The 144179-nt window shown below is 34.1% G+C and overlaps 7 protein-coding genes, 1 long non-coding RNA gene and 3 pseudogenes across 9 annotated transcripts; 5 read left to right on the plus strand and 6 right to left on the minus strand.

Moving 5' to 3' along the window:
• Window positions 1-5558: 5558 nt before the first annotated feature.
• Window positions 5559-6598, minus strand: LOC120144821. The gene is made up of 2 exons (XM_039158786.1): window positions 6525-6598; window positions 5559-6419 (listed from the first exon to the last, which is right to left on the minus strand). Exons 1-2 carry the CDS (start codon window positions 6576-6578, stop codon window positions 5778-5780), a joined length of 696 nt encoding a protein of 231 aa, XP_039014717.1. The 5' UTR covers window positions 6579-6598; the 3' UTR covers window positions 5559-5777.
• Window positions 6599-8149: 1551 nt separating this feature from the next.
• On the minus strand, window positions 8150-10758 carry LOC120144493 (dehydrodolichyl diphosphate synthase complex subunit NUS1-like). The gene is made up of 7 exons (XM_039158535.1): window positions 10562-10758; window positions 10401-10454; window positions 9798-10068; window positions 9646-9707; window positions 8978-9176; window positions 8785-8881; window positions 8150-8240 (listed from the first exon to the last, which is right to left on the minus strand). Exons 2-7 carry the CDS (start codon window positions 10446-10448, stop codon window positions 8150-8152), a joined length of 768 nt encoding a protein of 255 aa, XP_039014466.1. The 5' UTR covers window positions 10449-10454; window positions 10562-10758.
• A 24607-nt stretch (window positions 10759-35365) lies between these two features.
• On the plus strand, window positions 35366-36517 carry LOC120144608 (deSI-like protein At4g17486). Its single transcript, XM_039158639.1, has 3 exons — window positions 35366-35565; window positions 35830-36117; window positions 36206-36517. The coding sequence occupies exons 1-3, from the start codon at window positions 35388-35390 to the stop codon at window positions 36484-36486; spliced, it is 747 nt and encodes a 248-aa protein (XP_039014570.1). The 5' UTR covers window positions 35366-35387; the 3' UTR covers window positions 36487-36517.
• Window positions 36518-37020: 503 nt separating this feature from the next.
• On the minus strand, window positions 37021-38012 carry LOC120144781 (NEDD8-conjugating enzyme Ubc12-like). Its single transcript, XM_039158755.1, has 4 exons — window positions 37876-38012; window positions 37504-37582; window positions 37281-37397; window positions 37021-37198 (listed from the first exon to the last, which is right to left on the minus strand). The coding sequence occupies exons 1-4, from the start codon at window positions 38010-38012 to the stop codon at window positions 37061-37063; spliced, it is 471 nt and encodes a 156-aa protein (XP_039014686.1). The 3' UTR covers window positions 37021-37060.
• Window positions 38013-38996: 984 nt separating this feature from the next.
• Window positions 38997-50577, plus strand: LOC120144494. Its single transcript, XR_005518037.1, has 3 exons — window positions 38997-39156; window positions 39777-39782; window positions 50563-50577. It is a non-coding gene; the product is annotated as an uncharacterized LOC120144494 (long non-coding RNA).
• Window positions 50578-72458: 21881 nt separating this feature from the next.
• Window positions 72459-76135, plus strand: LOC120144490 (dolichyl-diphosphooligosaccharide--protein glycosyltransferase 48 kDa subunit-like). Its single transcript, XM_039158531.1, has 13 exons — window positions 72459-72767; window positions 72888-73024; window positions 73113-73238; window positions 73583-73636; window positions 73738-73851; window positions 74031-74086; window positions 74198-74239; window positions 74545-74620; window positions 74750-74821; window positions 74905-75030; window positions 75130-75234; window positions 75531-75614; window positions 76029-76135. The coding sequence occupies exons 1-13, from the start codon at window positions 72494-72496 to the stop codon at window positions 76074-76076; spliced, it is 1314 nt and encodes a 437-aa protein (XP_039014462.1). The 5' UTR covers window positions 72459-72493; the 3' UTR covers window positions 76077-76135.
• A 1967-nt stretch (window positions 76136-78102) lies between these two features.
• Window positions 78103-78423, minus strand: LOC120144782 (putative lipid-transfer protein DIR1). The gene has a single exon (XM_039158757.1). The coding sequence runs from the start codon at window positions 78421-78423 to the stop codon at window positions 78103-78105; it is 321 nt and encodes a 106-aa protein (XP_039014688.1).
• Window positions 78424-79319: 896 nt separating this feature from the next.
• On the plus strand, window positions 79320-80369 carry LOC120144783 (annotated as a pseudogene).
• A 357-nt stretch (window positions 80370-80726) lies between these two features.
• LOC120144582 lies at window positions 80727-83785 on the minus strand (annotated as a pseudogene).
• A 7722-nt stretch (window positions 83786-91507) lies between these two features.
• LOC120144784 lies at window positions 91508-98304 on the minus strand (annotated as a pseudogene).
• A 34061-nt stretch (window positions 98305-132365) lies between these two features.
• LOC120144555 (F-box protein SKIP22-like) lies at window positions 132366-134063 on the plus strand. Of its 2 annotated transcripts, XM_039158597.1 has the most exons (2): window positions 132366-132802; window positions 132833-134063. In XM_039158597.1, the coding sequence occupies exons 1-2, from the start codon at window positions 132440-132442 to the stop codon at window positions 133895-133897; spliced, it is 1428 nt and encodes a 475-aa protein (XP_039014528.1). In that variant the 5' UTR covers window positions 132366-132439; the 3' UTR covers window positions 133898-134063. The 2 variants fall into 2 exon arrangements, with proteins under 2 accessions (XP_039014528.1, XP_039014527.1); XM_039158596.1 differs by having other exon boundaries at window positions 132367-134060.
• Window positions 134064-144179: the final 10116 nt, after the last annotated feature.

The raw sequence follows: 144179 nt of genomic DNA on the forward strand, positions 1-144179 counted from the left end.
TCATAATAAGTATAATATAATATGAAATGTACGCACGAAAAATGCACACTGTACGAAATCAATAATAAAATATTTAAGATGTGTACAATCCTTTAAATGCACACAACACAAAAAAAAAATAATGGCCCACTTTGTTATAGTGCAATCGGGAGAGGAGTAAGACATAAGGCTCCATGGATGCTTGGCAGTCAACTCTGAACTCTTTCATGGGTTCAGGCTCCCTCGGGTACTGGTCTCCAGCACATACTGGTAAAGATCATCGCTTTGCAAGAGGCTCTTGTGGTCGACCTCCTGGTGCCTACCCGCTAAGTCCGACAGCCTTCTTGACCACACCATGAAGATCTGGCTTGAATCACGTCTAATCGGGTTGATATGGTACCTGGTAAGTCTGCTATCATTCAACTTGTCTCTCATACCCATTGACGTCATTCCCACACCACTCTTAGTTGTCCTGTATGCAACTCTCATACAGAGGAAGACGAAAGCAGCAGCGGCGTCGAGGAAACCAAAAAAAAGCATCGCTTCATTGCCGCTGAAAGCAGAAACCATTGTGGATCTGGAACGATGACGTTTAGGTTGAGGACCAGGGGAAAACGAGGCAATGACTCCGAGAACTCCCTCTTCGGTTTGGTTCGAGCAGAGTATTTATTTCAGAGATTGGGCTTTTGGTCTTTGCTGGCTTCTATACTGCTCCCCTCTTGCTTTTTGATTTGTTTTTTTTCGATGGGTTCGAATCTCACCACTGTTTTTGCTCGGTATTCCTCCTTTGTATCCCCAGTAATCGTGTATTTGCTTTCCCTTTTCTTTTTTTTTGTGTCTTGATACATGGGTATTTATAGGATTATGTGAATCCTATTTTTTTTAGGAGTTTACATCCTAATGAAATACTAACATTTGGTTCGTTCGTGTTTGTTGGTGACTCTCCACGCTCGTCGGATGGTTCGGGGTTGGAGTCCTATTATCTCACGATGCTTGTTACCGAGAAGAATAGGGGAGGCGTGAAACTCGGTCTGTTGGAACTGCCGCGCGACGATGTGGGGGGATCTGCTAGGGTTCTGGAAACTAGCTTGGTTCGTGGGTCCAATGCTGCTTCGGGCCATTTATTCCTTCTTTGGCCACTGGTTTAAGTTGTGGGGCACCTTCACTTGGGCCTGTAATATGTAAACAATAAAAGTAAATAACATTAATACTAATATATATATATATATATGTAAATATTATAAAATTGCAGAGACGAAATTATGTGTCTACACCTACCAAGTATTATTTTTATGCAAGAACAAGAAGATTTCAATGGCTAGAGAAATATTTGTTATCTTTAAAGAATTTCAACATCAATGATTATAAGATATTTAAGTTTTTATTGTAAAATAATTGAAAGTCTTGAAAACAGATATTATCACTTGTAATTATTCTAGATTATAACAAAAATGTTATTTTCATTGGAGGTTTTGGATTCAAACAATTAAGTTGTGTCTCTGGATATGTGTTCTCAATAATTAAAAAATTCTGAACAATATTATCATATAATCACTTTTGATTATTCAAAAAAATATCACTTAATTTATTAAGTTTTTGTATGTAAATCAATTTGTAAAACAAAGGATAAATCAAGTGGATGACCTTTATGAGTTGCAAAATGTACTTGGTTAGTATAAATGAGTTATAGAGTTTAGGAAATGAGTGCAGGAGTGGTATACAAACTTGAAATTAACTGATTTTGATTTAATTTAATTTAATAGATGTATCTTTTAAAATTTGAGTCCAAGGTAGTTTGAAGTTTATATAGACAAAATTGTTATCTATAATTGTACAAACAAAATTATAAAACTAGAATTGATAGGTGAAGCCATGTAACTTATTGTTGTTGATAGCATTGTGAGAATAAGTCCTAGGGTCGTAGACTAACTTTGTAATTGATTATGTTCACGTGAGGTATACTAATGGATATTGATAAGCATGATAACTTGAGTGATGATGATACATGTTTAGATTCGTGTGTTTAAACTTATACTTGCATACAATATGTTTATATTTACGAATTGCATGAAGTAGAATAGAGTGGAAGTATGTCATTAAGCTTGTAAGACTTAGTGTTTAGATGTTTTCGTTCGTTACTCGTAAGTCGATTACATTCGTCTCTGAGGAGCGCCATTTCTGAGGGATTTTCAACCCCTCTTTCTAGAGTACAATTTTCGATTTACATTAGTGGACATATGTATTCAAGGATTTTGCTAGAATTTCGATTCATAATCTCTAATATTATTTTTTATTTTGATTGATATACTGTCAAATTAAAAAAAATGTCATATTCCAAGCTCATGTTTTGCATAGAACATTTCTAATCATTTTGTTTCAATGCTACCAGTGTGGATATTTTGAAGAGTGTTAAACATATTAGACAATTTAAGGCTTTTCAATTTGGAGGTCATTTAGGTGACCCAATTTGGCATTCTAAACCTTTAGATCGTATGAGTCGAGTTTAAGATGTTAAATTTAATCATATTAAAATTCAACTTTAGTTGATCTTAAGATCAGTGCGCCATCATTAATAAGGTATCAATGGATGCATGACCCTAAGTTAAGAATATACTCATCTAAAACTGGAAATTTGTTGGTGTTTCCTTTTTTGTGTCAAATTTATAAATTTGGTGTGTCATAGGACTTAAGTCAGAGTGTGATTGGGACAGTCAAGGATCAAACTGCTTACTCCAACATTGGTAAGAATGATCTTATCTATGAGATAAGGAAAATATTCACAAGTTAATGAAAGAAATAATCATGGAAGGTTGATAGAGACGAGTACATGCAAATATAAGATTAGAGTGCGAAGTTAGTAATGGGTTGCATGAGATGAGATATGTAACCCCTAGATCCGACCTATGCGTTATGACCAGATCTAGCGGACTACGATAAAGTTTTCCAAAACATTTTCAATAATTTAAAACCATATTCCGAATAAACATCTTTAAAAATATATTTGATAATATTAAAATTCAATTCCAATAAATAAAATTCATAAAATTGAATAAAATAAAATATTTCAACATTTTCAAAATATAGACACATGTCACCCAAAATAAAGGCAAATTGGAATATATAAACATTACAACAAAAGGTGCAGTACAAATATGTTGATCCTCCAAGTGCCAAGTTTGAGATGCCTATCCAAAATATCTGAAAGAGAGAAGTTTGAGGGAGTGAACTAGGGAGCTCAGTGTATTCCAATAGTGCAGAAATAAAACATATAGTTTAGATTTTAAAATCAGTTTATCAATAAAGTCATGAAACGTCGATAGAGATTCCAAAAGCAGTTCAGTTCCAAATTGTGAAAACGTCAGTAGTGTTTTTAGCTTAAAAATACATAATCGCCCTCCAATCGTACACCATGTGCAATTCCCCATAACTTCATCCATAAGGACTTACCCTAGGCCCAAAGGGCGTAAATGTCAACCTAAGGGAGCACCTTAGGTCCATAAGGTCTTACACTAGCCGAAGCGTAGGTGACCACCGGAAGGATGTGCCCTCAGGCCCATAAGACTTACCCAATGCACATAGCAGAGGTGTCACCCTAAGGGAGTACCTTAGGGGCCATAAGGTTTTACCACCAGGCCCATAGGACCCAAGAGCCCACTCAAGGGTCGCCTTAGGTCTATAAGGAATTACCAGATCAATCGGTCTAAACCTATATAAGGAATTACCAATTTGGCCGAAGTTGAACCTACAGAGACTTCATACTAGATCCCAGAGTACCTTGAAGGAAAAAAATTCAGACAGTAACCAGTGATATCAGGAAATCAAAGTTCAAACAGATATCAATTTAGTAAAATCAGTAACCAGAGAACAAGAATCAGACAATCAGGCTTAAATTTTAGTAAATAAAAAATCATACTTTAAATAAAAAAAATATTCAAAAACAAGTCAAACAGATAGTCACATTGCAAATCAGAAAACAATCATGTGTACATGGTATTTCAAACATATATTTAAAAAACATATATGGTACACAAGAAACACACCTCGCAAAAAGAATCAGTCTGTTAGATCTACTGAGAACTGGCTTCACTACGCTCTTTAACGATACGAGAACCTAGGTCATATTAGAACAAGATGATAATCGGAGTAAATATATTAAACTGAATATTTATCAGGGTTACAGAACTATATGAGTATTCACGGGCTCTCGCGTATGAGAAAAACAGGAGGAACCATGTCAAGCAGGCAAACAGTCAGGAGATCCAAGAATACCTTAAATATTCGATAACATTAATTAGTCCTTGATCCTTCAGTAAAATTTGATGCACTGAAATAAATACTAAATTTACATATGCACATTCAGGTTTAACGGTCAATTCGAAGGATTTTGGGTTTGAATTTGGCAAAACAGACTTCGGATTCGGACTCAGGACGTTGAAAAACATAAAATATGACTTTTCATAAAATTTGACTTTTTAGTCAAAGTCAAAGTTAACGGGTCGGGTCAAAGTTAATGGGTCGGGTCAAAGTCAACGGGTTGGGTCAAAGTCAATGGGTCATGTTGACTCAATTCGGGTCAAACAGACCCGATTCAGGTCGGGTTGGCCGGTTCGGGCTGGTCCAGACCGACGGAACTGGTTCTAGAAAAAACCTGAGCTGGGGAACGAGCCCCACGTGCACTACCGGCGCATGGCGACGCGTGCGGCGACGATGGGGTCAGGTATGGAAGTCGATTACTCCACGTGAGACCAAACACACCAAACGACACAACACTGGGCAACGGGCTTAGTCGGGTTTTGATCAGAATCGCCTAAGGAGTGTAATGGTAGCCGGTGTGAATCTCACTGGCAGCTGGAGCAGCCGAATCGAGTCAAAAATACGGCGGCGGTGAAATAGGTTTTCCTCCCTCGATTACGACGATAAACAATCGAATCAGGGTCGCCAACAGTTGGGTGGAGGCCTTCGAATGATGATGATTCTGATGATGACGGTGGGGCACTACAATGGCGGTCGGAACGAGACGAATCGACGGTCGAAGGCTTGAGAACGAGATTTATTTTAGGGGAAATTTTGGGATTTTGGTTTGATTGGGTGATTCAATTTTGGGTATAAGACCCAAGTTAAAATAAATAAATAATATATTTATTAAAAATAAACATAAACAATATCCTAGTCTAATGGCTAAGGCATGGCTCCTTTTGCCTGTTGGTGTCCAAACTATGCCAACTACTCCTTAAATTCTTTTTATTCTCTTTGCAGGTAGATAAGGGACAAATCTCAGGTTTGGTCTCTGAACTTTCAAGGAAATTTGAAAACTGTCCTAAAGCTTTGGAAACTCACAAACTAGTCCCTAAAATTAATTAAATAAATAAATTTTAAAAAAATCCAATTAAGATTATTAATGCTAACCAAATATTTTTGGGGTGTGACAAGATATGTGTCCAAACTTATATATGTATGATTTATATAACTTATATGTAGATTCTATTCATATATGTATGAAAATGATTAATATGTGAAAAGGTAAATGATAAAATTATAATGGACTGCAATACCATAGAAGGATAATACTACTTCCCATTTTTGTCAAACCCTCTTCTCAAACTCCACGACAAGTGAGTAGATTTGTGCCACCCTACACGTTCCTAATTATGGAATATTTAGTTTCGATTCCTTAACACGTTGATAATATTATTCATAACTTTTTTTTAAGATTTCGAGACAGAAACACTAGAATATTTATCTTCGAGTTCCTTAACAAGTTGAGAAGATATCTCGGGATTTTGGTCGGCAGAAGATCTCTAAGCAACAACACTAGAATATTTATCTTTGAGCTCTTTGGTAAGTTGAGAAGCTAATTCGGGATTTTTATCTGCAGAAGATCTCCAAGCAGCAACATTGGAATATTTATCTTCGAGCTCCTTAACAAATTGAGAAGATAAGTTGGGATTTATTTCGGCAGAAGATCTCCAGGCAGCAACATTAGAATATTTATCTTCGAGCTCCTTAACAATCTGAGAAGATAATTCGGGATTTTGGTCAACGGAAGATCTCCAAGCAGCAACATTAGAGTATTTATCTTCGAGCTCTTGGACAAGTTTAGAAGATAAGTCGGGATTTATTTTGGGTAAAGATCTCCAAGCAGCAACATTGGAATATTTATCTTCGAGCTCCTTAATAAGTTGAGAAGATAATTCGGGGTTTTGGTCTACAGAAGATCTCCAAGCAGCAACATTAGAGAATTTATCTTCGAGCTCCTTAATAAGTTGAGAAGGTAATTCGGGATTTTGGTCGACAGAAGATCTCCAAGCAGCAACATTAGAATATGAATCTTGGAGCTCTTTGACAAGTTGAGGAAACTCTTTCACATCATCTCCTGTGGCATCATAAACATCCCATTGTTTTTGCCTCAAATCCTTGACAGCATATATCCCAGGGTCACACTGTATAAAGATTTTAAATAGTTAAGATTTAGAGTTAATTAGACGTAAAAGAGAGTTATACATAAAGTAAAAATTGGTTGAAAGAAATGAAACTGCAGACTATACCATCAATAGTAGAAGTTGAGAAGAAAGAAGCAAATAGGAATATGAAAGATTCATCTTCTTGCTTGCTTGCTTTTTCTTTTCAAAAGTTTGTTTTAGCTTTGGAAGGGCTTCGACGCCTTTCTTTATAGGCAAAAGAAAAGCCTTTCTTGTGGCTGTGGTTTGTTTAGAGTCAATTTTTGTCACCCTTGTATTATGTTTGAATTTTAGATTTAATCTTTATATTCTAAATTAATCACTTTTAGTCCTTATATTTTCTAAGTTTTGAAATTTTGGTTCTGAGCTAAAGAACAGAAAGACGAGTACGACTAGATTACAATAATTAAAAGTAATTAAATTTTAGAAAGATAAAACAAAAACTAAATAAAAATATTATAAGTAGGTTTGAACCACCAAAATAAATATTTAAACAATCCAATTAAGAATCTTATGATTTTATGAATTTCATAAAAATTTTGAATTTTTTTATAATTCCTGTAATTTTATAAATTAAACTGATAGCAGCCACTGTAGTTGGCATGGTCAAACATTCATTTATGGAGCTTAGAATGGAGAGTAGTTGGGGAATGGGCCATCAATATTACAATTTTCACAATAATTGTCTATTTCATCCTACAGGCGGCAGCCTCGACTAAGTAGTGGATTCTTCTTTTTATTCTTTTAATAGTTTTTATTCTTTTAATAATATGTAATTATTACAAAACATAATACGTTCAAAATCACTAAAAATGCACACAATTTATAGACATAGTCACTCAAATTTAAGATAAAACACACACAATATATAGACATGGCTACTCAAATTTAAAATATTTAAAAATAATAATACTCTTCTTAACCACTGTAATCACTTGATAGATTCAACTAGTGAGATCACTTGATAGATTCAACTAGGTATTGGACTTCTAGTTCAAATAAAGAAGTAAAATTACATGTTAATACAAACAAAATTTTTACAACGTCAAATTGATCTACACTGGTAATCATTGATTGATGGAAGGGCTTTTACATATTGAATTTAGGAAGTGAAATGAAGGGTGAAAACACCCTAGATTTTACGAAAACTCTTTCCTTAGACATTTCTCAAGTACACAGTTTTTCACGACATGTCAACTGGTTGTTGCCATACCATCACCAGATTTGGCCATCTACACATAAGAAAAGAGTTAATATTGTTTGTAATTAACAAAACACACATGGCTACAGAGTTGTTCTGTCCAGGAAATTATCAGCCATTAATTTATAAACTTCAAACTGCAGAATTTATTATTTATATATAGTATGTAATTCAACTGATCCAGGAACATGATCTTCCATCGCACCATCTCATTTGCCTGCAGGAACATGAAAAATTCATATCAGATTCATCTTCATTCAATTGTCAACCTTTTTAGCACACACTCAATTTGCCAGAAACATCAACTACAACTCACTAGTCATGAAAACAAAATTCTATCACTAGATTGATTCAAATGGCTCAGTTATTAAATAAATAGCACAAAGAAATTTGAAGCGAGTTCTATTCTTTTACTATCAAAAACATTTTCGTTTCGTTTTTTTACTCTTTTCACATTTTCACTTGCATATTTGTACATGGAGAAAACAAAGAGTGCAAGTTAAATGGTAATCTACTTACCATAGTTTTGCTGCACCGTTGTGAATCTGTAAATTGCCTTAATTAGTGACCCATATTTCATAGACTTCAAAGGTCCCATGTGTCTGTAGAAAAGAGCAATATAAAAATTTAACTCAGTGCATGGAAGAAGGATTTGTTCACACAAAAAAGGGTCTAAAGTTATGCAAGTACAGTAGCTTTCAGCTCTTAACAAAGTAGAATCTACACAGACACTGCATCCACAGTAAGTACGCAGGACAAGAAGAAAATAAATACTTCTAAGACAACTTATCGTGCATAGGAAAAGAAAAATAAAGAAAATGTCAAAAATTTCATAGCAATTACAAATTTCCTTGGTGCTTATTGTAGTTTTCCCTTACAATAGCAAACAGAAAATGAAAACAGGAAGCTACGCATGAATTATCCCTTGGTGTGTGCAGCAAAAAACAATATCTTCCAGATTTACTTTTGTTCATTTTTTTTCCTTCTTTTTTTCCTTCTATAAAAAATGGTGTACTGAAGAATAGACCATCTAAGAAGTTGTAAATTCTTTCAGTCGAAGTCCTAAATAAGCATCCTTGGCAGATAAGAAAACAAGGAACTTTCCTTGATTCCAAAGAATTTAGGTCAAGACTCAATAATACTCACTGGATCTCAGTATATCGCATTCTCCATGCAGGGAAACCTAAGTGGCACCTGGCAGGTCCATATATTAATATTAAATCAGGTTCTGGCCCTCCACTGCCTAATAGAAAAGAAGATTACCAAACGTCAAATTAACAGAGAAAACAAAACTGGTTGTAATAACTACCAAGTAGATCATCAGAAAAGTAACACAAACCAACAGTTTTGAGTGCCTCGCTCATTTGAGATTCAGAGAAGATTTGCTCTCCCTGATTTGAGCCAGTGGCACCTGATTTTATGTACTCCTTAAGAAGTACATTGGCTGCTCTTGCGACCGCTTCTTTCCCATCAGAATATGATACAAACTCCAGAGTCATACATGGTTGGTCTAGTAGCATGTTATCTTCTTGAGTATCCTGCACAAAATAGATCAAAATTTTGCTAGTAGTTTAGAACTTTAGGAAACATTCCATTCGAATCAAATCGCAAATAATCCAATGACATAATACATAATGGGAGCCAGGCCAGGCATATGGTGCATTAAGTAAGCTCCTTAAACTAAGGTTATGAGAAAGAAATCAAATAAATAGTCCAAAGAGTACAACAAGCAGTCAAGGACGAAACAAGTATAAATCTTACCAATTTGTATCATACTGTTAATAGAATTTTAAGGTTTACAGACTGTAAAGCTAATCTTCAGCTACAATATTTTGGTAGCTTAGTACCATAAAGAACCTTATTATGAAAGATCAATTCGATGCTGCACCGCAGGACAGTTTGGTTTTCAAATGATCAGCCATCCATCCAATTTATATAGAATATATTATTGAGTCGTAGTGAGCTATGAAAAACTCCTAATCTGACCATGACCAGAGAGGATAGTACCTGAAACAATATTACACCATCAAATTTATCCAAGATTAAGTCTTTTGATTTCTTCAGTATTCCTACAACAGAAACATGGAATCATATACTACAAAATGCAGATACATCTTCACCTGATCAATCTAGCAACAGAGAGAATCCAGAAATCTCACCTTCGTTATCATAAAGGCAAATATGGTTGATACCAAGAGCTACTACCCATTGCAAAAGCTGAATAACATTTGAAGTTCGGCAAGCATCTTCACTTTCTATCACAATAGCCAGATAGTTGATCTTGGATATATAGAGAGACTTGTATTTCCTCAGTAATCCTCGAGAGATAAGATGGCTTTCAAGCGCATGCACCATGCCCATCGTAAAGTAGCATAAGTAGATAACAGCATGTACGAGATGCCATGATAATCGAAGTAGAATATTTCCAATCTGCACCAAACCTTAAACTCAAAATGAAAATCTAATATAACTCAAGGACATAAAATTCAGTCAGCACATAACCGTGAAAATTAGACACGGAAATCATCACTAGTAAGCTTCAAAGTCAATTGTTAAACCATTGCATAAGAGGAAAAAAAAGAATATGCAGTTAATATGTATCCAACAAAAAATGGTTTACAAATCAAAGCGTTGGAGTTTGAACTAGTAGGAAGTATGGGTACTCGACAATCCATGCGTAATCTTTTCTATATCAACTATTCGCTGAAAATAAAATAGTAATGCTAGTAAAAAGATTAAAAAAAACATAAGTAATTACGTACTTTATCAGTCCAGAATTGCAACTTCCGCTTTTGTCTTGAGAAATCCATTGATCTCTGTGAGCAAAGAAAGTAAAAACCCAATTAGTGATTAAAAAAACATAAATTGGTTGATATGAATTGGTTACAAAAATAGTTTGAGAAAGTGGGAATCGGCCTCTTACATTTAAACATAAGCAAGCTTCGATCTTCCAGCAAAAGGAATTCGAGAATTGGGGAACCCTAAAAGCAAAATCAACAGGTAAAAAAGCTAACTTTTTGGAGATTGAAAAGAGGATGGAAATTAGAGAGAAAGCAGCTTCAAAACGTGACTCGCTAGTGAAGAGAACGTGTGAATGACTGAACTGAAAGAAAAACACCGTTTTTGCGTTTTTTTTTTGGGGAAACAACGCTATTGATTAAGTTTTTCTTTTTCTCATCTAATTATAAAATAGAATAAATATAATTTTCAATACCTAATTTTGATATTTATGAGCAAGGTGATATCCAATTTTTTAGTGCATTTTAATTATTTTTATTCTTTTTAGTTATCGGATTTGAATATCATAAATGTTAAACATGTGAACGTTTAATGTTAAATGATTAAGAATTATCTTTAAATAGATACTACATGTACTTATCCAAATTAATTAAAAAATATTTGATTAGCATATATGTTAATTGTGTTTAATTTACCTACTTAAAAGCATATGTGTTACATATTCAAAACTTGGTAATTAACATTTTAATCATGGAGTTGAATATATTATGTGGGAGTTAGAGATTATGCAAGGTTAATTTAAGCATATCTTTAATTCATGTAAATCTTGAAGACGTAATTTTATTTAAGATGTAGAACTATAATGGTCTAAAATATTGAGTTAGGGTCATTTTGGCATTGCTGTGGAGAAATATTTTTTATTAAAAATTACGTTTTGAAAGAAGCTGTACCAAATGAGTAAGGGTGTGTTTGGCTCGTGGAATCTTACATTATCAAGGGGAATGTTTTTCTCCGGAATTGTATTCCCACGTTTGGTTCATGTAATCTTATATTACCGAGAATATTTTTTCCCAACAGTAGTATTTTTTGGTTAAAATGGTGGGACTGTCATTACCTCTAAATTCTTAGGTAATCTTACATTCCCACCACTTTGGACAAGAATACCTTTAGACTAATGAATTCTTTTTATAATGAACTTCCTAAATTCTTATTTTTTATACTTTACTCAAAATTGTAAAAATAATAATAATCTACAAAGAGTTTGATTTACTAAAATATTAATAATTTTGAGAATTTAAAATATTTTACTATTTATAATTTTATGGGATGAAAAAAATAGTATTATTGTAAAAATGTAATTATTTAAAATAATATTTTACTACCCATAATATAATTTTTTATATTATATTATATTTTATATAAATAAATATGATACTTATGAATATTATTTAAAAATATAAATTTAATATACTAATTACATTAATTATATATTAAATGTAATTTCTCCTCAAAAGTTAGATATTATAACGATTAAAATATTTTTATGAATTTTCATTCAAATATTTATAAATTAATATTAAAGTTTAACTTTAAAAAATATATATCACAAGGATAATTTGGTAAAATATGCATTCAAATAATCTTATATTCTTTCAACCAAACACTGTAATTTTACATTCCTGCTAAACATATCAAACAATGTAATACAATATTCTCATGGTAATGTTACATTTCAATAATATTATTCTCAAAAGTAATCTTATATTCCGTGACGTCTCCTAAAAGTTAAAAGAATAAATACGTTCGAAACAGTGATTTTAAATCAATAACAAAAATTAAAAAAATCAACTTTTTCATTTTAAAATTGTGTTTGAAAGCATATTTTTGTTTTTACTCTTACGTCATGTGAGCTTCATTCATTTGCAATGTCTACACTGATCATTTACCTACTTAAAAGCATTTTTTTAAGGTAATCTCAAATACGGGAATGTCTCAGGAAAGGCGGGTTAATATACGGCTAATATACAGCATTACCGGATACATTAAAATGTATTTAATAAATTCGGTTTAGCGGTACTTATTATGTTGACAACTAATAATGTTTTAGGTAGAAAATATGAAAAACTATTAAAAAATTTGGTAACCGGTAAACTTTGGTTATCGGTAAGTATCTATCCTTTTTATAAAAGTGTCCATACTTTTAACGTATCAAGTAAATTTTACCGGTTTTGTCATAATGAATCTGGTTTTGTCATATTTTTACCTGTTATATTGTAAATTATCTATCCTTTTTATAAAAGTGTCCATACTTATTTCACTGTGAAAATATATTTATTATTATCTTTAGTTAATATTGTTAAATTTAAAATCTAAATAATATTTTATAAAATATCAAAACAATCAAATAATTTTTTGTGTAAATGAAATTTTTAAATTAATATTGTAGGTGGAAAACATGAAACACTATTAAAAAAATTGAAACATAAATTACATAACTTTCAAAAAAGTATATATCATTTTTATAAAAGTGTCCATACTTATTTAACTGTTGAAAACATATTTATTATTATATTTGGTTAATATTGTTAAATTTAAATTCTAAATAATATTTTATAAAATATCAAAACAATCAAATAATATTTTGTGTAAATTAAATTATTAAATTAATATTGTAGGTGGAAAACATGAAACACTATTAAATAAATTGAAACATAAATTACATAACTTTCAAAGAAGTATATATCATTTTTATAAAAGTGTTCATACTTATAAAAGTAGGTCTAAGTCATGAAGAAATATTAAAAAATTGTGCTACCGGTTCGTGTCGATCCAAATTAAAAATGTGTCGATCCAAAAAGATATAACAGGTAAAACTATGACAAAACCGGTATAGAAATGATAAAACCGGTCAAGCGCTACCGGATACATTTAAAGTGTCGGTACTTTAATATAAGGATCGACACTTCGTGAATTTAAAAGAGAAGCAGTTTTAAATCCTATAAAGTGTCGATACTTTTAAAAAATGTATCGATCCAAAACGATATACCAGGTAAAAATATGATAAAACCGGTAACAAAATGATAAAACCGGTAAAACGTTACCGGATATATTAAAGTGTCGATACTTTATATAAGGATCGACACTTTGTGAATTTAAAAGAGAAGCAGTTATAGCGCCTATAATGTGTCGATACTTTAAAAAAATATATCGATCCACAACGATATAACAGGTAAAATATGATAAAATCGGTATCAAAATGATAAACCGGTAAAATGATACCGGATATATTGAAAGTGTCGATACTTTCGTAAGTACGTGTAATAAATTATCGACACTTTCAAAGAAATAGGTAATTATCCTTTCGAAAGTATCGACACCTGACATAAAAGTATCGACACTTTTGTATTTGTATCGATTAAATATAAATAACATATCCGATGAAAATATAAAGGCCATAGCTAAATATCCTCTGAAAAAAGATAGAACGGACGAGTTTTTGAAATCGAAGCGTAATTGTTGCTGCATTTCAGAAGGCGTTTCTAAAGCGAAGTTTGTTTGTTTGTTGCTGCAGTCGAATCGAAAAGTATGTTGTCGAAACCCTAATTTTTTATTATTACAGTAATTGCGATAGGGTTTTTTATGTGTTGTTTGGGGTTTTGGAGTAAGGAAGCATTTGGGACCGATTGCAGGTAGAAATAGATATTCAAGGAAAATATAAATGTCGATACTTTTATTAAATATTATAGGTAGAAAATGATATTATAGGTTGTATAAATGTGCCGACACATTTTGGTGTGGCCATTCAAATTCTTTTGAAGAAAACCGTTTTACCACAAGAGTAGTTATCTATATTTGTATATTGAATAAAGTGTATGTAACAAAATAATTTGATTTGCGTAAACTGATATATGAAGGAAAAATGGAGTCAATGGGTTGGAAAATTGTTGGTGGAGCAGATGACTTTGAAATTGAGGCCGAGACTCGAAAGCAACCAAAGGGTGGATATATGTACTTCTAGTAAGTATCAATGTCCTTTTGTTATTATTGTTGAAATGGTAATTGGATTAAAGTATCGATAAACTTTAAATTGATTACAAATTTTAAATGTTAACAGTATGGCCGAATGCAAAAGGATGAAGGGATATGACACACAGAGCGGTTCGGTATGTAAAATGAAATTGACATTGAGTAGTATTAGTATTTAGTGTTAATGTATTGATTAAGAAACGTTTATGTTTAATATTAGGTGAAAAAAGATTTGAGGTCCAAATGGAATTCAATGAGTGATGCTAAAAAGGAACCTTACATCACACAGTCAAGGAATGATAGTAAAGAATACAAAGAACGGAGGAAAGCACATGAAAATAAGGTATTCATTAAACTTGTAAATACGTTGATACAAAATATATAAGAACTATAACATTATATATTGTTAAAAAATGTAGGAAGTGTCGACAAGATGCAGCATTAAAAGGGTGAATTTATTAATTAAACACCTTAAGGAGAAGGGTCAGTTGAATTTGCTGGGAGAAATAGGTTTTGGATCGTTGATCGGAGTAAGGGATCGACCTATTCGGAGGGAATTGTGTCGATCCTTGATGGCACAATTTGACGTCAGTCAATGTATGGCTAAGTATGGTGATTATTCATTCCCTCTGGGGGTATCGACTGCTGCAGCCGTCTTGGGGGTACAAAACAAAGGCAAAAGTGTTATAGAAGTCTGTAGGAGTAAGAACTGGAAAGCACTTGCCTCCAAATATGGTTTGAATCATAAGGTGACATATGCTGAAGTTGAAGAGGATATCAAAAGTGGATCTTATTGGGGGGATGAGCTGAAGGCCCGAGTTCTATTGTACCTTGTCGGGATATTTCTTTGTCCAACGGGTGATACGTCAACGAACAAGGAATATATGAAGCTCATTTGCGATGAAGGCTTGAAGGGTGAATTCAATTGGGCTGAATATATCCATTCGAGATTGATTGAATCAATAATCACCTTTAAAAAGGGCAGCCAGAGATACCTCAAAGGGTGCATAGCAATCTTAGAGGTAAATGAGTTGAATCACTTTTTTGTATTTTTATATAAAAATATAAATTTTATTATAAATGCAGGTTGCACTGTTCGATTTTTGGTCGGGCTGTGAGGCAGTGCCGGCTTATGAAAGAACCGGAGTGGCATGCATCCGTGCATGGGGGAAGGAAGAGGTGGTTAGAGTGATGGTGAAGTTGAAGTTGGATAGAGGGAAGAAGCAAGAAATGGTAATAAATGTAATTAAATAATATTAAGAATATAATCAATGTCTTAATATTGTAATTTAATTTTGAAGGTTATTGGCAAGGATGTAGAGGAGGCAGTGGAGGCAGAGGAGAAGAAAGGAGGGATGGTTGTATTGGGGGATGACGGTGAGTGGGACGACGGTGAGGGAAAACATAGTAACTTCGACATTTTGATGTCTGAATTGGCTGATATCAAAAAAATACAATTTGAAATCATGCAAAGACAATCAAGAGTCGAAGAGAAACTTGATCGAGTCGTAGAGAAACTCGAGAGAGTCGAAGATACACTTGAGATGCATAAGGGGGTAGTGGAAGGAAAAATAGATGGAGTGGTGAAAGAAGTAGAGGTGTTGAGGGGTGAAGTGGTGAAAGAAGTTGGGGTGTTAAGGGGTGATATTAAGATGGTGACGGGAGAAAAATTTGAGGGAGTGGTGAAGGAGGTTGTGGATTTGAGGAGTGAACTTACGGGGGTGAAGGGGGTGGTTGATAAATACTCGGATGAAGGAGCTCAATTGAAGGGTGAAATAAAAGAGATGAAGAGCTATGTAGAAAAAAAGTACGATGAACTGAAAAAATATGAAGAAGAAAAGAGGGAGGAGGAAGAAGAAGAAATGGAAGAAATGAGGAGGAAGGAAGTCGATGTCATTTATACACCAGAGAGTGTTATAGCAGTAGTTTTGGATTCGGAATGTCCTGCACCCCAGAAGAAGAAGCAGAAGGTAAGTTTAATAAAAGAATACTTAATTTGATTTTTATTATGTTGGTGTGACAAAAATTTGTATGCAAAATTGTAGGTTGAAAAAGCGGATATTCCAAGCGGAATTGATGACATCGAAGCTGCAATTTGTGATTATTTATGGAATAGCGAGTTAGAATCGGGGTAAGTGAAATATATTGTTTTGTGAGTGATATTTAAATATTTCATGACAACATATTAATCCTAATGATTCATACAGATATTCTGTAATCTCAATGGGAAATCAATTCGCTACTGTATACGAAGTTGCAACGTTGAAGCCTACGGAATGGGTTGGCGGTGTGGTAAGTAGAAAGTAGAAAATGTTAAAACTTATTGAATATGTTCTGATTGTGTAATTAATTTTGTTAGGTTATCGATTTGCTCGCCTGGACCATATGCTACGATTCTCAAAAGTCACTCCGGAGGATTGGCTACCTTCCATACCTCTTAGACGGTAAATTAATAATGTTTGTTGCGTAATTACAGCAACAAGCGTTGGATGTCAACAACAAAGAAAGTGTTGAGGGTATTTCTACCTTCTGGGGTGTCATATTGGATAACTATGTGAAATTCACCGACTGTGAGAAGGTAAGACACCATACCAATTGCAAATGATGTTTTCGGATATAGAATGTTGAATTTTGTCAAATTGGGTGTGAAATTTGTTGCAGATCATGATCACAATAAACTACCATAATTCACATTGGTATCTGTTGGTGTTGGATATGGTAGATCGTCTTGTAACAATATATGATAGTATGTTTACAACTGAAGCAGCTAAACAGAGAGTGAAGGATGCTAAGAGATTGGTATGTATGTATGTATGAAAGGACATTATGTAAATTATAATGCATAATTTTTTTGGTGCATAACTTCTTCTATTTTAATGCAGATTAAAATATTAGATTCTTATAATAAGAAACGCATTTGGGTTGAGTCCTGTGGATCTCTAGGAAAGTATCCCTTGAAAAATTTCAAATTTGTGGAGCATAAGAAGAATAAGCAATTGAATGGGTATGAGATGTTATCACAAATAGAAAGCTTAATTTATGCAGTATCCATCATAATTGACATGTGTGGTTTTCAAATTTTGTAACAGATATGATTGCGGCATGTATGTGATGATGTGGATGGAATCGATCGGTTCTACAGGGGCAACTGGTGATTTTGTAAGTGGATAGAAAAAATCGTTTGTGGTATTATTGTTAAAAGTCGTAGATTGAATGCTGTAGTTGACAATACTTAACGTTCTGACAATTTGAATATAGGTTGTTGGAGACTGGGATCGATCGCGAATATTAAACGATCTCGTAAGCCACAATCAAAATGAACGAAGACAGGAGATAACAAAAGCTGCAATATTACATAAGAATAACAAAAGGATGCAATGATGTAAATGTAGGGTTAATTTTGTATAAGATTTATAATTTTGTATACGATTTATATTTTTGTATGTGAATATAATTATGAATGAGATGAGAAAAGTTAGCAGTATGTTGTTGTACATGTTTCTTATACACATTAAGGGTCATGTTGATACTTTGAAGTAAAAGGCAAATTTACCATAAAGTGTCGATCCATATATAAAAAGTGTCAATCCTAAAAACATCGAAAACCAAAAGTATAATGTAATATGTAATTTTTCAATCTAACCGGTACAAGTCTACCGGTTTTATGAGAGAATATGTCTAAATAATGTGTCGACACTAATATAGTTTGTGTCGATATTTTTTTTTCCAGAATGAATGGAAAACAGGGTGCACCCATAAAGTGTCGATCCATATATAAAAAGTGTCGATCCGAAAATCATCAAACCCAAAAGTATAATGTAATATGTAATTTTTCAATCTAACCGGTACAATTATACCGGTTTTATGAGATAATATGTCTAAATAATGTGTCGACACTAATATAGTTTGTGTCGATATTTTTTTTCCAGAATGAATGGAAAACAGGGTGCACCCATAAAGTTTCGATCCATATATAAAAAGTGTCGATCCCAAAATCATCGAACCCAAAAGTATAATGTAATATGTAATTTTTCAATCTAACCGATACAATTATACCGGTTTTATAAGATAATATGTATAAATAATGTGTCGACACTAATATAGTTTGTGTCGATATTTTTTTTCCAGAATGAATGGAAAACAGGGTGCACCCATAAAGTGTCGATCCATATATAAAAAGTGTCGATCCCAAAATCATCGAACCCAAAAGTATAATGTAATATGTAATTTTTCAATCTAACCAGTACAATTATACCGGTTTTATGAGAGAATATGTCTAAATAATGTGTCGACACTAATATAGTTTGTGTCGATATTTTTTTCCAGAATGAATGGAAAACAGGGTGCACCCATAAAGTGTCGATCCATATATAAAAAGTGTCGATCCGAAAATCATCGAACCCAAAAGTATAATGTAATATGTAATTTTTCAATCTAACCGGTACAAGTATACCGGTTTTATGAGATAATATGTCTAAATAATGTGTCGACACTAATATAGTTTGTGTCGATATTTTTTTTCCAGAATGAATGGAAAACAGGGTGCACCCATAAAGTGTCGATCCATATATAAAAAGTGTCGATCCCAAAATCATCGAACCCAAAAGTATAATGTAATATGTAATTTTTCAATCTAACCGGTACAAGTATACCGGTTTTATGAGAGAATATGTCTAAATAATGTGTCGTCACTAATATAGTTTGTGTCGATACTAATTTAAATATCAAGTGTTTTTCCACCGTTTACGATATATAGTACTCTTAATCGAGAAACCCTAAACATAAAGGCAAGCAAGCAGATCTTCCTCTTTCTTCTACCGTTATCATAAGTGACGATCAGATATTCAGGTAAATTTATCGATATTTTATGGGTTTGATTGATTTCTATATTGGAGTTTTTATCCTGAATGTGTTTGTGTTCCATTGTAATAGGGGTAGCATCCAACCAAAATGGCTCCAAAACGTCAGCGTCAGAAGCGAGGTCTTTCTCAAAGCTCTTCTCAACCCAATTCTTCTCAACCACCTCCTTCTGTAACAAACGATTCTTCTGAGGAAATCAGGTCCTTCGAAACTCTGAACTTTAGATCCGACATGGAGAAACAAAGATGGCAGACGAGTTTTAAAGTAAGGAAGATTCGTCCCGAACGTGTCATTGACCTGGGTTTCTTGTTTGATGATAAATATGCATTTAGTTTTAAATCCACATTTACATCTTAAGGTTGGCTTGAATTCCTTGGTGTAGAACCAAGATATTATCCCAACCTAGTTAGAGTCTTCTACAACAATGCTTCCTTACAGCACGAGCCTAATAAGACTAATATAATAGGAATTAATACACATGTCATGGGGAAGGATATATATATATCTCCAGAAACTATTGCGGAGGGTTTAGGTGTAGCGAATACAGGGGATTCAGATGAAAATGGTGTAGATTGGTCTACAATTAAACGGGTTACTAGAAATAGCCCAATTCACCTCGATGTAGAGTCGAGAGTGTTTCACAAAATGCTCACATGGTATATCCGGCCTAGTGGGGGAAAACATTCAACGCTTCGAGACAGCGATTATTGGTGGATAGCAAAGTATAAATCCAAAACGGCTCCAAACATTGCAAAACTCATATTTAATACAATTGTATATATGGTCACAAAGGGAGCAACAATTTCAACTACACTACCATATGGATGTGTCATCACCCATCTGTTGAAGAAGAAGGAAGTTGATTTTTCGCATGACGCCCCTATTCGATTAACCCGCAAGATTGACATGGTATTTATTAAAAAAAGCGGGATATGATTTTGTTGAAAAACTCGGTTAGAAGCGTGTCAAGGAGGTCGGATTAGATCAAGAGAGGGAGGAAATGGACCCCGTTGGCCATGAAGAATAGCAACCAAGTGGAGACGCAATGATGGAAGAAGCTCCAGTTGCACAGGATGTCACAATTAAGACCGTGATGGAATACATGGTCAATTTTCGGGAGCATATTGATTCCCTTGTAAGTGGAATGCGATCCGATATTTCATCATTGCAACGTGAAGTCTCCATGTTGCGTAACGAATTACGTCAACGACATCAAACGAGTTAGGTAATTCATTATCTATGTTTCTTAACATTTACACGTTCTGAACTTTATTTTATTTTCTTTTAACAGATGTGGACAACCAAGCGGTCGCAGAAGATGAAACTGACGATGAAGATGACGATGATGATGACGATGAAGATGGCGATGAAGATGATGACGATGATGATGATGATGATGAAGATGATGATACAAACAAGTATATCGTGTCTGCAACGCCGCCTTCAAGAAAACTTTTAATTTTTGATCTCAATGGTGTCCTTGCCTACATCCCAAGACTGCCGGCAGGTTTTAATTCTATTCTTTTGTATCCATTATTTTAACATATAAGCGTAGAACTTTATGCAATTTTTCTTCATGTTGTAGATGTTGTCCTCAGAAGAGGATTATTTGAATTTATGCAATTTTGTGTCGACAATTTTGTTGTTGCCCTTTGGTCTTCAAAGATGAGGTTAGAACATGTTTGAGGAAATTGAATTACTGTAGTCAAAATCGTTAATATACATTTGAATGTTAACATTCAAACTTGATTACAATCTCAGGCATAACGTCGACCGTGTACTTGAGAAACTACCTGTATTTTCCGAGCATTTTCTATTCGTGTGGGTAAGATGAATGTCATTACAGTTTGCTGACTTTTCGTTGTCTATGATTCCTACATATTTATGTTCGACTGTTTGTGAACAGGATCAAAAGAAATGCAAAACATACGATTCTGTTACCTACTGTAAAGATCTCAATGATGTTTGGAACGCGTGTCCAGATTTTAACGAGCTAAATACACTTTTGGTCGATGATTCAGCGGAAAAAATGATTTATAATCCGGTAAGTTGCATTTATGCAATATGTTTTCCAGTTGAACAGGTGTTCAGACATTGATTATTTTAACAACTTATGTGTTATATAGAAATACAATTACATATGTCCACATACCTTTGACGCTGCTTCCCATTCGAACGACAAAGCTCTAGGTATGACACAAATTATTCATGCTTATGCGAATTTAATTTATTGTTAGTAAAATTGCACCTCATTAGTTTGATAATTGAAATTATTTATGTATGTCCTCAGAAAAAGGCGGAAACATACGAGAGTATTTGGAAAATTTGTTGAAGGCCTCTAATGTTCCAGACTTCGTTAGAAACAACCCTTTTTCATCGGATTAATTTTGTTTGTCGGTACATTATTTGAACATTCTTGTGTATTTATTTTGGTCTAAATATTGTGTGTATATTTTCATTAATTATTCCATATTTGCTTCTATGTGTACATATACATTTGAGTGTCTATACTTTTTTAATATATTGTAAAGTATCTATCCTTTTTATAAAAGTGTCTATACTTTTTCCACTGTGAAAAACATTAATTTAAGGTTATCTTTTGAGTGAGTTTTAAGATATTAATTTAGTAATTATAGGCGTCTAATGATTTATTTTTTACGTTACGGTATATATTATTATTAAATTAAAAATTCTTAATATTATTTATAAAATATCAAAACAATCAACTAATTTTTGTGCAAATGAAATTATTAAATTAATATTGTAGGTGGAAAACATGAAACATACTTAAAAAAATTGAAACATAAATTACATATCTTTAAAAAAAGTATCAATCCTTTTTATAAAAAGTATGGACACTTTCAACATATTATAAATATACCGGTTTTTTGCGCGAATAGGTCTACAACCTATATCGACACTTTTTAATCTTGTGTCGGTACTTTATGTCCAGATTGGAAGAAAAATGTGTCGATACATTGTTAAAAAGTGTCGACATTTACACATCGGAACCCATAATTATAATGTAATAGATAATTTTATAATATAACCGGTATAAATATATCGGTTTTATGCGCGAATAGGTCTACAACCTATATCGACACTTTTTAATATTGTGTCGGTACTTTATGTCCATATTGGAAGAAAAATGTGTCGATACGATTTAAAAAAGTATCGACATTTACACATCGGAACCCAGATTTATAATGTAATAGATAATTTTGTAATATAACCGGTATAAATATACCGGTTTTATGAGCGAATAGGTCTACAACCTATATCGACACTTTATAATATTGTGTCGGTACTTTATATCCAAATTGGAAGAAAAATGTGTCGATACCATTTAAAAAAGTGTCGGTAATTTTAAGTAACGTGGTTTTTCTTCCTTCATTCAAAATATTTATATGTACATACAATAGGAGTCATGTTGATACTTACGATATATTATATGGAGATCGTTGTCATTCCATTCCGTCTTCAAAAAAATCAATTGATGTAGGCTGTGTGCTTGTACTCAAACTGAGCTTGACTTGAGGACATGTTAGTTTGTTATGCCCCTCACTGTTGCAGTACCCACATCGCCTAATTTTCTTCTCGACCTTGTTCTTCGGCACTTCTTTTCGCTTGCGTTGTTTTCGTTGAGGGTCACGAACATTGTTTACTACAATGCTCTGGTTGACTGAATGATTCAAACCAAACGAGTTTTCTAATTCTTCTATTATTTTTTCATCTCATCTCTTGTGGTTTTGAAAGACTCGTCTGTCTTTGATGCAATGTAGCATAACCTACTTGACGTTGAACGTAGAGCAGCGAACCTTGCCATTTGCATCACTTCTGGAGACACATTCAAATCAACATAGCTGGGTGCAGAAGCCTTCGCATCATTAGTCCACCTACTTTGAATCAAAGTCCCGGGCAAATATGTGTAGTCCAATTGCTTCAAAATGTGAAGTTGATGGCGACACAGAAGTCCAACGGTCTCGAATTTTTTGCAGGAGCAAATTAGATTTTTCGTACGAGAATCAAAACTAATTTCAAATTTCCTATTTTTTTCTGCGTACTTTGACAAAATATAATGTTGACATTCATCTGATAAGGACTTAATCTCTGCCTCAATCCGGTACAATGTCTCCCGTATAAGTTCATCTTGGAACACACGAAAAGATTCGCGGGTAAAAATCGCAGCGGCATGGCTTTCAAGGTCGACCAGTTTTGTGATCTGGAAGGGCTTCGTATGGGAACTTAAGTAATCCGCTTTCAACTCATTCATACGCATTCTACTAATTCCATCTTCAATTGCACGAACAACATCTAAATATGTCTTCTTGTGTTTCAGTGCAATAGCTAGTGAAGCATTCATAGACTCGCACCTTTGTGTTGAGCGAATATTGGCAAAGAAATGACCGGTTAGATATGCTTGTGCCCATAAGTGTCGTGTATTTCCCTTCTCAATCACCCATGGATGCTTTTGGACGTTGAATTCTGAAACAATCGAACGCCATTGAATATCAAATTCCTTGGTTGTCCACCAGGAAGCCATGCATTTTGAGAATGCTGCTGTAAACTTTGGGTCACCAATGTTAGCTTGTGCATTGCGAGAAAGATGCCAAGAACATAATATGTGCTTAGCATAAGGGATAACAGATTTGATAGCCCTCTGCATTGCCCTATCCCCATCGGTTACAACGGAAATAGGTGATTTATTCATCATGGCTTCTAAAAAATTCTGTAGCACCCACTCGAAAGATTGAGACGTCTCGTCAGCGATTATGGCAGTGGCAAACACAATTGTGTTATGGTGATGATTGACACCAACAATAGGCATAATTGGTCGACCATACAAATTATCTTTGTACGTTGTGTCGAACGCAATTACATCACCGAAACATGTGTAATCCGATCTCGATGTAGAATCCGACCAAATAAGATTATACAATGCCCCCGATTCGTCTATCGAGTATGTCATAAAAAACCCGGGATCATCATGTTTCTTATAATCAAAGTAGGCAATAAGCGCATTCACATCCCCATCGACGATTTCCTTTGCTTTACCTCTTTGAAGTGCATTGTAGAGGTCTTTATGTGTAAATCCAACATTATGATAGCCCCCTGCCTGCTGCGTTAAATAGTTCATTACTTGTGACGTGCCAACACCGACCTCTTTCAATGTTGTTGCCTCATCGATATCAGCCTTACTTACAGCTCTATTAGAACGCATAAATGGTGTCATAGCAGATGTGCACAATGCATGATTATGTTTCTGATCAGACTTACTTATAACCCACTGATCGTTTGTATTTGTTGCTGTAACTACGACTCTAGCCTTACATCCTGTTCTTGTGACTGGCGTATGAGCACGTTGACGATCAACAGTATTGACTTTTGATACTCGAAACCCTTCTTTGGAACAACAAAATTCTTGTGTCTTCAAATTCCCTTCCACGTCAAGCCGTGTTGTTCCCTTACGTGCACTAAACCCATGTTCTCGTGCGAATCCCTTGTAAAAGTGCCAAGCTTGATCACGTGAACAGAAGAGCTGACCAACCAATCTGTCAGATTCATCAACATTATGTACTTTATGGCATTCCTCGGTTGGCTTAACATTGTCTACATCAGTATTATCCATGGCAAAAATTTTGTTGTGCAAGTTCAGTGCTCCAGGAGTTGATGGAGATGTAAGCAAAGGTTCATTTTGAACATGTTTCAGTCGTGCTGCTTTCAATAGGATGTGGCATTGGTAGTGGTAGTTAAAGGGTGGGTACACCATTAAATTCGCAGTACATATTTAGGTATGTACAATAACTACAAGTATATATTATCATTAAATTTAGGTATGTACAATAACTACATATTTAGGTATGTTTGTTAACTACATATTTAGGTATATACATCTTTTGAGTGAGTTTTAAGATATTAATTTAGTAATTATAGGCATCTAATGATTTATTTTTTATGTTACGGTATATATTATTATTAAATTAAAAACAATAAACATATATTATATTTTATTATTATCTTTGGTTAATGTTGTTAAATTTAAATTATAATATTATTTTATAAAATATCAAAACAATCAAATAATTTTTTGTGTAAATGAAATTATTAAATTAATATTGTAGGTGGAAAACATGAAACATTGTTAAAAAAATTGAAACATAAATTACATAACTTTTAAAAAAAGTATCGATCCTTTTTATAAAAAGTATGGACACTTTCAATATAATAGGTAAACATATGATGTAATAGGTAGCGCTTATATAATGTAATAGGTATCGTTTATATAATGTAATAGGTAGTGGTTATATTGTAAAGTATCTATCCTTTTTATAAAAGTGTCCATACTTTTTCACTGTGGAAAACATTAATTTAAGGTTATCTTTTGAGTGAGTTTTAAGATATTAATTTAATAATTATAGGTGTCTAATGATTTATTTTTTACGTTACGATATATATTATTATTAAATTACAAATTCTAAATATTATTTTATAAATATCAAAACAATCAAATAATTTTTGTGCAAATAAATTATTAAATCAAATTACTTTATTCCAACCATGTGGCAAGTGTGACAACTCCATCAACTCACAACTCAGCTTTGAACTCAATCAATATTGTCTTTTAGCTTGATGGTTCATAAAGCATGTTACTTGAACAATATGAATCAATTATGAAATTTTCATGTTCAATTTAACACTGCATTTCAAATTCATTTCATATGTAATTGGAGTTTGAATTTAAATTTCAATTTGAGTTTGAATTTCAATATATATTTCGGCTCCACTATAAATATTAGCCCAAGCCAATATGCATGTTATTATTGATTATTCCTAATTTCCATTATTTTTTTTCCAACGTTTAAACGCGAGGGAAATCCCGACCATTGTATTTTTTGGTCAACTTTAAAGCGTCAGAAACGTTTCGAGCGTATGATCTGGGTGGTAAACAAATAGCAACTAAAATCATAAGTCCGAAATGCTTCTGAGTACCACCCAAATCATAAGTCTGAAATACTTCTGATGATCATCAAAATCCAAAGCTCATATGGTGCCAAGCAAAAGGAAATCAAAATTCAAATCTCATATGATGCCAAGCAAAAGGAAATCAAAATCTACAACTTGAGTTTGAACATTGATATAATATGTTCAGTTGTTATCATGTTGGGATTTTCTCGTTTTTGATTGCTTGGATAGTTGTTCTCTTGCTTCTTCAAGTGTCCTTAGCTTGTAATTTATAGCTTGGAATGTGTTTGATGTTGTATATATTATTATTAAATTAAAAACAATAAACATATATATTACATATTTATTATTATCTTTGGTTAATGTTGTTAAATTTAAATTATAAATATTATTTTATAAAATATCAAAACAATCAAATAATTTTTTGTGTAAATGAAATTATTAAATTAATATTGTAGGTGGAAAATATGAAACACTGTTAAAAAAATTGAAACATAAATTACATAACTTTTAAAAAAAATATCGATCCTTTTTATAAAAAGTATAGATACTTTCAATATAATAGGTAAACATATGATGTAATAGCTAGCGCTTATATAATGTAATAGGTATCGTTTATATAATGTAATAGGTAGTGGTTATATTGTAAAGTGTCTATCCTTTTTATAAAAGTGTCCATACTTTTTTCACTGTGGAAAACATTAATTTAAGGTTATCTTTTGAGTGAGTTTTAAGATATTAATTTAGTAATTATAGGCGTCTAATGATTTATTTTTTACGTTACGATATATATTATTATTAAATTAAAAATTCTAAATAATATTTTATAAAATATCAAATAATCAAATAATTTTTTGTGCAAATGAAATTATTAAATTAATATTGTAGGTGGAAAACATGAAGCACTATTAAAAAAATTGAAACATAAATTACATAACTTTAAAAGAAGTATCGATCTTTTTTATAAAAAGTATGAACACTTTCAATATAATATAATGTAATAGGTAAATTTGCAATACTATCGGTATAAATATACCGAATTACTTATAAAATAGGTAAATATAAGCGCTACCTATTACATTATATAAGCGCTACCTAGTATGTTATTGTACTTTATAATATTTCCGGTTAAATAATATAACATAACCGGTATAAATTTTAACCGGTCAATTGTTTAACCGATCACGCCGTATATTAGCCGTTTTTTAGGCACCGCACCGCAGAACTACCCCTCAAACACTCGAAATTTTAAACTAAACAAACAAAAGTATTTTTAGAAATCACTTTTAAAAGTACTTTTTCACCACATTTTTCAAAATTTATATCAAGCTAATCCTTAATAGTTTAACATTGACCCAAACCATGAATTAATTGATTAACGTGGAATTTACTCAATAAGTATGATTTGAACCTAGTTTGGTGAGAACTAGGTTCATTTGACATTATTAAGGGAAATTTTAAAGTTAGGAATAATTGAAGATTGAACAAAAGCAAAATTAACCCATTTTAATATTTTTGGTTGATTATGAGTGGTGTCGATTGATATTTATAATCATGGACGGTGATTAACAACGACGATAGTAAGCTATTTAGAGAGAAGAGAGAGGTTTTCTCTCTAAAAAAGACGAAGTTGGAAAAAATGAAGGAAAAAAATGGCAAAAGGGTCTTTTACATATTCTTTTAAACGACGTCGTTTTTGTGTCAGATGAAAAATCATAACCTTGATCCTATATTTTTCATATTATTTAATTTTGATCCTTTCTGCAGTTTTATATCTTTTAGTATGTTATTTCAATTTTATTTTAATACTTTTACTCTTTATTATTATTATTATATATTGTTTTGCGATCTCTAATTTATATTTTATTTTAATATAATTTTTTTATGTTTACTTTTTTTTTCAGGTTCTTTAAATCAAGACACTCAATTTAGTTATTTACCATTTTAGTATATTCTAATTAAGGTATGATTTTTTATTTATATTAATTTAAATCTTTTTATTATTTTAATATCAATCATTCATTAATTTTTTTCTTCAATTCTATAAACGTAAAATTAGCTCCTAATAATATTTTATTTTCCTGAATCTACTCTAATTCAACCGTTAGTTTTCCTTTTTGATTTGTATTGTTTTTTTTTAATTTTGTTTCATCTTAAAATAGGCTTGAGTCACGTTTTTGTTTCTTCCCCATTTTATTTAATTCTTTTATTCTTTGTTTACGTGATTTAAACTTTAATTCATTCTCTTTTTTTAGATTTATTTATTCATTTTTCTAAACTTGTTTCATTTATAAATTTAATTCATTTATGCCTCACTTTTCTTCCCCGTTTCATAAACATAAGCTCATTTCCTTTTCTTTTATTATAATTCATTTATAAATTTTGTCTTATTATTTTATTTTTTATTCTTGTCATGTATTGTTATTTATTCCATTATTACTTTTAGTTTCTATGTACGCATTGTTTTAAAATTTGATACCCTTTAATCTTTAGAAGGTACTAGGTTTAGATTAAACATTTAAGTTTTTTCTTCTTTTAAATAGGTCTTCACTCCGTAATTAGGAGTTTTAAAAAAAATAATATTTGCTTATGCATGCGGTTCTAATTTAATTATTCGAAAAAAATTTAAAATCTTTAGATTTAATATTAGAGCCTCAATTTTAGAATTAGTTTTATTAAGTCATTTAAAATCCATAATTTGGTATTTTAGTTAGATGAATCCTTAATTAACCCATTAACATAATTAGGTTCAAAAATTGATTGTTTGATTGCATAGTTCGTTTTTTTTTAATAAAGACAATGTTCATTTACTAGGGTTTTAATAGTATATCATTTGCTTGTGCTCGGGAGTAACCATGATTATCTCCCAAAATAAATGAACATCCTTTTCAGATTCTTACATTGTGATTTCAAAACTAAGGCAGTATTTATTTAAGGGGATTAATGGTAAACCTCTGCTCGTGCTCGGGGTAATTATTATTAATTCCTAATTAAATAAATACAATTTTCAAATCTGCATACATAACGAGTCAAAAATTAAATAAAATCTCAAACTTGTCATTTTCAATTTTAAAAACAATGGTTAATCAGCTAGGTACTAATTTTGAGCGTTGTGAAGTGCTAATCATTTCTCAAATGTAATCGACTCCCGAACTTATTTTCTGACTTCGCAGACCAAAACCAATATTTTAGTAAAATTAAATTTTATTTAAGTTACTCAATTTTACGTGATCTAATTCAACTTTAAAAATAATTGATGGCACTCTTTTATCTATAATATTTTTTAAAATCCGTCCTCCACTCGAAAAAAAAAATTCTCTATCATTACGAAACTATTTGTTGGACGGAGAAAATACTCAATTTTGTTGTTAGAATAATATGTTAAGTTATTTTCAATTTAAACATTATTCACATAAAATTCTTATTCCTTTTATTTTTTAAATTTAAATAATTAATAAATCTTTTAACTTTTTTTAATGATAGATACTAATTATGTCTATGTTATCACTCTAATAATAATCATGGTAAATACATTTTAAAAAAATCTTTTAATTAGCGTTCAATGCAAGTAAATTTGGATCAGAGCTGTGCTACGTGTAACATTTAATTTGTTTTATAAAATTGTAAAATATTTTGGAGTAAAACAGAGCATAGGTTGAGGGCAGTCAGAAAATTTTGGCCCAATAGGCCAATCAAGATGAAAATTTTGGGATATAAATCTATCAAAAATTATTTTAGTATCTACGGCATTTTTCACAATATACGGGGAATTCGTCACCTTGACGTTATAAGTTTTGATGGATATTATTATTATATTTCTTTATTATTATTTAATTAATTTTTACTGAACTCATCACATCAAAATGACGAGTTCTATTAAAATAATAATATTTTTTTTAACAATTATTTACTTTAAATGAAAAAATTAAAAAAATATACAAAACTCGTCATCTCGAGGTGATGAGTTCTTATAAGTTTAAATATATAGTTGTTTGGAATAATTAAAAAAGTAGGTTTGTAGCCGTTGGAACTCGTCATGTTGGCGACGATCATTTTGAAAAAATTTCATTATAAATAGAAGTTGGGTGAGTTGATAGAGTTATATGAGAACTAAATCATGCATTTGTGGGAAGAATATTTCATAAATTTTCCGAAAAATCATTTTTGGTCTGATTACATTGATGATTCGGATTCAAGCTCGTCTACAGATGAAGAATGAGTAAAAAAGTCAATAAATTCGATTCTTGATCAGCATAAGAATAAGAAGAATGAAGATTTTAATATATATATATATATATATATATATATATATATATATATGAATTTAGTTAAACATTATTTATGAATAGTTTGCAATTATATATGAAAAGTAAAAAATAAATATGATTATTGATATTGATAAATTATCCAAAACAGGTACAACAGACAACATGAAAATACAATTACAAAATTTTATCGGCCCAGTTGATATTTTAGAAGATGTAGGTAATGCTTCCTGTTGTGGCATTCATATTTGTAGTGGCCACAAAGCTTGGGCAGACCTTGCTCTCGTTGAGGATCATCCATATCAGTATGAATTCGACTAGATTCAGGACGACCCTTCAACTTTCTTCATAATTGTGGATTGGGCAACCATTCTTCAGAAACAGTTGGTGACCAATATGCATATTTTGGGAGATACTAAAAGTCACAATTGTATATGTTGTGCATAGTATGCATGCTATAATAATAATCAGTGTATGAGCATGAGTCTACATTCATATGCATACATGCAGCAACCGCGTGAGCATATAGGTATCTGAAGGCTTGAAATCAACCACAATCACATCATACTCTATTGAGATTACTGGTGTATGTGGAAAAATTCTCACCCTCATATTGTCGAACAAATGCTTGGACAACGTAATCAGAATCAAGTCTGGTGAAATTATGAACATACATTGATGTTGCATGTGTTTGATTGTTTGTTCATTGCTTTCTCCAGATATGAAGCCCAATTTATGTTTTCGTTGATCATTGTCTCTACTTGGGCACCTTTGGTTGCCCATATTTTACCCAATCTAAAATAAGTCTCCCGAATAATACTTTCACCAGAAGATGTCTAGTCCCTTTAAAAACTGAATTGATACATTCGGTAAGATTGGTTGTCATATGACCGTAAAATTGACCATGATCGTCTCATGCATGTGATTTCTCAAGGTATTTCAATTGCAAACTTATAAACCTTTTCTCCATATTTCCTCAGATTTTTCAGCCTTGCACGGAAGTTCGATTATAGTAAAGCATATTCTGAAAAAAGAGTTTGATTTAACTACAATAATAAATAAAGAACATAAATAAAGGAAAATAAAAGAATAAGTTACCCATGTTGATAACTCTTTCTTGATATTCTTATTCTTAAACCTTGTCATAGCATTGGATGCAATATGATGTATGCAATACGCCAGAAATACATGGGGAAACGACCACATACTTCTCACTCTATCAATCGTGGCCAACAACCTAGGTGATCGATATGAGATCATACAAACCTCATCTTATGTGATAATACGGGAACGCAAGTTTGACAAAAAAAATATATGTTTCCTCGGACTCATATTTAACAATGGAAAAGGCAATGGGGAAAATGTTTCTGTCACCATCTTGTGCAACATAATCATCAACTATTGGTGTGTCATCATCTAGCAATAATGAAATAAAATTTTCACCATCTTCGTTGAAATCAGCTTGGCTTTCACCGAATCGCCCAATAAGGTTATCTGGATCTTCTGATGGCCATGCTTCTTCGGTCACGTGTGCAACGATTGAGGAAGTGGGAATATTTGCAGTTTCATTGTATATCTCAATCAATTGATTATTTGAAGATTGATGCATACCAATCATAACAACTACATCGTCAACGTCATTAATCTATATTGCTCCATATTTGAGTGGATTCTCTGAAATTATGTGTCGATAACTCAAACATAAAACATGGGCTTCAAGTTTTGTTTCAGTCTTCTGCTTCATTTGGTGATGCGATATATCTAAAGGGAACATCATGTTTACAGGCTTCTATGACATAAGCATAACATCATCATCAATTTGGATAGCTTGGCCATTTGAGTGGACCACTGTATAAAATTATTAGTCATAGCTTGAGAAAGGTTTTTGCTTGTTCAATGCACTTATACAAAGAACTACTTCTTTGGTTGTTAGTCATAAATAGAAAAGTCAACTTTTTCAACAGAAACATTTCAATGGCCAGTTAATTATCTTAAATAACTTTTCAGTGATATATCAACTCATTTCAACAAACTTTTCAGTGATGATATATGACTTTATAATAGAAAAACGTGCATTTCTATTAGGCAAAATAATGCACCATGGCATAAACATTTTAGTGCCCAATTAATTATCTTAAGCAACTTTTCAGTGATATATCAACTCATTTCAGTAAACGTTTCAGTGGTGATATATTATTTCATATCAGAAAAACGTGCATTTCTGATAGGCAAAATAATGCACCATGGCAGAATCTTTTCAGTGCCCAATTAATTATCTTTAGTAATTTTTTAGTAATATATCAACTCATTTAAACAAAATTTTCAGTTTTGATACATCACTTCATATAAGAAAAACATGCACTTGTCATTGGCAAAATAATGCACCATGGCATAAACTTTTCATAAACCTATTAATATGTATGAGGTGAAAGTTAAATTACTTATTTGAAGCAAAAATTTACGATTATGACAACTATTTGTGCGATAGTTTTTTTTTTATTGCAAATCGTTAACCATGTGTTTCGAAAAAAATATTCAACTAGATGAGTTGAAGTTCAATATAGAAACAAGGGTTCAACTCGGAAGCAATAGAAGAATATCTTTGTTATATTATAGATTTCCACTGTCATGCATGAGGTTTCATCTAAGGGATGATGTCGACCTTGCTGGTATGATTGAGACATACTTCTATCATTCTTTGTCTGATTTTGATTTGTTTATAGAGCTCGCTAATCTCGACCTTGCTCGTACAATTGAGAATGATGCTTCCAGCTCGAACATCCCACCAACTCAGACAAATGACGATGAAACAAACATAGATGATGGAGACCTAAAAGCATGGTTCCAATTTGTACTTGAACGACAACAAGAAAAAACATGGAGAATTGAAGAACTTAATATTACTTTTGACGAGTCTATTGATTACGAAGATTAAAACATCATAACAAATATTGCTACGTTTATGATTTCATTTACTGTTTAAGGTGTGTGTAAGGTTAGTTCTATTTACGTCCTTAACGTAATGTATTAAGTTCGTTGTTTTTTCTTCTTAATGTCAAGTTCACGATTCGTTGTTTTTGTCTCCATAATGTAATGTTTCATGGTTTAATTTAATGTTTATAGTTCGTTGTTCTTTTAAACAAAAATGTATTACAATCTGCTTAACTTTTTAGTCATACATCAATATTACCGTTCGAACTTCTCACATTAAAAAGATAAAAATAACAATTGCATTTTAGGCTACAACAACTCGTCACCTCGAGGTGATGAGTTTTGTAGATTTTTTCCATTTTTCCATTTAAAGTAAATAACTGTAAAAAATATTATTATTTAATAGAACTCGTCACCTCGACTTGATAAATTTCATAGAAATTAATTAAATAATAATGAAGAAATGTAAAAATAATATATTTCGAAAATCATCACGTTGAGGTGATGTGTTTCTTGTGTACTACGAAAAATATCGTAGATCCCAAAATAATTTTCTGTCATCCTATATCCTAAAATTTTTATCTTGATTGACCTATTGGGCAAAAAAAAAAAAAAAACCTAGGTTGAGTGTGTAGGTGGAAAAACAAATGCCAATATCAGCAAATCTTGGTGGGAGCCCAATCTCATAATTTAAGATCCTTCGTGATTAATAAGCTCAACTTATTGGACCGAAATGAATAACCCAACAACAAATATATATCATCTACAATCGTAATTATTTTTACACCTAATTCTTTTCAGAGTAAATTTTGTATCTAGTCCCTCGTTTATTCATACGACTTTTTCTGATAATTCAATTATTTTTTATAATCATACAAAAAATTATTTTTTAATTATCCATAATTAAAAAATTAACGGTTGTATTAATGTGTCATCATAAGATAATGTCACATCATTATAGAAAAAATTATCATACTGACAGCTCTATTTATTTTTATCCGCGAATGGCCGAAAATGAACAAAAATATAACATTATTTATGATTCTGAAAAAAAAATTAGTTATATGACCAAAACAAAACTGTGAGAATAAATATGTGACTAAATATGTAATTTAGTTTAAAAAATTAGATATAATAATAATACGATACAACCTTAAAGATTGAAATATTATTGAAAAGATATTATTAATTAATTTATTAACTATACATAAAATTATAAGGCATATAAATCCTTATGTAAAGTGCAATTTAGTGTCTTTCTCTTTTTGGTAAAATAAAAAGGAAAAGAGGAAAAATATTCTAATGACCCAAAACAGGAGGAACAGTTGACTCACAGTTTAAGAAATAAATATTTCTGATTTGTAATTTATTTTCTAAGGTCTAAGCTCTAAAGTGAGTCAGTCAGCACACCAGTCCCACATTCTTCTCTTTCTTTCGTTTACTTTTTGAGACAAGTATTCAAAGTAGAAATGGATTAACATAATAATATTATAATATCAACTATGTATTGATATAAGTTTTGATTTAATATAATTATCTATCATATATTTGTATTTAGTTTAAATCAAAATTTATATACAAGTAAATAACATTAAAATATTTGTATAATATATAATATTTGATAAAAGTTTATAATTTTAATATATATTAAATAAATTTTTTGTCCTCAATCAGTCTTCCAAGAAAGGACAGCTTGTTTCTGTACTGCAGCTCCAGCTTTGATTTTTGTCAGGAAAAAGAAGCAACAAACACAAAACCAAACGAAAAAGCAGAAAAACAGAACCAACTGTGTGGGTTTTTAGACTTTTGGTCATAGGCAAAACCTCTGCATTTTGGTTCTTTCATCGTGCTCATTTGGAGGTTTTTTTTTTCTTACGTGTGTTTTTGCTCATTCTCTCATCTTCTTTTTGCAGTTTTTGATGTGTTGATTTGAGTACGCAACGAAAGCGTGGCAGTCGGTCGGCTATGCCTCTTCGTTTCCGAGGGAATCCGGCCACTCGCTTTTGCATGTTCCCGAAAGCAAAGTCGGCCGCGAGCTGCAATCCCGGCGATGCTCCGGTTTACCTGAATGTATATGATTTGACAAATGCTAATGGCTATGTTTATTGGGCTGGCCTTGGTATATTTCACTCCGGAGTGGAAGGTTAGATTCATTTCTTCCTTCGTTTTCACGAATATTAAGTATATAGTTCGATTTTGAGTTTAAATTATTTCAGATTCAAGTTGTTTCGAGTTTGAGTTTTTCGGTTCGTATCATTAGGCAAATTTTGTGTCATTTGTTTGGATCATTTCTATGTCTGCCCTATTGATTTTTGAGTTAGAATCCAATTGAATTCTCATGAATGATGGATGCAATGTTCCGAGTATACTGCAATTGATTTTTTATTATCCCCGTGTATGCTTACAGTTCATGGTGTGGAGTATGCCTTCGGAGCTCACGATTACCCAACGAGCGGTGTGTTCAAGGTTCAACCTCGACGGTGCCCCGGCTTCAAGTTTAGGAAGTCAATTTTCATGGGGACGACATGCTTGGATCCGGTCCGGCTACGAGAGTTCATGGAACGCCAATCTGCAAGCTACAATGGTGACACATACCACTTGATTTTTAAGAACTGTAACCATTTCTGTGAGGATATATGTTACAAGCTGACTGGGAACCAGATGCCAAAATGGGTGAATCGACTTGCAAGAATTGGTATTTCTTTTCGGTCGACATTTATTGGATATTTTGCACACCCCTAATCAGAAGTCAGCTTTTAAATGTCCTTTTATCTTCTTTGTAGGTTCATCATGCAACTGCATACTTCCGGAGGCACTTAAAGCTACTGCAGTGCGCCATGACCCCAACTTCCAAGCTGATAACGAAAAGAAGAGGTTGAGAAGTGCCTTCAGTTGCTTATCGTCGATCCCTCATAGGGAAATATCGATGTCTTCACTCTTTTTACACTCTCACTATAAAGGCTGTCTACCACCATGGGAACTAAAGCGATCGAAAAGCTGCTCGGATCATCCCCTCAAAGCATCAGATCATCATAGTCACTTGAAGGGCCAAAATCCACACTAATCTGTTCTGTTAAATGTATGAAGCTCGGGGTTTCGATATTTTCTTCGAGCTTTCCTTAACCCATGCTTGCAGACGCACTTGTTGATGTTAATGGGTACATTGTGTCTGGTAGATTCTGGTGTAACTGATGACATGCAAAATCAATTGTCATTGATCAGAGACATGGACAAGCCCTACACCGGCCACTGCTGTACGGTTTAGCAGAGTTTAGCAGACTCTAAACTTGAAACTGAATGAGAACTTACCAAATAGAACAGAATGCACGAGGAGTAGAAAGGTTAAGAGGATAAAGCACATATATTTGCTTGCAAAGATGAAATAAATCTATGCATTGATAAAAATGTCTCAAGTTCTACATCCCTGAACTTGTTTTCACTCGAATAAAATTAATAAAATAATAATAATGAAGTCCCAGCCAATTTCACCTATACGTTATACTGTTACACAAGCACACAAATATCTCCAAGTATGCTCACAAAGTCCAGACCATATGTATCATAAAAGTAGGTAGAGACAGTCTTACAAGTTATAACCAAATATACTGCACCTTTCTGCTCCCTATTGCAAGTTGCAGCTACATACACCGGGGAAAGGAGGTTTGACCGACAAGCCCACCTACCATTGCTCTTATCACATTGGATTTGGACAGTTTCAGGTTGTCCCTCAAAACGGTTGCAGCATCGTGATTGAGGGGATCCTCAAAGTTCGGTTGCTGCATGAATGACAAGATCATAAACTCGATTTAAACGGAACTAGCCAAGTAGAAAAACCACAAGTAAAGGAAAAATCAATACCAAGAAGAGATGAAACAATCCGTATATTACGGTTTTTATGTTCAGAACGGGTTTCCAATCTTCTCTTAGAATATTGAGGCAAACATTTCCTTCCAAATCATTGTTGGGATGGTACACCTGCAAGCGAGATATACTGTTTATAACCGACTTTCCGTTTTGCTAAGCATACAGCACTATCAGAATGCGACAGTGTTACGGTGGAAGACATGCTAGTGTAGTGTACCTTTGTCATGCATTTCACCTTGGGTGCCTCGTGAGGGTAGATGGGAGAAACTTGGAAAGTGAATGCAAATTTTCCACCTCTATGACCAGAAACCAAATAAGCACTTGTAAACGAGAAAGACTAGAATATCAAGGGCAAAAATAACCGACACGTAGCTCGGACCCTTAGTTCGGAACCTAGATGCAATTTAATCACAAAGTTTAATGCAAGGTACACATACGCTGAGAGGTATATGCATTGGATTGCCAACCCCATTGACAATAGTGTTAAATGACATAATGATAAAAAGAAGTTAGGAAGAAAGAAGCTCAGCTATAACAGTTGAAATTTGAACAAATTAAGGAGATCGTGTCAAAGCATAAGATAACATACGGATAAAGGCCTTCGTCAGGCTGAATGGTAACTTCGAAATTCATCAAGTCATCTTTTCTGTTGGGAAATGATGTGCTACATGGTTTTGGTAGATTCAATTCGCTGATATATATAAAATGAGGAACACAAAAAGTCATAATACGAACTCTAAAAGGCTCCGACTGACTAAATGCTTTCAAGCACAAAGAAGAAGAAGACAAATGTTCATGGATTGCTCTTGAATAACAAACCGATTACGAGCAACACAATTTTCTTTATATTGTATACCAACGATGTTAACAGGTAATCACAAAGACACGGATAGGCACAAGTTTTGATTTTGTTTCGGTCGAATCGAACAGCCTCGGGAATCAATATTATCAAAACCATTTATCATTATAACAAGTCGAAAATTCATGAAAGAAGAAATGATATAATCTCAAGAACTCACTAAACATTCAAATTATCAAAATATAACTAAAGAAACCTTTATGAGGGCGTAATTCTACTGCACTTTGCTTCTTTATCGGTGCCTTCCCGTTGGCATTTTCTACAGTTGCCTCTGTTTTTCCTTGACCTTAGATAGGTTGATCATTTCTTCTAAATTAGGACAAAATATGAACGATAATGTAAGGTTACAGACAAATCTAATGCACTCTTATATACGATAAAAAGTGTTAAAAACATTCTAATAAAAGTTCACAAAATATCTTTTGCAATCCAGAAATTATTACAGAAGTGGACATCCAAGTCTCCAAGTCTACAAGATAACTGCATAGAGAAGAGTAAACTGATATCTAACCAAGCAAAATGCCAAACAATTAAGAAATTTATATCCCTAAATAAGAAAAGCAATGCTATTGAAACAATTGGTCAACACTGGCAACCTCTAAGATACCTCTGGACATTGGTATGGTATAGAAAAAATTAAGCATTTCCACGCAGGACATATACATACATTGGATACTCCCCTGAAGTCTGAATAGGATGCACAGTAAACAGCTAAAAGACAACTTTGGAGACCGTATGAGAAAATTAGAAATCAAAGAAGGTTGAATTTGTTCCCCCAAAAATGTGGTAAGCTGATCACAGACAGATAAGAAAGCAATAAACAGTGGAAAAAACGCTTCAATCTTTTTAAAAACCCAATTAACATTGAGTCTCACTGTAACTTAAGGCCAGCCTTGTTCTAATGATCTCTTCCAAAAATACCATTCAAGAACTGTAGAGATTCAACAAACACAAAAAATGGAATATCAAAAGAAAGTTTTTCATTATATTTGAACACGATTCAACAGGAAGGTAACCCAAGTTCTACAGTGGTAATAATCAAGATCCAATAAACATTAGCAACACAAACAAGGTCAAAACTCTCATGTAAAAAGGGGGGGGGAACTCCTCGAAAACACATACAAAAGACTGAAACGAGGATCGAATTGGTCGTTTTACCTGGTTAAAAAAAACTCTTCGAATCCGTTACGTAAGAGTCTGTTTTTCCCTCCCCCCTTTTTTTTACCAATTTCTGGTTTTGGCCCCTCAATCATGTTTAAATGTGAAATCTAGCCTCTATTTTAATCCGATATAATCTATCCTCTATATTATTTTATAATATCATTAGTTATCCTAAGTAATATACTCGATTGCACGAACCAACTTATCTTGGTAGTTAAAGAAATTGTTGTTGTTCCTACTTACCTCGGTCAAATGGTTGATAGTATTTAAAACAGATACTACTTTGTAATCACTTTAGCATAATAAGTAATATACTCGATTAGTTAGTCTGATTAAAATATGAATAAATAATCACTTAACTTTTATTGAACTTTTGATTTGGTCATTATCAAATTTGTCACTAAACTTTTGAATTACTCCTATTTTAGTTATTTTATCGTTAAATAATTAACGATATTACGACATGACAGATGATAGTAAAATGAATTCCTTTTGTAAAAGCCAAATTTATACCATAACGATATCATTTTGGATCCATGTTATTTTTTTGTTTTTACTTTATTTCCCCTATTTCCTTTTTTTCTTTCTTTCATTTCTCTCAATTTGCTTAGACTTCGACCACTACTCAGCGCAATCAACCACTAATAACGTCATCGACGATGATCAATGAGTCCCAATTTTTTTTACCAAATTCGTGTCACCCTCTTCAACACGAATCCAATGTTTGTATAGTAGGAAATCATCTTAAATTTTACGAATCAAGTGTTGAACGCTTCGGTTTTTTATTCTTTAATCTCCACCATTCGCCATTGGATGGAACTCAAACAAAAATATGTTGCTCCACTTTCTAAGAAAGGTTTTTATACTTTGGAATCTTTAAATTTCATTGCTCAACTTTTTTCTCATTCTTGTTTTGATCATTAAAGTTTTAAAAAAGTAATTTACTTACTAAACTTTCGATTTGCTCCTATTTACCGGTGATTGAAACATCTTTTTCCAAATCCCAATGGTGGGGAGGTGGAGAAAGATGAAGTAAATTGTTTATATTGGTTCCAACTAATCAGATGGTAGACATTATAGATTAAAGTGGTTTGAAGTTTTAGAAATTTTGAGTTTAAGGTTGAATTTTATGAGTTTTAAAATGATTCAAGTGAAATCTAAATTGATTGAATGGTAGGAGACAATGAGACAAATTCGTCAATATCTTGAATAACCAAAGAAGATGTTGGAGAATGGTTATTGCAATGCTAACGTGACAAAACAATCAAATTGTAGAACTTTCATTATTGGAGGAAGATGATGAATAAAAAAAAATGAAAAATGACGTGGATGATACTTGGATTTCATATCAATAAAAAGCAGTTTACATGAATCACGTGATTGCCATATCATTATTCTATTTATGAATTAACACTCGAATGTCTAAAAAAGAGTAAATTAAAAGTTTAATAAATAAATTAAAATGTTTTAAACTTCAATGACAAAAGTAAGATAAAAATAAAGTTGAATGATAACATTTATAATTTACTCTAGAAATAAAATAAAAACTAACCTTCAAAACTACATTATCAATGAAAAATATAAGATTTACATCTTTGTATATTTTTAATAATTTCTTACATCTTTGTATTATTTTGGCAAAAGTTTCGGGATAATGTATCCCAAATTTTTAATTGCCCAAATAATGCACCATGGGAATTATTTCCCAGGATAGGCCATTTTTTTACAGTAAACCGTGAAGACACCATGTAATCGTCATGAGCTGATTAAGACGCTGGGATTTCTAGGCATCTTTGAGCCACAACACAGTGAAGACGCGGTGTAATCCCTATGTTTTCGAGATGAAGACCTAGGGATTACCATGCATCTTCAATGCAATTCCCGTGCCTTCTACAAGCCTACACCACCACTGTCGTCCGTGCATCACAGCTACCTTGATGCATGTGTGCGCCTATAAAGGCTGCTCCATGCACGTGAATGCATAGGGTTTAGGGTGCTCCATGAATTGTCATGCATGCAAAGTAGGTGTTGAAGAGTAAAATCAAATCAACTTTGTTTTCAAATCTTGCAAAGCCTGCTCTCGTGTGAAAACAAATGAGTTTGTATAAAAAAAATAATTTTAGGTATATATAGACGACGTGTAGTGTTAGATTGAACCAAAATTAGGGAGGAGTGAAAGAGTGAAATCTCTGCTAGAAGAAAAAATAGTAAGACTAAAATAGGAAGACTGCAAAGCCTGTTTAAAGAAAGAAATTTTCTTTCATTTTCTTAAGTAAGTATTCAAATAATTTATATAAATGTGTAGTATTTTACCTCGTATTGTTCTGTTAAATGATATTGTTGAGTTCATTTACAAATATTTTTGTTAAATGATATTGTTGAGTAATATTTTACCTCGTATTGTTCTGTTAAATGTGTATATCGGTTTTGTAATGTTTTTAGTTTTTATTTGAGTTTTGATAAAACAATTAGTATTGATTTAGTATTTAGATTAAAAAGATAAAACAATTAGATCATTTTACCTTATTAACTATTGTTAGATTGTTTTTGTTCTAAATATATATATATTTCATATGTTGGGAAATATGAGCAACAAATTCTTCATGATTGTCCATTATAATTGACAGATTATAGAGAATGAGGTCGGTGTTGTTTTCAATATAAAAGACCTATAAATATGATGTTTAAAAGAGTCATCACATTTATAGAAATGAAAGAGAATATAGAAAGAAAAATACGAGCTACAATTGATGGGTTGAGGTAAATGTTTATGATATGTCCCAATCTAGTCACGTATGCTATAATACCACTTGAAGAAGATGATATTAGAACTATGATTAAGGTACATGACTCAACAAATATTTCATTTATTGAGTTATTTGTTAAGGTGTATAAGATATTTGATGTTATTAGGTCGTCAAGAAATGTGGTTGGAAATTCATCTAAAATGACTTTCGAAAGTGAGTTTGAGGAGACGACATACATGCCAATAAACAATTTTATGGTGATGTTGGAAAGTGCAAATGAAGTCGGTGGGGCATCGGCAACAGCAAAGTATGGGTAAAGAAACATACATCTTCTAGAATCGACTATTGATATTGACGCTGAAAATTTTGGGGAGAAACACATGATGATTCCAGCAATGATGAAGAAACCGAAGAACCTGATTTGGTTAACGATGACACTATTTTTTATGGTGGTGAAGTTGATTTGGAACATACGGTATCGTATCAATCTACTCACACATTTACGAGATAGATTAAGATGCGATGAGAGAACCTGAATTCCCAAAGATACTCATTTGACTTTAGGCTACGTAGCTGAATCATCCAAACACTCAGGTGAATTATCTGTTGGGAGGCAATTTAGAGGGAAAAAATGAAGCTACATTGGCAATTAAAGAGTATCGCATAAAAGGCTATGTAGATTACAAGGTTGTAGAGTCCAACCATAAAACTTTGCATGCGAAGTGTGTTAAATATGGCTCCGAGTGTAAGTGACTAATCAAAGTGCCCAAAATGTTGAGGCAAGATGTTTGGGTTATCACAAGGTACAATAGTCCTCACACATGTTTACGGAGTTCCGTTGAACAAGGACACCAACTATTAGATTTCGATGTAGATGTAATATGCCAATATGTGAATGTGTTTGTTAAACAAAACCCTAGGATCCTTTGTTCAGTCTTAGTTGCGTCTATTTGAGACCAGTTCGAATACAATATAAAATCCAAACCAGTTTGGTATGCGAAGAAGGAGGCAAAGAGGTTGATATATGTCAATTGGGATACATCATACAATGAGTTACCAGATTTGTTACAAGCTATGAAACGATTCTGTTGAGATTGAAGAAGCTTAAATTGACAACCGAAAATATTGCCAAGAAGGGTTGAATTGGTTTTTTTATATTTTTTTGGGAGTAAGGAGTAAAACAAGGATAGAAAATATTGCATAATGATTTATAGTGATTCGACTTTCTTAACCAAAGTCTACATCAACTACCTAAGCTCCCCACTTAGGATTTTCCAACAAATCCACTAATTTGTTCTCTTTTTTTTTTCAAGGATAAAGAGATAACCTTTACAAACTCCCTAGCTTTTCAAAGGCTCACCTAGAACCAAAACCCCTTTACAAAGGAAAAAGATGTAAACAAAGAAAACATCTAAAAAGGAAAGTGCTTACAAGAATTAATCACAAACAAACACACTATTTACAAGAGAGAATAAAATAAGAGTGAAAAACTCTTCTCTTGATGATCAATGCTTAGATAGGTGTTCTCACCATTCTTCAAGTGTCATCAACTTGTATTTATATGTTAGAATGATTTTGTGGTTGTTTGTAGCTATTGGGGATGATTAGGAGCCGTTGGGGATGAAATTTCGGGTAAAATAAAACTACCCAGAACAGAGGGTATTATTACTCCTACAAGGAGTATCAGTACTACCTTTGTTTTTTTAAATAAAACTAGTCGTTACTAGCCGTTGGGCCTGACGGTATCGATACTAAGCCTATGGTATCAATACTACTATGTAAAGTAGTATCGCTACCACTTAGGGTATCAATACATATTTTGCATTCTGGAATTTGAGCAAGCTGATTGTTTACTTCCTAAAAAGGCTACTTTTAAGGCTTTTTTCACTTAAGTTATTGTTTGTTTAAAAGATCATTCTAGGCATTTTAGGATCATGTAGTTGCATATAGTTGCATTTGTGGTGGTAGTGCTATTTTATTTCTTAATGATGCCGCTTGAAGGAAAGGTGCAGTTTGTCTGTGGTGTGCAGGGAATAGCAAGAAAAAAGGACTAGATGGGAAGTAATGGTGTGACATCACACGTTGTTGAAGCAGATTGAAATGCCTTGGCATTAGCATTTCAAGTGCAGAAAATGACAAAAAAATACAGCTGTACGAGGATAGCTGGCTCTGCACGTGAAATGATTGTTGTAACCGCCTGCCAGAGCTGCTATGGGACCACTGCCACCTGGAGGATAAGGTTCACGCACTACATTTGACTCTAGGGGTATGAGGGGTATTTTGCACCCAATAACCTCATCATTACCCCTAGATATTTTTATTATATATTACACCTCATGGGAGAGAGGAATGAACACGTGAAGAGGCATACACATAGAGTAGAAGAAAATCATATTTTTATTTCCTTTTACTTTTCTTCTTCCTTAGGGTTTTCCTCCATTGATTAAGATCCAAGGAGTGGCGAGCTAGGTGCCGAGAGAAGCTAGCGAGCTAAGGTGATTTGTGGTGGCCGAGGAGACCTCCGGTGGCGCATCAAAGGCTACTTCTCACTTCCCTTTTTGCTACTATTTTTATATTTATTTGTGGGATGTTGGAACGAATATTTGCACGAATTTGTGTTTGGATATTTCGAACCCCACCATGAACTAACTTATTTGGTGGTGGTTGGTTTAATGGATGCTTATACTTTATTTTAATGGTATATTTAAGTTTATTTTGGTTCTTTATTTGCTTTGCTTATGAATGCTTCACCATCTAGGCTTGTAAGAGGCATGTAAATGTCCATTTTTTAGATAAAGTTTAGGTATTCGGGAGAAACCTAAGCTAAAAATACTTGTAAGTATTCGAGAGAACCGCAAGAGAAGATCCTCATAAGAAATGGGTTATAGTATTTTCAAGGGGCTTTGAACCGGCCTAGGAATATTATAACCTAATCCCTTAGATCTCGGGAGAGACTAGGATATGATTTCAATGACTAAAAAGGGTGTATTTATCAACAGGGTAGGCTAGCCAACATCGTTGAGTGAGAGCAGATGCCTTGATATCCTATTCTGTTAGGTTCCTTTGAGAACACTTTAGGAAAGCCTTGTCGAGCAAGTAAAGATCAAATAGCTTAAATATACCTAAGGAATAAGTTTAGCATCCTTAAATCAATCCCTATCATTCATTCCATTGGAAGCTTGTCACGTGAGGATGATCTTCTTTTCATTTTATTTGATGTTTATTTACTGTTTATTTACCATCTTCCATTGCCTCAACATTGCACAATTTTCAACACTAAACATCTTATATTGCCACTACATTTCCATCTGCTATACCATCAAACCATTCATCTACATCCACTTTCATACATATTTTCATTTGTCGTGGCACTTGTATATATAAAGACTATCTATACATAGATAGATTAATACTTAGCTTTGGTCAGACTTTTGTAATTTCACCCAATCCCTATGGAGACGATACTCACTCATTATTATATTACTTGAGCGATTGTGTATACTTGCACATTATCTGCGTATATTTTACAGTACTCACACACGCGGACAAGTTTTTGGCGTCGTTGCCGGGGATTGGCAGCCTGAAGTTATTTAGTTTTGCTAGAGCATTTTATTTTATTTTATTTTGTTTTGTATTTTTATTTTTGTATAGTTTACTTTATATTATTTTTTTTGCTTTATTTTTCAGGTTTATTTAGTGTATGCCTAGAAGAAATTTTGAAGAGCCTTTGGAACCAATAGAACCTGAGATTGAAAGACTCTTTAGACAAAGGTGACGTGCTCAACGCGCTAGAGGAAACATGTATCATATTGGAAACCAAGGCATTGGTCAGGATGACGGAAATCAGAATGCCGCGGTATTAGACAATGATAATCCTGCTGTTAGGCCGCGCGTTATTCGTGATCACTTAAATCCGATGCTGGATGATCTGAATCCTGGAATTGTGGCACCCAAAATTCAAGCTGCACATTTTGAGCTGAAACTAGTCATGTTCAACATGTTGAATTCTATTGGGAAGTTTGGGGGTATGCCAACTGAAGATGCCAGGCAGCACATTCGAAATTTTCTGGAAGTTTGTGATTATTTCCGCCAAGAAGGAGTGCATGGGGATTTTCTGAAGTTAAAGTTGTTCCCGTATTCATTGCGTGACCGAGCAAGGGCTTGGTTGAGTGGTGTACCAGCTGGTTCGATGGAATCATGGGCCGATCTTTGCAAGAGTTTCTTATTGAGGTACAACCCACCGAACATGAATACGCAGCTAAGGAATGAAATATCATCTTTTCACCAGGGCGACGACGAATCCATGTATGAGTGTTGGGATCGTTATAAGAGTTTTCTTTGAAACTGTTCAAATCATGGTTTTCACGATTGGACTCAAGTAGTCACGTTCTATAATGGAGTCAATGCACCCACGAGGATGTTACTGGATGCCTCGGCAAATGGGACATTGCTGGATAAATCACCTACTGAGGCATTTGCTATTTTGGACAGAATTGCTAACAATGATTATTAGTTTCCTTTCTCAAGATTTGGGAGTGGGAGGAGAGCACCTGGAGCATTTGAGTTAGATACTAAAGATTCGGTGTCCGCTCAACTCTCAACTATCACCAATATGCTGAAAAACTTACAACGCTCTACTGAGGTGAAAGAAGTGAAAGCAACTAGCTTGGCATGTCTGTTATGCCAAGGCAATCATCATGAAAGCGAATGCCCGAGCAATCACGAGTCCATCAACTTTGTAGGCAATTACAATCGAGGCAGCAACAATCCTTACTCTAACACTTATAATGCTGGATGTCGCCAGCACCCCAATTTCTCATGGGGAAATAAAGGAGCCCATAATGCTAATCACTCTACTCGGGAGCAGAATCACAATGAGCCTCAAGGTTACCAGAATTCTATGCCATGGCATAATTCCAACAAAGGAGCTTCAACTTCAGCAAGCATGAGTTCCTTGGAAGCTATAATTCAAGAGTTCATATCTACTACGAAGACAATGCTGCAAGATCATTCTACTTCAATTAAGAATCAAGGAGCTTTACTTCATAGTCAAGGCGCCTTATTTCAAAGCCATAGCTCGTCCTTGAGAGCTTTGGAAGGTCAAGTTGGTCAGATTGCTACGACATTGTAGGAGCGTCAGCAATGACGTTTGCCAAGTGATACTGAAGTCACTAAAGGACATGGAAAAGAGCATTGCAATGTGTTAACTCTTAGGAGTGGAACACAAATCAATCAACAAGTTAAAACTAGTGGGGCACAACATGATGAATCCACTCCCACTACTGAAAGTGGTGAAGCTGAATTACATGATGATAGCATTTTTAAGAAGGACAAGGAGGAGGATTCTACTAAGGCACCAGATTCTGATGCCAAGGAAAAATCAATTCCTACTACTGCAGTTAAGGAAGATAGACTTCCCCCACCCTTCCCACAAAGATTGAAGAAGCATAATGATGAAGTTCAGTTCAAGAAGTTCATGGATATTCTTGATCAACTCCATATCAATGTACCTCTCTTGGAAGCTATTGAACAGATGCCGATGTATGCCAAATTTTTGAAGGAAATCTGTACCAAGAAGAGGAAAGTAGAGATTGTTGCCACGAAAACAGAATTTTGTTCTTCATTGAGTAAGTTACCGCCAAAGCGAAATGATTCGGGCAACTTCATAATTCCTTGTTCGATTGGAGCTAATTTCGTTGGAAAAGCACTGTGTGATCTTGGTTCAAGTGTCAACTTAATGCTGAAATCGATATTCTTGAAGCTTGGTATAGGAGATGAAATACCCACCTCGGTTATTTTACAACTTGCCGACAGATCCCATGTTAAACCTGAAGGGAAAGTCGAGGATGTTATAGTACGGGTGGATAAGTTTGTGTTTCCAGTCGACTTCTTAATTTTGGATTGCGAAGTTGATGCCAAGGCACCAATTATTCTAGGAAGACCTTTCCTAGCCACTGGACGTATATTAATCGATTGTGAAAAAGGTGAACTCACCATGAGAGTGGTTGATAAGTGTGTGACTATCAATGTGTTTCGAACGCTCAAATATGTTGATGACACTGAAGAATGCCAAGGCATTTCTGAATTGAACTCAGTGATTGAAGAAGAGACTAAACATCTTTGCCAGAACAATTTCATTCAGCTAGCAGAAAATGATTATTGGGTGGATGATGAAAGCTTAGTGGAGTCTGACAACTTTTCAATTTTGGAGGAGCAATCTAGCTTACTACAAGTTAGATCAGGTATGAATTTTGAACCTCTAAATTTTAATAAATTTATTCCTCCTAAAACTTCATTATTGCATGCATCTACTTTAGAACTTAAAACTTTGATAGGGCATCTTAAATATGTTTACTTAGGTAGCGATGAGACTTTACCGGTGATTATTTCCGCTAACCTTACTGTTAATCAAGAGCAAAGTTTTTTAAGTGTTTTGATGTAGCATAAGAAAGTAATTGGTTGGACTATGGCCGACTTGAAGGGCATTAGTTCCACGATCTGCATGCACAAGATTCTGCTTGAAGATTGCCACGGAAATTCAATTGAACCACAATGAAGACTCAACCCTGTTATAAAGAAAGTGGTGATGAAATAAATTCTGAAATGGCTTGATGCTGGAGAGATTTACCCTATCTCCAATAGCTCATGGGTGATCCCTGTTCAGTGTGTTCCGCAGAAATGAGGCACGACTGTGGTTACTAATGAGGATAAGAAGCTATTACCCACTCGCACTATTACTGGATGGAGGATATGCATGGACTATAGAAAACTCAACAAAGCTACGAAGAAGGACCATTTTCCTCTACCTTTCATCGATCAAATGTTGGATCGATTGGCCGACAAAAGCATTCTATTACTTTTTGGATGGGTACTCGAGGTACAATCAAATTGTCATCACACCAGAGGACCAAGAAAAGACTACATTCACTTGTCCCTATGGCACTTTTACCTTTAGGAGGATGCCTTTTGGACTCTGTAATTCCCCGACAACATTTCAGCGCTGTATGCAAACTATATTTTCAGACTTGGTTGAGGATTTTCTGGAGATCTTCATGGATGACTTTTCTGTTTGAGGGGATGATTTTGAACGATGCCTCGACAATTTAGGAAAAGTTCTCAAAAGATGCGAAGAGGCTGAGTTAGTCTTAAATTGGGAGAAATGTCACTTCATGGTGACTTAAGGCATTGTATTAGGCCAAAAAATTTCTCATAAGAGTATTGAGGTGTACAAGACGAAGATTGAAGTGATTGAAAAGTTGCCACCACCAACTTCGGTCAAGGGGATAAGAAGTTTTCTTGGACATGCTGGATTCTATTGAAGGTTTATCAAAGACTTCTCCAAGATTTCTAAACCCTTGTGCACATTGCTTTGGCAAAGTCAACCCTTTGTGTTTGACGAGTTATGCCTCGGTGCATTCACTGATCTAAAACGACAACTGATCTCGACACCCATTGTAGTTCCTCCCGATTGGACATCACCATTTGAGCTGATGTGTGATGCAAGCGATTATGCCGTAGGAGCTATTTTGGGGCAACACCGAGGTAAAATTTTTCATATTATTTATTATTCTAGCCACACTTTAAATGAAGCACAATTGAACTACACCACCACCACTGAGAAAGAATTACTTGTCGTGGTATTTGCTTTTGATAAATTTAGACCTTACCTAATAGGCACAAATGTTATTGTTCACACTGATCATTCGGCCATAAAATACTTAGTGAACAAAAAAGATGCCAAGCCTAGACTTATTAGATGGATTTTACTTTTGCAAGAATTCGACTTAAAGGTGGTAGATAGAAAAGGAACTGAAAACCAAGTTGCTGATCACTTATCTAGGCTAGAGAACAATTCTGAATGCCATGACACTGTATATATCCAAGAGGAATTTCCTGATGAGAAACTTTTATATACCATGGAAATTCCGTGGTACGCTGACCTTGTTAATTTTCTTGTTAGTGGAATTCTGCCTTTTGATTTAGATAGTCAGGCTAAAAAGAAATTCAAGCACGATGCAAGGCACTATTTTTGGGATGAGCCATATTTGTTCAAGCATTGTGTCGATCAGCTCATTAGACGATGTGTACCCGAAGAAGAACAGCGTGACATTTTGTACCATTGTCATTCAGCCCCATATGGAGGCCATTTTTGTGGAGCAAGGACTGTTGCTAAGGTCCTACAATCAGGCTTTTACTGGCTAACTCTGTTTAAATATGCCCAAGCATTTTACAAGGCTTGTGATCGATGCCAACAGACTGGAAACATCTTCAGACATCATGAAATGCCACTGCAAAACATCTTGGAGATAGAGCTGTTTGATGTGTGGGCCATCGATTTCACGGGACCATTCCCATATTATGAAGGAAAATTATATATTTTGCTTGTTGTGGATTATGTGTCAAAGTGGGTGGAAGCAATAGAGACATCAAGGAATGACTCCAAGACCGTACTCAAGTTTTTGCACAAGTATATTTTCACTCGCTTTGGATTACCTCATGCTATTATTAGTGATGAATGAACCCACTTTGACAACAAGTTGATTGCCAAGGCATTGAAGAGATATGGAGTTTGACACAAGATTTCCACGGCATATCATCTGCAGACAAATGGCCAAGCAGTGATATCCAATCGAGAGATCAAGCAGATTTTAGAGAAAGTGGTGAACCCAAGGCGAAAGGATTGGTCGCCAAAGTTGGATGGAGCACTTTGGGCGTACAGAACAGCGTTCAAAACTCCTTTGGGAATGTCACCATTCAAGCTAGTGTATGGTTAAGCTTGAACATAAGGCGTATTGGGCCATCAAGCGACTGAATTTTGATGCTCAACTAGCTGGGGAACAAAGATTACTGGAGCTTAATGAAATGAAAGAGTTTAGAGCACAAGCGCATGAGAATGCTCGGATATATAAGGAGAAAACCAAGAAGTGACATGACCAGAAACTGATGCCACGACATTTTCATGTGGGGCAACGAGTATTGCTTTACAACTCCAGACTCAAACTCTTTCCTGGGAAGCTCAAATCTTGATGGTCAGGACTATTTGAGGTGCATTATGTCTACCCCCATGGAGCTGTTGACATCAAGAGAATGAACAATGGGATGATCTTCAAGGTTAATGGCTAGTGTTTGAAAGCCTATAATGGAGTTCCACCACTGCACAACAAGGAAGTGTTACGTCTGCACGATGCTGAAGCGTACTAAGAGGAGAACCAAAATTCGATGCCAATGTATTAAATTTGTGTCTGTGCGTAAATAGAATTTAAAATTTAGGCTTTTCTTTATTCTTATTTTATTTTATTTTGTAATTATTTTTTGATCTGATTTGTACGGATCACATTGATGTAAACTGTGCAGGGAGCAGTCACCCAAATGGAGGAAAGGATAGCTCATTAATGGGAGAGATATTATTTGATTTTGTTTCTTTTTAATTTATTTTATTTCTGACATTTCTTTTCTCTCTCCAACAGTTTTGTCCCATCATCATCATTTCTTTTGGCAGTTTTCCTTCCTCATACACGTATAACCCCCACCCACTAATTTCTCTCTTAACCGTCCTATCACCCTTTTCCCTCTTAAACTTAACTTTTTCTTTTCTCTTTCTTCCTTAACTTTTCTATTTCATTTTTAACTTTTACTTTTTATCTCTCATATTCTTCATTTTCTTCACTCTTATCTCCATAGCCGAAACTTCACAAAGCTTTTGAAAGATACTTCCTTTTTCATTTTTCTTGCTTCACAATTGTTGAAAATGGTGCGCACAAGACTGGTTGCACCTGAAGGTTCCAAGTTCCAACAATTTGAGAACGAGGAGGCTAAGGCTCGATTCAAAAACTTCAAGAACCGAAAACTCTTCTTTGAGTTAGGTTTTATTTTTACCGAGGAGATCGATGGTGGCTTGGAACCCGATGTAATGTACATTGTTACGCCGTTCAAGTGTAAGAAGTTTGCACGCCATCCGGGTTCAGTGAATGCCTCGTTGGTTTAGGAATTTTATGAAAATATTTCCAAGCCAAACCAACATACCATTTTCGTGCGAGGTAAACAAATTCTTTTTACACCCACTGCGATTAATCGATATTATCATTTGCAGGATGTGGTGGACCGACATTCCTAGTTCGAGGATGAAGTCGATACTCGGTGAATAGAGAGCGTCTTCAGCCGCACGCTAAGTTATGGAATCACTTCCTTAAGCACAAACTCATGCCTACTTCTCACATTACGATGATATCACTTTCACGCCTACTGCTCTTATATTCAATAATTGTATCCCGTCATATTGATGTTGGTCGTATTATTGTTCAGCAAATTCATGACTGCTTGAGTAAAAAGGCAAGTGATTTAGTGTTTCCTAACTTAATTATTGCTTTGTGTCGTAAGAAAAAGGTCGAGGAAAATGCTTTTGAAGAAATTTTACCTGGATTATCAGGCATTACTAGGGTTAGACTTCCACTGCTATTAGAAATTGAAAATCCCAAGTCTAAAGACCCTGTTCATGAGCAATCTACAGGAACTACACAATCCAATGCCGAGGCAAGATTGCTTGCTCTCGAGGAAGCTGTGATGCAGACTCAGACTCACCTGCATGCTTTACACTGTGACATCCACAATTTCTTTGGGTATGTGAAGCATAGAGATGCTGTGGTAGAATCGATGTTTCAATAAATTATTCCCCATGGTCAACGGAATTTCCCTGGCTTCCCAGACGAAATTCTGTCAGCATTCAATGCCGAGGCATCTCCAGAGCCCGAACAAAATGAAGAAGATCCTCCATTTTATGACCCGACTCTTGATCAGCACCGTTCTGACACCCATGAATATCCGTCCACTGTCCTTGTCGAAGAAACACCCAGTCCCGTTCCTACACCACGTAGTGGTCGACGTACCAAGACCACGGCTGGACGTAAGAATATTGCACATTATTACTCTACTTCTTCAGAGTCCAGCCCAACACCCCTTCGCAAGCGCACTAGGCGAGGAGCTGCTAGCACCTCCAAGGCAACACCACTACGTAAACATTGAGGTACCTCACTTGCATTCATTTTCATTTAGTTTGCATTTCATTGCATGGCATTTAGTTTATATTTAGTTTAGTTCTCTTTAAGCATTGATGACAATGCTTCTCTTAAGTTTGGGGGAGGTGGTGTTCTTGCTAGGACATATGCATGATATCATTAGCGTAGTATTATGCCATGGCATCAGTAAATGGTAGGATAGTTAGATAAAATGTTTTGAGGATACCTGATGATGATCTTGTTAGGATAGAATCTGAATATAAATGACTGTTAAGAATGATAGAACTCACTCTAGGGCTTGGTGTTTTGTGAAATTGTTTTTACACGATTTGTATGTTCTCTATACTTAGAAAATTTGGAAAATTCTTATGAAGGAACTCTAGTTAGTTTTGGCATTGAAATATGGTATTGTGCTTAAAAGAAAAATAAAAAATAACTCCCGTATATATGAAACTGTGAATAAATGCTTAGGCATAGCTGTAGAGGGACACTCCTGTTTGCCGTTGCATTGCCTGAAACTCTCTTTAATAAATGGCAGCCATGTGCATATGAGTGAATGAAAGAAGTCACGGGATGACTCTACTTAACTAGCTCGGGGGTGGAAGGTATGATCCATTTCACCTAGAGTGTGGGAGAGTAGGTGTGATGAGCTGACTCCCTTCGTAACAGCAGTAAAAAAAATAAGAAAAGAAAGGGAGTAAAGAAAATGTGCTTAATGAATAAGTAAATGCCTTGACAAAAACTAGGGGACTTGAGTAGAAATTGTCTAAGTTTGCTAAGTATAGATTGGATACAATCACGCACACACATTACAACAAAGGATCTTGACCTAGGGAAAAGTACTTGAATTCTTAATAAGTCTAGCATGTTGAAGCGTATTTTACTGAGGGTTGAAATCCAATTTTGTCCTACTGTATTAATGTCAAACATTGCCATGACATTTTTCTTATGTAATTGCTATCCATTGCTTGAGGACAAGCAATAGCTTAAGTTTGGGGATGTGTTAACTTCCTAAAAAGGTTACTTTTAAGGCCTTTTTCACTTAAGTTATTGTTTGTTTAAAAGCTCATTCTAGGCATTTTAGGATCATGTAGTTGCATATAGTTGCATCTGTGGTGGTAGTGCTATTTTATTTCTTAATGATACTGCTTGAAGGAAATGTGCAGTTTGTCTGTGGCGTGCAGGGAATAGTAAGCAAAAAGGACTAGATGGGACGTAATGTCGCGGCATCACACGTTGCTGAAGAAGATTGAAAAGATACAGTTGTATGAGGACAGCTAGCTCTGCACGTGAAATGATTGATATAACCGCCTACCAGAGCTGCTATAGGACCACTGCCACCTGGAGGATAAGGTTCACGCACTACATGTGATTCTAGGGGTATGAGGGGTATTTTTCACCCAACAGCCTCATCATTACCCCTAGATATTTTTATTATATATTACACCTCATGGGAGAGAGGAAGGAACACGTGAAGAGGCAAACGTATAGAGCAGAAAAAAATCAAATTTTTATTTCCTTTTCATTTTCTTCTTCTCTGGGGTTTTCCTTCATTGATTAAGCTCCAGGGAGTGGCGAGCTAGGTGCCGAGAGGAGCTAGTGAGCTAAGGTGATTCGTGGTGGCTAAGGAGACCTCCGGTGGCGCGTCGAAGGCTACTTCTCACTTCCCTTTTTACTAATATTTTTATTTTTATTTTTGGGTTATTGGAACGAATATTTACACGACTTTGTGTTTAGATATTTCGAACCCCACCATGAACTAACTTATTTGGTGGTGGTTGGTTTAATGGATGTTTAGACTTTATTTTAATGGTATATTTAAGTTTATTTTGGTTCTTTATTTGCTTTGCTTAGGAATGCTTCACCATCTAGGCTTGTAAGAGGCATGGAAATGTCTATTTCTTAGATGAAGTTTAGGTATTCGGGAGAAACCTAAGCTAAAAATACTTGTAAGTATTCGAGAGAACCGCAAGACAATATCCTCATAAGCAATGGGTTATAGTGTTTTCAAGGGGCTTTGAACATGCCTAGGAATATTATAACCTAATCCCTTAGATCTCAAGATAGACTAGGATAGGATTTCAACGACTAAAAAGGGTGTCTTTATCAATAGGGTAGGCTGGCCAACATCGTTGAGTGAGAGCAGATGCCTTGTCATCCTATTCTGTTAGGTTCCTTTGAGAACACTTTAGGAAAGCCTTGTCGAGCAAGTAAAGATTAGATAGCTTAAATATACATGAGGAATAAGTTTAGCATCCTTAAATCAATCCCTATCATTCATTCCATTGGAAGCTTATCACGTGAGAATTATCTTCTTTTCATTTTATTTGTTGTTTATTTACTGTTTATTTACCATCTTCCATTGCCTCGACATTGCACTATTTAACACTAAAAATCTTATCTTGCCACTACATTTCCATCTGCTACACCATCAAACCATTCATTTGCATCCACCTTCATACACATTTTCATTTGCCGTGACACTTGTATATATAAAGACTAACTATACATAGATAGATTAATACTTAGCTTTGGTCAGACTTTTGTAATTTCACCCAATCCCTGTGGAGACGATACTCACTCATCATTATATTACTTGAGCGATTGTGTATACTTGCACATTATCTGCGTATATTTTATAGTACTCACACACGCGGACAAGTTTTTGCATTCTGGAATTTGAGCAAGCCGATAGTATCGATACTACCTTAAGAGTATCGATACCTCTCTTACCTTTGGTATCAATACTATATAAACAACAGTACCACATGAACAATATTTGTATTGTTCATATATTATCGATACTGTAAGAACAATATCGGTACTACTTGTATAGAAATACATTTTGTACTCAAATTCTTGTTTAATGGACTTTGAATTATTTTTGAAAACTTTGAATAAATTCAATCAAGTACAAAAACATTTTGCCTTAATTTGTTATATAAAAATATTATAAAATATGGTTAAAAAATCTCCCCTTTTTGATATAACAAAACATTTGAAAAATCGTTTTTGGCAAAACTCCTCCTTAATAAAACATTTAATGAAAAAGAGACATATTTTGGAGAAAACATTAAAACTCCCCCTTTTTCATTCTTGAAATTGAATTTTTCAAACCATACTTATCCACCTTTTTGTTATATCAAAAATAATTCAACTTTAAGGTTAAAAAATAACAATGAAGAGTAAGTGGTAAATTTTATCATAAATTCATTTGAAAAATCAAAAGCTCTCCCTTAATAAAAGCATTAAAAAAAAATAGCTCAAAAACTTAGACACTTAAAGGACATTGAATTTCAACAAAGATGAGCAAACAAGTTAGTAACACATGAAATTCAATAAATTCAAGTCTAATAAACTTTATGTAATACCAATTGTTGAAATTAAGTGCATGTGCATAAATCTATCAAAAAATGTTATGCATTTGAAAAATTGATAAAAATTGTTAGAGAGATATCATTTGCAATGAATTACATGCATAATCATTTAAATTAATGTCAAAAATTAAGAATTTGTAAAAGAAAAGCCTTTGAAAAATTGATATCAATTGTTAGAGAGATATCATTTTCATTTAAAACCAATTTTGACCAAAATTCATTATGATGAACTAAAAATTATGAAAAATCATTAAAACTTTAAAATGTTCATCATAAAACACTTTTCAACATACATGAGATGAAAAATAATAAAATCATTTAAAATCAAACTCATGCATGCTTAAAACAAATTGGCAACCAATTAATCAAAGCAAAAACATTAAGGTTAGAGGTTACACATTCTTTTTCAAGTGTGGCTAAAGCATTTGAACATCTTCACTTTCATCACCATTGCTCCCACACACCTACAAGAGACATTTATTTGGATTTTGGTATCCAAATTGCTTTGGATCTTGGTATCCAAATTGCTTTGGATCCTTGAGCATTAGTTTCAATGCCCATTGTTCCCTTAGGAACTCATACTTGTCTAATTTTAAAAGATTTTATTTTCTTTATGGGACAAGTATAAGCATTTTGTCATTTTTATAAAAAATGAACTGTTTTTAGAAATGTTTTTTTTTCTTTTGTTAAGCATTCAAGCTTAACTTTCAAATCAAGATTTTCTTTTTCCAAATCATTCATTTTGATTTTTGATAGCTCAAAATCATTTTTCAAAATTTTATTTTGTTTTTCAAAATCTAGTTTTACTTTCAAAAGAGAATCATTTTCAATTTTGAATTTTGAAATCAATTTCTTATATTTGGAATTCATGGTCTCAAATTCCAAATACAATTTATCATAGCAACTTGTAACTCATCAAATGAATAAGAATTTAATTCACTAGAGTTCGAAGTTACCATTGAATCTTTATTGATGGCCATAAGACATAGGTCGGCTACTTCATCTTCATCATTGGAGTCATCTTCATCACTCTAAGTCGCCACAAATGTATTCTTCATACTTGATCCCTTATTCTTTATTAAGGGTCAATCATACTTGACATGCCCCACTCTTTGACATTCGAAGCACACCAGTGGACTATTCTTTTTTGCTTGATTCATATTTCACTTCTTTGGAAGTCATGAATCTCTTGAATCTTTTGAAGAGCTTGATCATCTATTTTTCTTAATCATTATCTTCAACCACCTATTCATTTGTATTTTGATTGCTCTTATTTGTGGATTTGAAGGCAATGCATATCTCATTCTTATTGTTCTTTTCTTCATCATCTTCTTCTTCCTTTACTATCAACTCATGAGTGAGAAGAGAACCGAAGAGTTTATCAAGAGTGAGTGACTTGAGGTTCTTAGCTTCGATAATCGCCATCTTCTTTGATTGCCAAGACTTTGGAAGAGAGTAGATCATCTTCTTCACAAGCTTCTCATTAAGGACCATTTCTCCAAATCCCTTGAGATCATTGACAATCACAAAAAATCTATTTGTCACAGCTTAGATGTCTTCATCTGGTTTCATCTTGAAATTCTCATAGCTATTATTGAGAAGATTGATTTTGGTTTCCCTCACTTCAATGGTTCATTCATGAGTGATTTGAAGCTTGTCCCAAATCTCCTTGGCATTTGAATTAGAGGAGACTCTTCCATATTCATCTGGGCCTAATGCACAAAATAGAATGTGCATAGCCTTTGTATTGAGTTGGAACTTCTTCTTCTCTCCATCACTCCAATCATCCATCTCGCCGGTTGGAATGGAGTACCTTTCATGATTGAGTTCCAAGCTCCTAGATCGTTAGCTTGAATGAAGATAATCATCATATTCTTTCAATAGTGTTAAGTTAATCGATTGATGGAAATGGCCAAAAGGGGGGTGAATTGGCAATTAAAATTTTGGTGGAAGCTTTTGCAGAAAATTGAAAATATTTGCACAACGATTTAGAGTGGTTCGACTTTTTCAACCAAAGTCTACGTCCACTACCTTAGCTATCCACACTAAGGATTTTCCAACAAATTCATTAATTGTTTCTTTCTTTTGAGGACAAAGAGTAACCTTACAACTCCCTCAAGAATTATACCCCAAATTCTTGAGCACACTCTTTTTGAAAGAGAAATACACAAATTTGCAAACTTACAAGGAAAACCTCACAAGGTAAGATGTTTGCACAATTCTAGAACAAGAAAAGAACACTCACAAATAATTACAAATGAGCACAAATGGTGTTCTTGAAAGAAAAATGAATATTGAAGAAATTGGCTTGATTTGCACAAACTTGGTGTTTGATGCTTTCTCTCTTGTTCTCTATGATTTCTTGTTGATCAAAGGCTTCAGAACTTGTTTAAATACTCCCTCAATTGATTCTGAATGTTGGGGATGATTAGTGGAGTCATTGGAGCCGTTTAAGTGTGAAAACCATTAATACAACAACTTTGAGCGTGTGGGGGGGGGAATCAGTACCCCCTCATGGGGAATCGGTTCCCTAAGTGTAAAATTCAAATATTTTGACCGTTAAACAGGGGGAATAGGTACCCCTTGGGGGGGAATCGGTTCCCTTCGAGCATTCTATTTTTCTCGTAGCCAAACTATTCAGGGGGAATCGGTACCCCTTGGGGGGGGGGAATCGGTTCCCTCTGGACATTCTGGAATTTTTGGCTTTGAAACGGTTCGAAATACTTTGTAAAATTATTTTGAAATAATTTTAAGATTAAAACTTAATTTTACACTTGAGTAAGGATTAAAAATGACTTTTGAAAGATTTGGAGTAATATTTTGATATTCGAATAATTATATCGAATATACTTAGAAAATCTTTTTGGAAAATCTTAAAATTCATTTATCTTAATTTGTTATATCGAAATATCAAAATGTTTTCAACAATCTCCCCCTTTTTGATATAACAAAACATTTTAGTAATTTTAAGATTTTGAAATCAAGCTTTGAAATTACTCCCCCTTACTCTAACACTTCTCCCCATTAAACACTTTAACACTTCTCCCCATTAAACACTTTAACATTTCTCCTACTTTTTGTTAAATCAAAAAGATCTTTTAAAGATTTTAAACAAGTTTTTGAAAAACAATTAGCCAATTGATAACTAAATATAGTGTAAGCTGCTAAGATCATAATCAAGAGAAGATTAGCCATTAGTTCCATAATTTAATATTCATAAACAATGTGAAATGACAAAAATTGGTCATAATGCAACTAATATGTAAATGATGCAAAATAAACATTAAACTCAAAATGAAAGTGAAAATCAAACCAAATATATAAGCATGTAAGTTCAAATATCCAATTATCCAACAAATTCAAACACTCAAAATAAAACAATCCATGAACATCAAAATGTTTCACAATTAAAAGTTTTGAGTTCGGGACGATAAACCCATTGACCCAAAGACTGAGTTTGATAAACAAATTACTAAGGAGACAACCATAAACCAAGGTTTCTATTCTTGGAAGGAACAATGTTATGGAAACTCACTAAAGATGATCTGTGGCAGATAATCTCTTTTATGTTGAATACATATATCCACTATATATCTATGTTCCCAAGGGAGGAGTACCTACCTCCGGATGGTCTAAACCACCAAGAGATCAAATAATGAAGGAATCTATCACGATGAGTTCTTAGGGTACTCTCACTATCCTTAGACTTATAGGGTAAATCCATAGTCTCATTTTCATTAAACCTGAGTTATCTAGTCCAAAATGGGTAGCGATTGTGCCAGAGTCAATAAAAATGAATTATCCTAAAAGATAAGATTGAATTCCTATAGTTTCAGATCGACGCTCGTTTTGGACACATACCACATTGGAATAGAAAAATGCGGACTAATTGATGATAAACCAAAGGTTTGAGTTTAAAGAGTTTATCAAACTTCTAGGATTTAAGAGTAGGAATATATTGGAAGTCCATATCTTCTATAACTTGGATCGAAGGGATACGCTCTTCCCAGATTTTGTATGACTCAAAACAAGTATGGTACATATAGTATAGATCTTGTCCACAACCAGGTACGTTGAAACAAGAGTTCATAATGGTCATATTTAGGTTATTTGGATTAGGTGGAGGAATAAGAGGTCGATTTTGACTTGAGCTACTAGACAATGTCCTAGGCCGTTTAGGATTTGACATGGTTTAAGAATCAGAATAGAATATGTAACCTGCAAATTTAAACACATTTATGCAATATAATCAAACCCAAAACTCAAATGAGTCCTCAATATTTCAAGGTTCTCTAAACCGAATCCTAAAGGGCAATGTTTTGAAAATTTATTTGGAAAATAATGTTTGAAAATCATAATACGTATAGTTTTTATGAAAACATGATTGAATCAAAAAAATCAATTAAAACAACAATTTTTGATTTTTTTATTTCGAAATTTAAAGATAGTTTTGAAAAATTGAGTGTTTTTGACGAAATTGGTTGTAAAATCATCATATAACCAATGCCCGATGCAATGTTCATCTTAAAACTAATCAAAACTAGTCCTAAGTTCAAAAATCAATTAAATAGAGGATTTTGAAATATTACCTTGAAAATTTGAATTTTATGAGAATGTCATGTTGTTTGCAAGGATTAGAAGTTGAAGAACGATCTAATTTCGACTTGTATTTGATGATTTTGGCAAAAATTGAGATTTAGAGAGAAAGAGATAATGAACGACGTTTAAGAAAGAAGAGAGGTTTTGAGAGAATGGGTTTTATGGTCGTGATATATCCAGAACCCGTGGGGGGTATCGATTCCCTCAAGGAGGGAATCAGTTCCCATTCAAAGGGGGAATCGGTTCCCCTTCAAGGGGGTATCGGTTCCCTCTGCACTAAAACTGCTAAAATTTGATTTTAAACACTCAAAATGCTAAATTAATTTTCTCTAGTGGTATTGGCAACTCATATTACGAAAAATTAACTATGTTCAATCAATCAAATTTGTCATTAAAATTTATTTGAACATATAATCAATTTTTCACAAAGAATCATAAACTCCCCCTAACTAATAGCAAAGAATGCAATCAAAATTTATTATAAGCATTTTCATTTATTCTTAAAAGTGCTAAAATTATTTTAAACACTAAGTGAAGATAGGTCAGTTAAACCTAATTCTCTCCTAAGTGTTCAACGTCTTTCCTTGTCTAAAGGCTTTGTAAAGATATCCGCTAATTGATGCAAAGTATCAACAAATTCTAGAACTACATCTTCCTTAGTGACATGGTCTCTAATGAAGTGATGTCTTATTTCAATGTGCTTAGTTCTAGAGTGTTGGATGAGAGTTTTTAGTGAGACAAATAGCACTAGTATTTCACACTTGATAGGAATGGTACCTACTTCAATTCCATAATCAAAAAGTTGTTGTTTCATCCATAAAACTTGTGCACAACAACTACCAGCTGAAATGTATTCGGCTTTAGTGGTAGATAATGCAACACAATTTTGTTTCTTTGAAAACCAAGAAATCAACATATTTCCAAGGAATTGGCAAGTACCAGAGGTGCTTTTCCTATCTAATTTACATCCTCCATAATCCGCATCAGAAAAGGCATGCAAGCTAAAGCTAGAGTCTCTAGGATACCAACGTCCTAAACTAGGAGTGTCCTTAAGGTATCTAAAGATTCTCTTAACATCTAGTAAATGTGATTCCTTAAGGCATGATTGAAATCTAGTACATAAGCAAACACTAAGCATAATGTTCGGTCTACTTGCGATTAGATAAAGCAAAGAATCAATCATTGACCTATATAATTTAACATCCACACATTTACCTCCTTCATCTATGTCAAGCTTTGGTGATGAGCTCATTGAAGTGTCATGAGGTTTCCCATTTTCCAGTCCAAACTTCTTGAGCATATCTTTGACGTACTTAGCTTGATTGATGAAGATGACATCTTTTCTTTGCTTGATTTGGAGTCCCAAGAAAAATGAGAGATCCCCCATCATGCTCATCTCAAATTCACTTTGCATTAGCTTGGAAAATTATTGGCAAAGAACATCATTAGTAGAACCAAATATTATATCATCAACATAAATTTGAACTACTAATAAATCTTTACCTTTATGCTTTAAAAACAATGTAGTGTCAACCTTCCCTTTTGAAAAACCTTTTTCAATTAAAAAGTTTGACAATATTTCATACCAAGCTCTAGGAGCTTGTTTTAAACCATAAAGTGCTTTTGTCAATTTAAGAACAAAACCTGGAGGTTGTTCCACATACACTTCTTCTTTTATAAAACCATTTAAAAATGCACTTTTAACTTCCATTTGATATAATTTAAATTCATGAAAACATGCAAATGCTAATAACATTCTAATTGCTTCCATCCTAGCTACGGGAGTGTATGTTTCATCATAGTCTATGCCTTCTTCTTGAGTATAGCCTTGAGCAACAAGTCTAGCCTTGTTTCTCATTATATTACCACTTTCATCAAGCTTATTCCTAAATACCCATATAGTACCTACAATAGATTTATTACTAGGCCTTTCAACTAATGTCCATACTTTACTTCTCTCAATTGATTAACTTTTCTTGCATAGCCATATCCAATGTTCATCATTTAATGCTTCTTTATATTCTTAGGCTCTATGCATGAGATAAATGCAATATAATTACAAATATTTCTAAGAGAAGATCGAGTTGTTACCCCTTTGGATGGATCACCTATGATTTCACCATTCTTGACATAGTTGTACTCTCTTGGGTAAGATACTTCCCTTTCTTCAATAGTTGGATTCTCAAGAGGATCATGAGTTTCCTCATCTTTCATTTCTTCATTTGATGATGGTTCTCCAACGTCATGTCTAACGTCATTTGTATTTATAATACCTACATCATCATTCAAACAAGAATCCTTCCTCAGAAGGAGATTATTATCGAAAACAACATGTATAGACTCTTCTACAACTAAAGTTCTTTTATTAAATACTCGATAAGCTTTAGAATTTAAGGAATAACCCAGAAAAATTCCTTCATCACTTTAGCATCAAATTTGCCAAGATTGTCTTTACGTTGTTTAAACAAAACTTTACATCCAAAAGGATGAAAATAACTAATGTTAGGCTTTTTATTTTTAAAAAGTTCATATGGAGTTTTCTTCAAAATAAGCCTAATCATTACTCGATTAATAACATAACAAGCGGTATTTGTGGCTTCCGCCCAAAAATATTTTGGCAAATTGTTTTCACAAAGCATGGTTCTAGCCATTTCTTCTAAAGTTCTATTTTTCCTCTCAACAACTCCATTTTGTTGAGGGGTTCTAGGAGCTGAAAAATTATAGCTAATACCATTAGAATTACAAAACTCAGTAAATCCAAGATTTTCAAATTCAGTTTCATGATCACTCCTAACACTAGTTATAGAGTAACATTTTTCGTTTTGGATTACTTTTGAAAACATGATTAATTTTTTCTTATGCTTCATCTTTAGTACTTAAGAATAGAACCCAAGTCTATCTTGAAAAGTCATCTACCAAAACAAATGCATATTGTTTTCCACCCAAGCTAGTAGTTTTAGATGGCCCAAAAAGATCTAAATGGATCAATTGTAATACTATACTAGATGATACGTCATTAATGGATTTAAAAGAAATTCACCTTTGTTTTCCTTTAGCACAAGCATCACAAATTTTATCATTATCAAATTTTAGCTTAGGTAGCCCTCGAACCAATTCTCCTTGAACTAACCATTGCAAAACACTCATACTAGCATATCATAGTCTCCTATGCCATAACCAACTATCATGCTCATCCTTAGCAACTAGGCATAAATTAGCCATATCTATAGAGTCTAAATGCACAATGTAAATGTTTCATATTCTATGACCAACAAGCATAATCAAAATAGATGCAATGTCAATCAATTTTGCAAACACTTAATTTAAAAATAAGACATTGTATCTTTTGTCAAATTTATCTAATCGGATTATGCTTTAATCCATTCACATACAAAACATTATGCAATGTTGATCATCGAGATTAAAAACACATGCATAAAGTTTTTGAAAATGTTATGCATTAAACCTTTAAAAAATCTATGTATAAACATTAAGAAAAATTTAAGGTCAAAATTTTTGTAAAACCAAAGTTCTTGAAAAATCGATATCAATTGTTAAAGAGATTTCAATTACATTTTAAAAACCAATTTTGACCCAAAAAAAATTAATATGATGAACTAGAGTTTATAAAACATTAACAAAAATTACTATGTTCATCATACAATATTTTTCAACATACATGAGATAAAACATAATCATTTAGAATTATTCAACATTTAAAACCTCATGCATGCATAAACTAAATGAGCAACAAATAAAATAAAAACATTAAGGTTAGAGGTTTCCCATTCATTTTTCATGTGTGGCTAGAGCATCTTTAATATCATCATCTTCATCACCATTGCTCCCACACACCTACAAGAGACATTTAAGTATATTTTGGTATCCAAATTGCTTTGGATCCTTTAACATTAGTTTCAATACCTCTTGTTCCTTTTGGAACCCATACTTGTCTAATTTTAAATCATTTTCCTTTCTTTAAAGGACAAGTATGTTTCTTATGACCATGATAATGACAATGTGAACATATTGTCATTATTGAACTAGATGAATTATTTAAAATGATCTCTTTTTCTTTTGTTAAGCATTCAAGCTTAACTTTCAAATCGAAGTTTTCTTTTTCAATACTTTCAAATTTTATTTTTGAAAGCTCTAAATCCTTCTTCAAGATTTCATTTTGATTTTCAAAATCCATTTTCGTTTCTAGAAGAAGTTTGTTTAATTTGAAAATTTCTTTTTCAAAGTTTTCAGTTTTTATTTTGAAAGCTCTAACTCCTTTCTCAACATTTAATTTTGATTTTCCAAGTCTGTTTTAGCTTTCAAAAGAATATCATTTTTAGCAATAAATTTAGAAATCAGATTTTTATATTTGGTGTTCATGGTCTCAAACTTCAAAAATAATTCATCATCATAAGCATCTTGTAACTCATTAAAAGATTTTGAATTTAATATATTTGAGTTAGAAGATACCTTTGGCTCTGTGAGAGCTAATAGAGACATCATCTTTATTGGTTCTTCTTCTTCCTTGTCTCTATAGATCTCCTCAAGCTTATCCCACATCTCCTTGGCATTTGAACAAGAAGAAACTCTTTTATATACATTAGGATCAATTGCACAACACAACATGTGCATAGCCTTTGTGTTTTGTTGAGCTTTCTTCCGTTCTTGATCACTCCACTTCTTTGCCTTCTTTGTAGGAGAAGAATATCCTTTCTCGATCATCATCCAAGCTTTCATATCAAATGCTTGGATAAATATCATCATAAGCTTCTTCCAACGACGATAATTTGTTCCATTTAAGTGTGGAGGTACGTCAATTGGTCTGGATTCTTCCATGGAGAATGAACCGGAAGTGGACGCCATCTTTATCGATTTAACTCTTCCCGGATTTACTCAAGAGGTGGTTAAACCTTAAAATGAGTAAAGCTCTGATACCAATTATTAAGTTAATCGATTAATGGAAATGGCCAAAAGGGGGGGGTGAATTGGCAATTAAAATTTTGGTGGAAACTTTTGCAGAAAATTGAAAATATTTGCACAACGATTTAGAGGGGTTTGACTTTCTCAACCAAAGTCTACGTCCACTACCTTAGCTATCCACACTAAGGATTTTCCAACAAATTCACTAATTTTTTCTTTCTTTTGAGGACAAAGAGTAACCTTACAACTCCCTTAAGAATTATACCCCAAATTCTTGAGCACTCTATTTTTCAAAGAGAAATACACAAATTTGCAAACTTACAAGGAAAACCTCACAAGGTAAGATGTTTGCACAATTCGAGAACAAGAAAAGAACACTCACAAATAATTACAAATGAGCACAAATGGTGTTCTTGAAAGCAAAATGAATATTGAAAGGAAAATTGGCTTGATTTGCACAAACTTGGTGTTTGATGCTTTCTCTCTTGTTTCTCTATGATTTCTTGTTGATCAAAGGCTTCAAAACTTGGAGCGTTTTGACCATAACAGGGGGGGGGGGGAATCGGTACCCCCTCATGGGGAATCGGTTCCCTAAGTGTAAAATTCAAATATTTTGACCATTAAACAGGGGGGAATCGGTACCCCTTGGGGGGGAATCGGTTCTCTCTGAGCATTCTGTTTTTCTCGTAGCCAAACTATTCAGGGGGAATCGGTACCCCTTGGGGGGGAAATCGGTTCCCTCTGGACATTCTTAATTTTTTGGTTTTGAAACGGTTCGAAATACTTTGTAAAATTATTTTGAAATAATTTTAATATTAAAACTTAATTTTACACTTGAGTGAGGATTAAAAATGACTTTTGAAAGATTTGGAGTAATATTTTGATATTCGAATAATTATATCGAATATACTTAGAAAATCTTTTTGGAAAATCGTAAAATTCATTTATCTTAATTTGTTATATCAAAATATCAAAATGTTTTCAACAAATAGGCATAGTTTGCTCCATTGAAATAAGGTGGACTGTTAACCGGTTGAGAATTCTCAATATAGTAAGAGCCAGAGGTCGAAGCCATCTTCTCGGTTGCGTCGGGAATTGGTAGAACTTCTTCAAGGACCGTCTCAAGGTGATTAAACCTTCTAATGAGTCAAGCTCTAATACCAATTGTTGGGATTGAAGAAGCTCAAATTGACAACCGAAAATATTGCCAAGAGGGGGTGAATGGACTTTTTGATATTTTTAGGGAGTAAGGAGTAAAACAAGGATAGAAAAATATTGAACAATGATTTATAGTGGTTCGACTTTCTAAACCAAAGTCTACATCCACTACCTAAGCTCCTCACTTAGGATTTTCCAACAAATCCACTAATTTGTTCTTTCATTTTTCAAGGATAAAGAGATAACCTTTACAAACTCCCTAGCTTTTCAAAGGTTCAGCTAGAACCAAAACCCTTTTATAAAAGGAAAAGATGTAAACAAATAAAACCTATAAAAAGGAAAGTGTTTATAAGAATTAAGCACAAATAAACACACTGTTTACAAGAGAGAGGAAAATAAGAGTGAAAATCTCTTCTCTTGATAATCAATGCTTGGATAGGTGTTATCACCCTTCTTCAAGTTTCCTCAACTTGTATTTATATGTTGGAATGAGTTTGTGGCCGTTGAGGATGAAATTTCGTGCAAAATAAAATTGTCCAGAAAAGAGGGTATCGATACTCCTACAAATAGTATCGGTACTACTTTTGTTATTTTTAAATAAAACTAGTCGTTACTAGCATTTGAGCCTGACGGTATCGATATTAACCCTATGGTATCGATATTAAGCCTATGGTATCGACACTACTATGTAAAGTAGTATCGGTACCCCTTAGGGTATCAATACCTATTTTATTTTCTGGAATTTGAGCAAGCTGATAGTATCAATACTACCTTGAGAGTATTGATACTTCTATTACCTTTGGTATCGGTACGACATGAACAATATCGATACTATTCATATAATATCGATACTATAGTATCAATTCTTGTTTAATGGACTTTGAATTATTTTTGAAAACTTTGAATAAATTCAATCAAGTCTAAAAATATTTTGCCTTAATTTGTTATATCAAAATATTATAAAACATGGTTCAACAGATTCATCTTGGGAACCATATTGAAATCTCAAACCATGCCTGAATACAACCTAGAAGGCCAACTTCTTCAAGGGAAGAGAATATTTCATAGACTCTTTTGGGCATTCAAGCCATGCATTGAAGGATTTCCATTTACAAACGTCTGGTCCAAGTAGATGGTACGTGGTTGTACGTGTAATATAAGCATATACTATTGATAGCAGTTGCATAAGATGGTCAACGAAATATCTTTCCAATAACATTCACCATTGTTAAAGGAGAGATGGTAGAGGCTTGAGATTATTTTTGACTAATCTACGCAAGTATATTGTTGAAGAAGATGGAGTGTGCTTGATATCCGATCGAGGAATAGAGCTTTTGACGGTAATTGAATGATTAGGAAGTTGATCGACACCTCCATATGTATATGCTTCATATTGTATTCGCCATATTGGTAAGCACTGAATCGAGAAGTTTCATAATGACCGCATTTGTAGCGAGATAGTCAGTATAGGTAAGTTTTATTTTCAACATTTATATTCATTTATGTGTTTGCTTTTTAAATTGAAGTTAACACAATATATATTATTAAACAGGATGTGAACAACGCCAACCAAATTTTGATAAGAGGTTGGAGAATTTGAAGTGGGCGTATAATGAGTGTGTTTGGAAGTGGGTTTCAGAAATTCCTAGAGAAAAATAGTCGCAGGCATATGATAGCGGTTTACGATATGGACACATGACAACAAACCTTGATGAGGCCATTAATTCAGTACTAAAAGGTACACGATGTCTCCCAATAGCGAGTGGTGAAAGACACATACTTTAAGTTGGCTAAGGTTTGGTCTGATAAAGGGAAGGAGATTGAGTGTTTGATCAATATAGAACAAATATGGGCTCCTACAGTGGTGGAAGCAATGCAAGCGAATGAGCGATTGACAACATCAATGTTTGTTCATGAATTTGATCGAATTGGACATACTTTTACTGTCATTGCATGCATACGTCGTAATGAAGGAGGAGAACGAGAAACATTTAGAGTTGATTTACGACAAATATGGTGTGATTGTGGTCACTTTCATGCTTGGAGATATATGTGTGCTCATACAGTCGCAGCATGTATGCCTATTGGAACAAACACAAACACCTATATTGACGAGTGCTTCCATCTGCAAAGGACATTAAATGTCTGCAACTATGAGTTCAGACAAATTCCAAATGAATCATATTGGCAAAAACATGATCACGATGAATGATTGCCAAATCCAATGCTTCGTAGAAGTCCAAAAGGTCGACCTAAGTCCACTCGTATCCATACCAGTATGAATATCCATATTAGAAAGAAAGGTCAAGTAAGGAGATGTGGATTATGTCAGAGTGAAGGTCATTCGAAAAAAATTATCCGACGTATATGACTTAGTAATATTTATATTTTGTATTTGAATGAATGTTTGTAAATATTATTTCTATTTGAATGAATGTTTTAAAATGATTTAATGATTTAATAATAATGTTTAAATGATTTAATAATAATGATTTAAATGATTTATTAATAATAACTTAGTAATATTTATATTTTTTATTTGAATGAATGTTTGTAAATATTATTTCTATTTAAATGAATATTTTTAAATGATTTAATAATAATAATTTAATGCTATTAATTTAATAATAATTACTAATAATGATTTAATATTAATGATTTAATAATAATATTTAATGATTTAATACTAATGATTTAATAATAATAATTTAATGATTTGATACTAATGATTTAATAATGATTACTAATAATGAAATTATAATAACTACTAATAATGAAAATTACCCACGTAAATGTGCAGCGTGAATGTAGGAGAAATTGGAGAGATTAGGGCATGAGGCGTGCAGCGGGGGAAATGATCACGTGCGACAGTCTTAATATATGGTAAAAAAAAGGTGTTATCAGTTTTGTTATTATTTTTTAATAAAATCGGTAAAAAAATTACCGGAAACATTATTATTCTATCAGTTTTGTTATTATTGGGCATTTTACCGGTTTTATTAACATATCCGATAAAACACTACCGATTTTGTTATTTTTTCTATCGATTTTATTATTATTGGGCACTTTACCGGAATTGTTAAAAATATTAATGTTTTAGGTAGAAATAATAATTTTTAGGTAATTTTTTACCTGTTTTATTAAAAAAATAATAACAAAACCGATAGCGTCTTTCCTTAATTGTATATTAAGGATGTCGCATTGTAGAATATCCTGTGCAGCAGGCAGGGGAGCAGGAGGCGTGCAGGCGTGAATGCTTACCATTCACGTGAAAAAATATAATTTTCTATTTAATATTTTTTATTTTAATATTTAAATGAAATCTTTAATTTTATATTTTAATATTTAAATTAAATCTTTAATTTTTATTTTAATATTTAAATATAAAGTTCATTGTACCATCAACGTTAATAAATCTAAATAAATTTCACATCAATTATTCAAGGTTGCTAACAAATTTAGGATCAAAGAACATGAACGATATATAAATATATCTCATTTATTTAATAATAATTTTTCATACAAAGATCAAGAAAACATTTATAATTCTTGTCTATGTCAAGCCCACGACTGTAGCAACATCAGACATCCACTGATTTCTAGTGTAAATTTATTATTTGTGACTAATGACGCCATACACATCTCGCAACACAAGAACGCCAATATTGTTAATCACCAACTATATTTACATGTTTCCCAAAATAAGTCCAACAATGGGAGATATTGTACATGATCTAGATTACCAAATTTATTCGGCATCAAAGTTCTCCCAATTAGTTAGAGTACATATGCTCGAGTTGCATATATAACTTCTTCATCAGTACTATCACGATTGATCTTAAATTCGTTCTCTAACCATGATAGCTTTAAACGCGACCCTTTTAAAATTCTTGGTGGTTGTGTCTTCTTGAGGTACTTCTCACAAACTAAATTCCGGTTCCTTTTATTTTTCCTTACCATTGTCATCCCGTTTATCAGGAGCTTGAGTTGTAGGGCCACATCTTCGAGAGTGATTGTACATTCTCCACACGGTAGATGAAATGTACGAGTTTCAAGTCTCCATCGTTCAATCAACGCCCTAATCAAACCATGGACCAGCATGAAGCCTCTAACAAACATGACATCGTAAAATCTAACCACTTTCAAATTATGGATAATAAAATATTGTGGCTCATCACAAACATTGATTTGTAATCGAAGGTGATCCTGCTCGTCTTCCTGCAATTTTTTAATCCATTGAATTAATCATAAAAATAATTTTCGTTTTTAATAACTCATTCTCAAAAAAATATTATTAAATACTAATATCAACGCTCCCAAATGAGAAAAAATATTTCGATCATCTAGTCTCAAAAGATTATTTTGTGCCGCCATACTTCAACAAATCTATAGAAAAAAATTTAATCTAAATTAATTTGAATAAAAAATTTAAATTAAGACATAACAATAAAAGAAATTTTAAAAAAAAATTATACTTACAACCCTATATTTTGAACGAATATACCGATCACCAAACAACGATAATGGCCAACTAAATAAACGTGTTTGATATCTCACTGGTTTCTTCAACACCCACTTTTTCCTTCTCTTTCAACTACACAAATTTTTTTTTGTCTTCACCGGGTAAGTAAACAAACTATCCCCACCCAAATATATAATATTACAACCCTCACCAACCCAATCAAACCAAACCAATAATTCCCATTCATGTGCCAAATTTGCATGGATCACGGGCATGCTGCAGGTAGCTGTGCTGCACGGACACAAGCTTCACGGACTGCATGCATGAAGGATGCACGGGCGACAGTGGTGCAAGCATTGCATGCTTGAAGACTCATGGTAATCCCTGGGTCTTCATCTCGAAAATGCAGGGATTACACCGCGTCTTCACTGTGTTATGACCCAAAGACGCCTAAAAATCCTGACATCTTCATCAGCTCGCGACGAATATACATTGTCTTCACGGTTTACTGTAGAAAATGGCCTATCCTGGGAAATAATTCCCAGGGTGCATTATTTGGGTAACTAAAAAATTGGGATACATTATCCCGAAACTTTTGCCGTATTATTTTTGAATAATTTCAAATAATTATTAGATAATATATATTCATAAATTTTTAATTTATAATAAGATATTTATTTTATAAATATAAATACAAAAATAAAAATTTAATAAAAATAACATTTCTTTTTATGGATTAAGATTTTTCAATAAGATCAACTTCGTAAATACAAGGTAGCTAAATGTATTTTCTATATTTAATAATACACAATAAAATTTTAAAAAATGTATTTTACTACACTAACAAATACAGGTGATAGCCTGAATATCCCAAATGTCATTTCATTTCAAGCTAAATCCCTAATTCCAAAAATGGGAAAATCTTGGGTTATTTTTGTGACTTCCATCTTGATCCTTCTTCCATTTCTATGCAATTCTTTCTCTATCGAGACTCCTACCGATCACCGAGTCCTGGTCCTCCTCGATGACTTCGCCATCAAATCGTCTCACTCCTCCTACTTCAACTTCCTCAAATCGCGCGGCTTTGACCTCGACTTCAAACTCTCCGACGATCCCAAGGTCGCCTTGCAACGCTACGGCCAGTATCTCTACGATGCCTTGATCCTATTCTGCCCCTCCGTTGAACGTTAGTTATCTCACATTTGCCTTTTTTCTTATTTTAATTGTTTTTAAATGAATAATTTCCATTTCCTTTTTTAGTGTGTTTTGGTTTGAAATATTGATTAACTTGTTTTGTTTTAATTAGGATTCGGAGGATCTATTGATGTTGCTGCCATTATCAATTTTGTTGATTCCGGTCATGATTTGATTATTGCGGCGGATGTTAATGCTTCTGATTTGATTCGGGAAATCTCCACTGAATGTGGAGTTGATTTCGATGAGGTTCAGATGCGTTATATTCTCTGATTTGACGCTTCAGGCTATTTTATTGCATCACTTGATTGTGTGTTGAATCTTCCTTGTTTCGTAGGATCCTTCGGCTATGGTTATTGATCACACAGGCTATGCAGTTTCCGAAACAGAAGGAGATCATACTTTGATTGCCTCTGATGATTTTATTAAGTCTGATGTGATTTTAGGGAGCAAGAAAATTACCGTAAGTTTTAATGCCTGCAGTTTCAATCTTACTCCCCAGTAGGGTATCTATGGTTGTCCAAGCATTAATCTACTAATTTCAGGTTGTTTCAATCATGATAAAATGGTACATTCAAGTTCCTTTTAAGGTTGTTATTTGTTAAGACTTTTATACTGAATTGATGTTCGGGAGCTTGCTTGCCTACTTATGACCTTCAGTTGTTTGTTTGATATATATATATATATATATATATATTTATTAGCTTATATTTAATTATGATATATTGTTTGAAGCTCATTGTATATTATGCAGTGGTTGTGATTACAGACTTACAGTGACAATAGTTCTAGTAATTTTTGCCACAGGCTCCTGTACTTTTCCAGGGCATTGGTCATTCACTGAATCCTGTCAATAGCTTGGTAAGCTGCTTGCATCTGGTTTCAAAGATTTTTTAAATAATCAATTTATTATGGGCCACAACCTTCTTTTTATGTCACCTTAACTTTGGCACTATGTTTAGGTGTTAAAGGTTCTCTCAGCTTCTCCATCTGCCTATTCGGCTAATCCCAAGTCCAAGCTGTCAACTCCACCATCGTTGACGGGTTCTGCAATCTCCTTAGTCTCAGTTATTCAGGTAGTTAGTGATAATTGTTCATATATCTTCTGCACATCTGGATCATGAATCTCTAGTTCTCTATCCTTTCCTTCTTAATTTAAGATAGTTGTGCATGAAATACAAGAAGCTTATTTTGCCGACTCCTAGTATAGCAAGCTGTTCAAATGAGTTATGATTTTTTTATTTCCTTTTTGTAGGCAAGGAACAATGCACGAATCCTGATTTGTGGTTCACTGAGAATGTTCAGCAACCGGTATGTGATATATTAACTTTTTTAACTGAGTTTCCTTGATGAATTTGTTTGTTTTGGTTTTGAACTTTATAAGATGCTATGTTTCTTGACGAACTCTTAAAATATCTTCAGGTTTTTTAAATCTGGCGTGCAGAAGGCCGGGAGCTCCACCAAGTGAGTGAATCTGTAACTCTCTAAACTGCCCTTTCAACATAAGAACTGGAACTTGTTAAACAAGTCTGCAGCAATTGATTCTAAATAAATAGAAGGAAACATCTAAAACAGGATTTTAGGCTCTGAAACATCATAAGAAAGTCCATGTTTAACCTTTGTCTATTCTGTGTATCTTCTTATTCATTGAGGATGGAACCAGTTGCATTTACAAGTTTATGATTAATTTTATGCCTTTGTACTTTTATATAAGTGCATACTAGTTGTTTATCTAACGTTCTTATGAGAAATGTTCTTTCTAATGGCAGACATGAGAAATCAGGTAATGAACAATTTTTGACCGAAATTAGCAAATGGGTTTTCCATGAAAGAGGTCATCTTAAGGTAGGCATATTGATGAACTTTGTTATGATTCTTGTTTTACAACCTAATTTTTTGACGTCTGCTTCCTTTTTCTTCATGTGTATGTATAGTGCTGAACTGCTGATTGAACTCCTTTTTTTTCATTTTTAGGTTGTTAATGTAAAACACCACAAAGTTGGAGAAACAGATGAACCTCCTTTGTACAGGATAAATGATGAGTTGGTAATTCTTCCACTTTGTATATTTTTTAATGCAAATACCATTTTGCAGAAATTTACATGAAAAGAAATGCGTGTTTCATGAAGGTATACTCTGTTGAGATCTATGAGTGGTCCGGGAAAAGCTGGGAGCCATATGTTGCTGACGTTGTCCAAGTTCAGTTTTACATGATGAGCCCCTATGTTTTGAAATCTTTATCAAATGACAAAAAGGTTTGTTATTTGTCTCTTGAGCTTATATGGTTTGTGATATCAGCTTGCTTTTAATATGAAGTCATCTAATAAAACCAATGATCTATTCTTGTACTGCAGGGTCTCTATTCGGCATCATTTAGGGTCCCCGATGTTTATGGTGTTTTCCAGTTTAAGGTCGAATACCAAAAGCTTGGATATACAAGCTTATCCCTTGCAAAGCAGGTATTTTGTTTCTCATGATTCTGAATACAATTTCCCTCTTGAGACCTAATTTTCTTACTAGTTTATCTGATTTTTTTAGTTTATTTTTTTGGAAGCATCCTGTAATAGAAGTTGAAGTTCACAAAAGAGCTGTATAGGAGGGTGACTGATATTGATTAATGTGTAGTTATTTTTATCTAACTTATAATGTTTTTGTAATTGCTTTTGGGGTTTATTACATCTCATGGAGTTATTATTTTCTGAATGCGTTTTGGATTTTCATGTTGAAATTACAAAAACATTGAATTGCATTGCAGATTCCAGTCAGGCCATATAGACACAATGAATATGAAAGATTCATACCAACTGCTTATCCCTACTATGGTGCTGCATTTTCTACGGTATGACTCTCATGCTCTCCTGTCTATCTTCTATGTTAGCCAGACTCAAAACTGAGTATAGAATATGGATATTTGTTTGGTCATATATGGTTAAATTTTTGGACTTACATAAATTAGGAGGATCATAGTTCTATATCATATCTGAAAGTGTGTTGAACTTGAGTGTCAAACATGAGTATGTATCATGTGACTTGTAAGAGTTATAAGCTGCATCATTCATCTAGTTAAGAAGCAAATGGTTTAGACTTGAGGTTTTACAGGAGTAACCCTTTGAAAGAATTGGCAAAGGGTCTCGTCCGAGCTCTAATTAAGCAAAATAACATTGCCATCATTACCCGAACACCACCATAATGTAAATCCCTAGGGTGTTGGCATTAACTTTTGATATGATGGGTTTTTCTTTTTTTGATGCAGATGGCAGGATTCTTCGTCTTCTCTTTTGTCCATCTGTACAACAAGTAGATTGTAGCATCCCCTCCCATGCTTTACCCGGTACTGTTGAATTACAATTTTGTAGCCAAGACGGGTTACCATAAATGTTTTCGTAGATTGATAATGTAGAGCTTTAGTTTCAATGATTAAAATCAGATCCTAACAATCTCTTGATGCATTATGATGTTGGGTGGTCTTTCTTTAGATAAAGTGCCTTTGCAGATTGCTACCTGTTTCCTCTACTTTCTTTTTCACACGGTTATCATAATGAAAACGTAACAAAAATTCCAAACATAATGTGTGTGTCTCTCTCTCTCTCTATATATATATATATGGCTAAGTTTGTATTTGATTGGACACCAATTCAGTGGACAAATTATTGTAATATTTTTCTTTTTCATATTTTATATAATTTTTAAATAAAATAGTAGAAAATATTATTTGAGAATCGAATATAGATCTTTTAAGTTCATATAATCCTTTTATAAATATATTTTTATAAATAAAGAATGAAAACTTTGTATTTATATTAATAATTGAAGTTATAATTGAATTCATTGTTTGGTTAATTATTAAATTATAATTAATATTTTCATATTTTTATATAATCTTTAAATAAAAATAAAACTTGCATTTTGAAAATCAAAACGTTTTTTTAATATAATATATATAGTTATTATTTTACTTATGTTTCTTGTTGAATGGAATTTATAAATTATAATTTTTACTTAAAAATTTTATTTTACTCGTATTACAAAATTTAATATAATTTAGGGTCATCCAAATTTTTGAGCAAATTTATTTTTGTCATTAAACTTATAAAACTATTATTGAACTTATAATTTCATTAATTTTTTTTATTAATTTGGGATAAATAATAATTTCATTAATCTTTCTATCATCTTTTTCTTTGACATGAGAATATTTTTCACCATCTTTATCAGTTTAACCCACGACGAGTTTCTCGAGTTAATCTCTCACGGAACTTAATTACTAATAACCAGAACAAGAGGCTTTAGGAGTACAACATGATCTTTTGCAAGGGTATGCATGCATCTACTCTTGTCTATCTGCTCCCCACAACGACTCTATGTAGTGATTAAAGTATTGAATGCGTCCTTTCATGTACAAACCCTGCCCTTCTGAGTCCATTCCATTTTGCCTTTCAAAGTAATAATATCAAAATGGCTAATTTTATACCGGAGCAAATATGCTGACATCATTATAGTTAGTATTTAAACCTATCATAATATGAATTCGGGAAAGAGAACTATGAAATTAATTGAGTTGAGATCCAATTTTCTTCCTCATTATTTTTCATTTACGTATTGTTAGAATTGTTAAGAATATAAACCAAATCTCGTGTGGATAAGGAAAAGAGTTTTATTGTGATACATCTTCTGTTTCTATTAAGCATAGGTTGACATGCCCCTTGCACGCATGCATGCGACTTTGACACGTATTGCATTTGTATAATTTTTTTTAATAAAAAGTTTAAATGTTTTTTTTTTTTAAGTTTTAAACTTTGAATATGTGATCATAATTCTCTCTTTAAGATTCTCTTAAAAGAGTTTTTTTCTTATAATCTTTTTCCTCAAAATTCTCGAGAAGAATAGTATCTCGGTTATTCTCAAGGAAACGTCCATCGATAGAATCTGTTCAAAAACTTTTTGAGCTATTGATAATACACATACTCCGATGAACGCAACTACTTGAACCTAAATCCTCGAAGGAGTACGATATTTCTTTTAACAACTGAAACCTTCTAATACCATTATACTTCCAACACTAATAAGGTGTAAAATCAGAATTAAGCATAGTGAATGGAGAGAGACATCGATATCGTCTTGCTCTTATTTACGACATTCGCAAATTTCCATTATGCAAAGAGAAACAACCATCGATCCATTTTCATAACATATTTCTTATTAAAACATTTCAAACTTAGACACAAACGCACACCAAAACCATAAACACAAATGATAACCAAACCAAAACAAAAGAAATAATCAAATCACCATTCAACGCACGATTTTTTCTTTTCTTTTACACACATCTAGCAAGGGAAAGAGTTCCTCAAGTTGCACTTCCCGGGAAGGCCCTTAGCTCGAGTGAAATCGACTCCATTCTTCATCATCCACAAGGAGTTGTTGAATGAACAAAGGCATTCGAAGTCGGCATTGTCTAAAGCCTTGCAACACGCGGCTGAAGGCAGCGGAGGGCTCGGATCTGCGACGTTCACGCTTGGCCGGCATTCCTCGAAATCCCCTTCGCTCATATCACAAACTTTCTGACCATTAGAGACTATGGGACTGGACCCAAAGGCAAATGCCACTGGCACCATTGTCACAACCATAAGCTTAGCATGTCCCTCCATATCTTTTGATCTCTAACAAACACACTTCTAATTACTTGAAATGACTCTTGTGAGAGAAACATTGGGTTGAGCCCTTCCTGTAGAAAACTAGGACGTGTGAGAGTTGGCTTAGCCTGCCTTGGAATCTAATTAAAAATCATCACACCGTTTCTTGAATTGTTATTTAAAAAATATATGAATGTGATACATTATTGTTATATCTCTGGACAATTGTTATACACCTATCAAACCAATAATTTTTTAAAAAAGAGAAACCAAGAGTCAAAGGAGATGAGAATATAAACACATTACAGAAAATCTAAATAATACCTTAGACTAGGTCTTCACAGGTTAGATCAATTAGGTATATGTATTGTATACATGAAATATTTTATCGTCAATTATTTTGATTATATATATATATATATATATATATATATCATACCAAGCTTTTTCAGGGTAAATAAATAATCAATGTTCCGTTTGGAAATATATGTTTGAAACTTTAAAATTAAAATATTATGTAAATGATAAGAAAAAAATATATCTAATAAATTTTATTTTTTAAAATATAACAAATTGAGAAATCATAAGTGTTATGTTTTAAATATTTTATTATTTATCTACGTTATCTTTAAAATAAAAATTTAAATTTTATAATCAGATTCCCAATTATTACTTAAAAGTTTAAGTGAAAAAATAAAATCTCCAAATTACCATTTTATTATTATTAGAGAATGGTAATTTGGGACGCTTTATAACCAAAAGGCTGATATATGTATATTATATATATGAGAAAATATAAATAAATATATATGTATTGTATACGGTTAAAAACATCATTTAAATTAGAATTAAATAATATTATAATATTATTAATGTTTATAATTAAATTTAAACAGAAACTCGAAAATTGGATGGGAGCAACTGAATTGAGTTCCTATGAAGCAGCTTGCAAGCTAGACAAGGAGTTGCAGACATTCGACTCCAACGTCCAAGCTCGAACCAATCATTTCATCAACACACTAGCAATGGGAGTTGAAGTCCGAGCCCTTTCATTTGATTCGCTCAAAGAGGTAACCGGATGTCTTTTAGAGATGAACCAAGAGGTTGTTAGAGTTATCTTGGAATGCAAGAAAGATACATGGAAGAACCAAGAGTTGTTCGAGATCGTCAAGGAGTACTTCGAGAACAGCTTGCAAACACTTGATTTTTTCTCTGCGTTAGAGAAATGCCAGAAGGTTGCCCGTGACAGCCAATTGCTGATATTAATGGCTCTGCAACAGTTTGAGGAAGAAAGCGAGGTTGGAGGGAGAAAATACGTTAAGACATTGGAAGAACTGAGGAATTTTAAGGCGGTTGGCGACCCTTTCACTGAGGAGTTCTTTCACATCTTCCAATCTGTTTACAGGCAGCAAATGGCAACGCCGGAGAATTTGCAGTCGAGGAAGAACAAGCTCGACAAGAAGTTTAAGTACATTCATTCATGGCGCAAGGTGTCAAGTATGTTATTCATTGCTACATTTGCTGCCGTGTTGATTTGTTCAGTAGTTGCAGCCGCAATAGCAGCACCTCCGATTGCTGCCGCGCTTGCAGCTGCGACATCGATCCCATATCGATCCCATTGGGTTCGATGGGGAAATGGATTGATTCTCTGTGGAGAAACAATGAAAATGCATTGAAAGGACAAAAGGAAGTGATTGCCTCAATGCAAGCAGGCACATATGTGGCTATTAAAGACTTGGATCGATCGATTGGAAATCGAGATCGAAGCCCTGTTGCAGAATGCAGATTTCACAATAGAGCAAGAAGCAGTGAAGATTGGGATAGATGAGATCAAAAAGCAGCTTGGGGTGTTTATGAAGAACGTGGAGGATTTAGGGAAACAAGCTGATATTTGTAGCCAGGATATTAGGAGAGCAAGGCCTGTTGTTCTTCAAAGGATCATAAAACATCCCAACCACTGAAATCATATTCCTGGGAATTTGAACTGCTTCAAGCTAATGCTGACAAATCTTGACAAGAAGTGCCAAAAAATGATGATAATCAGTTGATTTACAACATCCTGTTTTGGAACACTAGTTTGTTTCTTCAGGTCGTTGTTCTATTGAAGAGTTTAGTATTTATTTCATTCCTTTTTCTACGTATGTTTTAGGTCAGGTATTGTTATTTATCATTTGGAAAATGTTCCATTGATTGTATGTAAATTATTTATTTAAGTTTTACCCCTACCAAATTTGCAAACAAAGAAAGAAAAGGACCTTAGCATTTGCGCATCTTTGTTTCATTTTCTCAAGAGATTTCATACAGTTATTGGAAGTTCGCCTAAGATTCTACTTACAGTACATAAAGCCCTACAACAACATTGATATCTGAATATAGAACATACCCGAAATTTTAACGGGATGGATTCTCCGACATGACTCTTTTCTCGTGTAGTATAACCATGTGGCATGGGCTATAAACTCCCAACACGAATCTCCACATTCAGGTGACGCTGGAATCCGGCAAGCACTTCTCAATTCTGCTTATGAATGCATAGCTATCAAGTTTGCATGATAAAAGAAATAGGAAAAAAAACTTGGTTTAAACACAAGTTTTCACAAAGTTGAAGATTGGTTCTGGACGGATGTTGAAATAAGTGGCAGAAACCATATAGGAACAAGATAAGGATACAAAAATCTTAAACCAAATGGATGAGAAAAAGGTTAAAAATGTGCATCCACCAGTCAAGATGAGCACCAGCATAACATTTACGAGGCACTTGAATGTAGAGAGGTTCGCTTCTGTTCCATGTGCAGGGAAATAACCATCTGACTTGAAATTAGAAAGCAATCGATCCTTAAGTTGGAATATATCCATTAACCAAGCAGTTACATCCCTTTCAGACATCGGAACATCATCCAGGGTAATGCGTCTGATGTGAATATGAACTTCGGAAGGGTCAACCCCAAAGACATTATCCAAGAAGGATGGACAGTGATGCTTATATCCAATGGTCACATCGTAAACTGCAAACAAATAAGTCATGGAAATCTGTGAGACCAAACAAGACAAGTGTTGTCGTAAATAGGAAAAGTTCAACTCTTTCCACATTGTGAAAGGTTATCACCCTTCTCTAAGCCGTGTGACATTTAGCTGATTACAGCTAGGAAGTACAGGGAGAAAGATAAACTAGTCATCATTATAAAATCATAACTCTGTGAGAAACAGGTCTCTTATGCTATATTGACGAGAAAGCTTATTGGTTACTCCAGGGGAAAATAGATAAAGTAACATATTTATTACCAGTGTCAAAGCTTGCTCTACAACTACCCACCACAATTTGTGCTAGAAGGGCCTTATCATAAATAATCTTCTGTCAAGGATATATAAATGTGTAAAAGGTTAAGAGACAAATCCAGGGCAACCAATAGATGGGCATAAAGAAGAAAACAACCTGCATCCAAAGTGCTCCTCAAATCTTCCAAGCAGGCATTAAAACCCTTTGATTTTGGAAGCAGCAAATTTTTTAGGATGGGCAAGCCATTTTCAGCTGCATATTTTTGACTTCTTAAGCATTTCTGATCACTGCAAGAAAAAGAATAATTGATGGATTAGTGCACTGCAAGCGCATCAACAAAGAATTCAAGGCAAACTAGTAACAAAAATCATGGAAAATCCCGCAAGCAGGAAACCAGTGATAAAATTTCTCCATGTACCCTCCTGTTCACATAAAACAGGACGATATCAAAATAAAAGAGACAATAAAGGGGATCTGACAGCTAAAAGAAAAGGAAAATACGTAAAATCTGTTCCTTCAGGAAAGAGAACAAGCCAAAGGGGATCTCTAGGATCTTTGAATTTTGAAAGCATCTGGCGCATGTTTGCCTCATCAACCTCCCACTTTCTTTCCACAGGGATAAACTCCAAAATATGGAATGCCCAACCAAATACAGGTAATTTCATCAAGCTGCTCTTAAGGATGTACTTTATGTATCCCAGGCCATCTTTCCGCAATGCAAGGGCCCACAGATACATCCAGTCAACCTCGGTCCTGTGGTTGCAAATAAGAAAAACACGTTCCCTTGCAGGAACATCATCTCCAGAAAAAAATGACTTTGGTTTTGTTTATTTTTTCAAATAGAAAAGGCCAAAAAGCTAGCCAAGAACTAAAGAAGAAAGCTGTTACTTTTCTACTGTAATGTACGCTGAAAAGCCTCAATACAACAGTACTAAAAAAGCCACAATACAAAATCATCATAAAAGCTGTTGAAAGTAACACTAGCAAGGATACCAGACCCCTAAACACCCTAAGCAGGGTCAGCTTACGATGCCTCAGTTCATGATTTACACTAGGAACTTCCATTCGTTACAACCCCTAATCAGTATCTTTTCACACAAAACAAACGGCACAGACTCTCTATGATTAAATCATCTACTCAAAAAAAAACCAATAGGACGCCTTTTCCCCAGGCAACGCATGCAAAAGATTACTCAAAGAAACAACGAAAAACAGGGCACCATCTATCCTGCAGAAAACAAGAAGCAAGCATAATGAAGTTAAAAAAAAAAAGTAGAGCTAAAAATACTAAAAAGTTCAACCAGCATTTAAAGGATGAAGACAAAAACACAACATAAAATCCATGCTATTCCTTGAAAAGCATGATTACTTACTACTGGCATACAACGTCTCATTTCTGAACCAAAATAGCAAGCCATTATTAGTTCACTTCTAAAGACAGAGCAAACCAACAGAAACATTTATCAAAGCATTTAATAATGTTTTCCCTTTCAAAAACTTAGTTTCGAATGGCATCTTTCACCATACATGGGGCCTCTATGAGATGATGCCACATTAATAAATAAAAGAATCTGCAAGCACATTTAGATTCTACACTCATACAATGCTGAATAAATTAGTTAAAAAAAAAACTCAAATCATGTTCGAGTAAATAAACAAACACATACAAAAAGACAAAAGGCCATCATCTACCTAACAATAGAATAAATAATAAGTGGAGTGAACAACAGTTACTAATCTTGCTAAGAAAGGAACGGATCCGAATGCCTGGATAAGGTGTTGCTTAAAATCTAATTGAATAAAACAAATATACTGAAGGATCCTGTTTGGTTGGTCGGAAAAATTAAAGATCTCAAATCTTAGAGGAAAATATAGCAAATTATCTGGCGGAATTTTATCAGCATACAAAGAATGCTACTTAAAAGTAAAAAAAAAAGATTAAAATTATCTGGAAAAAGAAATTGGGGAAAGTGAATTACCTTTATATAGTTAGGGTTCAAATGTAACGGTAATTGAAAAGAAAAAGAATCTGCCGGAAAAAATCGGAGAATTTGGGATTTTGGTCCATTTGTGAAGAGTGGAGCTTAAGAGGCCAAAGGGTTAACATGTAGGCAATGAATTCAGTTCAAATTACCGGTTCTGCCACCATCTACGGCTATTAATTGTTTTCTATTTCAATAAGGAAAGATTAGGAATGGCAACGGCCGTCCTCGAATCCAAAATGAATCTCTATCTTCGATTTTGATTTGATCTCCGTCGAATTTTTTATCGGGGCGTTCAGTCGGAAATTTTTTTTACTTCGTCCCCGAATCCGAACTCAAAAATACTATATATATAATTAATATAAAAAATATAAAATATTATATATATATATATAATCAGGGCGGGGATACCTTGCCCCGTCCCCGAACCCGACCCGAAAAAATCTCCGAAAAAAATCCTCGATACCCGACCCGATATCATTCAAATCCAATCCGACCCGAATTTAACCGGATTTCGAATTTCTCCGTCGGATTCGGGTCATTTTGCCATCCCTAGGAAAGATTGAAAGCTCCTCAAAAAAACCCGACATTTAGGTCCTCTTTGGCCTGGATTTAAAAAAAATTAGTTAAAAAAAGTTTATTTTGATGGTAAAATTAATATTAAATGAGTAAAAGATAAAAAATGAATTGAGATGAAAACGATGATTTCAAAACAATCGTAAAAATTAGAAATTTTAATTTTTTCATTTTTAATTTTACGTTTGAAAGCAAATTATAATTTTATCCTCGTTAATGCATGAGTTTCACTCAATTATATATTCACATTTTATTTTAATAATTTAATACTAACATATTTAAAAAATATTTTATTACTTAATAACTTATTTTAATTATTTAAAAGTAAACAAAATTCATGGTTTATGTATTAAAATATTAATAATAAACGTTCATTGTCAAATAGTTGAAAGTATTTAGAACAAATACTACTTTATAATAATCTTAGCTTAATAAAAAATATTAATAATGAGTTATTATAAAATATATTTTTATTTTTATTATAATTATAATTATAATTTTTATATTTTTATTATAATTTAAATTGATATATTATATATATAATATTTTTAAATTTATTTATAATATATATATGTATATATATTATTTTTTGAATGGTTAAAAGGATAAATATATCATTTAAGTTGTTTTAAATTTTAAACTAGAGATCGTGGTTAAATAGGAATAATTAATCACTCCATCTCATTATGAAATGTAATTAATGAGATATATCATAACTTCTAGTTTAATAAATTCACTTTAATTTGCAAGCGTTAATGTAATTTTTTTAAATATTCTTTTTGTCAAAATAAATATTTTAATTATTGTTTCGTAATAATTTTATATCCACATGTTGAAAATTATTGATAATAAATTTTTTTCTTAATAAGTATTTTATTTATAAAAATATTATTAATGAGTTATCTTAAAATATTTTTATACTTTTATTATAGTTTAAGTTGATATATTTTATATATCATAATATTAATAAGTGTGAATATAATTTAAATTTTATATTTTAAATTTACAACATAATGTATATAATCGACATTGTCAGCGAGTGTTGGTAAAAGTATTTAGGATTTAAGAATTGGAGCTGATAATGCTAAGTTTGAATCCTTCCACCGTCACTCTTGGTAGACAATTTGTAAATTCTTATGTAAATTCCAATTGAGCCTTAGGTATGTCATGGCCATAGACTGAGTGAGTCACCCCTTACCTAAACTTTTTTGTACCAAAAAAATTGTATATAATTGACATTTTATCTTTTCAAATTCACTTTTTAACATCAATCTCAAACAATTAAATTTTAAATTGAACTTTTTAACAACATTTTTTTAAAAGTTATTTTCTACATCACTTTTAAAAGTTACTTTTCAAAAATATTGTCAAACTGACCCTTAATTAGAACTCAACGAAGTTGTCACTTTTATTTCAATTTTATTCATTAAGTTATATTTCAATTACTTACATTATTAATTATTATATTTTAAAATGACCATCTAGCTCAGTTGGTAGAGTACAAGGTTCTTAACCTTGAGGTCATGAGATCGAGTCTCACGGAGGGCATTTTATAATTTGGAGGTTTCCCACGGAAGCTGCTCTCAACCTGGCGGTTGGGACAGCCTACTATCTTACTTCACACTTACCCCATTATATATGAGAATAAGAGTCAGCTAATTAATTATTACATTTTAATCATTGAATTTTTTTTTGAATAATCTAAAATAATTATGAAATAATATTTGTTTAAAATCATTTTTAATTATTGATAAGACTCTTTGTAAACTCCTGTTAGTTCAATGATATGATATGTTAATAAAAATGTTTAATTTGACCTCTAAAAATTAAATCAAACATCATTTTTTACTTTAAACTCCGGATAAAATATTCATTTGATATTTGAATTCGACTAAAATCTCTATCACTATTTAGTACCATTGCCATTGGTCGTTATCGACTGTGGTTGAACTCCGAAACTTCTAATTCACTCTATAACCTTTTGACTTCTTTTAAAACTAAACAATAATAATAATAATTTATAATCAATATTCCTTTAAAATTAAAAACACCAAAAGTTAAAATGTAAAAGCCTTAAAAAAATTTAAAAAAATAATCAAATCTCGAATAAAAACAATATCCGATCAAATCATTTAAATTATATAAAATCATCAATTGAATTCTTTTTAATCAAAACATTTAAAATTCAACCATGGCATAACAATCAACATGACGAAATGATTTTTACAATACATCACGAGAATCTTTTTCCATTAGGAATCGTAAACAATAAAACACGGCTTTAACGAAATTAAATTAAAAAACTGAACCTTCTTCGACGGGCAAAGCGAATGGTTGAATCCGAAGTGTAACTTAATTTTAAGAAACTTATCAAATTCAGTGTTCAAATATCTTACGAATATTTTACCATTTGATTTGAAGGGACACGCAAATTACAGCCATATCTTAAATGTTAAAATCAATTAATCTTGTACGCAGAAACAATTAATACATAAAGATCTTGATAGGGTAACTAAATCAACCAAATCATACTCATGTCATAATTATTAAGAATTACAGTAAAAGAAATAAAAACTTACTTGATGTTTCATTATGATATTTGAATATCCCAAAAGAAAGAAATATTATACAATCCCAATACTATATAATATTCAATTCGCCTTGTGATGATATCAAGATTTGTTTGATTCTAGATGAAAGAATCAAAACCCAAAACAGAGTGTTCTTGTTTTCTTTTTAAGAGAGCATTGAAAAAACAAACTGCCACTTACTTGAGATTTTAAAAAATTGATTCTACTATGTTTTTTAAATCACAAAATAACCAAAAGACCAAATTAACCGAAAGACCCCTCTACTTTTCAGTTACACATAACACCACTCAAACTTATATTTTCACAATATGAGACAGAGGGATTTACACCCGAAAATTGCCTCCTCAATACTACACTAATCATCACCGTGTGTACAACAACAACAATTATCAATTAAATTATATGAATCCATATTAGAAATCAAAATTTGTAACATTCTCCCACTTGATTCATATATGACAAGTATATAACATATTAACATAATTTGAGTTAACTTAAATAATGTAATATATAAGTCACAACTTCATAAGAACTAAACCGATCGAATCATGGCAGTCACGGGCCTGACAAACGTCCCGATTCCTTCCATGTATTACATATCAATCCAATTCAAACAGACACAATTTAATAAGATAGACACCCGAAAATACCTTATCCGAAAATGTCTTAAAATAAGATTCAACATCTATAATCATAACAAAATATGTGTAACTGAAATATGATTCATAGATAAGCAAAATCCAAACAAACATCGATATCTTGAGTATCAAACAAACATAAACATGCAAGACATATATTTATACATATATGACTAATCATCCGCTATACAAGAACTTCACGATTACTCCCATTTCACCAATATGGCCAATAAATGTCTTATGAGCTAGTCCTTTAGTCAACAGATCCGTAATCATATTATTGGTGCCAATATGCACTATTTGAACTCTTTGATTTTGCACCTCTTATTTGACAAATAGATACTTTAAATCCATATGTTTGGCACCCTTGGAGTATCTATCGTTCTTAGAGAAGAATACAACTACCGCATTATCACAATAAATCCTCATCGGTTTAGAAATTGTACCAACGATCCCTAAACCATAAACAAAATTGTGAAGCCATAACGATTGAACTGTAGGTTCAAAGCATGCTACAAATTCAACCTCCATAGTGGAATTAGCAATGACAGACTACTTACCACTCTTCCATGAGACAACTCTATTAGCTAGAAGGAATACATAGCCAAATGTGAATTTCCGGGTATCTGAACATCCATCATAGTCCGAGTCCATGTAATCGACAACCTCAAGGTTACTAGTTCTTCTATATGTGAGCATATGATCCTTAGTGCCTTGCAAGTACGTCAAGGTTACTAGGTACCCTATTCAATATGTATGCGACAGTCCTCAATGCATATATTCAATATGAAACATGTATAGAACTATCATTCATCATACTTTTCACCATTTCCATCAATATACGATTATGCCTTTCCGCTACATCATTTTGAAGTGGCGATCCGAGCATTATATACTGCGTACATTCCCTTAGACTGGAATTTATCCAACTTCTAATGTCTTTCCATAATATTCACCACCTCTATCGGAATGTATTACCTTAACCTTTCTATTTAACTGCATGGCAACCTCCATAATGAATGTCTCAAGGACATCAATTAGTTGAGTTCTTTCATACAATAAATATAGGTAACAATACCTATAGTAATCATCAATAAAGGTGATAAAATACTTCTCATTGCCCCAACATATATCTGTGTATTAAATCAAGTAATCCACAACTCCTTGTGGCAGCATGTTTTGATACATGTTTGGTTTGCTTACCCTTAATGCAATCCACACAAGTATTATTCAAATCGGTAAAATCCAATTGAGACAAAAATCCACTTTTAATTAGCCTCAAAATCCTTTCTTTGGATATATGATCGAGTCTTTTATGTCACAAGTCAGTAGAAGATTCATTGAGTGCATTCCTTTTCATACCAACATCACATTCAACATTAACATTAAGCAGGGAATTAACAAAAATATAATTTAGATTGAAACAATACAAAGTATCTGACAATAAACCAGTACCACAAAGGTTTGTTCCGCGATACAATGAAAAACAACCATGTCCAATCCTAAAATCAAATCCTAAAACATCCAACCTAAAAACAGAAACAAGATTTCTAGTGCAATCTGGAACATATAGACACATATCTAGATCAAGGCAATAGCTTGTATCTAACACAATTCTATATGTCCCTACACATTCAATTCTAGCCTTCATCTTGTTTTCCATAAATAGAAAGCTTTCACTTTCTGACATTCGGTGGATATTTAGGTAACCCTGCATAACATTAGAAATATGAGTGGTTGCACTAGTATCAAGCCACCAAGTATTAGAAGACACCTCAATCAGATTTGATTCAAAGCATACGAAAACAAAATGTATACCTCTATTTTCAAATCATGCTTTCCTCTTTGGGCAATCAGCCTTCTTGTGCACAGGTTTGTTGCAAAAGAAATATTTCAGTATTTTTTCAATCCCTCATTGCCCTTTAACGAGATGTACCTTAAATGTCTTCTTCCATTTCTTACTTGGAGTTTTGCCGCCACTAGAACCAACGTTTGAATTAACACAAAAGGAAAAGTTGGCTTGGAGAAGTTTGACCTTAAGGTCTTCCCTTTGCATTGCCTCCTCTTGCAAGAGCATGGCCTTAGCATCCAAAAGAGATAATTTTTCCTTAACTTGGTTGCATGTTCTCCGAAATTGCTTGAAATCATCATTCTTACATGATTTCAGCATGAACTCAACCAATACCCTTTCACCAATATCCATATCCAAACTTTTAAGCCGATTGTAGGTATTTACCATGTGAGTAATGTGTTCTTCCATTGACTGGGCTATATTGTATTCTCTATTAGATAAATCATCAATAAAATCATCAACAACAGACTTATCCACAATGTTTTTCATACTATACTTCTTAATTTCAGCCACAAATTCCCTCACATTCTCAGTCTTGGGCTGAGAAGGCTTAATATTAGGCGTTATGCTAAGCTTAAGAAAGCTCATCATAATCCTATTCGATCTCTCCCAATTCTCCCATAGTTTCTTGTCTTCCTTCGAACTAGTATCGGTCAGTGTAGTTTGCTCATCCATAACTAGAGCTAAATCGAGTCCCAAAAGGCCAACATTTAACTTGACATATTCGATCCAATCATCATAGTTCTACTTATTAAACTTGATATCATTGGCAGTCATATTTGACATAGTAGAGACCACTGCAAACATTTACATCTTACATATTAATTGCTTTGAATTTAAACCATAATTCAAACTATAAATATATACCAAAACATTACATTTAAATTCACATTTGGGCTAAATCTAAACACAACCAACAATTATCAAACATGCATTATTCTTATAACATATATAAGGTTAATCATTAAGTTTACTTTAACATACAAGTCATATTTGGATGTAACTTATATATTATTAAACAAATTTCATAACCTACTTCAATTGCTGTTAAACATGAGTAAGATCTACCTTTTCATAATCGCATAACTACATGTTAATAACTATAAATGTTTTATATTCTTAAATATCATTTATGATGCTACATCAAATAAACATTTATACACATATTATAAATCATTTAATGAATTTCGATTTGGCCACTTTGGTGACTAACACACTCACTAAAATATTAAATATTTAAATCATGATCCAAAATTGTTTGATGTGATCTTATACTTGTCACGACAACTTCACTTGCCACGACAACATCATTAACTCTACTTGCATCGACAACTTCACTTACTACAACGTCATTCACCATCAAACTGGGATCATATCATTGTTCATTATCAATTGTCAATTTACAACTTCAGTTAATATTCAATAAGAAAATACCCAAATTTCTTATGAAACCTTTAATAAGAAAAATACTCAAATTTCTTATGAAACTTTTAATAAGAAAAAAATACTCAAATTTCTTACAAAACCTAAATTGGTGATTTAATTCCTATCAAACCTGGCTTTGATGCCAAATGTTAAAATCAATTAATTTTGCATGCAAAAGCAATTAACACATAAAGATCTTGATAGGATAATTAAATCAACAAAATCAAGCTCATGGCATAATTATTAACAATTACACTAAAATAAATGAAAATTTACTTGCTAATCTCATTATGATAGTTGAATATCCCAAAAGCAAGAAATAATAAATGTTATCAAATCCCAATTCTATAATACTTAATTCGACTTGTGATGATATCAAGACTTGTTTGATTCTTGATTAAAAAATTAGAACCCTAAAACCGAGAGTGTTCTTGTTTATTTTTAAGATAGAAAAAGAGATAGCCCTAAAAAAATGTCTGTCACATGAGATTTTAAAAAACCGATTCAACTATATTTTTTAAATCACAAAATAATCGAAAGACCCCTCTACTTTTTAGTTACACATAACACCACTCAAACTTATATTTTCATGGTATAGGACGGAGGAATTTACACCCAATAATTGCCTCTTCAGTACTACACTAATCATCACCGTGTGTACAACAACAACAATTATCAATTATTTAAATTATATGAATCAATATTAGAAATCAAAATTTCTAACACTAAACACTAAAGTGTCCTACATTTTAACTATGCATTAACCATCGGTTCCAAAACCTCTGTGAACCTATATATTTATGCTACTGCTTGCAAGGCTTCCTCCCGTTTTTATGTCAAACACCTTGATGAGTGCATCTTCCACAACCTGTTTAATTCAATTACACAAATTATATAAACACATATCGCACGGTCAAGCCTGTATTAGTGGTTGCAAGCTATAAAGCCATTACTACAAATGATGAAAATGACGAAAAACTTGTTTTCGCGAGCATGCATGTATGTGCATACACATATATAAGAGAATTACCTTATTTGGTGTGGAGGCACCGTATGTAACATCAATAGTGAAATGACCTTCTGGTAACCAGTTTTCTGTTTCAACAAGCTCCCCATGCTGGTACAATTCAACATTTGCATGATTAGAATATGAAATTTGCAATTATAATACCCTTTTCTATAGGGTCATAAAATTACAAGTTCATACTTACTTTCAATTTGTGAGCTTATTCTGTTTCCTAGACCGATCCTCTGTTCACTGTCAATCCAATATGAGGGGATCCCACGATCCTCGAAAATTTCTTGAAGGTGTGAAGTGTTGCTTGAGTTCCACCCGCCAACCACCAACATAAGATGCACATATTGCTCCACTAACTTATACATAGCATCTTGTCTCTCCTGGAAATGACGATAAATCAGCTTTAATTCAGTGACCAATGTAACAATCAGTATGCAATCAGTGAAGGGGAAGAGTACAAGAAGGAACCGTGACTTCTTCAATAAGAAAACATATATTTACAAATTTATAATGAATACTTTCAACTTACTTGTGTTGCATCACAAATTGTGTTAAAGCTTATGAAGTGATTATTGATATTCCCGACTCCATATTTTTGCATCATTGTCCTCTCAACTAATTTCCCTATTAAACTAAAATGTAACGTGTTTCACGAGCAGTAATTTCCTTGCGAAAAAGAAAGGGTGACATATAACAAGTGCATAAGCGCCACTAACCAATTTCCTCTGTATTTCCCTTAAGCATTGCAGTTTGGTTTGCAATGCGAAGTTTTACTAGGTCGAGATCTGGATCGAACCCCTCTGAAGTAGCTTGTTTGAATTTATGTGAAAGAGCCAATCATCATCTAAACATTTTTCACAATGCTACATGTATTGTTGACATATGATGAAAATAAGAAATGAAGGCTATACCTCCATAAACACCTTTTTGGTGGAGCTAGATCCATCAAGTTTACCTCCAAGAATGTAATCATAAACATACATTTCCTTTCCCGATCAAACATCACGGGAACAAACAATTTTTTTAGTAAAAATTACAAGGTATCACCAAAAAGATAGAATACCAGCCAACCCCTTTAGGACATACCTCAGTCATATCCTTCACAATAATATATGTTCCAACAAAAGATGCATTCACAGTTGTCTCCTCATGAGCATATTTACCATGAATGATCGAAGTGTAGTCTCATTTCTTGTGCTTCTCTACAGTGTTCCGTACCTACATAGAAAAGAACATTTCTATATCAAATGAATAAAAGTCAATTGTGGCCACAGTTGAAAAGCTGCAAAAATTAAAATAATTACAAGGTATTATTAGCCACGACAATCAACCGGTTGCAGAATATGATACCTTAGATACCCAAGGACAAGTGGTATCAACAATATGCACATTTTTATCATTCAAAACTAACATCTCATCGACCGCAACTCCAAAAGCAGGCAAAACCACAACATCACCCTTATCCACTACATCAAATTGTTTCATCCCTTCGTCGATAAGAATATTTTTAACTTCCATATCCTCCAACCGCTACATTAGAAAGAAAAATTATTATATTTATGCAAAGAAACTACCAAGGAACTGAGACACCTTGCGCCGTCGGTGTTAGGTCGGTGCATTTACTATTATAATTTAAGAAAGCATAAGCTAGTAAAATAGAACACTGGTAGAGAAGAGTAAATATATAGAATACCTTATTAACAGTTGGATTGTGGATAATTTCTTTGGTAAGTCAAACTTTCTCATTATGAAATTATTTTCTCGCTTCATAAGCAATTTGGACAGCTCTCTCAACACCCTAGTAAAAACCGTATGCTTCTGACAATTTTACCGTAACATTTCCCCATGTATACTCGTTTCCGTTTTCCTTCAATTTCTTTATGATATCACCTGAACATAATTTCCAAAATAGAATGATAAATTTCTTTTGCCAAATTCCAAATAAAAATCTATTCTAGTTCCATTTTATTCCCTCCACTTCCTAAAATTTAGAATTCAATCAGTACACTGTAATTGGACATACTTTGATCAATTAATAATAGGATCAGAAACGATGTTTAAAACAACTTTAAGCATGTTCAATGATTACACATGGTTATCTGGATTATCAATTTGCGTCTAGTAGGAGATGATCAAATCATCTCCGATTAAAATAGAGGATTAAATCTAAACTTCAGCGCAACAAATGACCAAAACCCCGTCGGAATTTGGTTGTTAAGAACGAAAGCTTACTAGTATACTCTCGATTCATGAGCTTGAGAGTTTCCTCTTTGTGTCCTAATCCTTTCCGATTGTAATTCTTGCTCCTCGTCAAGTTATGCCGAAAGGACTTGGTGTCGAAGTTATCGATATCCACCGCAACGGAAGAGAAAGAAGTGTCGGAATCGGCAGAGCATCTGACAGAGAAAAGTTTCCTTGAAGTAAGAGCTCCGGATATCCCGCCAAAACGATCGGAACCGATGCGGGTGGAGAAACGAGATAGTTGCAGACAAGTCACCACTAGAGATAGCTAAGGAAAGGATATGGAGGGAAACCGACGCAGGTCAACAAAGAGAGTGGGTAAGTGCAATGCGCATTTTATTAGTTTTTCAGACGAGGTTTTGTATAAGCACCACGTGGATTTCGTGGTCTACTGTTCTTTTATTTAATTTTTTCTCGATTTTGTGTCGTTTATTTTGAAAGGATCTTTCGCCTTGGTTCCGCTTGGGTGACTAAAATAAACTGGATAAACTATATGTTTAGCCATCCATATATTCTTATTGTTTCGTTATAATTATTTAATTGTTTTTTTTAAATTATACTTAACATTATATTTTGATTTATTTTGATCATCTACTATTAAAACATTAATAATAATATTAAAGTAAAATCATAAAATAATATCACATCAATAAAAAATTATCATGTCATCATTTCTGAATAAATATTGATCGTTAGTCGACTAACGACTTCTACGTAATTAAGGAATGTTTTATTTAAAAATAAAATATTGAGATCAAAGTGCTTAAAAAATAAAAATAAAAATGATCATTTTATAAAATATTAGAGACTAATTTAATTATTATATTAAAAAATAAGAAAAACAACTTAAACAATATTATTGCCTTTTAAGGCAATCACTTTGTTATAAAAAAATTAATTATTAATAATACTTATATTTTCCTTTTTACTCTTTATCTCATCAAAACAAATGTCAAACTTAATCATTATTTTTTAACTAAACTTTATAGTGCTCAAGGCCAAATTGTGTTCAAATTTGAAGACACAAATCTTTTGTTAACTTATTTTAACTCATACATTATAAGAACCTCTCCCCTCTTAATGAAATCTAACACAAATTTAATGAATTTTATTCACTATTTCCTTTGAAAAATAAAAGTTGACTACATTAAAAATTTAAAATGCTAAACATAAAAATCTAAATAAGTTTAACTCTGTCATCATATCTAGGCTTTCATGAAGATCAATGATTAGTATAAAGCTCGTCAAATAATTGAACATATTTAGAATATATCAGCACTAACTTAATGACAATAACTCTAAATGCTAGAACAGTAGATACAAATATATCCATGATGTTTAACAAAATAAAATAATTTTCAAAAGAAAATAACTTTTTATTACTAATTGTTTACAATAATTTCACAAAAAATATTTTTTACTCTATCTAACTTCAACACTACAACCATCATATTTACTTGAATGGTATATAACTCATATTTACAAAAAAAATATCATGATTGAGCAAAATATCATAAAAAATTAATAACAAAATGTATACAGCTAGGACATTTACTGCATTTAGTGTTGAAGTTGAATATGCAAAAGAGCTTCTCGCACAATATCACAATGAAGTTGGATTGGAAGTTCATAGTCTTTTTCAACATTTACTTACCCATATGTGGCGACCTATAATTATTTCTTCTATGAATCTTCATAATTTCGATCATGGGTGATTGTAATGTTAAGAAAATATTGTTTAAAATTTTTTTTGGTGATAACTCATTAAATGATTTTTCTACCGTTTTCACCAGTTCATCAATTGTTGTAGGAGATTTTTGATGCCGCAAAGATTGTATTACTCTAAAATATCCAAGATCCAACACATTTAAATCAAGACTATTTGAAGGTTGAAAAAACAATTGAAAGTTAAAATCACCCACAATTGCAGCTTGAAGGAATTATTCATCATCAATGTCAATATGAGACTTTGCATTTTCTTGTTGAATGAAAATCTTCTTGTCACTAGATATAGGTCATTTAGCTCTAATAGCTGACAGAATCTTATCAATTAAGCATGAACTTGTTACATCTTTAGTTACTGATAATATAGGTTTAGTCTCTAAAATTTCAACTTGTTTATTTTTGCCTTGCTAGTTCTTTACTTACAAATGAAAAAATACAATTGGAATATTCATCAAAACAAGGTCGAAAATCACTGAAGTCATAAACATTACTTTGGGTGATAAATTATTTGTTTTTACTATCAAGAGTAGCAAAGCTACAACATAAGAGAAAGGAAAAATAAGAGAGAATAGGCTCTCTAAACCTTTAAAATCAATCTTGTATCTACTGTTACAACTGAGCTTTATTTATAGCTCAACGTACATGCATAACCAACTATAACAAAAGCTTAACTGTTTCATAACCGAAGCTTAACAACTTAACACTAACTAACTACTGCAAACTGACTCTCATAACTGAATGAGAACCAATTACAATCACTCGTCTTCTTCTTTACCATCAAGCCTCAACATTCCCAATGCTTTTAGACTTGTAAACAGTAGAACGATTGAATATCAGCAGAACGATTGAAGATCAACATTCTCCATGCTTTCCAATTCTCTAAGTAGCAGATTAAGAATCAACATAGATCAACATTCTCCATGCTTTCCAATTCTCTAAGAAGAAGATTAAGAAACAACATTCCCCATACTTTCTAACTTTCTAAACAATCGAGAGACCAAGAGTTTTTGACGATGCTTTACAAATATAGGTGCTGAGAGTGGCTTTGTCAACACATCAGTAACCTGTTCATAGGTTGGAACTTCATGCACTTGCAGTTTTCCAACAGCCACCATTTCACGAACAAAAAATAAATCAAGCTCGATATGCTTGAATTTCGAATGTAGAACAAGATTAGCACAAACAACCACAACACTCCTATTGTCACACCACAGGGTTGCTCTGCCATCCAAGGAAACATGCAGCTCCTTAAGCAAGGCCATAATCCATACCAAATGCGCAGCAGCAGAGGCAACGCTCCTATACTCAGCCTCAGCAGTAGAATGTGCAACGACTTACTGTTTACGAGAACTCCATGCAATAAGATTCCCACCAAAATAGATACAGAACCCCAAAGTGGATCGCCTATCATCAATATCAGAAGCCCATATGGCATCAGCAAAGCCAGTTAACGACAGTCTTGATAAAGGAGTGAATCGTAACCCATAGTCAGAAGTACCTTGAAGATAACGCAAGATTCTCTTGATAGCTTGAAAGTGTATATCACATGGTGCCTGCATAAATTGACAGACCCTATTCATCGAGTAAACAATGTCCAGACGAGTCACTACCACATATTGAAGAATGCCTACTATACTGCGATACTCAACAACATTTGTAATGAATTCACCCTCATTTCCTGAAAGCTTACTTGTAGACACCATGGGAGTAGGGAGTTCTTTCGCATCAGCGAAGCCAAACCTCTCTAACAATTCAAGAATATATTTCTTCTGACTCAAAACTAAACCATCAGTATCATGTCACACCTCAATTACCAAAAAAATTAAGGGAACCAAGATCTTTCAAAGTAAATTGTTTGTTCAAATCATCGATCACTCTTTGAACCTCATTTGTATTACTCCCTGTTAAGATTATGTCATCAACATAAACTAGCATATATACTACGCTATCAGCAGTCTTTCGAACAAACTACGACGAATCTGATCGTGCCAATACAAAACCTACTGAAATCAGATATCCTCGAAGACTATCAAACCAGGCTCGAGGCGCTTGTTTCAGGCCATATATGGCTTTATTAAGTTTGCACACCAGTCCTTCATCTCCTTGTTCATACCCAGGGGGTTGCTTCATGTAAACTTCTTCAGACAACACCCCATTCAAGAACGCATTGTTGATATCAACTTGGCGAAGCTGCCATCCCTTGGACAATGCGAGTGAGATAATTATACGAACAGTGGTTGGCTTAATCACTGGACTGAACACTTCATGAAAATCCACTCCAGCCTGTTGAAGGAACCCTTTGGCTACAAGACGTGCCTTGTAACGAGACACAGTCCCATCTGGATTTCTTTTCACCTTCAAGATCCACTTACAATGAACTGCTTGCCGTCCATTTGGAAGAGGGACTAATGACCATGTTCTATTATTCACCAAGGCTTCATATTCTTCTTGGATCGCTTTAGCCCAGTGAGGACTGCGCATAGCCTCCTTAATAGAATAAGGTTCCTTATCGAGACAGGCAACCTGAAGTGCCTTTGGCTTACGAATCCCATTTCTGCCTCTCGTAATCATGGGATGGAAATTTTGAAGAGTAGACTGAGGACCACCTAAGACATGTATACTGTTCTCTAGTCAGGCACTGGACTTGACATAAGCTCAACAGGTGAGGGAGCAGGTTCAACCACAGCAGATGACTCTTCAACACTGTCTGAAAATTCAAAAGTTATATGCAGGAGTGTACTATGTGGTTCTATAAATTCTAGAGCCTCTGGGTCAGGCACTGGACTTGACATAGGTTCAACAGCTGAGGGAGCAGGTTCATCCTCAGTAGATGACTGTTTAACATGGTCTGAAAATTCAGAAGTTGTAGGAAGGAGTGTACTATGTGGTTCCACAAATTCTGGAGCCTAAGAGACTATAGGAGAATTAACAACATTACCGAGAACTATTTCTTCATTGTTCAAAGTAACAATAACTTCATTGCTATGGCCAGCATCACAAGTAGAATCATTAGCAATAGGAGAAATAACAACAGGCATCATGCTAGTGGCTACAACAGACGTACCTCGTGTACCCAAGCAATCAACACACCTTACTTTATTATAAGGAAACTCTTCCTCGTCAAAGAAAATATGCCGAGAGAGAATGACCTTGCCTGAATCATCCAAGAACTTGTAACCTTTATAAGAGGAACTATAACCAAGAAACACATATTTATTAGAGCAAACTTGCAGTTTATGCTGATTAAATATGCGTAAACAAGGAAAACAAGCACTGCCAAATACACGAATAAGAAAGTAATCTGGCGATTCTTTATAGAGAACTTTAAACGGAGATCAACCACTCAGAATACTCGTAGGAAGCCTGCTTATCAGATATACTGCTGACACAAAACCATAGCTCCAGAAGTTTAATGGTAACGAGGCATGAGATAACATAGTAAGACCCATTTCAACCACATGCTTATGCTTCCTCTCAGCCTTACCATTCTGCTCAGATGTACCAGGGAAGGATATACGATGCAGAACCCCATTCATTTTGAACCAAGATCTCAAAGCCTGATATTCTCCACTCCCATCAGACTACAACATCTTGACTTTATATTCGAATTATACTTCAACCATTTTAACAAAATTAATGAAACATTGCATGACTTCAGGCTTACGCTTGAGTAAATACACCCACGTGTATCGACTAAAAACATCAATGAACGAAACGTAGTACGCAAAGCCATCTGAGAAGATAACCGGTACAAGTCCCCAAACATCAGACACAACTAATTGAAATGGCTCATTGTATTCAGTCAAAGAATAACAAAAGGGTAATTTGTGTGCTTTGCCTTGCATGCAAGCCGTACATACATGAATGAATTTAGACTTATCTGAAAAAACATTACAAGATTTCATAACAGAAAGAACCACTTCTAACGAATGATGACCTAGCCTTCTATGCCACAACTCCAACGTATCACGCGAACCAGAAATAGTGTTAACTTGAAATACTGCCTCCTGCTTGGCACACGAAAGCTGACCATCATATGGCAGTAGTTGATATAGTCCCTCATCCGTGAGCTTCCCTCGAAGAAGAAGCATTTTGATCTGAGCATCCTTCACAAAGAACTTAGAAGCATGAAACTCAAGAAAAACGTTATTATCACGTGTGAACTGTGATACAGATAACAACTTCTTCTTAATATTATGAGCATGCAACATGTTTTGTAAAACTAAAGATTTCTATCTCGTGGGTAAGAAACCTCGACCAACATGATCGATTTTGATTCCTTCCCTGTTTTGTAACACCCCCAACCCGTATCCGACCTGGATCCGAGTCCGATGTATCACATTGACTTTTCAAAACTTTTAATTGTACAAAATTAGTGAATAATTTAAAACTTTTATAACATATAACTTATTCAAAATGTTTACAAAACTATTCAGAGCTTATACAATACGTTATTTTGAATACATGCCAACTAAAACTTTAGTTGTTAACATACATATTATTCATCTTTCTTCTGATCTGACCTTCGGTAAGGAGAACTGACTTGTCTTGCTCCACATTGCTCTTTATTCTTCTCACTTCTGTAACCTACGTGTGAAACAATCACACGCTAAGTCTATGACTTAGTGAGGCAATAAACATATAATGTAAACATTTACTAGTAATCATTTCTTACAACTCATATACTGTTATATGTAACAAATACATACATACATATATGCCATTATCATTCATATCTCTTATTCTCCTGTTCCTATGATCTTTTATGTCCATATTATATATCTGATAGACTTGTTATTATATCATCATGTCAATCAATTATACTCATTCACATATACCTTAACATGTACTCACGTATACCATATAACATATATATACTATCGTAAATCAAACACACAAGCAACTATATCATCATCTTCATTCTTATCACTATCATTGATTCCTTTTATCATATAATCTTATAATTACCATTTGTACCATCATATATCACACATAACATTTTATAAGGAAACAAACATATCATCATATCCAGTTTATTAATATTATCTCTTTATTAGCCCATGGTACACATGTGAGAACTGTAGATACGTGAGTCTATTGAGGTTGTGCACCACTATGCTGTCACCACAGCTCGTATAAATGTCCCGAAGGACCTATCCAGAGGTCATAAAGATCCTCGGTAACTATCCAGAGGTCATAAAGATCCTCGGTAAACTGTCTATATGTTCCTTAGAACATAGGTAAAATGTCCATATGTCTCGAAATACATAGGTAAACCCTCAACTCTTGGCATGCCAACTATACCTCTAGCTCTCAATACACATAACATGGGCATTTTTCATTTACACACTTTCATTTCTCTTATGATCACATATTACTTTTCTTCTGTCACATATCACATGTGCATATAGTCACATGGTTTACTTTCATGTCACTTTTCATGTAAACATATGATTCACTTTCACGTATCACATATACTTTCTCTTTCATATAACTCATGTCTTGTGATCATTTAAATACATATCACATAAAATAACATGTCAAACCTATCATTCCACTGATACAATATTATCATATATTCCTATAGTTCAGTATCATATATCATATGGATCATATAAATCATATCACATATACTCATGCATACATAGAATTCACAAATCAAATAACATTTGACGAGTTACTTATTACCATAGTAACTCCGTCACTGGCTCATCGCAAGCCAATGCTTATTCGATAACATAAGTACAATAAAATTACACTCACCTTAGCCTTGCTTGCTTTGGTTTGATTCTAATTCTTCAATTATTCTGGAACAAGCTTTCATTCTATATCTACATAATAATAACACATTGATAAATATCAATATACTAATTGATATATTCTAAGCTATCACTTCATAGGCTAGAAGAAAGCCATTTTTAACTTTTAATGAAGGCATGCATCGATGCACTACACCATGTATCGGTGCATCCCTAGACAGGTGCATCGATGCACTATCCATGCATCGGTGCATAAATCCTATTCGATGTTTGCATTTTAAGCAGGTGCATCGATGTACTCCTTATGCATCGATGCACTAATTGCATTCGATGTTCATTTATTTGAGACTGCATCGATGCACATTGAAGATGCATCGATGCACACAACCCAGAAATAATACTTTGAGCACGAAAATCCCTTCTTTATTCTCTCAAATCTTCATATTTCATCCCTTTTTCTATTCTTAACTCTTATACACCTATTTAAACTAATCTATACTCATTTATTTCATCTTAAACCCCAAAATCATATCCTCTTTATGAGATTCAAGAATTATACCAACTTTGCAACATGATTTAATTCCACTTCTAAAACTTCATATGTCTTAACTAGATTGATGACAAGTCAAATCCAACTTCCAATTCTAATTATCAACTCTATATCAAAATTTCATTCAAGAACTCCAAATCTTTAATCTTCCCTAACTCTTTTATCTTTTGATTTTAAGATAACTTAAGCTTTCCTTAAGCTTAGTTATCATCTAACGATCAAAACCTAAACCTTAAATTAACAAATAATCAACAGATCAGAAAGCTTACCTTTGCTTGGCTCTCTTTCACGTATGAAGAAGAAGAAGAAAGAAGAAAGCTCTGGAGAAATCTCTCATTCCCACGTGTATATATCCTTACCATATCCCATTTTTAATTCATTTCTTAGTCAAATAACCCTTTTTCCCTTTAATACCTTTTATAATTACTAGCATCTTTAAGGTAATATTTCCAAATAAATCATTGAACTTTTCAATTATTCCATTTCAATCACCAAATCCTGAAATATTATAATTTGGTCACTAACCTGGTATTGAGGATGTTACACGTTTCCCATGAGTAAAGTATTCACACCAGTATAGACAGTACCTGAGTCAAAAACTGATAAATTATTTAAGACATGGTGTGTGGCACCTGTATCGGGATACCAATTAGTTTCTAGGGGTACTGAGGATCGAGTCGAACTAGTAGCAACAGAAGAGTTGCATACTGCAGGAGCCATAGAGGGAAAAGATGGATACCTACGCAATTGATAATATCCTGGAGTATGAGACATACCAGGTATTCCTGGTATACATGGGCCAGTCGGGTAAAACATTTGTGAGTGTGAATAAGGAACAAATGACTGTGGAATGGTCGAGAAGGGCTGAAACGTGTGAGTAAACACTTGTCCTCCAGATTGTTGTTTGACTGAATTAATTCGAGCAAATTGTTTCTGGCCATCACCAGTTTGCTCATCACCTCCAACTACACCAGTAAATTCACGATCAAAGCGATTGTAGCATTTTTTTCACCACATGACCAAACTTGCCACACAACTGACATTGAGTTCTATTTGAACTCCGTCCTCGGCCTCGACCACGATAACCACCACCTTTTTTATCCTGATTTTGGCTTGAATGTAACTCTGACACACTACTTTCTTTAGTATCCACTTCAACGTTGTTTACCACCTTAGGCAAACAAGTCAAATTAGCCATAGCACCTTCATTAAAGAAGGATTTCTGTCGAGCTTCACAATCCATTAACATATCATTCATAATATCTAAAAAGAGACTTTCACGAGACGCAATGGCAATGATCGACTCGAACTCCATCGAAAGGCCGGCAAGAACAACACTTACATGCTCTTGTTCAGTAACAACACTACCAGATGCATTGAACAAATCACAGATAGATTTAATCTTTGCAAGATACTCACTAACAGTCAATCCAGACTTTCTTTGAGTATGCAGACTATGCCTAAGTGTTGAGATCTTGGCAGTAGACCGCACACCGAACAACCGAGAAATGGTAGACCATATGGAGAAGGTTGTTGTGAGGCCATTGAGGTGAGGAAGAACCTCAGTCCCAATCGTGGTAAGCAACCAAGAGGCCAACAATTTGTCTGGCTGCCTATGAATCAGGAAAGCCAGATTCACCTTAGTTTGGCCAGACACACTAACAACATATTCATCTGGTATAACCGCATCACTGGAAAGAAAGTTTTGTAACCCATAGCCATCAATTATCAATGCAACTTGATGTTTCCAAAGAAGATAGGTGCTCTCGGTAAGTTTGACAGTGTCATGCTTAGGGATATGATGAATCCCATTAATTCCTAACAGAACTGGCATGGAGCTCACGGGAGAGGTATTCAGTGACACATTTCCAGAGCCTCGAACCAGACCTGTAGTTAGATCAACCATGACGATCAAGACAACATAAGAGAAAGGAAAAATGAGAGAGAGAATAGGCTCTCTAAACCTTTAAAATCAATCTTGTATCTGCTGTTACAACTGAGCTTTATTTATAGCTCAATGTACATGCATAACCAACTATAATAAAAGCTTAACTGTTTCATAACCGAAGCTTAACAACCTAACACTAACTAACTCCTGCAATGACTCTCATAACTGAATGAGAACCAATTACATTTACAAGTATAAAAAGTCTCAACCTCACATGGATGAAGATAATATTGTTCAAACGTTTTTTTTATAAATAAAATCACTTTTCATCAATATGCAGTGCTCTATATTAAACATGTTAATAAATAAAGGATTCGTGGTGAGAGTACCTGATTCAAGCATTGATAAACAAAATTACGATCTGGCTCTTTTGTTCGTATCAGAAAAAATAAGATTTTATAGAATTAGCATGTGGCTTGATGAAACCTACCTTAATTTGACGATGAAGAGTAGACTTTGACATATATAAAATTTTGGCCATTGAATGAATATTTGTCTGTCTACGAAGTGAAATTTTTAAAATACGATTCATATCCATAGAAATTCTCTTCTTTATGAAAATTATTTGATAATATATGCTGTCAACATCAGCCACTATGTCTTGATCTACACACCTTTTTACTCTATTCCATAATCTACTTACAGCTTTTGTTGAGACAAAACATAGTTGTAGTCCGACTTATACGACCTTTTGATAGCTTTCTATTGTTTCTATGTTTTAGGAGAGTTTTAAACAAAGTTTATCGTTGTTTTTTACTCAAGTGTTTATCTGACGGTCTACTATTTGTTGTTACTGGGAAAGACTTCATGATAATATGTATATCCTCATAATCCATTATGGAAAATAAAAAAGATTTTATTTTTTGAATGAGATAATTTTAATGGAATAAAGAGAGTAATAGATGATTTAATATTATGATGTGTGAAGTAGGGCAGGCATGTGTTAGATGCATGCTGGAATAAATCCATTACCACGTTAGGAAATTCAGCAACCTCACCCAATTGTGCGTGGAAAACATGTTTTAGCTTCCCACAAAATGCTAAAAGGGTTGTTGGGTAAATTACATGTTTAGTATTTAAATTATTAGTAATAATTTATTTTAGTATTTACAATTTTTAATTTTTTAAAATTATATTTAATATTTAGTTTTTATTTTATTTTAGTTCCCTGCTAAAAACTTAAAGTTAATTTTGAAAAAAACGTTTAGGCATGAAAACAGACCAAAACTGATAGTTTATGTACTAAATGCGTTAAACTTTTAATGACGAGATACTAAAATGAAAAAAACTAAACATTATGTATGATTTTAAAAAAATAAAAAATTTTAATACTAAAACTGATAATTTAGTTCTAAACGCATAATTTACCCAACTCTTTGTTACCTTCTAAACTATATTTTTCCATCTTCATATTTAAATGTTTTTAACAGAGCCGTCTTGTAAATTTTGGTGGCCCTATGCCATAATAGTAATAGTAAAATATGCCTTTTAAAACTAAAATATTAGATATATAAAGAAGTTCACTAATATTTTAAAATTTATTATAACTATAAGAAAACGTTAAATAGTGGTAAAAAATATCTTCATGTAATAATGTGGGCCTTGGACTTGAAAATTTTTGGGTTAAACATCTTAAATACACACACACATATATATATATATACAAAAGACTTAAAAAAATTTGGAGGCCCTTAAAAAAATTGGGCCATGTGCGGTTGGGCAGCCCGCACAGTCCCAAAACCGGCCCTGGTTTTTAATCACTAGTAATATTTACATGTTTTTAATCACTAGTAATATTTAAATTTTAATTTTCTTTCGTTAGTGAATAATAATAAACGATTATTAATTGAGAAACACATAACAATATTTACATGAAAAATTTTAGTTGGTTAAATACATTAATCTCTTAAAATAAATTCTTTTTATGAGTTACTTTCTAAAAGAAGTTTGAAATATTATAATCCTTTAATTTTCAAAAATTATTTTCGATGACCCACTCTATGGGTGGTCTTCCCATGGTAGTTTTCATTAGACTTTACACTCATTAATGTTTTATTATGTTTCCCCAATCTAACAGTTTTATAGAAGGATAATTATGGTTTCTATTTTTAAAAATACTTTAACCTTTGATAATTTTTTTTTGGATTAAAATGATTATCTTTTGAATAAAAATTATTAGTTAAGTAATAATTAATATTCCTTTTTTATGTAATAATTTTATATGCATTTAATTGATTATAATATATAAAATATTATTTTTATTAAAACATGGTCTTTTACGGAGTTATCAGTGTCGCATTGTGGTTAGTGTGACACTGAGCTAGTGAGTTCAACGTTTGGAATTATGTTTTTCGTTTGCATGTTTTTAGGTGGAGTAGACAGTCGAGCAATCATATTATGTCCCGAGTCTATTTGTTTAGAGGAGATGTATAATTCATATACCTTCTTATACTTGAGTTGTAACTATTTTCGAATACTCGATGTACTTTTGGTATTTATTTTGGGAACTCCTCAGTACTGTAAACATATAACTATTTTGTATGGTTTCATGGTTTTTAAATGATTGGTAATCATTATATTATGAGTGTTTTAAAAGAAAATTTTTTGGTTGCCGCTCAGGTGATCCCGTGTAACATTCTAATTGGTCGACTGTGTGTCGTACCAGTTTAGGGTGTTACAAGTACCCCATAGTTAAAATCTTAACGGCACAGCTGAGGTGATAATTTTTAATTACTAAATTATTATTTATATTATTATTTAATTAATTTCATTCAACTAATCAAACTAGACTAATCAAACCAAAATCATACCCAAACCATAACCGAAAGCATAATAGAGAAGATAGACTCACCTTCTCGATGCTTGGTATATGTGATGACTAGCAATGACAACGGATCGAGTTAGGTTGGGTTTTCGATCAATCTAACTCGATTTGATCACAAAAAATGTATTCTCCACTCGAATCTGACCCTATCAAAAAATTATATATCCTCTAACTAACCCAAAAAATATATATCCTCTACCTAAATCCGACCTGTCATGAATTTTTAGACTATAAATATGACCTGAGTTGACCCGATCTGATATAAAATAAGGACTTAACTAAAAATAATATATATTTTAAAGAAATTACATTATTATCTCAGGGTTAAGTTGGGTCGAAGTTTTTTCACCATCCACTCGAACCCGACTCGACCTAATCCCACTCCCTTAAAAAATATAGCCTAATCCGATTCGAACATGATTTTTTTAAGAAAAATCCAGCACCACATAATCGGGTTGGGTCAAAACCTATTGATTTCTGATTAAATTGTCATCCCTAGTGACGAATGACAATAGCTTGAAAAATATGACAATAAAGAGTCGAAGAATAAAAGAAAACAAAAATCATCAAAACAACATAGTCCAGATTTAGGTACTTCGAACGGTGAACGAAAAAGATAAAAAAAATGAAGAAAAAAATATCAAAACAACATAGTCCATCATCGATTTGGAGAGATTAAGGACTTTCCTAATGAAATAATGGTCGAAATTACGTTTAGAGGGTTAAAAAGGTGATGACTTAAAAGTTTGAGTTTCATTAGCCAATGGATGCAACGACCAACAATGGACAGCACGACACGACTACTAACAATAGCCGACGACTATAGACACGATGATCGACAATGCTTCTCATCATTTTTGGGCAAGATTAGGTAGAGATAAGAGATTTTTTAGTTAGAAAGGGAGGAGAGATTATATCACCACCTTATTAGTTGTGCCACACCCCAATTTAGGGGCTAAATTATATGTTTTAGAAACTTATAGTTAGTTTTAGAAAGTTGTAGGAAATTTGGGGACCTAGTTATAAATTTACCCATTTTTCTTTTGCATTGAAAAACTTCACCTCTCTCGTATTCGAAATTAAAAACCCCAACCTATTTTATTTTCTCTCCAACCAGAACCACCTTCATTGTCCTCCGACTAGCAACCTCCGATCGGCGGTGATGTACACCACCGGTACCACAGAGCTTAGCATCGACCAACGATCCAACCTCAGCGCTCCGATCTCTCAATCTAGTCGCCGTTAGGCACGAATTTATGAAAAAACTATCGGCTCACCCTCCTCAATTCGACGCCACTATCCGTCGGTAGGTGTCACCACAGAAACCAACTGACTCGTCGTCACCGTCCGATCAAATCCCAGTAGATCACCATCGATGAGCCGTCACCATCTGTTATGGAAAACGTTAGAAAACTCGACGGAAAAACCAAAGGTTTTCATTGTGTTTCACCGTGATTTTCAGCCGCCTCAGTCGTCGGTTTCTTTCACTGCCACTACAGCCAAACTCCCCTTTGTCGTGCGCACAAAACCCAGTCGATAGGCCACCGTGTAATCGTCGTTTTCATCGATCGTCGAATGGGGGTGATTTTTCAATTTATTTTCGATGAGCTTTGGAGTATATTTTCTATGTTTTTTGGGTTATTAATGATTAAATCTAGTATGTGGATTATCAGGGAAGAATCGGCCGCCCGAAATTGCCTCTGTCTGCGCCATACGCCCCCACACCCTGATAGTGCGAGTGGTGCTCTCCAGCCGATCCAGGAAGTTTCTGGAACCAGTTTAGCCGAATTGAATTGGTCCAGTCAAATCAGGTTTGGTTGACCCGACCGAGTCAACCTAGACTGGGTTAACTTATTTAAGTCAACTCGTCTGAGTCAACCCGTTGACTTTAACTGTTGATCGTTAACTGTTGATCGTTGGCTTTAACGCAAAAGTCAACTTTTTTGAAAGGGTCATATTTTATGTGTTTCGACGTCCTGAGTCTGAATCTGAATTCCGTTTTACCAAATTCGCACCCGGTAATCCATTTTAAGTGATTTATCTTCACATTCAAATTGGTTTCTCAATTAAGTTCAGTTTCTAAAGTAAATTTGGTTGCTATGTATCCAAGGAATTATTGGACATTGAATTAAAGTTCGAGGACGATCGAATGGAGTTTAAAAGGGTCGATCGATATGCCATAAAAACTGAGGTAATACATTACCTTTTTAATGCTTTATGGAACATGTTAGTATTGATTACTGCATGGATGAATATAATTGGTCCAATTTATGTATCTAACTATCATTGGACTTAGACGTAAATTGAATTAAAGAAAAAACACTCTATAAGACTCTAATGACTCGAAAAAGAAATTGGTAGACTGATCACAAAAAAAAACCAGTTCAATGATTTAATCAGTAAATCAATCAATTTCAGAACACATAAATTCTAATTAATCTCGTTAAATGTTAAATGTTGGAAATATTTGGATAATGAAACTACAAAAAATAGCAATATGAGTAAAATTACAAAAAAGCCTTTGTTCTAAAAAAGGACCAAGACTTCCCCTAGTGATAAAAATAACCCCAATGATCAATTGAGAAAAGTACCCAGAACTCTAAAGGAATTAGAATACTTTTAAGCCTAAGTTATCCGAAGTAATGCCATTAATAGAATTGAATGAAATGACGATAATATCCTTAAAGTGTATAAAGACTATGGATGAATATAATAATGAAGACGACTTGAGAACTTAAATTATGATCCACTTGAATCTGGGGATCACCGATTAAATTCTTGATATAGTTGGAATGCCCCTGAAGTGTAATATGATTCAAAGCACGTCCAAGCTCTGGAATAACTAAATACACTCAACTTTGAAATGATCAAATCAACCTCGTATACTAATATAACTATATTATATGAACAAGTTAAACGAAATTGAAGTATTGTATGTATTCAAATTTTGGAAACGACCGAATTACTCTGGAAACTCCAAAGTAACCGAGATAGACTTGACTATTAAATGACCTAAGTACCCTCAATGACTTTGAATTTAGCAAATAACCTGGATAAGTCTAGAAACACCAATGGTTATTGTCGTAACCGGTTTTCGTCCGGGCACGAAATTTTTACTCGGTGGGAAAAATAATGTGAATAAATGGTTTTTTAAAATAATTTGGGAGTCGCCATCGGCCTTTTGGGTCAGGTAGGTCGAATACCTAAAAATTATTTTTTAAAAGAGTTTTAAGAAAACATCAATTAAAAGATGAACTGATCTGCGTTTATAACCAAAAATTCGTTCTTAATAATAATAAAAAGGGATTCGTGGTCGGTTACGTTTAGGGAAGGATTAGCACCCCTACAACGCCCAAAATTGGTACTTTTTTAATTATAAATTGTCTCTATTATTGGAAATTTAAAAATTCAAAGATATATTTAATTCATAATTCTACTATTTCAAATAATTTTAAGAAAATATATTAATATACATAAATAAGATATTTACTTATTTAGAAATATCAGAAAAGGGCTTCTAGGTACCTTAAGACAGCCCTTTTCTTCGATATTAATAAATAAAATTAAATATTAAAAATGTAATAAAACTAAATTATAATTTTTATAATATTTAGTTATTTAAAATACCAGAATAGGACATCCAGTTGTATTAAGACTGCCATTTTCTTTGATATTGAAAATAAATAAACATTATTAAATAAATAAATAATATATATATTTATAATATAGTAAAACAATAATTAAAGTAATGATTTAAAATATATTAAAATAATAAAAATTAAATTAAGTTAAAATATAACTAAACAATGACTAAAATAAATAAAATAATAATAAATGTAAAATTATTTAAATTAATGAACATAATTCGAATCATCATAAAATAAAATTACTAATAATGTAATTAACCCTTAATTAATTAATCAGTGATTAAAATAAAATTTATAAAAGTTTAAAGGCTCTATCTAGAATAAATAAAAACTCTAAGTGCTAAAAATGTAATTTAGCCTTATTTAATTAATCGGGTTAACATAAATGTTAATAAAATTATAAGGTACTAAATTAGGTATTTACCCTAAATATATATATAAACTGATAATGACTAAAATGTAATAAAATAAAATTGAATGACATAATTAAAAGAATCAAAAATTGCTTTTAGTGACTAAATTGAAAGGTATACAAATTTGGAGCACTACGGACGGGGTTTAGCCTTTATGAAATTACCGAAATACCCTCCCCAAAATGAAGTCGTTTGGGGAAGGCTTTAAATACCCAATCAGCCGGCCCTTATGTGCCATCTTCCTCATTTCTTTTTTTTTCTTTCTTTCTATGAGAGAGAAAACTCTCTCTGCTCTCTCTAAACTCTTCCCCGGAGATAGAGCTGACCACCGACCGGCAACCATGATCCGCCGCAAGTTCCCCCGCCGGCCACCGCCTCCGGTGGCCGGAAATTCCCAAATTTACCTAAAATATAGATCTAAACGCTCTAAGACTGATTCCGGTCTTTGTTTTCCCTAAAAACCCTTAGATTCCTGTAGATCTAATTTTTTACCTTCGAAAAATGAGACTCCGGTGACGCTTGGGATTTCCGGCAATGAGCGAGGCTTCAAGGGTAAGTTCCTCTTCTTCTCTTCGTTTCTGTTTTGGTCTGGTTGTTGGTTGCTGTTCGTATCTCTCTCTTTTTTTTGTTCTCTCTTCGTCTGTTTCTCTGTTGTTCTCCGTTGCTCTCTGTCTCTCTTTCTTGCAGGTGTGGTGGCTTTTATAGCCACCACCGAGGCTCTTGTCGGACCGGACAATAGAGGGTCGAGTTTGGTGAGTCACCATAACTATGTGGTGACTCACCCCATAGCCGCGACGTGTGGGGGGCAGCTGGCTTCTGGAGACTTCTTCGGAGGCGGTGGCGCCATGGTTGAAACACCTGGCATTGGAGGTGTCGGCAGCGTCGATTGGAGCACTTGGCATCAAAGGCTGAGGCATCTAGAAGCTTATGGCAGCTGGAGAGGCGGCTGCGGCGCGGGGCTTCTGGAAACGGCGGCTGGGAGCTAGGGTTTAGAAACCCTAGCTGAAACTCCCAAATGATTTGGGTTTCTCGGGCCTGGTTCAAGTTGGGTCACTGTTGGACCTGATCTGGGCTCCGGGATCTTGTAATTGGGCTTTGTAATATTTAATAAATAATATATAATAATAATTATAATAATAATAATAATAATAATAATTTTAATAATAATAATAAATTTAAATGAAAAATTGATGTCTACAGCTGCCCCTCTTTGCTCATCCTTGTGTTAACAAGAATAGAGCAAAGACGAAAAAGACAATAATTTTTCATTTGGCTTCTTTTGAGCAGGATGGAAATGTTGAAAACATCATGCATTGAAGGACTTACAGATGACCCTGAGGGTTTGAAAACATCAAAAAGCTCCCGAAGGCTTTTTGAAAACATCATGCACTGAAGGACTTACAGATGACCCGAAGGCTTTGAAAACATCAAAAAGCTCCCGAAGGCTTTTTGGAAACATCATGCACTGAAGGGCTTACAGATGACCCGAAGGCTTTGAAAACACCAAAAAGCTCCCGAAGGCTTTTTGGAAACATCATGCACTGAAGGGCTTACAGATGACCCGAAGGCTTTGAAAACATCGAAAAGCTCCCGAAGGCTTTTTGGAAACATCATGCACTGAAGGGCTTACAGATGACCCGAAGGTTTTGAAAACATCAAAAAGCTCCCGAAGGCTTTTTGGAAACATCATGCACTGAAGGGCTTACAGATGACCCGAAGGCTTTGAAAACATCAAAAAGCTCCCGAAGGCTTTTTGGAAACATCATGCACTGAAGGACTTACAGATGACCCTAAGGCTTTGAAAACATCAAAAAGCTCCCAAAGGCTTTTTGGAAACATCATGCACTGAAGGGCTTACAGATGACCCGAAGGCTTTGAAAACATCAAAAAGCTCCCGAAGGATTTTTGGAAACATCATGCACTGAAGGGCTTACAGATGACCCGAAGGTTTTGAAAACATCAAAAAGCTCCCGAAGGCTTTTTGGAAGCATCATGCACTGAAGGGCTTACAGATGACCCGAAGGCTTTGAAAACATCAAAAAGCTCCCGAAGGCTTTTTGGAAACATCATGCACTGAAGGGCTTACAGATGACCCGAAGGCTTTGAAAACATCAAAAAGCTCCCGAAGGCTTTTTGGAAACATCAAGCACTGAAGGGCTTACAGATGACCCGAAGGCTTTGAAAACATCAAAAAGCTCCCGAAGGCTTTTTGGAAACATCATGCACTGAAGGACTTACAGATGTGAGAAATAGTTTACTAAGTAAAAAACTAAGAAAATCGTTTTCTTACTTTTCAACAATTTTATTTTAGAAAAGATAAAATGAGAAACTATGAAAATCGTTTTCTCATTATGTTTCAAAATAACATATTGATTAGGTAACATGCCCTAATCTCAAGATAATTTTCATTCTTGTGGATTGCATCTATCACTTCTTCAAATGTTTGTATGATTCTTGTATTTGCGGTTTTGAATACCTTCTTCTTGTAAGGTATTTCTTACCATGATTCTTCTTGTTCTTCCGAAGATCTGTAAAACTTCATGTTTGAATGCACTCAGATGTATCAATGTAATGCATTGTCTATTGTGTAAATGATATTCTTATGAATGCATAAATGTTGATGCAATCTTCATTTGACTTCAAAATGGTGAACTTTGTCTTCCTCCAGTTCATCATTTATTGCCAGGGTTACCTCTAGATATCAATGTAGTAACTTATGCTATCAAGCTTGCATTCATGCAGAATCATCTGATCAACTTATATCTTTGCTGTCTTCTTTGCTTCATGAAAGTCTCAGAAGAATTGTTTCATTTGTGGAACTCTTGTCGTAGTCAGAACTATGACCTTGATGCCCCATTTTGTCTTGGATAAAACCAACTTTATTTGTTTGGACTTGTGTAGAAATCCCATAAAGTTTTCATCTTTGAAAAGAGAATCTGTCATCTTTAAAAAGAGAATCTATCATCTTTGAAGAGTGTAGATGTAGATATGCCTGACTCAGCAGGGATTAATTAGGGGAGTAGAGTCTGTTCTGATTTGACTCTTGAAACATATCACAAGGAGGATTTATCTTAATTCCTTTCATGTCTCCATATCTAATTCAATCTCGAATACGCCAACTTGGACCATATCATGTCGAGATGTTTAACAACAACATGTCGTTCAACCTTAGTTGGTGCCACTAGTTTCTTATTGTTAATTTTTCTGCTTCCCTTCTATGGAAAGAAATCTTCATTATATCTCACTTCTAATCTTGGAGTGGAAGAAGATAGACTTGATCAATAAATGGAAACCATATGATCGTAACATTGGTTCAACATCAGAATAACAGGTTCGTAAAACATTTGACAACACATTCATCCTTTCCTGTAGTTTCTGCTCAGATGTTCGTAAAACATTTGGCAACACATTCATTCTTTCCTGTAGTTTCTGCTCAGATGTTCGTAAAACATTTGGCAACACATTCATTCTTTCCTGTGGTTTCTGCTCAGCTGTTCTCAATCATTGAAGCTCTTTGCCTAGTGTTCAAAGCTTTTGAATGACGTCACAAGACCACTTGAGAACAAAACTTAATAGGAATACAAATGAGATGCTGATATGACCAAAAAGTTGATCAAATTCTCAAGATATGCTAGTGATGAATTGAATAAGAGATACCAATTGATCTTGATATTATCTCAGGCAAGGGTAAGTGTGATATTGATCACGTTTTCTTCTGTAATGAGCGTTGTAGGAATTAGAAACACACCTACTATAAGAGCCATGTATGGAAAGATATCCATAGAATTCTTGATGCTGGGGATGAAACGCACATGATAAACCAAATAGATGAAAACTCGATTCAGTCTAGCTGGCAATAATAACCCCAGTAACATCAGGAAAGAGCAATATACATGAGCTTCTCTCTTCAATGTCATCAAGTAAACAAAATTGATGTGAAAAACAACTTCGTAACCTCAACAGTATGGTTGAAACTAACTGACAAAAATCTCAAAGAAATATTTTCAATTATCACCGACACACAAAATGCCAAATTCAGATTTCGAGGTCTCGAGGAACTGATCCTTGGATCGAATGGTTTACAAAGGGACCATCTTTATTCATGCAACCGTAATGTAGTTTATCAAAGAACACACTGTCATGTGACATACGGTTAAGAAGATTAGGTATTTGAAAACATACTTGCTGAGTAAACATTTATTCAACATCATGATCATAATGTAATTGACTGATGAACGAAGCAATTATGTATAGTCAGCTCGACTGTCACTGTTTCACCATTTTCATTCTTCATATCTTTCTGTCTCATTGGAAATATTTGTTCAAGTCAATGATCTTTACACAGGATATTGTGGGCCTTCAGCATGCCCCAACATTGGCTAATACAAGTGTTCAAAATGCATCAACAGTTCTGATTCTGATTGAAATGGGTTTTCAGCATGCCCCAGCATTTTGCTGATAAATATTCAGAATATTTCAACATTTCTGATTCTGTTTGAAAAGGGTTTTCAGCATGCCCTAATATTTGCTTCTTGTTAATCTGAGTCTTCAAAATACCCCACATTGATCTGTCTGAAGTGAGTTTTAAAATACCCCAATATTTGCTGATACAGATGTTAAAAGTGTGCTCAACATTACTTCTTGTTGAGATGAGCCTCCAAGAATGCCCAAATATTCATATTGCTGTGAGCCTTCAAAATGCCCCAATATTCTATTTCTGGTTGAAATGGGTCCTCAAGATGTCCCACATGAAACATTTCTGTCTGAAAATGGGCTTTCGAGATGCCCCAATATTCTGCTTCTGGTTGACTCACAATGTCTGTTTGACTTGAATATCATGATCCCCACGAGGTTTAATTTTGACAATACACTGTTGTACTTGTGGCTTTATTCATGCCCCAAATCTGTTTATCTTGAATACTCTTATTCTGATGTTACTGAACAGCAATGTTGTCAAGTAACTGGAGAAATTCTCTTTATATTGTCATAAACTTAAGAAGTACTCAATCATTCTAACAGAAACGTCTGAGATATGTGTCTTCTGAATGAGGTGACCATTTTCTGTATCTGGAGGGATTTAGTCGAACAGAGCAGTAAAAATAACTTGGTAATCCGTTCCAGGCTGACACAGTGGCTTATCATCTTTCAGTGAAGGTCATCTCTGAAATATACTTTTATGTGGGAGAGAAACCAATTTATGCAAACAGTAATCTGATGCAATGGCAAGACTACATATACAATGGTACAAGCTCATCAAAAATCCGCCCCCATGCAACATGTTGATTCTGATAACAACTCATCTGATTATGAAGCGATCTTTCAGGATGATTTCACATATATTGATAGTTCTTCTGATATCGAGGAAATCATGAATTCTGATTCTGATGAGGAGAGTAAACTGTTATACTTGACAAAAATGGGATTCTCAGAGGCTGAAGCTTCAATAATCACTTCTTATGGTAGAAGATAGGAAGCCATTATGCAATGATCCCAATTACAAGCAAAGGCGAAACTTGGGCTATGATTTGTGGAAAAGGAAGAAGCAGAGGAAGCTTGAAAAGAAGCTTCTTAATGAAGATGATCATGCAGTTCATCTTTTAATTCCAATGATCGGTTCTGGGGTTCCTACCAAATCAGATCAGATAACTCAAAGAACACTTCCAGAAGATGCTATTGGGTCTCCTTGTTTCTACCATGAGCAAATTCATCTTTCAAATCCAATGATTGATTTTGGAGTTCATACCAAATCAGATCAGATAAATCAAAGAACACTTCCAGAAGATGCTATTGAGCCTCCTTATTTCTACCATGAGCAAATTCATCTTTCAAATCCAATGATTGATTTTGGAGTTCATACCAAATCAGATCAGATAACTCAAAGAACACTTCTAGAAGATGCTATGAGCACATTCATCTTCCAAATTCAATGATTGATTCTGTGGTTTCATACCAAACCAGATCAGATAACTCAAAGAAAACTTCCAAAAGATGCTATGAGCACATTCATCTTCCAAATTCAATGATTGGTTCTGTGGTTTCATACCAAACCAGATCAGATAATTCAAAGAACACTTCCAGAAGATTCTATGAGCACATTCATCTTCCAAATTCAATGATTGATTCTGTGGTTTCATACCAAACCAGATCAGATAATTCAAAGAACACTTCCAGAAGATGCTATGAGCACATTCATCTTCCAAATTCAATGATTGATTCTGTGGTTTCATACCAAACCAGATCAGATAATTCAAAGAACACTTCCAGAAGATGCTATGAGCACATTCATCTTCCAAATTCAATGATTGATTCTGTGGTTTCATACCAAACCAGATCAGATAACTCAAAGAACACTTCCAGAAGATACTATTGGGTCTTCTTATTTCTACTATGAGCACATGGCACTTGTTCCAGTTAATGTTTGGACTGGAATATCACAGTAATTATTTGATGTAGAGCCATAATTTATAGATTCGAAGCATTTTCATGCTATTACACTGAAAAGTGCTATATTCATAATTCTGCTAATTGAGAATAGATTTTCTCTTATTCTACTTCCTCCATGTGCTGATGCTTTTCCATTGACAAAGAAATGATGGTCTTCCTGGGATCCAAGAACAAAGTTGAACTGTTTATAAACATGTACAGGAAGTGCCAAATTGACAGAAAGGATCTGTAAGGCTCTTGAAGCTTATGACAATGAAACACCTTCGAGTGTCCAGAAGTATGTTCTTGATGAGTGCTTGAAAATGGAATCTGGTATGGATTAGGAGGAATAAAATGGTTCCACTTGAACCTGATGAGGTGGAAATGCTTCTAGGTTTCCCTAAAAACCATACACGAGGAGGAGGATCTGCTAGAGACATGTTCATCGGTGGTATCCATGTCCTGTCTTTTTTCTTCTGGGATCAGTGATGCAGAGGCTGTCTTCTACTGTCTTGGCATATTTTTGAAAATAGATGTGCAAGAACTGAATGATGATCGGTTGGAGCAATTGATGAGTAGATTTGTCGAATTCGACCTTGTTTTCGGTGACATTCCATATAGCAACCTTTTCTTGCAATGGCTGCTAAAGTGACTGTCTTTCAGTATCTCCCTTTAGAACAAGGTAATCATTCTTAATAAGTTGCTGATAATGTCACAGGAGAGCATCACAAGTTCAATTCTCCAGACTTTCTGGCTTCCTGGACCACTTGCCTTCAAAAATGTGAAGTGCTTCATTATTCTGGCCGCGTTCATTCTTTTTCTTCAACAGAGGTAGACTAAGCAACAATTTGCCTCAAGGACCTTCTCTATTTGAGACTGTCCTGTTTGAAAATGTTTTTTTTTATTGAAGAATTTTATAAAGTATTGCCCCTTTCAGGTTCACAATATAATCAAATCATAAACAATGAGTTTAATAAATATCAAATAAATCAAGTACACTTTTAAATCATTCAAAAATCATAGTCCTATGGCAAGTGTCAAAATTATTGACTGATTTGAGGTGTGGGTGGATTTTGGTAAAGTAGGTTCTTTCAAGTTGGTTCAGTATGTCGTTTTGGCTTACACTAACTTGAAGAAATGGTTGTTATGCCCATCTTGTAGAGATGCTTCTTGTTTCTCTACTCTCAGGAACGTCTTTGGGATGTGCGGTGCTTTATTAAGAGCTTAAGATCGTCTCTTATGTCATTGTTGCACCATTCATTATTCGAGCCGCCTTTTTTAGGTTTTCAACTCGAATCCTCCTTTGGTTTCAAGATGTTATTTAAAAATTTACATCTTGAACCCCCCTTTTATCATTTTTCATAACATGCATTAAAGATTTTAAAAAACAATTTTTGCAAATAAAAATCAATCTTGGAAGGCGGAATGAATTTTAAAGATATCATCTTTTACTTAGAAATCTATGTATGATTAGAATGGACTTTTCAGGTACGTAACGTAGGCCATGGCTTATGGTTACGAAAGAAAGGGATAAAAAGGCCCAAATAAGTGTTTAAAGGTAATCAAACCAAGGATCAATTCATTCTGATGCCATCAATCTTGCCTTGCTTAACTTGGATCTGCTTTATTGGGGATTTTTCCATCATCTGGATCCCTCTAGACTGCCAAATTTTGGATTCATTTCCATTTTCTCGTATCTTCAGCATTTCTTGCTCTTCTTGTTTGTACTTGATCAACCTTGTAACTTGAGGCTCAATAAGTCACCCATCTTGATTCAATTTTTTTCTTTTTCTTTTTGTTTTGTTTTTCTTTTTATTTTTCTTTCCCTTTTTTTTTTCTTTTTTTTTCTTTTTTCCTTTCTTTGCTTTATTTTTCTTTTTTCTTTCTTTGCTGGATGAGTACAATACTTCAATTGCTTTAAGCACCTCATTTTCCTTTTGCATTTTGGAGGTTTTCCATTATTCTGGATTGAATTGATCTTCAAGCACTCTGTATTTGACATACCTTGTAGTTCAAAACTTTCTTGACTTTATGGAAACTTGTCTTCGTAATAAAAATGTATTGACAATCTTTATTCTTGTGAACAAATATCCTTCATCTTGCCCCCTAATGTGGAGGGTGATCCTTGGTTAGGGTTGAATCAGAAGAAAAATCATTCAGGCTCAAGTGGGGACAACAAAGGATATATATATATATATATATTAAAGGATAAATGAAACGATGCCGTTCGTCATCTCATACACAGAAACCTTTGTATAAAGAGGTATCCACAGGGGGATGAATATTCAAGATTAACTTTATTTACATGAAAAAATGTAATTAATGCATGATATATTTATTTCAATCAATCACTTTTCCCTTCTTCTTTGAGTATGCCCTAATCACTCGAAATTATCATCAATGAGTTGGTTCCTAATGCCTCATCTCGTCTCTTCTTGTAGTAAAATTCACGAATAATTGAAAGTTTGGTTCTTTTGAGGTCTTTTGGTTTATGATGGTTTTGTGTTTGGAAGGATAAATGTGTGACTTTTAAAGTCATGTATATGGTAGAAGGTAGTATCATCAATTAACTCTACCCAAAAAGGTAAACATCTGGAGTAGGTGTCTCAAAAACAGGTAGAGACATTTCTTCAGAATCTCAGATAAATGTACGGTCAAAATTTGGTATTAGTAAGGATCAAGTAATTGGCATTGGATGGAAGGTATAATTTTATCACTTGCCAATAGATCTATAACTCTTGAAAAATTAAAAGACTATTTAATCTACTTGATACTCAATAATCTCAAGATTAAAACTTGATTCCTTGCTCATAACCTTAATAAGCAGCACACATTTATTTATTGCACAAAAAGCGGAGAAAGGAACAAAAAACAAGTTCAAACAAGATGCTGAGAATAGAAAGGTACTACAGTGGTAGATAACACTTCCACTTGTTCATGCATCATCACTCCTTTAATGTCGGTTGTGTAATAAGATCAGAGTCATTGTCTTCATTTGCCCCCCATTTCTTGATCATTTTTTGTGTCAAGACTCTTTTGTCAACAAGCATCTCTATTTCTTTTAACAGTTGCCTACAATTGCCCGTGGAATGCCCAAATACTCCCAAGTGAAAATCACAAACATTACTTTGATCATAGCTATGAGCAGAAGGGTTTGGTGACATTTTCATTGGTCTTGGTGTGATGTACTGACCTTTAACCAAATGAGGGTATAAGTCTGAAATAGAAGTTTGGAACACTTCCAAAATTTTTCTTGATCGCATGACTTTCTTTGGTCGATCCGAACAGTTACTTACTCTTTTTCTTTTGCAGTTGCGGGGATTCTGGATGCGACATACATTCACATCATCAGCTTTCGCTTTTTGATCCGTTGGGCTCTTGGATGTGACTTTTGAGTTTTCTTCATTGATTACATTCTCAATTAAATCTCCACTTGTCACAAGATTCTCGAATTCGTTTATCGGATTTGCCTGCATTAACTCGAAGAAAGGCGCTGGAAGGGAATCACGAAACATACGTGATATTTCTTCTTCTAACATGGGAGGTTGAACTTGTGCTGCCACTCATCTCCATCTTAGGGCATATTCTTGAAATCTTTCATTGGTTTTCTTCTTTACTCTTCGAAGATCCATACGTGTTGGAACTAAGCCTTTAACATACCGATATTATCCCAAAAATGCATCAGCTAGATCTACCCATCTCTTGATCTGTTCTTGGGTCAACTGATTGTACCAGACTACTGTTGGGCCAACAAGACTATCATGGAAAGAGTGAATTAATAGATCATCAGAACTCAAATATCCTTCCATTTTCTGCAAAACATTGTCAAATGGATTAAGGGACAACTGGTGCCATCATATTTCTCAAAATCAGGCATTTTGAATTCATGGGGAATAATCAAATCTGGAACTAAGCTGAGCTTTCTTGCTTCTAATTCTTTGTGATGGGCACTAACATCTTTCATGTTTCTGATTGCTTTCTCTGTCCTCTTGACTCTCTCCTCATATTGTGAATAATTAATGAGGCTATTCTTTGGGTTTGAGTGGGATGTTCCAGGGTATGTTATTTTTCTCGATTCTTCAATCTGATAGCACGATTTCTTTTTAGCAGTTATCTTTTCTTTATCAGATTCCATTCCCTGAATAATTTGATCTGATTCATCTGGTACTGAATCTGACGCTTCTTTCCTTGTATCCCGAGGTAACCTTGTCAATTGTTCTGGCCACTGGTCTTGTAGTCCCTTATAAGATTGCTCCATTGTTTTCATGATGATAGTAAAGTAATATGAATGAATGGTCTTGGTTTTTACTGTTACAGAACCTTTCATGAATTATTTACATGTTTTTATAATTAAAGTACATAACAGTACTTAAATAAAAATGTGAAAAATGCATAAATGAATAAATAAGAATGCAAAATGTGCAATTCAAAGGCAAACATAAAAGTATGAATGCAAAATGAAAAATGCAAAGATGCAAAATGAAAATGCATATATGAAAAGGTGTTACTCAAGAGTGATCATCTTAGAACAGATTTTATTGAACACAAAAGTCTCTGTGCATTAAACAAAACTTTTACATATAGGGGACAACTTTCAGTCCTAACTTTACATATAAGGAATAACTTTCTTATTTTCTTCTCTAAAACCAAGTTAGTTTATCAGCTTATGAGCCATATTGCTTGTCTGGACTGCAGCTTCTTCCATGACATTCTGGTGTTCTTTCATCTCCTATGTCAATTCTCGGAGTTACTCATTTTCCCTTGTAAGAGAATATTTGTGTTCAAAAAGTTTTTGGACAAGATCTTTATGTATGTTGCAACTTTTTTTTCAGTTTGGTGACCCCTGCTATCCACTCTTCTGGGGTGTTTCCTATACCAGCATTTTGAAAGGCTTGACTGACCTTCTGGAAATCTTCATGTATGGTTTCCATTTTGGTGCTCAATTTATCGTTTTCAATCTTCAAATGACGTATTTGAGCTTCAAACCTCAGCAAATCTTCTTTTCTCTGGGCGCCCCTACTGATATTCTTACCTTTGAAGACTTTTGGTATTAATCTATCAGGACCCTTGGTTACCAAACTAGGTCGATCATTTACCATAAATTGTAAGGTTCCATGATCCAAAAGACTTTGGACTCGGCGTTTGAAAGCAAGACAATTCTCGATGGTATGTCCTTGAGCTCCGGCATGATATTCACATTGAACGTTGATGTCATACCAATTTGGATACGGAGGTTGGAATGGTTTTATATAATATGGATCCACTTCTCGTGCTTCAAGTAACTTTTCATACAACTCTTTATATGATATAGGTATAGCATCGCCTTTTGTCTTGAATTGAACCTGAGTTTTAGATATCGGGAGCATACTAAACTTTGATGATTTCAGGTTACATGATTTCTTCTCTTCTCTGGAAGCTTTTACAATTGTCATCATTTCTTTGGTATCTCCAGATGACTTGTGAATACGGATGATGATTGTCTGTAACTTCTCCAATTGATTAGGATCAGAAGTCCCTTGCATATTTGAGATTGCAGGATTATGTTCATTAAGCTTTCTCTCTTTCTGTGCATGAATCTCTTCTCTTTTGGCCAAAACAGATATTTTATCCATCATCTTGGACATCTGTTCTCTTATTTCTCGTATCTCCTCTTGCTCCTTAATGAACACATGATCTCTAGGTGCATAGCTCTCTTCTATCCTCGGAGTTCCCTCAGGATGTCTTTTCTTAGCCGCATTATATTTTGTTTGATCATAAAACTTTTTGTCCATTTACGATTTCTTTCCAATACGATGAACAGTCTTTCTAGTAAACACCTTTTTGGTTATGCTTTGATCATGCAATGCAAACAAAAGAAATGAGAAAAAAATAAAATAGTTAGTACCAACTAATAAAAAATCTATCTATCAAGGTATAAATCTTAACCTCATGCTTTCTAGTTCCATATTTTGTTAGGAAAAATTAACCTAACACATGATTTCTAGTTCGCATGCATTTATTCCGAAAAAAGAAAATAAAATAAATTAAAAGCTAGAGCTTATTTCTCCTTTGTGTATAACTACTGACAAAATTTCGGCATGGTCTCAGATTGGGAGAGTTTCTAGGGTTTATTATATGCAGGTTTTCAGTTCTAGGAGTAAAAGTACTCGAACTGTCTTTGTTGATGCCCCTTGGGCTGTCAACCCTCAATCCTAGTCCATTACAGACTTAAACGGATCGAGTTCAATTCGAGGGGATACATTTCTCTATGCCTGACACGGAGAATAAATTATCACGAAGACATAGAGCATATGAACCCCGAAAGTTACTGGCTAGGTCTGACACGGAGAATAAATTCTCACGAAGACGTCGCTTTCACTTCCACTTAAAAGGGACAAGCTCAATTATAGAGCTTTATGTTATGCAAGTGTTGTGTGTGAGGAGAAATGTTCAAACCTCTGACAGAAAAATAAATAATAAAATACTTGCAAATAATGAAATATTAATAAGAAAAATATATAAATACTATGAAAATAATAAGTATATAAAAAAATTTGAAAAGAAAAAATTATAAATCAAATATATGAATTTTTTAATTTATAATTAATAGAGACAATTTATAATTGATTTTAAAAGTTTAACCGTCCCCAGCGGAGTCGCCAAGCTGTCGTAACCGGTTTTCGTCCGGGCACGAAATTTTTACTCGGCGGGAAAAATAATGTGAATAAATGGTTTTTTAAAATAATTTGGGAGTCGCCATCGGCCTTTTGGGTCAGGTAGGTCGAATACCTAAAAATTATTTTTTAAAAGAGTTTTAAGAAAACATCAATTAAAAGATGAACTGATCTGCGTTTATAACCAAAAATTCGTTCTTAATAATAATAAAAAGGGATTCGTGGTCGGTTACGTTTAGGGAAGGATTAGCACCCCTACAACGCCCAAAATTGGTACTTTTTTAATTATAAATTGTCTCTATTATTGGAAATTTAAAAAATTCAAAGATATATTTAATTCATAATTCTACTATTTCAAATAATTTTAAGAAAATATATTAATATACATAAATAAGATATTTACTTATTTAGAAATATCAGAAAAGGGCTTCTAGGTACCTTAAGACAGCTCTTTTCTTCGATATTAATAAATAAAAATAAATATTAAAAATGTAATAAAACTAAATTATAATTTTTATAATATTTAGTTATTTAAAATACCAGAATAGGACATCCAGTTGTATTAAGACTGCCCTTTTCTTTGATATTGAAAATAAATAAACATTATTAAATAAATAAATAATATATATATTTATAATATAGTAAAACAATAATTAAAGTAATGATTTAAAATATATTAAAATAATAAAAATTAAATTAAGTTAAAATATAACTAAACAATGACTAAAATAAATAAAATAATAATAAATGTAAAATTATTTAAATTAATGAACATAATTCGAATCATCATAAAATAAAATTACTAATAATGTAATTAACCCTTAATTAATTAATCAGTGATTAAAATAAAATTTATAAAAGTTTAAAGGCTCTATCTAGAATAAATAAAAACTCTAAGTGCTAAAAATGTAATTTAGCCTTATTTAATTAATCGGGTTAAAATAAATGTTAATAAAATTATAAGGTACTAAATTAGGTATTTACCCTAAATATATATATATAAACTGATAATGACTAAAATGTAATAAAATAAAATTGAATGACATAATTAAAAGAATCAAAAATTGCTTTTAGTGACTAAATTGAAAGGTATACAAATTTGGAGCACTACGGACGGGGTTTACCCTTTATGAAATTACCGAAATACCCTCCCCAAAACGACGTCGTTTGGGGAAGGCTTTAAATACCCAATCAGCCTGTCCTTATGTGCCATCTTCCTCATTTCTTTTTTTTTCTTTCTTTCTCTGAGAGAGAAAACTCTCTCTGCTCTCTCTAAACTCTTCCCCGGAGATAGAGCTGACCACCGGCCGGCAACCATGATCCGCCGCAAGTTCCCCCGCCGGCCACCGCCTCCGGTGGCCGGAAATTCCCAAATTTACCTAAAATATAGATCTAAACGCTCTAAGACTGATTCCGGTCTTTGTTTTCCCTAAAAACCCTTAGATTCCTGTAGATCTAATTTTTTACCTTCGAAAAATGAGACTCCGGTGACGCTCGGGATTTCCGGCAATGAGCGAGGCTTCAAGGGTAAGTTCCTCTTCTTCTCTTCGTTTCTGTTTTGGTCTGGTTATTGGTTGCTGTTCGTATCTCTCTCTTTTTTTTGTTCTCTCTTCGTCTGTTTCTCTGTTGTTCTCCGTTGCTCTCTGTCTCTCTTTCTTGCAGGTGTGGTGGCTTTTATAGCCACCACCGAGGCTCTTATCAGATCGGACAATAGAGGGTCGAGTTTGGTGAGTCACCATAACTATGTGGTGACTCACCCCATAGCCGCGACGTGTGGGGGGCAGCTGGCTTCTGGAGACTTCGTCGGAGGCGGTGGCGCCATGGTTGAAACACCTGGCATTGGAGGTGTCGGCAACGTCGATTGGAGCACTTGGCATCAAAGGCTGAGGCATCTAGAAGCTTATGGCAGCTGGAGAGGCGGCTGCGGCGCGGGGCTTCTGGAAACGGCGGCTGGGAGCTAGGGTTTAGAAACCCTAGCTGAAACTCCCAAATGATTTGGGCTTCTCGGGCCTGGTTCAAGTTGGGTCACTGTTGGACCTGATCTGGGCTCCGGGATCTTGTAATTGGGCTTTGTAATATTTAATAAATAATATATAATAATAATTATAATAATAATAATAATTATAATAATAATAATAATAATTTTAATTTTAATAATAATAATAAATTTAAATGAAAAATTGATGTCTACAGTTATATATATATATATTGTAATGTCTATAAGATTTTTGAACCACGAATCAAGCACATCGACATTTCCTAATAATATTGCAATGTCGAATTGAAATACCTGTTAGTTTCCCTAAGATCCATTCAGCGATGATTCTGAAGATGATCAATTCAACAAGAATTATTTGTATTGAAAAGTGAATACTCTGGAAGTGCAACGATTTAACTGGTTAAAAGGTATCATTGATGGGACTTGTACAGTTTGAGTTAACTTGATATTCCAATAAATTGACACAAATCATAAATGCCCTGAATCTTTGTTTCTCCCTTATCAGTCCAAATCACTATGAATTCTTCAAGACACTAATGCCCAAAATACCTATGATTTCATGAATAATGGAATCACTCATGTCATATCTGAAAACATAAGTAACTCAGATATAAATGATTCTGAATATCTTTTTGATTCCATAGTGCCTCCGAAAAATGTCCGAATACTATATGATCCTGATAAATCACGTTCTAAATAACTAATGATCATGTTAGCTAATGAACTCTTTCGATAGTGACTCTAACTTCTGACATTCTATCGGCATACTAAAGATCTGTGTTTCCCTATCCGATAAGATTATTATGTACCTTTGAATAATATCTGGAACCTCTAGTATGTTCCTTGACCACACGGATGTTTTCTCTTATTTCAGTTCTGATATGTGCTCTGATTTCTGATATCTCTATTTACTGATTGAAATTATTTTTATATAGGGTACTCTAGGAATCTGGTATGACTGAAGACTCTGGTAGGTTCAGTCACTGCTGGTAATTTCTTGTATAGGTTCAACACCGACTGGTAATTCCTTATCTCTAACAGGTTCGGTCGTTGTTGGTAATTCCTTGTATAGGTTCAACATAGTCTGTTAATTCCTTATGGACCTAAGGCGACCCTTGGGTAGGCTCTACGGCCTCGAGAATATTTTTTGGGTAGGCTCTCAGACCCCAAGGTGCTCCCTTAGGTTATGCAGTTTTGGGGAACTGCATATGGCATTCGGTTGGAGAGATTAATATGGTTTTTTGAAAAATACGTTTTAAAATGCTACTGTTTTAAAAAAAAAGATCTATACATTTTCACTGGTTTTGGGGGAACACACTAGACACTCCATTCTGATCCTGAACCAGTCATCCAAAACATTTTCTCTGAACTAAAAGCTTATTGTCATTTACTATATGAGATGTCAGTGGGACCTCAGCTCAACATAAAAGTTTGTATATGTATGAAACAATAAGGAAACATATGATTATTTGCAATCTACATGTTATTCATCATCAACTGGTAGTTCTGTATTACTGAGCTTTCCAAAGCTCGCTCTATTACTCACCTTTTCATGTTAAAAGGATTGAACTAGTGCAACTATCGACATCCGTAAGGGAGTTCTTCCGGCATTGCTTGCGGAGTATGTTGCATGTGATTAGGGGGCATGTATGTTGTATTATGTTTTATATTCGAGTCTAAAATCTGTTTTATTTCTGAATGCTTATAAATTTTACTTTTTGTATTTATAAATTATTTTTATGATTTTACATGTTTTATCAAAAAAAATTATTTTTTCCTAGATTTGTTTATGGTGGGTCGCTCCGGTGGCTCTAATTTGACACCCCTGATAGGATCGGGATACCCATACCGGTCTGTGTGTGTTACTTTTAGTAGTATCAGAGCTTAGGTTGAGTCAAATTTTTCTTGATAGACCGGTTGGTCGGTAGTCAAAACATGTCTGGTCAGTACATGCCCCTAGACTACAACTGTACTTCTTTAAGCTGGAACACCAAAGTCGAGCTCTTCTCTATAATAAGCTAACATAAGTTTTATATCAGTTAGGGCTCAACCTATGCATAAAGGAATATCAATAACGATTGTTTAAATTTTGTAAAGTACCTCACGAGTAATGTGAGAGTTACTTATCCAAGAAATTCTGACCAGACTCTAGAAATGAAATTGTGAGATTTTATCGCTCTATGAACCTAACCTCTTAACCATTGATGAATTGATTCCACAAAGATGATTCCGTTCTGATTCTTTTATTGGAATGAGGGAGTGTTCTGATGAGAATGTATACTCAGCTAGTTAGGGATTAGAAGAGGACCATTACTTATGTAAAAGCTACTTGAAGATATGGAAGAACTGATGGAAACTTCATTTTTGCATTTATGTGACTTGAGTGAATTTCAAGGACGAAATTCTTTTAAGGAGTAGAGAATTGTCACACCCCAATTTAGGGGTCAAATTATAAGTTTTAGAAACTTATAGTCAGTTTTAGAAAGTTGCAGGAAATTCGGGGGACCCAGTCCTGAATTTGCCCATTTTTCTTTTATATTGAAACACTTAACCTCATCCGTATTCGAAATTAAGAACCCCAACCTATTTTCTTTTCTCTCCAACCAGAACCACCTCCGTTATCCTCCGGCTAACCGTTTCCAATCAGTAGTGGTGTACACCGCCGAAACCACTAAGCTCAGTAATGACCAGCGATCCAACCTCAACCCTTCGATCACTCAATCTGGTCGCCGTTAGGCACGAATTTGAGAAAAACCCATTGGTTCGCCCTCCTCATTTTGACGTCACCATCTGTCAGTGGGTGTCACCGCTGACACCAACTGACTTGTCATCACCGTCCGATCAAATCTCAGTAGACCACTATCGATGAACTATCACCATCTGTTGTGGAAAGCATTCAAAAACTCATCGGAAAAACCAAAGGTTTTCCTTGTGTTTCGAATCGATTTTCAGCCGCCTCTGTCGCCGGTTTCCTTCACCACCACCATAGCCAAACTCCCCTTTGTCGTGTGTATAAAACCCAGTCGACAGGTCACCATGTTATCTCTGTTTTCACCGATCGTCGAATGAGGTGAGATTTTAATTTATTTTCGGTGAGCTTTGGAATGTATTTGCTGTGTTATTGGGTTATTCATGATTAAATCGTGTATGTGGATGATAAGGGAAGAATCAGCCGCCCAGAACTGCCCTTGTCACCTTCGCACGTGCCGCTACGCGCTAATAGTGCACGTGGTACTCTCCAACAGGTCCAGGAAGATTTTGGAACCGGTCTAATCGGACCGGGTCTGGTTGACCCGACCAAATCAATCCGGACTGGGTCAACTTATCTGAGCCAACTCGTCCGAGTCAACCTTTTGGCTTTGATCGTTGACCTTGACCCAAAAAGTCAACTTTTTAGAAAATGTCTTATTCTATGTTTTTTGACGTCACGAGTCTGAATCCGAAGTTCATTTTTCCAAATTCGCACCTGGTAAGGCGTTTTCAGTGATTTATCTTCATATTCAAATTGGTTTCTCAATTATGTTCAGTTTCTCAATAAAGAATTATTGGACATTGAATTAAAGTTCGAGGGTGATCGAATGGAGTTTAAAAGCGTCGATCGATAAGGCACAAAAATCGGGTAATACATTACTACCTTTTTCATGCTTTATGGAACATGTTCGTATTGATTACTGCATGGATGAATATAATTGTTCCATTTTATGTATTTAACTATCATTGGACTCAGACGTAAATTGGATTAAAGATATAACATTATATAAGATTCTAACAACTCGAAAAAGAAATTGGTATACTGACTGGAAACAAATTTAAGTTCAATGATTTAATCAGTAAATCAATCAATCTCAGAACACAAAATCTAATTAATCTCGTTAAAGGTTAAATGTTGGAAATATTTGGATAATGAAACTACCAATAGCACTATAGGTAAAATTATGAAAATGCCCTTGTACTGAAAAATGACCAAGACTTCCCCTAGTGGTGAAAATAACCTAATGATCAATTGAACAAAGTACACAGAATTCTAAAGGAATTAGAATACTTTCAATACTAAGTTATCCAAAGTAATGCCGCTGACAAAATTGAATGAAATGACAGTAATACCCTTAAAGTGTATAAAGACTATGGATAAATATGATAATGGAGACGACTTAAGAACTTAAATTATGATCCACTTGAATTTGGGGATCATCGATTAAATTTTTTATTTAGTTGGAATGCCCCTGAAGTGTAATATGATTTGAAGCAAGTCCAAGCTCTGGAATAACTAAATGCCCTCAACTTTGAAATGAACAAATCAACCTCGTATACCAATATGACTATATTATATGACCAAGTTAAACGAAATAAAAGTACTGAATGTATTCGAATTTTGGAAACGACCGAATTACTCCGGAAACTTCGAAGTAATCGGGATAGACTTGACTATTAAATGGCCTAAGTACCCTCAATGACCTTGAATTAAGAGAATAACTTGGATAAGTCTGGAAACATCAATGGTTATATATATGTTGTACCGTCTATAAGGGTTTGAACCACGAATCAAGCACTTTGACATTTCTTAATAACGTTGCAATGCCGAATTGAAATACCTGTTAGTTTTCCTAAGATCCATTCAACAATGATTCTAAAGATGATCAATTCGACAAGAATTGTCTGCATTGAAAAGTGAATACTCTGGAAGTGTAACAATTTAACCAGTTGACATGTATCATTGATGGGACTTGTACAATTCGATTTAACTCAATATTTCGATAGATAGACACAAATCATAAATGCCTTGAATCTTCGTTTCTCCCTTATCAGTCCAAATCACTAAGAATTCTTCAAGAACCTAATGCCCAAAATGCCTCTGATTTCCTGAATAATGGAATTTCTCTTGTCATATATGAAAACACAAGTAACTCAGATGCAAAGGATTCAATAGTGCCTCCGAAAAATGTCCGAATACTATATAATCCTGATATATCACGTTCTGAATAATTGATGACCTCGTCAGCTAATGAACTCTTTCGATAGTGATTCTAACTTCCAGCGTTCTATCGGTATATTGAGGATCCGTGTTTTCATGCATGATAAGATTATCATGTACCTCCGAATAATTTCTAGAACCTCTAGTGTGTTCCCTGACCACACATATATTTTCTTTTATTTCTATTATGATCTCTGCTATGATTTATGATATCTTTGTTTATTGACTGAAATTATTTTTATACGGGGTACTTTGGGACTCTGGTATGAGTGAAGACTCTGTAAGGTTCATTCATTGATGGTAATTCATTGTATAGGTTCAACACTGAATGATAATTCCTTATCTCTAGCAGGTTCAGTCGTTGCTGGTAATTCCTTATATAGGTTCAGCCCCGACTGGTAATTCCTTATTGACCTAAGGTGACCCTTAGGTAGGCTCTGCGACCCCAAGAATCTTTCTTGGGTAGGCTCTCAGGCCCCAAGGATCTCCCTTAGGTTATGCAGTTATGTGGAGCTGTATATAACGTTCGGTTGGAGGGATTACTATGGTTTTTGAAAAATACGTTTTAAACTATTATTGTTTTAAAAAGATATGTACCTTTTTACTTGTTTTGGAGGAACACACTAGACACCTTATTCTGATCTCTTGAACCCAATCATCCGAAACATTTCCTCTGAACTGAAAACTTACTGTCATTTACTATATGAGATAACAGTGGGACCTCAGCTCAGCATAAAAAGTCTGTAGATTTCTGAAACAATAAGGAACATATTTTTATCTGTTATCTACATGTTCTTCAGTATCAACTGGTAGTTCTGTATTACTGAGCTTTCCAAAGCTCACTCTGTTACTCACATTTTCAGGTTAAAAGGATTGAACCAGTGCAACCATCGACATCAGTAAGGGAGTTCTTTCGACATTGCTTGCGGAGTATGATGCATGTGATTAGGGGGCATGTAGGTTGTATTATGTTTTATATTCGAGTCTGAAATTTGTTTTATTTATGAATACTTGTATTTATAAATTGTTTTTATGATTTTACATATTTTAGCAAAAATTTTAATTTTGCACGGATTTTTTTACGGTGGGTCGCTCCAGTGGCTCTAATGTGACACCTCGGATTAGATCAGGCCACCCGTATCGATCCGTGGCATTACAAGTTGAATAAAATTAATTAAATAATAATATCAATAATTATTTTAAAAATTTTAAAACAATGAAAAAATATTTTGTTGTGTTGTTAGGTTTTTAACAATGAATATTAAAATGAAACAAAAAGTAGTAAATGTTTGGAATAATTTTGAAACAAATAAAAGTTTAGACGCTAAAACAAAATAAAAATGATATTTTACATACTGAACGTGTAGTTTACCCAAAATCTAAACAACTTTGTATATAACAATGCGGTAGCTAGATGTCCCCTTTTCCTCTTTGTATCTCAATTGAATTGCTTAACAGCCAAGAAAATCATTTCCAACACTCAAAAAACGAAGAACTCAATTCGTCTTTGCGATCAAGATGAAGCTGAGACTGAGAGATTATGAATCCAAAGAAACCCAAAGAATTCAACTTCCATCGTCTTGTTCTTTCTTACAACTGCAGGAAACCCTCTTCGCTTCTCTCCCGTCGCCTCCGCCTCATCTTTCTCCATCTTCAATTTGTTTTTCGCTCAACGCCAAGGACCGGCTTCTTGCGCCGTCACCTCACACTTCCCTTCAATCCATCGGTGTTGCCTCCGGTGACCTTATCTATATCTCCTTCAATCCAAACGCTTTTTCTGCCGTTCCTTCCACTCAAGAACCTCAATCAGTAACCATAGCTCAAGATCCGAATCAGATGCCGGAATCTAGCAACAATCAAGAGACCCCAGTCCAAGAATTGAATCAATTTCAAGATCCCATTTCAACAGAGCCCGAAATTTCTCAAGAAACCCAAGGAACGGAACTTATGGACATCGATGATTTCGCCCTTGTTGCAAAGTTATCGGAGCCCTATTTCTTGAGGAAGGTTTTGGGTGAAGAGCTGGGTGATAATGGAAGCATTCACAAGTTGTTGGCGATTGCGGTCCATGCGGTTTTACTGGAATCGGGTTTTGTGGGGATTGATCCCGTTTCGGGGATGCAAAATGATCGGTTTCATTTGCCAGATGAGTTCGCTTCTCCTTTCTCACTTTGTTATTCTCTGCCTGACCTCTTGAGGGCTGATTATTACAAATCTTCCGGTTCTAATTTGACTGATTATGTTGTTTTGAAGTTTTTAACTTTAGGGCAATTCATTCAGGTCTATGGGTCTCTAGTTAAGGGGTCTATGTTGTATAAATTGTCTCTAGATGAACATAGGTTCGCCCCTACTTTGAATCTAGTGTGGGTAAATTGTGATAAGAATGATAAGAAAGATGGTTCTATTAGTTCATATCCTGAGAATGAAGTTTTTGAGTTTTGGAGGATTGTTAAGGATGGGCTTGCATTGCCATTGTTGATAGATCTTTGTTCCGAGACTGGTTTGGCTCTTCCAGCTTGTCTGATCCGTCTCCCGACTGAGTTGAAACTCAAGATTCTGGAGTCGTTGCCCGGTGCTGACATCGCAAGAATGGAATGTGTTTGCTCAGAGATGCGGTATCTGGCTTCGAACAATGATATGTGGAGGCAGAAATTTACAGAAGAGTTTGGAGATTCATCAGGAGCAGCAGGAATGGGGAACTGGAAAAAGATGTTCCATTCATGTTGGGAGAATAGGAAGAAACGGAGCCGGGAGATTACGAGGTGGCAAGGGTATCCTCGTGTTGATAGACCATTTTTCATCCCGACGTGGAGAGATCCCAACCCAATGTTTGCCCCACTTGGAGTTCCTCGTATAGTTGGCGGTGATTACGACTTAATGCCTGGTGTCATCATGCCCTATCCTCTTCCACTTCGATTTCGAGGGCGACAGAATGCTGGACTTCATTGTAATCTTGGAGGACAGAATGACGCTTAGTTGCTGGTGAGCTTCAGTAATTCCTTCTTTGAAAGTAAATAGAAAAAAGATGTTTTGTATATGTAATTGTATCATGAGAACAAATCTTGGTTTGGTAGAAGGGAAGAAACAAGATGAGAATATGCAGTTTGTTGAGTTTTGATGCTTGTAAGCACCATGACTGACTTTGTTTTATCATTGATGATATGTATGCTATTGTAAGTATTGTTATTTATTACTGCTGAAGAAGGAATAAACGAAAACCAAATCTTATGCACAAACAACACCTATCATCATAGAATGACAAATTGGACTTTCTTAATTCCCAAGGAAGGTCTAAAATATATAATTTTTTTATTAAGCTAAGGTGATTTTACAAAGTAGTATATGTTTTAAGTACTCTCAATCAACTATTTGACAATGATCGCTCAATCACTCTTATAGTTGTTGTTGTTGAAATCCGTGACCTCTAGAAATAATAACATTTTTTTAACCACTGAAGTAATTTGTTCGTGTGTTTAAAATGCTTACTTAAAGGCAATAAGAAACTCATCAACACATTTTTAACCTACAAAAGCACCCAACATGCAAAGCATATAAAAGATCATAACATTTTGAAACTTATCTAAACAAATGATATACTATCTAAAATCAGTATTTACTTACAAATCATTTATTTAACCTATAAAGATCTAGTATGCATCAAAATATGAACTTTTCATACATCTTAACACGTACCAAAGCTCATAATTCACTTAAAACCTATTAGTCAAGTATAATATCATGTCAACCATCAAGCAGACAAGCACCCACATATTAAGCAAACTCTTTTCATATGAAACTAACACATTGATCACATGATTCATACATTAGCATACACTAATATAGAATCCAACATAACACTTTTTTTAGAACAATTTCTAAAGGAGGGAAAAAGGGGAATTTTGCTCCTAATATGTATTAAACCTACAATTTAAGAATGAGGGGAGGTGTCAATTTAAAGCTTTTAAGTTTTAACTATATGTTTTAAAGATTGTTGACAACTTAACACATACTTATATACATAGCACCAAAGTTAATATTCAAAATAAATAGTACCCGTTGGATTAATTTAGATTTTAGCACCCGTTGGGTACTTGGGCTTAGATGGATAAACGAATCAACAACACCCTAGGTAACACAAATAAGGTTTATAGCCACATAATACCCATGTGTAACTCAATACTATACACATCTCTAACCTGTAACACAAGCACTAAAGGGATCTTATGACATGCCGAATATATCCGTAAGAGTACTAAGATAACCAAGACTTAAATTATAATATTTTCACATATAAAAAATCATTTAGATTTTTTTCGCACAACAAATTTAAGCTTATTAATATTAGTAAAATTGGCCAAAGGCCATAAAGTTTCCAAATGGTGCTTTAATGAAGCATGAACATAAAATCAAGCATTGAATTACACTCCAAAACAAAGATAAAAAAATATAAGTAAAACATCATGAATGGACGACCATAGTATACTGACCTAAAAACAACATCAACTATAGTAAATCGACAAACTCACTAAGAGATGTTTAACATATCAATTAAAATGATGTACTGCCGTTTCCATTTTAAAGTTAGCATATCAATTTTCATGTCAATCTCCGTATTCACAACATATCTAACACATTTAACAAGGTTATTGTTCCTTGGTCATGTTGTTTCAGCTGAGGGTATTTAAGTTACTCCGAATAAGATTAAGGCGATAGTCTTATGGAAGCCGCCTAAGAGTGTTACCAATATTCGCAGTTTTCTTGGGTTGGCTGGTTATTACCTTCGTTTCGTGGAAGGTTTTTTTGCTTATTGCAACTCATTTAACAAGGTTATTGTAAAAGAATGCTTAGTTATAGTGGACGTAAGAGAGGCAGAGTAGTTTTGAGAAGTTTAAGATGGTGTTGACAAAAGCTCCTGTTTTGGTGCAAATCGTGTTGAGAAAGGATTTTATGGTGTTCAATGATGCATATATTACATGTCTTAGGTACATGTTGATGCAAGACGTTAGGGTGGTTGCTTATATGTCAAGACAGTTAAAGTCACTTTGACGACGTTAACATGAAACTCGTCAAAAAATCCATCGTAATACGCTTCCACTTCTACTTTGAAATACTAATATGCGGAAGCAACCCTGAAGGACATTGATGCTTAGGTTTTACACCCTGACAAGCGAAGCAATATCCAATAAACTCAACAACCGCACGCTTCAATCCCAACCACCAATACAACTCTCGCAAATCCTTATTCATCTTCGTACTATCTGAATATTAGAATATTAGAATGTTAATAAGATTAGTTAGTATTTGTTATTCTGTTAGCACTTCAGTTAGTTGGTTAGCAGGTTGTTAAAGGGCTATATAAGCCTAGCAATGTAGTGGATTAAATCAAGCATTGTTTGTAATTCATTTTCACATTTTTTAGTAAAACACAATTTCTTGCCGCTCATCTCTTCTTCAAGCACACCTTGCCATTGATGGCCCCTTTCTCACATGATATCATTCGCTAAAAGATCCTGGCGTCGTTTACTCTTCCGCTGTTGCGCCGACGATTGAGTTCATTTTTCCTTAAGCTGTAGTTATTGTAGAGTTTATTTTGATGATCTTGATGCCGTGGTTTATGCCACGAGTATCATCCTCACCGTTGAGCTGTAACGACTTATTGTCATTCCGATTGTTGATGGATCGTTGCAGGGAAGGAGAAGCTACTATCAAGAGGTTAGAAGGGGTCGTAGCCCTTGCCCAAAAAGAGAAGAAAGCCAAAGTTCGATTAATAACTTCTCAGTTACACTTTCTCCAAAACAATCTGAACAAAGCTTTGATGATCGAGAAATTCTCAAACTTCCCTGCCTGAGATGACTCTGTACCAGTAATGGTGATTGAGAAAGAACCTGCTCTGCTAGGAGAAGAGGAGGCAAAGGACAAAACTCAGGATTCAAAATCAAAGAAAACTTCATCATTTTTTGCGGTCGTGGAAGCCGATAAACTTTTCTTGAAATTGAGGCAAACCATACACGTAAAGCTCAAAACCCAAGAAGAAGAAGCGGTATACCGTCTGGTTTCTGCCCAACCGGATGTTACTGATTGGAAATTCTTTTTGGGAACGTTGTTGGGTGGTATGGGTCAAACCAAGAAAGCGTACAAGCTGTTCAACAAAATTCTTCAGTCAGATCCAAATACATATTTGTCTAGAAAACCTGGTGTGAAGGCCCTGGCGACGACTATATCCCTTGCTTTAACAGAAAATAATCCTGAGACTGATTTCGGGACACTGAAAAAGGGTACACAAATATTCATTACTAGCTTTATATGCTAGCACACCAATTTGATCCACTCCCACCACCTATGGGAGCTGGTGCTTCAACCCATTTCTTGAAGTGTAGAAAGTATAGTGCAGAAACCATTAAGTGTGGAATGACTGCTATTTTTTCCCCACCATTTATTGACACCATAAGTTCTATGTTACTTTTCTTTCTGCTCAAAGTTTCCGTTACTTATGAGACTTTGTTCGACTATGCTTTGGCGATGGATCGTTACTAGGGATTGGCTTTGTTTCATCTACTACTTATAATATGGCGTGTTGCATGGTGTTGCATTGCTGGTTATTTTGGATTTTGCATCTTCATGATTTGTTGCTTTTATCTTAAAGTGTCATTGGAACTTGAAAGCTTCACACCCAAGCGTCCATGGGAGAAAAAAATGTCAAGGAACCTTGTATAAGAGGATGAAGAAGAAAGAAATGAAGGTGAATAAGAAGAACGAAAGAAAGCATCACACTTCTGATTCAAGTCGAACGGAAGGAAGCATCGGCACTTCCGATTCAAGTCGAATGGAAGTAAGCATCAACACTTCCAATTCAAGTCGAACGGAAGAAGGCATCGGCACTTCCGATTCATGTAGAACGGAAGGAAGCATCGGCACTTCCGATTCAAGTCGAACGGAAGGAAGCATCGACACTTCTGATTCAAGTTGAACGGAAGGATGTATCACACTTTCGTTTCAACTGTTTGTCTTTTTATCAAGAAGGTTGAAGAAGTCGGGTGAATATTAGAATATTAATAAGATTAGTTAGTATTAGTTATTCTGTTAGCACTTCAGTTAATTGGTTAGCTGGTTGTTAGAGGGCTATATAAGCCTAGCAATGTAGTGGATTAAATCAAGCATTGTTTGTAATTCATTTTCACATTTTCTAGTAAAACACAATTTCTTGCTGCTCATCTTTTCTTCACGCACACCTTGCCATTGATGGGCCCTTTCTCATACTGGACGCATCACAAATGGCCCACTATGTGCCTCCGAAAGAATTTCACGCCTCAAACTCGAATTCACATGCACACATAACCTACCTCGGAAACACAATACACCCTCATAATTCAACAAGAAATCACCACCTTAACCATCTCTCGCGAGCTGCAACTTATCTTCCAACTTCCTATCAATGGATTGCAAATCACAAATACTTTGCGACCACATAGACTTAATTTACAATTCAACAACTAACACTCCATCCTTGGACAAGCTCAAACTCGCAAACAAATCTCGCAACTCACCCATCGAGATATGACTCAAAGCATCAACAACCACATTTTCCATTCCCGGATGATACTCATTCAAACAATTATAATCCTTTAATAGCTTAACCGAACACCTTTACCTCAAATTAAACTCCTTCTGAATAAGGATATCTCTTCCCACGTGATCTTTCCCACGCAAAATATGAGAATTAATACTACCATGCAAAGTACTCCCTTGGCTGCATCGTGTATGGATCTGGACGTTCCCAATTTGACTCCTAAAGTGTTGAATCAAAATAGAGTAAAAACTCTAATTGATCGAGAAGAAGAAAAAACTCTTTAGAATAATCTCACAAAATTGCAAAAGGGAAGAACTCTTAAGAAAGCTTTCAAATGCTTATAATTAAGCTTTGATTGTTGGATGATAAAACTCAAATAAAAGTAGGGTATTTATAGGTTACAAGAAACAATCTAAACCACTCATTAAAATAAGCACTAAATAATCTAAACCATTGAAATTAAAACATGAGAAAAATACTTAATTTTCACCTAACTAAATTGATGTAAGCAATGACATCAAAACTAAATTGATGTAAGTAATGACATCAAATTAATTTAGGTGTGAACTTATTTAGGCTAATATTGAATTTTCAACACTCCCCCTCAATGTTAGCCTCCATTCTTTGAATCACGCCATGCTGCAGACGGAAATGTTCAAACTTTCCAACACTCAAGCTTTTTGTAAACAAGTCAGCAATTTGCTCATCTGTCTTGATTTGCCTCATCTCAATCTCTTATTGCAAAACTTTTTCCCTAACAAAGTGGTAATGTACTTCCACATGTTTAGTTCTTGCATGAAAGACAGGATTCTCTGCCAACCGAATTGCCGATTGGTTGTCACAATACAACGAAATTGCATAATCTACTGGTTGATGTAGATTATTCATCAACTGTATCAACCATGTACTCTCTTGAGCTGTCATTGTTGCTGCTCGATACTCAGCTTCAGTGGTTGACAATGATACCATTGGTTGTCTTTTGCTACACCAAGAAATTGTTCCGGAGCCAAGCTTAAACACATATCCAGTTGTTGATCTCCTGGTGTCATGATCTCCTGCATAATCAGCATCACAATAACCAACTAACTTGCAGTCTTCACCTTTCTTGTACAAAAGACCATAGTCAATTGTATTCTTCACATATCTCAGTATTCGTCGAACTGCTTCCAAATGAGGTTTCTTTGGATTTTGCATATACCGAATCATCACACCAACTGCATAAGAAATGTCAGGTCGGGTCAAGGTTAAGTAGATCAGACTACCTACCAATTGTCGATACATTGTTGCATCTTCCAAATCTTTTCCTTCATTTTCACACATTTTGATATTTGGTTTCATTGGCGTTGAAGTTGACTTGCATTCGAGCATTCCAAACCTCTTCAACAAATCTTTAGCATATTTCTGTTAACATAGAAATATTCCTTCATGTGTGCGATCAACCTCTAGACCAAGGAAGTGCTTAAGTTGTCCAAGTTCCTTCATCTGGAAACAAACTGATAAATTCTCCTTCGTCTGAAGAATTTATGCCTCATCATCACCGGTTATGAATAAGTCATCCACGTACACTAGCACGATAGCTAGCTTACCTTCATTGGCTTTGACAAACAAGCTAGAATCTGTAGGTGTTACTGAATAACCACTTTTCGCTAGAAATTCAGCAATCTTACCATACCACGCCCTAGGTGCTTGTTTCAATCCGTAGAGTGCTTTTCGCAGCTTACACACATATTCAGGATGATCTTGACTCTGAAAACCCATTGGTTGGGTCATGTAGATCTCTCGATCTAGTTCTCCATGAATAAAAGCATTATTCATATCCATTTGCCACAAGTTCCAGTCTTTGTTGGCTACAAGTGCAAGTAAGACTCGTACGGTTGTAAGTTTCACCACTGGACTAAATGTTTCATCATAGTCTAGTCCATACTGTTGAGAGAAACCACGAGCTATCAATCACGCTTTGTACCTCTCGATTGACCCATCTGAACGGCACTTTATCTTGTAAACCCATTTGCAAGATATGGGTTTCACATCTTTTATCTTTGGTACAATATCCCAAGTTTGATTTTGTTGAAGTGCGTCGATCTCTTCTTTCATAACTGTCATCCACTCAGAACTCTTCGATGCTTCTTCGAACGTCTCAGGCTCCGTTGCTTCTTCAATTATGGCTGCATTGACATATTTGGGATTTGGCCTTCGTATTCTTGTTGACCTTCGGAGTTGAGATTGTGAAATTGATTCTTCTGTTTCACTAGGCCCACCTTCTTCGTTTGGTTGTTGATACACGCCAGTTTGTCAAGGATTCTGAGTCACTCTTTGTTCGACATCATCGCCATTTGGATCTTCTGATTCATCTGAACTTGTTTGGAGTTGAACATCATGCTCCCCCATCTTTTGTTGTAGCTTGTCTCCAAATTCTCTCGAATCTGTCAACACCTCATTCTCTGAGGACCACCAAGAAGATGCTTCATCAAATACCACATTTCGTGATGTGTAGCATCTTCCACTAATTGGATCACAACATTTCCACCCCTTTCTTTGGCTGTCATATCCCACAAAGATACATCTAACAGCTTTCTTGTCAAATTTGCTCCGTAAATGATCAGGAACAAACACATAACATACACAACCAAATACTTGAAAGTAGCTAACTGTAGGTTTTATGTTCCATAGTTTCTCAAAGGGTGAAACAAATCCTAACCTTGGTTGAGGAAGTCTGTTGATCACAAAGGCTGCAGTCCTCATTGCTTTAGCTCAAAACCTTCCAGGTACATTCTTTGCATGTAGCCTACTTCGACAAATTTCTGCAAGATGCCGATTTTTTCTTTCCGCTACAGCATTCTGTTGTGGCGTGTTGGCACAAGTGTACTGATGACGTATTCGGCATTACCTTAGGTATTGAGAGAACTCGTTTGATCTATATTCTCCTCCGTTGTCTGTGCGCAAGCAACATATATTCTTTCCCACTTCTCCTTCAGCTGAGTATATGAACTCTTTAAACTTTGAGAAAGTGTCAGATTTTTCTTTCATAAAGAAAACCCATACATACCTAGAGAAGTCATCAATGAATGTTACCATGTACCGCATACCGCTAATTGATTGTTGCTTAACCGGTCCGAACACATCAGAGTTAACCAACTCCAACGGTTCTTTTGCTTTAAACTTCGACTCGTCATATGGTAATTGGTGTGCTTTACCATACTGGCATCCCGCACAGACCGTGTCTGTTCTCACGTCTAGTTGAGGAAGCCCCTTAAGCATTGACTTTTTCACCATCACACTTAGCTTGGAATAGCTAACGTGACCTAACCGCATGTGCCATAGTTCTGATGTCTCATTTTTCCTTGTCCTGTCTATATATGCAGACTCTGCTGACATCACGTAAATTGATTCCAAACGTCGTCCCTCCATTGTTGGTGTTTCTGAGATTTTGACGTCACGATAAACCTTCACGTCTTGGGGACCAAATAAGACATAATGACCTGATGATGTTAGTTGAGCCACAGATAGCAAATTTTTCTTCATTCCTGGGAAATGGTAAACATCTTGGAGTTGCACCTGGTTAGTATTATATCGAGGCGTAACTATTGTCTTACCGATGTGAGTTATCGGTAACCTTGAGTTGTCAGCTGTCACCACCACACGACCTCCATTATACTCAGACATGTTTTGTAACTTCTGTTTGTCACCCGTCATATGATTTGAGCAGCTAGAATCTACGATCCAATCATTCTTGTAGTCAATCCGTTCAGGTGTTATTACCGTGAGATCTAATTCTTCTTCCTCCGTAGCAAATAACGCTTCAGCATCCCAACCATCTTCACTATTCTCCTTCGAACAAGAAGTAGCAATATTACTTTCAACAGGCTTTTTTTTGGTCCAACAGTCTTTTGCCATGTGACCCATCTTCCCGCAGTTATAACACTTGCCATTGAACTTTCTACTATTACCGCGATTCTTGGATGCTCCCCCTGAATGAGGGCCTCCCTTTCCTTGATAATTTTTCACCTTGTCACCATCCTTTTTAGATCCACTGCCAGTATACCGCTGAAAAGTGCCTCTTCTTTTGCTGGTGTAGAGCGCTTCCTCTTCACCCTTCAGCGAGACTTCTCCCATTTGCTTGGCCATGGCTTCTTGACCTGCAAGCAAATTTTTGAACTCAACAAGCGATGGCTGTGTCGGCCATCCCTGTACAGCGGTAACAAACCCTCGATATTCGGGTCTCAAATAATGGACAATTATTCTTTTTATCCTGGCTTCCTCAATAGCAGTTGTCGGATCTAATTATGAAATTTCGCGACATATTGACTTCACCTTGTGAAAGTATTGGGCAACCGTCATGTCGCGTTGCGCCATTGATAGAAGTTCATTCTCGAGAAGTTGCAATTTTGTATCGTTCCTCTTCGAAAAGAGTGTAACAAAAGTGTCCCATGCTTCCTTTGGTGTTTTAGCATCCTGAATGTGCTCCAACATTTCTTCTTCAATTGTGGTCTTTAAAGCAAACATTGCTTTGCCTGCTTTAATTTTCCACTTTCGCAAGATTCCATTGGCATCTTCTGTCGCCGGTTGTGTAACTTCACCATCACCGACAACCTCCCAAAGGTCTTGACCTTGTAAGTATGACTCCATACATGTTGCCCACGTGTTGTAGTTTTTGTTGTTGAGCTTCTTGATCCCTCCAACTACTTGAAGATCACCCATCTTAACGGCAAGACTTTGACTACACCTAACAAGCTTGAGTAACAAACGTGCAAAGTACTAAATTACTCTAAACACAAATAAGCTCCACAAGGTTTGTAATAACCCCGACAATAACTCAAGAAATATTTTCTGATGTGGAAGATCAGTTAAAAACTACAACCACAGAGCATACTCAGAATTTTAAGAGACCTTAAAAACGTGGCTCGGATACCAATTGTTGAATTAAAATAGAGTAAAAACTCTAATTGATCGAGAAGAAGAAAAAACTCTTTAGAATAATCTCACAAAATTACAAAAGGGAAGAACTCTTAAGAAAGCTTTCAAATGCTTATAATTAAGCTTTGATTGTTGGATGATAAAACTCAAATACAAGTAGGGTATTTATAGGTTACAAGAAACAATCTAAACCACTCATTAAAATAAGCACTAAATAATCTAAACCATTGAAATTAAAACATGAGAAAAATATTTAATTTTCACATAACTAAATTGATGTAAGCAATGACATTAAAACTAAATTGATGTAAGCAATGACATCAAATTAATTTAGGTGTGAACTTATTTAGGCTAATATTGAATTTTCAACATAAAGTTATTCGAGTAGTAAATTTAAATGGTTCCAATTTTTTTTTTGTAATTCTAACCCCACATGAAAACTCTGTGGTTGCAGGTGATCGTTTAATCTCTACAACACTCGATTCCAAGTCCCATCAAGCAATCATTTTTCAACCGATCCCCTCCCCATCAAACGGGGGCTCTTTAAATACTCTTCTTGTTTCTACCAGCCTGTGTACTCCCCCGACTAGAGGTAGGGCCACACCTTATGTGATCCGCAATAAGGGGATAAAACTCAAAGGAAGCTCCCCAAACAGACCTTCCATCCAGGAAGCTATGACGAATGTAATTAATAACATCCAAGCTCAGGTTAATGTCCAATCTATTGGAGCGGAACAACCAAATGAAAAGACTAGAACTAACCAATAAAGTATTCTC

Source organism: Hibiscus syriacus, unplaced genomic scaffold (genome assembly GCF_006381635.1).
Source record: "Hibiscus syriacus cultivar Baekdansim isolate YM2019G1 unplaced genomic scaffold, ASM638163v2 tig00110890_pilon, whole genome shotgun sequence".
Classification (NCBI taxonomy): domain Eukaryota; kingdom Viridiplantae; phylum Streptophyta; class Magnoliopsida; order Malvales; family Malvaceae; genus Hibiscus; species Hibiscus syriacus.

What these genes read in the sequence shown, in the direction of transcription:
- LOC120144493 (XM_039158535.1), bottom strand. Translation starts at nt 10,448, where the DNA reads ATGGATTTCTCAAGACAAAAGCGGAAGTTGCAATTCTGGACTGATAAA. An exon ending in TGCAATTCTGGACTGATAAA is followed by an intron (nt 10,069 to 10,400) that starts GTACGTAATTAC and finishes GGTTTGGTGCAG; the next exon opens with ATTGGAAATATTCTACTTCG. An exon ending in ATGCGATATACTGAGATCCA is followed by an intron (nt 8,241 to 8,784) that starts GTGAGTATTATT and finishes TCTTTTCTACAG; the next exon opens with ACACATGGGACCTTTGAAGT.
- LOC120144821 (XM_039158786.1), bottom strand. Translation starts at nt 6,578, where the DNA reads ATGAATCTTTCATATTCCTATTTGCTTCTTTCTTCTCAACTTCTACTA. An exon ending in CTCAACTTCTACTATTGATG is followed by an intron (nt 6,420 to 6,524) that starts GTATAGTCTGCA and finishes ATCTTTATACAG; the next exon opens with TGTGACCCTGGGATATATGC.
- LOC120144555 (XM_039158596.1), top strand. Translation starts at nt 132,440, where the DNA reads ATGAAGCTGAGACTGAGAGATTATGAATCCAAAGAAACCCAAAGAATT.
- LOC120144782 (XM_039158757.1), bottom strand. Translation starts at nt 78,423, where the DNA reads ATGGAGGGACATGCTAAGCTTATGGTTGTGACAATGGTGCCAGTGGCA.
- LOC120144608 (XM_039158639.1), top strand. Translation starts at nt 35,388, where the DNA reads ATGCCTCTTCGTTTCCGAGGGAATCCGGCCACTCGCTTTTGCATGTTC. An exon ending in ATTTCACTCCGGAGTGGAAG is followed by an intron (nt 35,566 to 35,829) that starts GTTAGATTCATT and finishes GTATGCTTACAG; the next exon opens with TTCATGGTGTGGAGTATGCC. An exon ending in GAATCGACTTGCAAGAATTG is followed by an intron (nt 36,118 to 36,205) that starts GTATTTCTTTTC and finishes TCTTCTTTGTAG; the next exon opens with GTTCATCATGCAACTGCATA.
- LOC120144490 (XM_039158531.1), top strand. Translation starts at nt 72,494, where the DNA reads ATGGGAAAATCTTGGGTTATTTTTGTGACTTCCATCTTGATCCTTCTT. An exon ending in ATGAAAGAGGTCATCTTAAG is followed by an intron (nt 74,621 to 74,749) that starts GTAGGCATATTG and finishes TTTCATTTTTAG; the next exon opens with GTTGTTAATGTAAAACACCA. An exon ending in CTTTATCAAATGACAAAAAG is followed by an intron (nt 75,031 to 75,129) that starts GTTTGTTATTTG and finishes CTTGTACTGCAG; the next exon opens with GGTCTCTATTCGGCATCATT.
- LOC120144781 (XM_039158755.1), bottom strand. Translation starts at nt 38,012, where the DNA reads ATGACTTTTTGTGTTCCTCATTTTATATATATCAGCGAATTGAATCTA. An exon ending in CCTGACGAAGGCCTTTATCC is followed by an intron (nt 37,583 to 37,875) that starts GTATGTTATCTT and finishes TTCTGGTCATAG; the next exon opens with AGGTGGAAAATTTGCATTCA. An exon ending in AGGTGAAATGCATGACAAAG is followed by an intron (nt 37,398 to 37,503) that starts GTACACTACACT and finishes TCTCGCTTGCAG; the next exon opens with GTGTACCATCCCAACAATGA.